Source organism: Cavia porcellus, unplaced genomic scaffold, assembly GCF_034190915.1.
Source record: "Cavia porcellus strain 051 isolate PalLab524CR breed Dunkin Hartley unplaced genomic scaffold, mCavPor4.1 scaffold_18, whole genome shotgun sequence".
NCBI classification, from domain to species: domain Eukaryota; kingdom Metazoa; phylum Chordata; class Mammalia; order Rodentia; family Caviidae; genus Cavia; species Cavia porcellus.
The window spans coordinates 56,147,099-56,267,071 of NW_026947501.1; the positions used below are offsets into that span (position 1 = coordinate 56,147,099).

A 119,973-nucleotide genomic window follows, 5' to 3' on the forward strand; every position below is an offset into this window, starting at 1 on the left:
GCGCCGCTTCCCCTTCACTGTGATAGGGAAATCGAGGTCCAGAGAAGGGGAAGCCAGAGGCCCAAAAGGGCAAGACGGCTCCTCCAGGCCTGCAGCGTGGTCTAAAATCTGGGCCACTCAGGAAGCCCCCGCAAGAGGAAAGGGGTGTGGGGCGAAGGGACGGAGAGGAAGGGAAGCAAAAAGGATAATGCGCGTCATGCACAAGTCCCAACTTTAATGTTTTCACTCCATCCAAAGTCCTTTTGAAATAGGTGAAGGAACCAGTACTCTGCAAAAAGGGATTATCTTGCCACATCGTCGCCGGCGGGGCCTGACCCCTGAAGTCGCCCAGGTCCCGCAGTACCTCGCCACAGCTGTCAAGGGCTGCGCTCAGGCCGCGCCCACTGCGCCCAGCTCCCGGGCAACCCCAGAGGTCGCGCGCGGCTCAGGACCCTCGGGAACGCGCCTGGGAGGTGGGGCCGAGCCGCGCAGCATCACGGGCCGAAGGCGGGGCCTCGCGGGCAGGGGGCGTGGCACCTCGGCGGCGCTGGCCACTCAGCGGGCGCGCGGGGCCGGGGGCGTGGCGAGGCCCTGAGGGGCGCGCCCGGGGCGGGAGCGCGCGGCAGGGCCTGGCAGGGTCCTCCCTGCGGCGGAGGCGACGGCGGCGGCGGCGGCGGCGGCAGCGGCAGCGGCAGTGGCGGGGCGCGCGTCTCTTCGCCATGTACACCTTCGTGGTGCGCGACGAGAACAGCAGCGTCTACGCCGAGGTGTCCCGGCTGCTGCTTGCCACCGGCCATTGGAAGAGGCTGAGGCGGGACAATCCCCGGTTTAACCTGATGTTGGGGGAGAGGAATCGGCTGCCTTTCGGGAGACTGGGTGAGCCTCGCCCCGCTTCCCGCCCCGGCTGCTCGGCCGCTCCTCCCACGGCTCGGGAGAGCGAGCGCTTTTGTTTTTAAGGTCATCCGTCTTCCGCTCCGCGTGCTTTCTCCGGCGCATCTCAGACGGACCCAGGAGGACCTAAGCCGTTGTTTTCGGGACTTTCCTTGCTGGAGTGGCCGTGTGGCTCCCGCTGCCGCCACTCCACCCCCACCCCCAGCCTGTCCCTGCAGCGTGGGGCGTCAGCTGTCGGCTTGGGGGCCGTGGGCCGGGGCCCAGGCAGGGTGGCGGGCCAGGCGCAGGGCGGGCTGCGGGCTGCGGGCTGCAGTCTTTAGGCTGCAGATTGGAGGCATCTCGCAGCCCTACTCCCCCGGGCTCGCGCCCCTCACCCCTGGCGTGGGAGTGGAGCGGGAGCTGTAGGTGCAGAAACCCTGAGGATTCTGCTACCCGATGCTTTTCGTGGGCGGGCAGAAGATTTTGACTTTTGGATTCCAAAAGCTTCAGAGGGGACCCTAGGCCAGGGGAGTCTGGGGTGATGTCTGAATGTACACCTTCCCTTGGCGTCACCCAAGAACATGTTTTCACAGTCCTGCGTGGAATGCAGGTTTGGCAGGAGACTGGGTTCTCCTCTCTGCTCTACTCTCCTTGAGGTAGCTACTCATTCACGTGGTTGAAGCAGGCGTGGCAGCACCTTATCCACATTGTGGCCTGTAGGAAGGGACAGGGGAGAAGACCGGAGAGTCCTTTGCAGATGACGTAATCCAGAACTTGTCAGATAGGTTCAACTCACCTCCCATAGATATGAGCATCTCCTCTTGCTCTCTTCTTTGCGTAGTCATCAAGGGAGGGGGGTACCTCTGGGGAGCCCATGTTCCTTACCCAAACTTGCCTGAGGTCGGGGCAGAAAGGGAGAGTTGAGATTGAGGAAGAGGTCTCTCTGCTCTAGAGGACAACCCGGAGAGTAGTGTTCTATGCCTGGGAGAGCAGAGGTTTTTAGAAATGGATATGGTCAGAGCTGGATGGCCCGTACTGGGAATCAGCCGATTGGAATTGACTGGCCCCGATGGGCTTCTTTGGAACTTTTGGGGGCCGTTTCGTGTGGCAATGTTTTTAGGCTTGACCACATTGAGGCATAACTCTTCTGAATTTTTCTTTTCTCTTTGGAATGGTGCTGGGGACAACTTTTCATTGTTACACGAGTTGATGATACAGAATGGTGACTCTGTTGAAGGGCTCATTGGAAACCCTAGAAATCTCAGAATACAGAGAAGGTGTCTAGAGATTCACTTTTGTTTAACTGTTTCCTCAGGAACCCCGGGGGAGGAAGGGTTGTTCCCCCAGAAGGAGAAGAAAAACTGCTTATAGTTAAGCAGAAGTTATTTCCTCCTTGGTTTATCCCCTTGCCTTTTCGACTGACTTTCCTCTTCCTAGTTGGCAGCGAATGGCTGGAAAAACCTGGGGTGGAATCCTGACATTAAAAACAGGCCCCTCCCCACCAAAAAGGCTCTGTCCAGAAAGAGGCAGCGCGTTTGGATTCCTGTGCAGTTTAAGACTAGGCTGAGAAGCAGAAACTTACAGGGTCTGATTCCTAAACAAGCATCTCAAATTCAGCAGATGATCGGCAAACATTTGTTTTTTGTGTGTTTTTCCTTTTTATCGGTACCGGGGATCAAACTCACGACTGCCTGCTTGCAAGGCAAGCGCTTATGCCGCTGAACTAAATCCCCAGCCCCCAAACATTTGGTTTTTATGGGAGAGAAAACTCCATCCTGAAGCCAAAATGCCCTCAAGGTTAGGAATATTTTACCTTTTGCTTAAAATGTGATGCATGAAAGCCAGGGAATAAGCTCCTAAAGGCCAGTCAAGGTCAGGAATGGCAGTGCCCTGGGTAGCTGACCAGAGGTAAATCAGGGCCTGCCTGCTGCAGGGAGATGGTGAAAGCCAAGTGAAGCTTGAAACTTTTGACTTGATGGTTTGTGGTTCTCACGTGACTGAGTCTCCCCCTCTGACATCAACTCAAAATCCCTTGGCTCGGTCTTTTTGCTACTGAAAATGCAGCACATCTTAAGATTTTAAACAAAAAGTTTGTTTGAAATAAAAATATAATTTCATGTCCTTGCTGCTCTGCTTGTCTATTTTATTTTATCACTGTATGCTGCTGGGAATTGAGCCTAGGACCTCGCATATGCTGAGCACATGCTTTACCGCACTGAGTGCACACGCAGCCCCTGCTCCAGTTTCATACAGAAGGGGTTGTGTAAGCAGAGCTGTTGCCAGTGAGGTTCCCTGAGGTATGGGGCACAGAAGAAAGTTCCCAAAACTTCTGACATTATAGACACGGCCTGTCCACTGCCTTCCTTTGTTACCCAGTGGCCTCTAAACTTGCAGAGTTAACTGTGCCCAAGACCAGCAGCATCACGGATCTGCTACCTTCTTTAGTGTCTGCTGAAAGCAAGTTGGGGATGTGGAAATAGGACTCAATTAAGGTAACCTCCTGTATAGAGATTGATAAGTCTGAATGTACCAAGAGACGAGAAGGTTCCAGGAGAGGTGAAACAGGAAATATCCCTGATCTACTCTGACAATAGTAAAAACAAATGAATGAACAGTTTTAAAAAAAAAATCTAGCACAAAACAAAAAGTGACAGCAATCCTCAGCAGACCTGCGATGTGGCTATGAAATCAGGCCCTGTGAGGGGGGTGAGAGTTGCGGGAAGGACCCTGAGAGAAAGCAGGCAGAGGACACACAATTTCTGACAACCAGCGCTTCTGAAGCTGAGCCGGGTCCCACACATCTGTTCTCTGTCTGCTGGTGGGTGCTGACATCTTCGCTCCCACCTGTCTGGTTCCCTTCTGAGCCTCCTCTTTCCTTGTAGGTCATGAGCCTGGGCTGCTGCAGCTGGTGAATTACTACAGGGGGGCTGACAAACTGTGTCGCAAAGCTTCTTTAGTGAAGTAAGTGTTAAGATCTCCTTGTTCAGTGTTTCACGTAAATGTTTTTAACGTTCACTGTGAAGCCCTTGTGCAAAACTGTGGGATTTTTTAAAGGGCAAAAATACTTTTACTGTTGTAAAAGGCAACATACCAGTGCTGAAGCTCCCCCTGAGCTGCTTGAATTGCAATTTAAGTGTTGGTGTGTTGTGCTTGGTGAAGACTTGGTCTCCTGTGTGACGCTCCCAATGAGAGTGTGACTCGGTGTTTCTTGCCCAAGTGACTTCTTGGGGGAAGAGTTCTCCAGGCAAACCCCACGGGAGGACAGGGCAGCAGGGCAGGGCAGGAGCCAAGCAGAGAGGTGACTCAGCTGCAGGCCATCCCAGAGAACTCCAGAGCGAATGGTATTCAGCATTGCCACATCCAGAAGCAAAGTACCTAGGCTTCTGTGCTCAAGTGTAATTAGCCATTGGCTATGGGAAAAGTGGGGCAGTGGGTTTCCAGGCATTTCTGGGTGGGAACTGGTCCTTGGTGAAGGCTGTGTGCGAGCCCTTGGCAGCCAACTCTCCCAGCTGCTTGGAAAGGATATCTGGGCAGGGTGTGGCGAGATTTGCATCATCACCCATCTCTGAGCAGTTGGGTTAGGGCCAGATATCACCAGGACCTATCATAAGGTGGGAGGAGACAGCATTATGCAGTGATTATTAGGATTTAGTCTCAGCTCTTCATCTCATTAGTCAGGACAAATCTCCTCATCTTGCTAAGTCTCGGTATCTTCCCCATAAGGCAGTGGTGGATTTTAAATAAGGTGTCACATAGGGCATGTGTGTAGCACAATGGCCTGCTGCGTAATACATATTTGACTTGTATTATGCCTTCATTTTCGTCTCTGTGAAATGGTGTTAATATCTACTGTAGGGTTGTGAGAATTAACTCCATTTGCCTGTCTCATCCTTCACAGTTATACAAGGGAAGGTTTTTCTCCTTACTGTGATCATGGTTGTCACTGCTGCTGTTGCTGTTATGTGACTAGGATACAGCATCTGCAGTTAGGCTGGTGGTGGGTCTTTGGGGTTCTTCCCTTGTGCTTAACAAACACGCATGTGTAGCTAAGCAGATCACTTTAGGTAGAAGACACTGGAAAATATGACTCCATGCAAAATGCTTATTTTCCCAGGAGTGTTTCTTTCTGAGCACTCCATAGCTACTAGATTGAGTACACACAGGAATATTTCCATCTCTCACAGACTTGCTGGCCCTGGTAACTTCCACACTCGTTCCATGGCTTCTCATGATTCAGCAGCAGCTCCTAACGTGAGGCTTCCTGAAGTCTGTTGCTTGCTTTTGTGTTTATATTTCTTTCCTTTTTTTCTTCTTGGTATCAGGAATCTAACTCACAACCTTGCGCCTCACCAGGCAGGCATTATGCCGCTGAGCTATATTCCTGGCCCTTATGTTTAAATTTCATTAGAATCAGGAGTAGAAGTGGGATATGAATGTTTATTCAGGTTATTCATTTAACATTTTTTATAAACTATTCAGTCTTTTCCATTTTTTTCCTCTAACGACAAAAGTAGGATTTTGCTTTTATAAATAGGAAGCAGAGGATGGTGTAAAACATAATGCTCTACATCTGTGCCTACTTAGCAGTGGAGTGAGTCCCACTGGAATCATGACCAGGTCTCAGCAGGGCCTGTAGTGTTGGACAGCTCCAGGCTGAATCCCAGTGCCCCCAGGGATTGGTGTGGTGACACTGCTTGTCCTTTGACCCTAGTGACACATGATCTGTGATGGCACCTTGTAACTGGTGACACGACTTATGCAAGCTGAGACTTGTCCTCCTCCTCCTCAGCTTCCTTCATTCTCCAAGTGTCCCATGAGGGGCTGGAGTCCTTAATGCTAGGGGACCACCATTCCCTTTGCCAGTGTATTACCTTCCCATGACAGCGTGGCTTGCAGGAGCTGAGAGAGGAGGAAATGTAATCTTCCTCATTTCCTAGGGCAGACCACCAGCTCAGAACAGTCAGCTGTGCTGTCCAAGACCACAGCCGTTCATGTCCAGCCGGGATAGTTTGAATCTGTGCCCGTGGGACTCAGGGACAGGGTGACTTTGCATCCCTCAGACAGCGTCCCAGAGCCTCAGTGTGGTTCTGTGCTGGCTCCCGTGCAGCCTGCCCCTTCCTCCTGCCCCTGCAGGGAGTTTCTGAAGTTCCTCAAGGTCCAAGGCCACAGTCTCAGAGCCTGGGGGCTTTTCTTCTCCTGGCAGGTTGGAGGCTTTCCGTTCTACTTCTGACCATTACTCATTTGTAGATTTGAATGAACCTCAGTTTACCATTGCTTTCTGAATGAGCCGATATGAAGATGAAAAACACACAGGAGGCCGTGAGGGCCTGGGCTTGGTTCTGGGCAGGAACTGAGGTCTTCCAGGTGGAGGTCAGCTTACAGACCAACGCTGTCCAACAAAAAGAGAATGCCAGCCACACAAGTTTTTTCAACTTCCTGATAAAATAATTGCTGAGAAACAACTACAGTTAGGTTAACAATCTATTTCATGTAACCATATAAATCCAAAATACTGGGCTAGGGGTGTAGCTTGGAGGCAGAGTACTTGTCTAGCTTGGGTAAGCACCTGAGTTTAATCCCCAGCACAATTGGGGGGAAAAAAAAAGAAACTAAGATACTGTCATTTTGACATACTATTAATATGAAAAGAGATATCCATAAAAATCTGATGCATATTTTGCATTTTTAGCACATCTTAATTCAGACAATAAGTTTTCACTGAAAATCCTCGGTCTGAATTTAGACTTCATAAAAATTTGTGATTGAAAAAGACTTATATCCTTAAGTTGTTCCAACATACCTTAAAGTTTTTCAGTAACTAACTTGAGTGCCAAGAAGTCATTTTCCTTTAATATTTATATATATGATGGCAAAACTTATTCATCTTTTCTTAGAACAATTGATTTGACTTTATAGAGCAAAAGCATATCAGTTGTGGAATTCTATCTATCTAAGTTAAGTAAATTCACCAATTCTTGGCCCAAAGGAGTATTACTGATACTGGATTCAAAGCAGTAGTGAGTATAATGAATGTAGTAAGTTTGTCAATATAAGTCTTCTCTGTATGTTTAGCTTGTTCATATGCAGTATATGGGCAAGATAAAGTAAATAACACTGCCAATTTTTATTTTTGATTGCTGAATTAAATACTGACTTACTGAGTGAAAACAATGATTTGGAAAGCATTCCTTTTCAAGAAAATCTGAGTAAGACTTAACAGTATGGTAAATCTTTGCAAAACTCTTTCACTTCACCATCAGTAAGTATTGGCAAAGAGCACGTATCATTAAAAGCATTGTCTTCTGTTCTTTTTACCCATTTCATGAACTGGTGAATCATTGTCACGCTTGCAAGTATATACTGAATCATTTAAACAACTATATTCTTGCTGCTTTTTATAGAGTCTGCTTCAGAAAACTGTGAAAATAAATGTTTTCAATATGTATCGTACAGTGCAAGGAAGCAAATGTTTCCAATATGTATCATGCAGTAGAAATGAAGTAAAAAAAGAAAATCTATTAAAATCCCGGTAAATCCATATTTTAACTCAGTATCATTAAGTCTTGACTGTCTTAACAGGAAGTAACGTTTTACAGGTAGATGAAATTCTTTGACAGATGAGAAATACTCAAAAATACCTGCACCGTGAATTTGACATTTTTTTAGACTGCGGTTTGACAATATTTTTTCATATAAGCATATTCAAAGTAGAAATTCAACAGTGTCTTCTATGTTGCAACTCATCTGAAGCTAGGGGAAAATATTTATTACTGTTCATATTTTGAATCAGTCTGATGTTAGATACAAAGAGTTTGTATTCTGTGACCCATTGTAGCTAAACTGGAGATTGTTAGTTTTTTGGGATTAAAAGTATCTTTTTAGTTCTTTGTTTTAAAATAATTTGTCAGGGACCAGGGGTTTAGCTCAGCAGCACTGCACCTGTTTGGCAAGCATGAAGTTGTGAGATTGATCCCCGGTTCCAGACATACATAAATAAGTAAATAAAATAATTTGTCTCACTATATTTTCAGTTAAAAGGTCATTAATAATTCAGAATAGTAAGATTCATGTTGATACACTGGCACATGCATGTAACATGTTTGGGTTATTTTCACCCCCTTCTTTTTTTTCTTCCCTACCCCTCCATACCTGTTTACATCTCTAAAAGTCTGCCCTCCTGTTTCTGATCCCTGGGGTAGGGGGAAATTCACAGTTGGGACTTGGGAGTTCACAGCTTGCATCCTGGCTGGTACTTGCTTGCTTTATGATCTGGGGGGAGTTTACTTCTTGGTGTCCTGGTTCCTCATTTATAAAATGGGGTTCTAGTACCTCCAGCTCTGGGGTCTGATTAAGAGCAGATATAGAGGAAAGCTTTTGTGTTTGCTCAGGGCCTTTCCCAGGGCCTAACTTGAACTTCATGCTGTTTCGTTGTTTTGGGAACAGGGGGTCTGTCTTATTAGGCACTCTGGTGCCTCCATCCCAATAGAAAAATTCCTTCTTTATACTATCACCAAAGCTGGGCTGAGATAAAAGCAAGAAATGAAGACTAAAAATACTCAGATTCTTAAGGATCCTTTCCTTCCCCAGAGAGTTGGGCCAAGGTAGTGTTCAGCTAGATACTGAAGTTCTTTCCAAGCCTTCTGCTTCATTTTTTAGTATGAGTCTGGCTCAGATGCAACATATTTGTTGCAAAGGGGTGGGCTGAGGATTGTCAAGTTGCTTCTTTGGACAGCTAAAGTTGTAGGCCTTAAGCACCTAACTTAGTGTGTTACAGATCTGTGTAGAGAAGCCAAGAGCAAATAGAGGGTTAAGGAAGAGACTGGGCTGTGTTTTATCTCCTGGAGAAGCTCACCTCTCTGAATCAAGTGATAGAACATAGAGCACTGAGAAAGGAGACTGACTCTCTGTCATCTACCAGGCTAATCAAGACAAGCCCGGAGCTGGCTGAGTCCTGTACCTGGTTCCCCGAGTCCTATGTCATATATCCAACTAACCTCAAGACCCCTGTGGCTCCAGTGCAGAATGGAATCCAGCCGCCTGTCCATAACTCAAGGACAGATGAAAGAGAATTCTTCCTGGCTTCTTATAACAGAAAGAAAGAGGACGGGGAAGGCAACATTTGGATTGCAAAGTCATCGGCTGGTGCCAAAGGTGAGTTGCTGTGGCTGTGGTCTTCTCTGTGCCCTGTAGGCTTCTGCTGGGCTTTGCTCAGTGGCACGTTAGATTTTAAGGACGTAGATGAGAGCTCTCTATCCTGTTTGGAATCACTGTGGGTAGAGACCCTGTGTAGATTTAAATGTTCCTCTATGTAGCAGTGCCTCTGCATGTTTGTCTCCACTCCAGGTCTTACCTTAAGCTCTGGGTCCAAGAGCACCTTCTCTGTCTGTAAGAGGCATCTCAAACCTAATGTCTGTTACACCACTATTCGCTGCCTCCCAACTTGGGCCACCCCAGCCTGCTTCTCTTTCATTCTTCCTGTTTAGCGTATGATCCCACCATTTACCCAAGCCCTGAAGACCCCAGCATCCTTGACAGCTGTTTACATTTGTGCCTAACGCCTTAACAAGTCTGGCTAGCGTTACCTTCAGAATACGTTCCGTTCTTGAATTCGACTCTTCTCTTGCTCTTTGTTTCTGCTCCCACTTTAAATCAGAGCCACCATTCTCCCTGGTCTGTATAATTACATAGTCTGCTCCCAGCCAGTTCTCCTCTCAGAGTAATGTCTTAAAAACATAAATCTGATCGCATTATCTCCTGCCTACAGCTCACCAGCTGGCTTCCTAATGCAATTAGAATAACTCCAGACTCCTGATGTAGCCTACCCACCGGGCGTCTCCTCGTATCCCTGATCTCATCTCCCTCTATTCTGGCCCTGCTCACTGTGCCTTCGCCACGGACTGACTGCTTGTGTCCCTCCAGGGCGCTGAATTCGTCTCTACCTGGAATGTGCTTATGTGGGCTCTCAGCACAGATGCTGCCTGGCAGGCGAAGGCTTTTGTAGTCTGAGCCTCTGTGTCATTGCTTTCTGCCCCCTCAGCCTGCTTTGTTTTTCCTTTCTGACTAATCTCTTCCCAGGTCTATATTACATATCTGGCCATCTCCCCGGTTGTACTGTAAGTTCCGTATGTGCCCAGACTTTCTTTCTTGTTTGTCTCTGTGTGCTGGTAGGCACTCAGTAACTATGTGTTGAGTGATTGCATAGAGGGGATGAAGTTTAGAATAGCCCTAAAATAGAGGCAGTGCCCAGTGTGATGAGCACATAAGTGGTCTCTCTCTATACTTACCATCATATACTCTTTTTAAAACTATTCTATTTTGAATTTACTTCTTTTATTGCCTTGGAAGACCATCTGGCCATTGGTCCTCATTTCTATCCGTTTCTACCAGCCATGAGACAGGAGGGCATCACCTGGGATCTCCTGAAAGTGGGAGAGTGGGACTCTTGCCACCAGCCAGGTACCTCGCCTACTTCTTTTTCCTCTCTTGTGACTTCTTCTTTCTTTCTTTCTTTCTTTCTTTTTTTTTTTTCAAAACAACCATTTAAGTAAAATAGTGTTTCACCACCAGATATCCTGACATAAAAGTAGTTACCATAGTGTCTCTTTCCTTGAAATCTTTGAGTATAACTGCGTATACTGTAGCATCAAACATATCAAGACAATGTAAAACCGTTCAAGAGAATGACAGTATTACAGGGTATTTAGAACCAACTAACAGAAAATGAACAGTGGTTTCTGTATAATTTCCTTGTCTATAAAAGTTTTTGTTTATATTATCACAGATAATAAAATCCAATAAGATACAACGTGTTATGACGGATGGAGACAGAAGAACAAAAACTTGATGGGACTTCAAAACAAGATGATATTAAATCAGCACTAGCTATTATGATGTCTTGTTTTCTCCAAAATAGCTGTTCCTACCATCCAACCTTCTCTGCCTCATTTCTGTTGAGCTCTTTTTCTGTCATTAGTTGTCAGTTTGTCTTCTTCATTTTGCTTTCTGCTCCATTCATTGTGGCCTCTCTGCCACTGTTTCTGGAATCTTGGTATTTTTCTTTTTTTAGAATGTCCTGCAGTATTCTCTGTAGAGTTGAATTGGTGGTTGCAAATTCCCCTAGTTCCTGTTTATCCTGGAAGCACCTTGTTTTTCCATCAATTTCCAGGGACAGTTGTGCAGGATATATCAATCTTGGCTGGAGGTTATTATCTTTCAAAGCCTGAATTATTTCCCCCCACACTCTTCATGATTTGATGGTTTGTGCCAAGAAGACTGCTGTAATTCTGATGGCTTTTAAGATCCTTGTAAGTGATCTGTTTCTTGTCTCTGATGGCTTTTAGTATTCTGTTCTTATATTGGATTACTGGAATTTTGATTATTATATGCCTGGGTGTTTTTCTGTTTGGGTTGTAGGTGGCTGGCGTCCTGTATGCCTCATACATCTGAGTATCTTTACCTTTTGCTAAATTAGGGAAATTCTCCTGGATTATTTCTGTGAATAGCTTTTGTAGTTCATTTGTTTGTGTCCTTACTTCTTCTTTTACATTCTTAATTCTTAAGTTATAGATCCTCTTATCATCTTCTAGCCTTTGTATCATTGCTGTTTGTTTTCTTGTTATTTTTAAGAAGTTTTTCATTTCATGCTCCCACATTACAAATCTGGCCTCCAGTTCAGATAATCTATCCTTAGTTTCTTTGAAGCTGTTATGCCAGCTTTCAATAAAATTTTTAGTTTCCTGGTAATCTCTTTGAACCTGCTTCACGTATTCTATGTTTTCTCTATTTTCTCCATCAAACAATTCTCCCCTTTTTTTCTGTTCTTCCATTCCACCATCTGTTTTTTCTTGGGTGGTGCTTAGTATTTCTCTAATTATTCTACTTATATCTTGCTTTATTTCGTTAAATACTTCACTTTTGAACTCGTCTATACCGCTTTGTGTCTATTGGTGCCGTGTCTGATATTGCATGTTTTCTGTCCTCATTCTCCTTTGCATTTACCTTTCCTGGATCAGAGTTCTCAGGATTGGGGACTGAGGACCCTTTCTTGTTGCTCCCTCTTCCCATATTTTTTGTTCCTTCCATACAAGCGTTACATAGGAGGCCCAGTTTCTTTCTTTGTCAGTTACAGTTTGTTTGAATTGTGCTGGCAAGGTGTTCCCGCCCACTGCAGTGTACTAGGCAGACACAGACCTGGGCAGCCTCTGCGTGCCTGCTCCTCCAGGTCAGTCAACCTATTGAAGGCTTCACTGCTAGGGTGCACCGCCAGGCGCTGGAGCTTGGTTTGGGCTAGCCTACTGGGTCTTAGTCCGTGACATCACCCAGGTCAGGGCTCCCTAACAATCCCGCTTGAGAGGGAATATGTTACTAAAGTCACTGCAGTGTCCTGTACCAGCTAGTCTGCCCGGTCCCAGAATGTCCTCTGTTGAAGCCTTCTAGTCTATGGAAGGGTCCCTGTTCCTCTAACTCACCGCAGGTTGATGCAGGGCTCCCCACCAGTCCCACTCTCAAGTCCGTTCACCAATTCCCGCGGTCAGAGGTTTCACCTCTCTGTCCCTGCTGTGCTGATTCAGACACAGCTGGGGCAGCAAGAAATTCAAATCGCGGCTTCCAGAAACGTGGGTTCCAGCTTCTGCATTGAGATTTTATCTGTTCCCGTTATAGCACCAGGATTGCATTTCCAGTTGGTTTCTCTAGTTTAGTTTGTTCCTGGGTCGACTCCTCACACTGCACCATTCCTGGATTATAAGCTGGCTTTCTCAGAGAGTCTCCATAGCTGCTGTTATCTATCCACCATGTTCTCCCAGAAGTCGATCTGACTTCTTCTTAAGTACTGTCCCCTACTTTGGTGCTGATGGTAAAGGGGGAATTGGAAGAAGTAATGGACATCTATGGCGTTCTGGATTCCACTTGTGGATTTGAGCTTGGGGTCAGCATGGCTTTTTTGAGGACCCTGGTCCCTGGACCCTCACCAAGACAAGGCACAGAAGGACCCTAAGCAAAGGGGAGACATAAATAGAGAAGAAAATCTGAAAAAGAATTGTTGCTTTAAGGGTTGAGGAGATAAGTGATGTCTATTAACTTTGCTTGGGAGCTATGAAATGAAGCCAGTAGGATGAGTGAATGGCTTTGGTTCTTGTTCCACAAATGCTTGGTATAATTTGGCTGAATCTTCAGATGACACCCAGTATCAGCTACAGGGTCCCAGCTCACCACCCATGTGTGACCCGAGCCACCTTTACCTCTCACCTGTCCTGCTTATTTACATGCAGCCTGGCAGACAGAAATCCTACTGATGCACAGCCAGTGCCATGTCACATCGGTGCCCAGCACCGTCTCCCTGTGCTAGGCCAGCGCCTGGCAAAGGCTTGGTGTGTGTGCTGAGTGGGTGTTGACTGATGAGTGAGTGTTGGGGATACAGGAACAAAAGAGACAGACCTGCTCGTGTGCCTCGTGGGCCCGCAGCCTAGTCAGAAAGAAGGCTGATACTGCTGCCTCTAGTTTCAGAAATGCTAAAAGTTCAAATGGGAGCTAGAGCAAGCTGATTAAAAAAGAAAGGGAAAGCTTTTTCAGGCTTCCCCTCCAAAATTCCCTCATAGTTTCTCCATGTTTAGAGAATGAGGATACGGATGAAAAAGCAAGATAAGAAAGGAGTTGACAGACTCAGGGACACATGCTACACCAGGAGCCGAAATGTGCTAAATAAATTTGGTTTTATCGGTCACTGTGCAGGAAGAAAATGAAAAGCACTAGTGACATTGCTGCTGTTTGTGGGACCCACACGCTTAGCGGTGTTTCCCAGCCCTTGGCAAAAGCAGTGCAGTGACACAGGTAGGAGAGTCGTAGAGGACCCGTGTCATTTGGCCCAGTGATCTCACTTCTGAAAATTTACTCCAAAGTAATGTATTTTTTTTTTTTTTGTCTTTTTCCTTTTTATCGGTACCGGGGATCGAACTCACAACTGCTTGCTTGCAAGGCAGGTGCTTATGCCACTGAGCTAAATCCCCAGCCCCATCCAAAGTAATATTTAAAACCAATGAGTGATCCACAGCATTGTGTTATCTGTAATAGCATAACGTCATTTAGAAACAATCCTGTTGTCCAGCAATCAGTAAAGAGATGTGTAACTTTTTTCTTAACTTCTGCAGCATAGAGTATTTTTTCAGCCATTAATGTAAGTTATGAAATTATTGAAAAAGGAAAAGTGACTTTCTCTCTTTATATATAATATGTTATATATAATATACATATTTTTGCTACCAGGAGTTGAATTCACGACCTTGTGCTTACCAGGCAAGCGATTGAGCCACTGAACTAAATCCCCAGCCCAAAAGTGACTGTATAAAGTGAAAAAAAAAATAGAAGAATATGCAGTGAGTTTGCTGAGACTGAAATAGGCTTTGCTAATATGAAAAGTTAAGAACAATTAGGTTAGGAACTAAGACTATGCTTAACGTTGTCATTTAATGTTATATGCTTAAATGATAAGGATTTTTTAAAGCTATAAAAATGTGTATCTCTTTATGTTTTTGCAACCTACTGGCATTAGGTATATTATTTTCCAAAAAGAAATAGTTTACATAAGAGGCATAAGGTTGGCGCAGAGGGGAGGGAAGGGGGTGAGGGATGTAGGGCGAGGCCTTGTAGGCAGTGGAGGTTGTTTCAGGACTTTAGGGGAGAAGGTGCTTTAGGGGGATCATTCTGGAGGTTGATGCAAGGTGGTGCAGAGGAAGAGAGATTAATTTCTGAATTTCAGAATTGGCAACTGGAAATAAAGAGTTACCAGAAAATCTGAGTGTGGTTCCTAGAGAGAATGAAACAAATTGAGTGATATACAAGAAAAAAGAAGGGGGCTAGGGATTTAGCTCAGTGGCATAAGCGCCGGCCTTGCAAGTGCACAGTCGTGAGTTCAATCCCCAGTGCCGGAAAAAGAAAAGAAAAAAGAAGGGAGGTTTTCAAACACAGCTTCTTGTTCAAGAACCTAATCAAGTGGTGAAACAAACTATGAGAAAGAAGGGGATTCTAAGGAAAGATGGATCCTTAAATTAACAAAAACGGAACTGAATTCAGTTGCACTGGAAGTATGAGACCTACTGTGAGACAAGCTGTGAGCCCAAAGCATGGATGAAAGGGCCTCAGAACTAAAATGTGAGCTCCACGTTGTGTTAACAATGACATGCTAATTAACCATTTACCACTCCAACTATTTAAATACACGGTGGCCAAAAAGTGCATATTTTTTCATTGAATTTTATAAGATAACAGGAAATATAAAGATGACAATCTTATCAAATTTTTTCAGTGCAAGAATTGACTAGCTGAAGTGACTCCTGCCCAAGCAATGCTCGAGATAGTATATAAATAGCATGATAGTACCCTGAGTGATGTTTGGAGTAAACTATTAAGTGGTTAAAACAGTGGCATTGACAGGCACCCCAGAGAAAGTAAGAGGCTTAGGTATAAACTTAACAAAACATATAGAAGCTCTGAATGCTGAAATTTACAAAATGATCATGAAAGAGGTCAAAGAACACCTTTTAAAAAATGGATAGATATACCATATTCATGGATCGCAGAACTCAAAAGTGTGGAGGTGTTGGCTCACCCCATAACGGTCTGTAGGTTTAACATAATTCCAACCAAGATCACAACAGCACTGAATTTAAAACATATGTCTACACAAAGACTTGTCTGTGAATTGTCACAGCATTATTACTAAGAGCCAGACAACAGTGCAAACAACTCAGGTGTCCAAATAATGAATTAATAAAAGGGTGAGAAATACTACCATAAAAAGGAGTAAAGTACCAGTACATGCTGGGACATGAATGAACTTTGAAAAATGTGCTAGCGAAATTAGCCAAACACAATGGCCGAGTACTTTTATGTTGTGGTTTATATGAAACCACAAGAGAAGAGGCAGTGCTTAGAGACAGAAAGTAGGTTAGTGTTTGGCAGAGACTGGCGTGAACAGGGCATGGAGGGTGATCAGTTATGGGTACAGAGCTCTCTGGAGTGGGTGATGATAAATCAGATTGAATCAGTGGTTGCAGAATTCAGGAGCATGCATCAAACCATTGCTTATGTGTGCTAAAAGGGCGGACTTTATGGTGTGTTACATCTCAGGCAAGTGGACTTGGTTCCACTTATTTGACATTATTGGGAACTTTGAATATATCTAAATTTTTGTTACAATGTTGCAGAGAACATATTTGCTTTTATTCCCTAAATCTCCCTATAAAGGATACAGTGTTAGAAATGGACTCACTGATTATAGGCAATTTAGTCTTTATTATAGTCAGTGATGGGTAGGGCAGCATTTAAAGTGCTTGGACTCTTCAAATGCCAGTGCAAGTAAAATGTGGTCACAACTCGCTGAGCTAGGGCTCCTACATGGAGGAAGTTGGATACTTTGGGTGCAATTGGAGAGAGAAGAGGGAGAGAGAGAGCAATTGCAGGCCAGGGAAGGGGAAAGAAAAGTGAGCAGGTCAGTGAGAACCTCCTGTGGGGGTCTGGTTTAGTTTGGTTTTGGTTTTGTGCAGTCTGTGTTTCCTTCCTGGCTTTACAGACAGCTTTTCCTTGTGAGACGAGGTAGACCACTTCTGTTTTGTTTTTGCTCTGTTAGGCGAAGGCATCCTCATCTCCTCAGAGGCAGCAGAGCTTCTGGATTTCATAGACAACCAGGGCCAGGTGCATGTGATCCAGAAATACCTTGAGCGCCCTCTGCTTCTGGAGCCTGGGCACCGCAAGTTTGACATCCGGTAACACTGCCCTGTCCGCGGCTTTTGCCTTTGTTCATCTGAAAAGAGCATGATAAGCGGGGTATGCATGTGAAAGAAGTATCTGCCAGTTTTACCAGTTACCGAAATTGAATGGAGCTGAGTGGCACGGAGCTTTTTGTACCCAACTTCCTGTTTTTATTTCACTCTTCTTTCTAAGAAATTTTCCAAAAAGATTATTTATCCTCTTTATGCATATGTGTGTATACACACACACACACACACACACACACACACACGCACACGCACATGCACATGTATGAAAATAAAATGCGGTTAAATGGCTTTTATGAAAATAACTCGTGACTCCACAGCGAAGAGCACACAGGTATTGAACTTACTCCTGGAAGGAGCTGAGAGCTGCACATAGAACATACACAAATAAATTCCAGGGCAGCAGGTTGCGTGACCCTGCCAGATAATCCGCACACTGCTTTATTACTTGTGTCCCACTTTTGATGAATTTTATAAACCTACCTCAGATTTTTGGATTTTAAAGTTTCTGAGCCAAACGCCTGCTATGGAAGAAGAGGTTGTGGGGTGCTTTTTGCATTTAACCAGCCCTCTTCCCTGCTTGCCTTTGGCCCTGCTGCTGTCTCACTGGGAATCGCTGTCCCCTTGATCTCATTCAGAATGACTTGATGTCACTCTAAGACTTCCTGCTTCTTGAACAGCAGCCCTGTGTCAGATGGCTTAAAGATGTACGGTCTTCCTCTCCAGATATGAAAGCATAAACATGGCCAGTGGGGGTTTTACAGATTAACCTCAAGACCCATCCAGTCTCTTCCAAATACCAGGGGTATTTTTGGTTTTTTGATACCAGGAATCAAATTCATAACCTTGTGCTTGCGAGGCAGGCACTGTGCTGCTGAGCTATATCCTTAGCCAGTGCTGTTTGTTTGTTTGTTTGTTTTTAATGGATTTAAGTCTCCTTGTTATATATGATGAAATGTTCTGTTTGCTTCTTTATAGTGATAATCCACAATTTTGGCTAACTGAGAGTTTGCCACATGTAATTTTAGAATCTACCTTCTTCCTCTGCTTACGTTACCTCCCTACTCCAAAATGTATTCAAAATGGAGAGATGGGGAGAAAAAGAGAGAGAGAGAGACTATAGCAATCTGAGTACAACAGTGTTTTTATTGAATTGCAGAAGCTGGGTCTTGGTGGACCATCAGTATAATATCTACCTCTATAGAGAGGGTGTTCTCCGAACTGCTTCAGAACCATATCACGTGGATAATTTCCAAGACAAGACCTGCCATTTGACCAATCACTGCATCCAAAAGGAGTACTCAAAGAACTATGGGAAGTATGAGGAAGGGAATGAAATGTTCTTCGAGGAGTTCAATCGGTACCTGATGAGTGCTTTGAACATCACCCTGGAAACTAGTATCTTACAACAAATCAAGCATATAATAAGGTAACTAAATTGTCCCCTTTCTGTTTTATGTGTTTCTTCTTGAAAGCCCTTTGTTTATGCTTGTCAAGGAATTGTTCCACTTAAATTGTCTGATTTCTGGGTGAAAGTTATTTTAGTATCTGTAGGATATGTGATAAAATCACTTCTTTCATTTCTGATATCAAAGTTTATATTTTCCTTCTGTTTTTCTTGGGTAAAGTGGTTAGAGAGTCATTGATTCTTTAAATATGTTTTAAAAGTCAGCTTTTGGCTTCATTGATTTTTCAGCTTCCCTGAATGCTAGGATTACAGGCATATGCCACCACCCCTGCTGAGAATAAAATGCACAGTGTACAGTTTAGTGAGTGTGCATTATACATGCACTTAGTTGACTATGATGCAACTCAAGATATAAAACATTTACAGCTGTGTGGGTGGCAGTACATGCCAGTAATTCCAGAAATCTGAGAGGCTGAGGGAAGGGAATCGCAAGTTCCAGCCCAGCCTGCACAGCTTCGCAAATTAGTGAAACCCTGCTTCAAAATAAAAAACGGTGGGCCGGGGATGTGTCTCAATGACAGAGCACCTGCCTGGCAAGCGTGAGGTCCTAAGTTCAATTCCTGGTACCAAAAAAATTAATTAATCAGTTAATTAATAAAATTAAAAATGCTATGGCTACAGCTCAATGTAAAGGCCCTGTACCACCAAAAAATTGTTTACAGGATCCTGAAGACTCCTTTGAACTCCCTCAACACATGTGTTTCCTGCCAGAGAGCTACTCTTTGACCGTTATCAGTACAGACTCCTCTTTGCCTGTTTTTAAACCTGATGGGAATGGAATTATGCGCTAGCCCCTCTTTTACGTTCAGCCTTTCTGGACGTTGTGTGTGACGTTCGTTCATCACACTCCAGGAGCAGTAGTTCGTCCTGTGTGGCTGTGTAATACTCCGTCCTGCGAACATTCCAGACTTTATCTCTTCTATCCTTAATGAACATCTGGGTTTTACTCCTGATAGCTTAGCTCTGTAATCTGTATGGCACTATTGTATGTCAGATGTTATGTTGTTCTACAAGGATAGGTCATTGGCCCAAGACTGTTTGTGCAGGAGACTGTCCCTGCCATGGCACTGTGGAGACCCTTGTTATTAACCAAGCAATGGGGACTCTGTTCCTGGGACCCCATGCCTTCCATTCGTCTGTGCATCCATGGTATCACTGGCACTGAGTCACAGTGACTCAGACTTATTCTCCGGTGTGTTCTTACGTGGAGTCCAGTAGCATCACTCAGGCTTGGAGTCCTTTCTCCAGGACTGTTGATGGCCCAGAGTGGCACCGGCTGAGTGGTTTAGGTGACGGGTCTGCAGGCAGCACACCTCCCCCTGCCCTCAGTGTGTCGGTAAGATTGCTGCTTTGGGGCTCCCAGCACTCAGCTTCTCTTGTCCAGCCAGCCTCTCCCTGGCTCCCCGCTCCAGCCCAAAAGATGCTCTCTGTGAGGTCGCTGAAGAGGAAAACAGTCCTCTACGCTGAATTGTTTATCTTGCATTTCCAACAGATAGAACATAGTAGTTAGTGTTTTTCCTTTATGTGTCAGAGTGTACTGCTGCTTTCATTTGTTCTGCCTTTCTTTTCTTGGTTTCTCTCTTTCTCTTAAACTTTTCTTAATTATATTATATTAATTATATTAAAGGTTTCCTGCCTCCTCTTCCTTTTTTCTTTTTGGTGTTTTGAGACAGGCTGTCTCATTTTAATTCAGGCTGGCCTTAAACTTACTCTGTATCCCAGGCTGGCCTTGAACTCACAGCGATCCTCCTGCCTCAGCTTCCCAAGTACTGGGATTGAGGTGTGCAGCACTGTGCCTGGTTGTTTTCTGATTTTTGAGACAATGTCTCACTCTGTAGTCCAGGACAGCCTCCAACCTGTTGTGTAGCCCAAGGGGGCCTTAAACTCACAATCCTCCTGCCTCCCCTCCTGAGTGCTAAGAGTGCTGAGATTATAGGTATGTGCCGCCATTCTTGGCTTAAAGGACATTTTAATTAAACTATATTTATTCTCTTAAATTAATTAAATATATTTATTCTCAGGCAGTGTGGAGATAGGCTGCTGTGTTTTTGTGGTTTGGGGCAGGAGCAATATGGAGGACTGAACCCAGGGGCTTCACACTGAGCTACAACCCCAGTACTTTTTATTTTCCTATTTTTTATTTTGAGACAGGGTCTCTCTAAGCTGCTAAATTGTCAAGCAGATCTTGAACTCCTGAGGTCAGATGATTTTCCTGCCTAAGCCTTCCAAATTGCTAGGATTACAAGCACTATGTTTTAAACAGAGTGTGTGGTGGGAATGGTAATACATCTCTATAATCTCTGCTACTTGGCAGGCTGAGGCAGGAGGATCACAAGTTTGAGGCCAGCCTAGGCAGTTTAGGAAGACTCTAACGCAAAACCAAAGCAAACAAACAGCGCCAGGATGTAGTCAGTAGGTCTGTTAATGCTCGCTGGGCTCAGTCCCTAGTATGGGAGGGGAGAATGTGTTCCTTGCCCATATGATTTATAGACAAATGGGAGAAATTTTGATTCTCTGTCTAAGACCTTTTAAAAAGGTTTAAACATCTATATAATGTGTTTTTTGCAGAGAAATTAAGAGGCAAAAATTACCTGTAAAGATACATCTTTGACTTAGTCCTGTGGGAGCTGGTTTGGGAGTGGGTTTCCTGTATCTTTTTCCTTCTAAATCCAATCCACAGCTGTATAGAGGGGCAGGTTCCTCGGGTAGTCTGAGGCATCAAAACACCTTCAGTAAGATAAATATTTTGCCCAACATTTGGTGTAGGGAAAAATCAGAGAAATTCACTAAATAGAAATAGCTTGTGTTCTGGGATATTTGTAGTAGATAACAGTTATTTGTTGCTCATATATAATAGATTTGTAATTAGTATCATTAATAGCCAATTCATGAAATATGCTTTTTTGGTGGGAGGGAACTGGGACTTGAACTCAGGACCTCGTGCTTGCTGGGCAGGTACTATGCCTCAGAGCTATAGTTCTGGTCTGCTTTTTTGTAAGAGAAACGTTTATGAAATACTCCTTGGTGCCAGAAGTTGTGTATGTTCCTTACGTAAGTATCTCAGTGAATACCGTCAACACTTGGAGTGGCCATTTGGAGTTCGGGCTCCTCTACAGCCTGCAAAGCCTCACTCCTGTCCACAGATGGAGCTCAGTGTCCTCAGAGAGACACTCACCCAGGATTTCTCAATTAACCCCATAAAGCAAAGCGTTATGACTGGAATTTCAGCTTAATTTACACCCCAAGTCTGGAGTTATTTCCTGAATGCTGGCAGCTTGTGCTTCCAGATGGTCCCCGATACAGATTTAAGCCTTAAAGGGTTCTACAAGAGATGTGACAGTAGCCTTTCCTGCGTGGGGTTAACTGAGAAATCCTGGGCCAGTGTCTCTCTGAAGACCCTGTGAACTGTCTAGCAGCGAGGCTTTGAGGGCTGTAGAGGAGCCCTAGCCTTCAACTGATGAGGTGAGCCAGAACCAGATCTGGGGCATGAATTGAGTTAGAAAGTCATGGGTCCATTGTATTTCAGCATTTGATTTGAGTATGCTGAGCTCTTAAATTTTTAATTAGTACTAACTTGGCGGTAGAGCTAGAGCTAGTGAAAGACACTAACAGGACCAGCGTTCTTTGTCATAGAGAAATGACAGCAGCCCGGGCTTCCTCTGTTCAGACGACTCTGAATCTGTAGAGGCCCCAGAGACTCCATGCCATGCTCTCCAGGGCCTGGGACAGGGACAGCAGCTTTTGCCTGGGAGAACTGAGTGGTTGCATGTATTTCTAACAAGCTGCTTGATAGGTAGCATTCTGGTGATACGTTTTTCTTTAAAAAAGAATTCCGTTGCAACCCATTTTTATACACACTGGATGGCAAAGCTCCCGAGCACAGCACTTGCGCTCTGTTCGGCTCTGCCGCATCTCAGCAGGCTGTCGCCCTGTGCCCCATAGGAGCTGCCTCCTGAGCGTGGAGCCGGCCATCAGCACCAGGCACCTCCCGTACCAGAGCTTCCAGCTCTTTGGCTTCGACTTCATGGTGGACGAGGAGCTGAAGGTCTGGCTCATTGAGGTCAACGGCGCCCCAGCTTGTGCTCAGTAAGTCCAAACCAGATGCCATTGTGTCCAACAAGGGGAAGGAGGGGGAGTGCTTGGCGGGGCCCCTGGCTGTCCTGAGAGCTCAACTGGGTCATCTTCTGTCCCAGGTCCCCATGTGGTGATTGGGCATTCAGGAGGATGGCAGGTGCCAAGCGAGTGTCAAACAAAACTAGGGGCCGCCAGAGAGACAGACCCTTTTGTGTCCAGCTGAGCAAGCAGGATCCTAAGTGGGAGAGACAGTCACGTGGGGGCAGAAGGTGGGCTGGACAGTGAGGCTGGCACTGTGATGTGAGGAGAGAGGGTCAGGTCCCAAGGGGAGTAGGGAGAGTACTCAGTGGGGTGCAGCATCCGGGGACCTAGCTCTGTGCCGTGTGCTGGGCAAGTCCAGGTGATGCCCCCAGGAACAGAATCTGTGCTCGGAGGCCCAGTTCTCCTGCCTCAGTGCTGGCTCGCATTGGGGCCCTACAGACTCTGGCCCACCTATGGGCCTGACTCCTGCTTCGTCCCATGCCAGCGATGAAGGATGACCATGCAGAGAGGAGGGTGGGGAATAGTACCTCCTCCCCAGATCACCAGCTCTGACAGCTTTCCCCCTACTAGTGCCTCCGAGCTCCTGCAGGATCTCCCCTCTCCTCCTGAAGGGTTCTGCAGGAGCCAGTCATGCGGAGCCCAGCCCAGGCCTCCAGTGATAGAGGCACATGACTGCACAGCTGCCTTGAGCCCCCTTTGGACTCTGTGTCCCCGCTCCACATAGCCGCTCAGTGTCTGCTGTATTCCCTTTCCTCAGAACCTGATGAATACAGTGGGGATAGAGGACAGATAAAGACCAGTGTCCCCAAGGATCCCCCTTAAGGAGGAGATAGACACTGCCCCATTCATTACATTATGAATCACACTGTACTTCAACCTCTGCAAGAGAAGAGGAAACATCTGTCTGTGAGGCTCATGATTTTCTGTGCAGAGGCCCCCGAGGTGGGAGGGAGTCAGGAGCTCACGCTGAGGGGGCTCTGGAGGCTCTAAGCCGCTCTGAGAGGCTGCAGGCCGATGGGGTCATGCTGTCTCACTCTCCTACTGAAGGAGGTAACTTTCAAATGCCTCTTTACTTGTTTCCTAAAGGAGGAAAAGGAAAGGGCTTTGGTAGGGACAGCAAAATAAGGGCACATGTTGACAGCTTCTGGCTCTTGGTGACTGACTGAATCCCAAGCTCAGTAATTACCCTCTTTCCCCGTGGACCTCCGGGGCCCTGTGGCTCCTTCAGAAGTGAGAGGTTGACCATGCTAAGCTACTGAAATGGAACTCGATTTGTGTAGACAGAGGTGCAGGGACTAGGAGCTGGGGAGGAGAGAGGAAAGAACAGACCATAGTGGGTGCTTGGTTCAAGCCACCAGGAGTCCAGATGAGTCCAAAGTGAGTTGTGTGGGTCGGCACATCCAGCCCAGAGAGTCATCTCGGGTTAGTTTCCTGTTTGGTCCACACATCTCTGGCTTTTGCCTGGGTTAGAGTCATTCCACAGGGCCTGCTCCAGGGAGCCCTAAGGGACAGGTATGAGGGAGAGGTCCCAGAGTTCTCAGAAGTAACCAGAAAGGTTTTCTTTTTGGTTTGCCCACCTCGGTGGCCCCCTTGCCTGTGCAGGAAGTCCATACTCTGGGCCCATCACCACGGGGCCTGACGTTGTCTACGTTACACTTGCAGCTGTCGCTTTCCTGGGTCCCCTGAGTCCCTGCTCCTTGGTGCATGCCACTTCTCCATTCACGTGGCCCTCTTCTCCCTTCCCCCACGTGCACACGCCTGCGCACACACGCAGTCCTGCCCATCCTGCCCGTCTCCCTCCCTGGCTCTCCCTTTCTCTCTCCTTTCTTCTCTCCCCGCTTCTTTTTCCTTCTTCCCCTTTGCTATGCTGCCATCCTTTTCCTGTCTGGCTTCTCCTTATCTTCTGGACCCAGCTTAGCTATTGATCCTATGGAACCTTCCCAGCGTCCTCTCGACCAGACCACGTTGGTTCTTTCCCTGGCCTGTGCGCGCCCCTCTCTGCACCCTCACACACGGGCGAGTGGCTCTCGTATGCTATTAAGACTGCCTGTCACCCCTGCAAGCTGCAGCAGGGTTTGTCTGGTTTGGCCTTTCATAAATCTGTGAGAAAAATCTTTATCTACATGCAGTGTTTCATGCAGTACATCTACAAACCATGGAAACCAGGTTTATGAACGTGATCATGAGATGGAATTTCTGGGGCTGATTTTAGTTTAAAACAACTTTTAATTTTTTTTTTCCTTGCACTTCGATGAATTCCTTTAATGACATATTTAAAAACACATTTCAGGAAGCTCTATGCAGAACTGTGCCAGGGCATCGTGGACTTAGCCATATCCAGTGTCTTCCCGCCACCAGATGTGGAGCAGCAGCCGCAGCTGGCTGCTTTCATCAAGCTGTGACCGACGGGGCCCTGCGAGCTGCCTTGGGAAATGCACGAGGTCCTGCTTCACAGTGAGGCGAAATGACAGGACTGCTCCTTATCGAGCCCAGATGGGAAAGAGCGGCAACTTGAACAGCGGGACACAGAGAGCAGGAGAAGAGGAAGCAACTTCCAGGGCTGGCTGCCCAGGGAGCTGCCCTGGGGAGCTCTCAGCAGTGCTGTTGCAGTGTAGGAAACTGAGGCACGTGTCTCTGAGTGGGGAGCAGAGCGCTCATCCATGGGGCGAAGGCAGGGATTTGGTTCTTGTGCGTTTTCACCCTTGGGAGGTCTCTGTGCTTTGGTGGCCCTGGGGCTCACAGCCTGACCTCCCCAGGTGTGGCAAGCTGTAGGACGGCTGCTCCGTCTCTCCACCCACCCGCTGCAGCCTTAGTGCCTTAGCTCTGTGCCCAGCTGCAGCCTGGCTTTCTGGGACACGAAGTGGATCTTAGAGCACTTTGGAGGCCGCCCATGTGTCCCCTGCTCATCCCCGCCAGGACACTCTGCCTCCTAAACTCTGGACAAGCATGCACCAAGTCCTTAGTGTTGTGCCATGTGTCAGCCTCGCCGTGAAGGCTGCTGTCCTCGTCACCTTTCTGGTGGTGTGGGGTCAACTCCTGACAGGGGTTCTCCAGATAAGGCCCAGACAGTGCCCATGCTGTCTCTCCATCTGCTCTCTGCATGTTTTAGAAGTAAAGCGACAAGTCTGCCACACTTAGAAGCCTCAAATAAGCATGAGAGAGGAAAAACCATACAGATCTTGCTCTACTTCATGGGTTGGATGTATGTATGTGTGTGTGTGGGGGTGTCTTTGAAATATGATTATCAATTATTTTTGTTTTAATCAGAATGCTAACTGAAAGTCTTCAAAGTTTCCTTTCCTTCAATTTTTTAAAATGTATATACTCCTGAGGGTCAGGAAGGTGGAATTCCATGCCCCATGTCCTCCCCAGATGGCCCTGGCCAGGCATGGTCGGCTTCCCCTCTGGGTCTCCTTGTACTCCAGGCACCTTGCACTCCAGGGACAGGTTCCATTCCAGGAAGGATTCTGAGTCTGCCTTTGCCTAGTGGCATCAGGAAGGAGGCTCTCTGAGTAAGAGTGGTCCTGCCTAGATGGTTTCAGAGCTCCACGCAGCTTCTTGTGAGTCTCAACAAAAGTATGCAACAAAGATGTGGTTTCTAAGTTCGGAATCAGCTGATATTTTGATCCACATCAAGGCCACATCACTAGCAGTGGAGAGATGTTTTTTTTGTCATAAGTGTGAACTGAGTATTTAGGGTTAGGCTTTTCTTTTTGAGACAAGGTCTTGCTATGCAGTTCAGGCTAGCCTTGAACTCACTTATGTAGCCCAGGGTGGTCTCAAATTCACTGCAATCCTGTCTCAGCCTCCCAAGGGCTGAGATTGCAGGTGAGCCCCACCATGCTTGGCTAGGCTATTCTTAGAGTGTCTTGGAAATCACATCAGCAGACACAGGAGCCTATACTCCTCCCTAGGACGTGGTCCTATGTGCTTGGCAGGTATATGTTTCTGCTTGGTGGGTTCTGCAGTCAGGTGAGACTTCTACAAAAGAGAGAGAAAAACATTGCTCCTCAGATAGCATGAGATGTGGAAGCTTCTGATGAAAAGGGGAAAATATTAGAAATTATGAGACAGTGACAGGTGACTGGACATGAAGGTGTTACAGTGAAGTGACAAAGCTCCCAACTGGGTTGGTGCTCACAGGAATTAGGAATTATGTAAAGTCCCACTGGTTACCTGAAATATGAGGAATGCAGTTTACATGCAGGGCAAAATGAGAGTCAGTACTAAGTCAGTCCTGAAGGCCCGCGCAGCCGATGGGTTAGCATGTGGGACTCAGGATGGAGTGAGAGGTGGTACCCTCACGGCGAGACACACACCCGTTTAGGAAGTAAGGGTTCTGGGTTCTTGGCAAGTCTAGGTGGGCTGGAGATGGAGAAAGCCTAGAGGTTTCTGTGTGCTTTTGGACCCAAATCACAGGAACATTTCAGAGTTTTCCAGCTCATACAGTGAGAGAGCTCAGAATTCAGGTGTTAGAAAGTCTGTGGATCCTGATAAATTTTCCGCAAACCTGAATCTGTTGCATATCTGTGAGGAAAGCGTGACTTTTAAGAAAAGTGACAGTTCCTTCCTTACACTGAGCATGCGCACTTGTAAAGCATATTTATAATGCATTTATTTCCAGTCAGGAAGTCTGGCTCAGAACTGTCCCATACCCTTCCATGGTGCCCTTGGCACAGTTGGTTGTGCCTGACCCTCCAGCGTCACAGGAATGGTCTGTGTAAGCACTACCCATCGCTGGGAGGAGAGGTTATTTATTGGAGATGTTGATTCCAGTCCTGGCTGTTATTTGAATGCACAGTGTCAGAGGAGCCCCCTTACCTCTCTGTGCCTTAGTTTCTTATCTCATGGAAGAGATTGTTGCCTGAGCAGGGACTACCTCAAGGGCTTTGTGGCGAGGACAGATGACAGTAGGAAAACTCAAGAGCCTTGAGTGCCACACCGACTACATGCCTCAAGCATCTGTGAACCTTTTAAAACAAAATATTGGTGCCTACACCTCCACTCTCTTTCCAGCCCCGGGCAGTTAAACCAGAGCCACAGGCAGCAGCAGTGTCTTGAGATGCCTTGAATTACTGCTTAGAGAGGAAGAAAAATGCATTATTACCTTGGAAGAATCATTTAAGGCTTAAGACTTTAAAAAAAAAAAAAAAACTTTTTTTTTTAATGGCATTTCTTTAAGAACACCCAGTGTCAATATCTGTATTCCTGGTACAAAAGCCAGTGTTGTCTGAGCGGGTTCTCCATTTGCTTCTCCTCACAGTGTTGGGAAACTCCTATCTGCTTAACATAAAGTTTATGAAGCCTTGACTGCAAATATAAACAGACATGGATGTATAAATCCACTAAAAACGTGTTAAAGTTTTAATTAGTTATGAGAGAAAAGCCCTTTCCCTCACACCAAACCCCTACAGTCATTACAGACCACATTTTACCAAGAACATTTGGCGTTTGTGTGACGGGGCAGAGCAGGTGTCAGCATCTGTCCCAGCTCTGAGAGTGCTGGGGACATGCTGGGATCCATAGAACCAGCCAGGGTCTGTAGAGCCTCAGAGCATTTGCACGAGCAGTCTCAGTTGTACCCACAGAGGGTGGAGCCAGTCCTGTTGGGGTGGCAGAGGGGTTGCTACTGACGACAAGGTGCCATAGCTGGTCTCAGGTTGCATGTGGGTACTGGAGAGAACATTTGGCAATATACATGTTTCAGATGCTGGACACAGAATCTGTACCTACGAAGAAGTCATTTCTGAAATAAGGCAATTTTGTGAATGTTTAAAAATGCCCAGAGCATTAAAGTAATGATACTTCAAGTATTTTTGCCCCCTTTGGCTCTGTTATCTTACTGTAGATGTGGACCGTCCTACTGGTTATTTAAATCCATGGTATCATTACCTAGAGGTGGGCAGCCTTTAACTAGAAGCAGCCAGACAGTAAATATTTAGGCTTGTCCTTGCTATTCAGGGTCTCTGTTGCATGTTCTTAGTTTCTCCCCAACTCTTATAAAGTATAAAAGTATTCTAAACTCATAAGCCATACAAAAATAAGCCAGAGCTGGCCATAGTTTCCTGACCCAAGGAAGCTGTTCCTTGCATACGCTTGTCCTTCAAAAAGAATGAAGGAGTAACACTGAAACAATTCCAGCTGCAAAATCAAATCCTAGGCATTCTCTAGATCAGGGTGCAGATGGTGATGTGAGACCAGGGGTGTGGAGAAGTGTTCCTGGCTTCAAACATAAGGCAGCTTCCACAATTACCCAGACCCAGGATGACCTTACTCAGCAAAATGTCCAGCCCTCAGGCCAAATTCTCGAATACCTCTAAATCTCACACCTCAGGCACTTTGTGTATGGAAATTGTCATTAACTTGCAACTTCTTGTGCTGTGAGGTTGCATGCTTTGAACTCTTTTCTTATGTGGCCTGCACGGCCTGCTTCCACCCCTAAGCACCCTTGTGGCACCAAGCAGGGTCCTTCTATGCCAAAGCCCTGGTTTAGGCACCCAGCTCCAAATATGGTTCAGACATGATGGGACACACTGCCCTGGATTTATCAGTGAGTATGCGGCCGCACAAGAAGCTGCTTTCCTAAGGTTCAGGTTCAGAGACACCAGAGGACCTCATCAGAGGCTGTCCAGAACCTGAAGTTCTCCCATGGCCCTAGCAATTCAGTACAACTTTAAAGATGTTTGCCCTCAGGTATCCCTAAAGGCAGGGAAACGATGGGGTCCTGTGTGGCACAAGTTGAAGATGGCTGCCAACAACTTTCTTTTTTAAAGTTCACATAAGAGGCTACCGTGTGAGAGTCCTCAGTTGGGAATGTCCGGTCTATCATAAAAGTGACAGCACCAGAGAAGCTGGACGCCAGCCAAAGGCTTTCGACAGTGTAGAAAACACTTCCTCAAGAAAAGTGTTTGCATCTTAGTAAGGACAGCTGCTGACATTTTCACTTGCCCTCTTCCTATCCACATTTCCCAGCTCCATAAGCAGTCTTGGAAACCAACAGCCTTAAAAATGTGCAGAGGCCCAGCTGCCTAGCAACCATTGTATGGTACCAAGTGGGGTTGGAGCATCTCCAAAGTCCCTTTAACAGAGCCCTGTCACTATTTCACCTAATAGTTCTATTAAATCCCCAATTTTAGGACTTTGTTTTGCTTTGATGTGACTCAGAGCTTGTCCAGAGTAAGCAACCATTTTTCCTGGGTCCATTTGTCAAAGATGATAGCAGTTATTTTGTATCATAACTTTCTGACATAGCTATAACCATTGGAACACAAGAAACTGAAAAACTTGGAAAGAGGTACCCATAGGCGGTTTTGAAAAATGTAGACATCTTCCTAGGAACATGGAATGTTGGCAGCCGTGGTGGCACACACCTGTAACCCAGCACTTGGAAGACTGCAGCAAGAGGATTGCAGGTTCAAGGCCAGCCTGAACTACATAGAGAGACCCAAACTCAGAAAACAAAAACAAATAAAACATGATCCAACTATATTCTCTCTAAAAGAGGCTCATTTTAGATTAAGAAACACAGAAAAATTACGTATGGTTGCACATATCTGTAATCCCAGCACTTGGGAGGCCGAAACAGGAGGATGATATTAAATTTGCCTTGGCAATTTAGTAAGACCCTATCTAAAAATATAAAATAAGAGGGGCTGGAGATGTAGCTCAGTGCAAAGGCCCTCCGTTCCATCCCCAGTATCATGAAAAACAACATAAAACACAAGTAGATTGATAGTACAAAGATGTAAAAATATATCATGCAAATAGTAACTCAAAGAGAGGAGAAGTGACTGCACTAATATTCAACAAAGTAGCCTTTAAGAAAAGAAATGCCTCACATTTACTTGAAGAAAAAAAAGAAATGCCATGACAAGGACATTTTATAATGAAAGGTAAAAGGATCCATCCATCAGGATAAACATGCATCTAGCAAGAGAGTGCATGATACATAAAGCAGTTATTGACCAACATGGAAGGAAAAGTAGGCAATTCAACAAGAATAGTTGGAAGTGTTAATACTCCATTTTCAGTAATGGATAGAACAAGGCAGATGGTTCATAAGGAAACAACTCCTTAAGCCAACTAGAACAAATATCTACAGAATATTCTGCTGGTCAGCAGTAGAATGCATGTTCTCAAATGTGCATGGAGCATTATCTGATGCAGATCATGTGTTAGCCCGTAAAATAAGCCTTAGTAAATATAAAAAGACTGAAATAAAACTGCCATGGTTTTTGACCACACGGAGTACAATTAGAAATCAACAAATACATTGTTATTTTCTTTACCAATAAAAAGGTACAAGAGACTGAATTAATAATTTTAAAAATTTTTCCATAGGCAAAGGCCCAGATGACTTAATTCTTCCAAACATTTATTTATGGGGGGGGGTGCTGGGGATTGAATTCAGGACCTTGTGCTTGCCCGACAGGCACTTATGCCACTGAGCTACACCCTTGGCCCTTTTGCAAACATTTAAAGAGGGGTAAATATCACAAACAAAAATTAGTCTTTTACAAATTTTTCTAAAAGTTAGAATATTTCCCATCTCAGTCTATGAACCCATTATTAATATTGTGATATCTAAACATAGCATAAGAAAATAGACCCATACCTATGAGAAACATAGTTGAAGACGTCTCCAACAATATACTCACCAATCATATAAAACAGATGGCACATTGTCTTAGTTACTTTTCTCACATTGCTTAAACAAAATACCTGGTGCCCAACATTAAAGGAGGAAAGGTTTATTTAGCTCACAGTCTGTAGACGTTTCAGTCCATAATCAACTGGCTCCAAAGCAGGGTGGCACATGGCAGAGGGGTAACAGTTCATAGTGGGATCAAACAGCAAAAAAGAACAAGAACAAAAGAAGAGAGCAAGTCTCTTTTCCTCCCTTATATTTTAAGCAGGACCTGCCTTAGGGTGGGTCCTGTACACCTTAAGATGTAGAACTGCTAATTCACTTAGCTAAGCTTCTAAACTTCTCAAATTGACACAATGTAGCAACCAACTAGGATTTCACGTTGTAGTGCAGGCTGGCCTTGAAATCACTATGTAGCCCAGGTTGGCCTCAAACTCCCAGTGATCCTTCTGCCTCAGCCTCCCAAGTGCAGGGTTTACAGACCTGCACCACATTGCCCAGCTTGTTCAACTGATTTTTGATCAAGAGGCTAAGACAGTGCAGTTGAGGGAAAGAAAGTCTTCAAAAAATGGTGCTAAGACAACAGCAGATACACTGATACCTTTTACATTCCATATACAAACATCAATTCAAAATGGATCAAAGAAATAATGTATATTTTTCATACCATACACAAAAAATTAATTCAGAATGGATCAAAGGCTTAAGCATAAAAGTTGAAGCTACAACTCTTAGAAGGCATCTGTGTAAATCTTCATGGCCTTGTTTAGATACTAATTTCTTAGATGTGACACCAAAAGCACAAGCAACAACAACAATAAGTACACAATGTTTAATTACAAATTTTTACTTCCAAACACACCATCAAGGATCTCATACAGAACTGAGGAAAATATTTGCAAATCACATGCTGAATAAAGCCTGGCACTGACTAAAGTACTATTACAACTCAACAATAAAAAAGATAAAGGGGGTGTAGTGTTGCACACCTGTAATCCCAGCAGTTGGGAAGCTGAAGCTGGAAGACCGCTAAATTCAAGACCAGCCTGTACTACCTAGTGATATCCTGTCTCAAAAAACAAGTAAAAACAAAATTTTCCTTAGAGCAAGCTGACTCCTGGAGGGAGGGAAAGAAGAATCTAGGTTACAGATTCATAAATCTTGGTACATTTGGTTATGTCAAGAAAAAATAGACACAGAAGACAAATTGTTTAAAAGTGATATAGGAGGTTGGGATTACACGCATGTAATTCCAGCTCTCAGGAGACTGAGGCATAAGGATCGCTGGGAGTTCGAGGCCAGCCTGGGCTCCGTAGTGATTTCAGGGCCAGCAGCACTATGAAGTGAGTCCCTGTCTCAAAACCAAAAAACCAACAAAAAAAAGGTGAAATAGGAATGAAATTACCAGCTGAAGTAGGAAAAGGTGAAGTCGGTATGTGGAGGGATTTCCAAGGGACAGGAAAACACTGGGGAGTGGTGGATTCGCTCACTGTATTAATTTTGGCGATGATTTCATGGGCGTGTACAAAGTATACACAGAAGTGTACACACCAGAAAACACACAAGTCAGAACTCATCATCATGTATAAATGTGTGTGGTTACTGTGTCAGTGATACCACGATACAGTTGTTACACACACAGTAAGCTAAAAAAATAGCAAGCACTGTGATCAGCATTCTCGGAAGATAAAGGACTCATAGAATCAGCAGACTAAGGTTAGAGAGGAATCTGGGTGGGGGCGGAACCGAGAAGCAGGGAGGGGTTCTCTCTGCTCAAACTCTGCACGGTTTTAACCGGCCCGTTCATGCCATGGTTTTGGTTGCAAGCCGACCCTATAAGAGCGGAGGACCAGGGTCGGGCGGAACCGGAGGACCATTTCCCAAGAGGCTGCGGGCTTCCGGGCTCCGCCTATTCCTCGCTCACGTGGAGCGGTCGCGGGTATCACAGTATGGATCCCAGCGGCCGCTGGCGGAACCTACCCAGCGGGCCTAGCCTAAAGCATCTGACCGACCCTTCGTACCGGATCCCGCGGGCGCAGCAGAAGGCGGCGCTGCAAGAGCTGACGCGGGCGCATGTGGACTCCTTCAACTACGCCGTGTGCGAGGGGCTCAGCCAAGCTGTGCAGGTGATCGCGGCGTCCCCGGGCCCCAGGCGCCTAAGGATCGAGTCCGGGGCTGGCGTAGGAGAGGAGTCTGGTGGGGTAGAAGGAAAGCAGGATGGTGCATGAAGCTCTGCAGAAGGGGCCAGTGGGACCGGGCTGAGTGGGGCGGTGGCCGGGGGCGGCAGTGAAACCCATGTGCTGGCACTCCGTGGTGGTGCTGGACTCTGGGTGCTAAGGAGGGAAAAACAATTGTAGAATAGACGCAGGCCTTGACCTCGTGCGACTTGCAGTCGAGCCGATCAGGGGAAATGGATTTTTCTGGACTTGATGTACATGTAATCATGAGCCAGGGTTTGCTGTAGGACCGCTTCAGGGTGCAGAGAGAGCAAGGAAGTGGTGGTTGTGGTCCATCAGGCCAGACATTCGCGGTGCACACGCCTTAGTATCACTTGAAGACCTGCCTTTTCCAGACTACCTCGGAAGGTTCTGAACTGACTCGTGGATAGGTTGTAATGTGCAAGGTCCTGCTTTCGTTTTCATTTTATTTTAACCACATTAAGGAGAGAAACTGCTGGGCCCCTGCTCAGAATTAGGCAGGTGTAGAGAAAGATGTGAATGAGGTATTAATGATTGCCATAGATGATAATGGTAGCAGAGTTCAGGTAAGGATAATGGGTGGTCTCTTTGAGTGGCCCCAGGCGTTAGATTTTGCGGATAAGGTGCCATTGGCCTGTGAGGGACACGTGCCAGCCAGCTTCTGTGTTTTGGAGGTTGAGAGGGTGTGGAGACCTGAAAGTCAATGGCAATGCTTTAAGAACCGCTCTGCCAAGAAGTGTTTGTGGAGGTAGGTTACCGAGGGTGCTTCAGGTGGCAGTTAACCGAGGTGTTTCAGAAAAGCCCGACTAGAGAGTTCAAGGGAAGAGGAGATTGCATTCCTTCCAAGGAATAGGTGGCATCAGACGGAGCCATGTAGTTAGGAGACAGACACTACCTTGTGGTTTTTGTTGGGTAAGAATTGTGTTGTGAGAGAAAGGAATAGAGATAATGAGACCATTGGTTGCCAGTCTGATACTTGGCAGATACTGTGGGAGCCATTAAGATTTCTTAGGAGATTACTGAAACTTTAATCCTTTCATGGGATAAAAAAATGTCTGTGAGAAAATTACTATTTAATTGAAAGTGAATCCATGCTTGGATTTATTGAAATAATGACGAGTCCATGATTGAGATAATCAGGGAAGACTTGCTTAAATAAAAGAGACATGTGCATAGAGTTAGGAGTAATATACAGACCGGCAGCTTCCCGTTTTTTTTTTTAATCCCAGGATCTCTCGCTTAAAATTCTTGGGGGACCCTTAGAGAGCATCGATTCATTAGTGTTTGTGTATTATAAATTAAAATGGAATTTTTTTTTGAGATAGGGTCTCACTATGCAGTTCAGGCTAGACTTGAGCTCACTTTGTAGCACAGGCTGGTCTCAAATTTGTAATAATCCTCCTGCCTCAGCTTCCCAAGTGCTGAGGTTACAGGCATGAGCCACTACGCCTGGCTCTTCACTCCTTTTACATAAACCAATTATATATTAATATTTTATGAAAAATAATTTCTGAGGCAAAAAAAATAGATGAATTGCATTTTTAATGCCTCGCCTATTACAAGACTGCTGGATTCTCTTATCCACAGTTGTTCATAGTTAATATGTAGGAAATCTCTGTAGGTCTCAGAAGAATAACAAAGCTTCTTCCAAGGACTGGTATAGAAAAATAGCTGTTGTGGAAAAACCTGCCTTGGCCACCACCTTTTGCTTTGCATGGCGGCAGCTTCAGTAAGAGGACAGCATGGTGTAAAATGGGAAAGTGTCACCTAAAGAATGGTATTAAAAGTGTTTGGCCATAAATCAGAGGATGAATCCCCAGCCTTGGCCAGTCAACAGCAGTGTCCTCACTTCTCTCCTCTTTTTTTCTGGGCACACAGAAGACACTGTAGGAGAAGCAGGCATTTGGTTCAGAGGTTCAGTCTTTATAGCTATATCCCTAGAGTCCAGTATAGAATTGAATACATATGCATAACTAGAAAAATCCTTAGTTAATGCATAGTTTCTGAGTAATTCAAGAAGTTATGAGTAGACTGTATGAACACTTCAGTGTCCTTTCTACATGTGTCACTTGGCATTATTGGCGTCATTGTGCTGCTTGCTAGACCCTAAGGGATTTGGAAGAGTTTTACAGGAAAAGTGCTTTGAAAAATGGAAGCCATTTATTGACTCTTATGAATTGTGTTTCAGGCTATTCCTTCCTTTGAGTTTGCTTTCAAAGATGAGCGAATCTCTCTCACTATTGTGGATGCTGTCATCAGTCCTCCCACGGTTCCCAAAGGGACCATCTGCAGAGAGCCCAATGTTTACCCAGCAGAATGCCGAGGTCGCAAGAGCACGTACCGGGGGAGGCTGACGGTGAGGCTTTGTTTCTGATGACTTGACTGATGCCTACCGGGTTTTATACCAGACTTTCCTTTCTCAGCGCTGTCATCTTCTGAATCTACAACACGAGACTGAACTGTAGTTTTCTTTCTGTCATTTAGAATTCTCCTTTGTCCTCACAGATAAAGATATTTTCTTTTATTTTTTTCTCCCATTTCATGCAGGTCGATATCAGCTGGTCAGTAAATGGAATCTCGAGAGGGGTCATTAAACAGTTTCTTGGCTATGTGCCCATCATGGTGAAGTCCAAGCTTTGCAACTTGCACAACCTTCCTCCAAAAGCCCTCATTGAACACCACGAGGAGGCCGAGGTGACTGCAGGGGCCTGGGTTGTGTAACGGTAGTGAAGGCCTGTTTGGGGATTGTGTAGAAGGGAAGCTTTTCCTAGGGAGCGTGTTTTTTGTCCCGCTGTTAGCTCCAGTTTCTGGATGAGTGGGCATTAATGTCTTGTCTGCATATGGCTCTTGGTGACCATCAGCTGAGACAGTGTGAAAAAGCACCTGTATTCAGTTAGCGAATGGTCTTGTTCGGGGAAGAACTGGCAAGTTTTCCCCTAGTTTTCTGAATCATGTCCATTTAGGGATGCACTTCCAGGAGTGTTTTTTAATGCTGTCTTAACCTACGCACTGTTGTTTATGGGAATGCCTGCTTTCCTGACGGGAATAGTCTGAGCAAACTAAATGACTGATACACCTTCCCCTCAACACTTCTTTTATAACTGAGTTAGGTGGTTTGCAGGGTGACATTGAAGTAATCACAACAGATAGTTTGGCTGCAGTGGGGACACTGTTACTTGATGGATAGAAGGTTTTGTTGTCAGCTCTTGGTTTGGTATCCAGCTTTTTCACCTACCAGTTTTGTAGGTTTGTTAAGTTTAATCTCCTGAACCTCAGTTTTCTCTACCAACAGTGGGCGTACTAGCTTCTCAGTCATTATTGCGAAGGTTAAATATGATTAAGGAAGGCACCTAGCGTCTGTTCTTACTTCATCAGAGGCAGTTAATGGTAGCTTCTTATTGCAGAAGTGTGGTATTGACTGGAGCTATTGAAACTCTTTTCTTGAGAATATTCCCCTTGTTTACCTAACCAAATTACTGGTTTCCAGTCTTCATACAACTAGATTTTTTTTACATGTATGGTAAACCATATGTAAGCAGAATGGTTACCATTTTTATCTTTGGACTACTCTTTTTTTTATCGGTACCGGGGATTGAACTCACAACTGCCTGCTTGCAAGGCAGGTGCTTATGCCACTGAGCTAAATCCCCAGCCCCATGGACTACTCCTTTTTTTAAAAAATTTTATTTAAAGAAAAAAAAAAAAGGTACAAGTAATACAGAATTTCAAAAAAATAAACAGTAAGAAATCACTAGTTAATAGTTTACATATTGTCATCTTAGAAATAGTTGTTCAAGTTGCAAAATTAAAGCATACAGAGTGGACATTCAAACTGAGTCTGCAAACAGTTCTGTTCAGTGATCCAACAAAAACTCAGTAATATGGTTATCTATCTTATACACTTAAATATACATGCAGTTATATCCTTTAGAGCACTTTCTTTTCCTCTCTTTTTTACAATAACAATTACACATGTTGAGTTTTATTACTTCCACAGTTTTTACTACTTTTTTTTTTGAAGAGAATAAAACCAAATGTGACATAACAAAACAGAGTCAGTCAAATCAAAAGGATGGACATATTACATGATATAAAAAGAGAATACAAGGTGATCAGCAATGGTTACCATAATGCCTCTTGCTATCTTAAAAAGAATTGCCTATATCATCAGTTATAATAAAATTGAACAAAACAGTACAGAACAAAACCAATAAAACCGAAACATTGGAGGCATTACAGGACTTCAAAAGAAGATAATAGTCAAACCAGAATGGGCATCATAGTGAATCTTATTGTCTTCAAAGTATTTGCCTATACTCTCAAACTTGATACTATCAAGCAAAACAGAATAGAGTAAAATCAGTCAAGACAAGATGGTGAGAGCAATCAAGGCTTCAAATCAAGTTAACAGGAAATCAAAATGGTTACTATAATATATCCTGCTATTTTTTAAATTTATTTTTTCCCTTAATTAAAAAATAAATAAAGGAGATTGAGATAAAAGAGGACATAACACAACAGCACAGATCAGAACAGAATAATTTAAGCAAAATAATGTTTCACCACAAGATAATCTGACATAACAGTAGTTACTATAGTGTCTCTTTCCTTGAAATATCTGAGTATAACTTCGTATACTATAGCATCAAACATATCAAGACAATGTAAAACCATTCAAGAGAATGAAAGTATTATAGGGTATTTAGAACCAACTAACAGAAAACAAACAATGGTTTCTATATTATCTCCTTGTCTATAAAAATTTTTGTTTATACTATCACATATAATAAAATCCAATAAGATACAGTATCTTGGGCTGGGGATTTAGCTTAGCGGCTTAAGCGCCTGCCTTGCAAGTGTGCGGTCGTGAGTTTAATCCCTGGTACCAATAAAAATGAAAAAGACAAAAAAAAAAGATACAGTATCTTTGGGCTACTCTTTGAATTTTTTTTTTTTTAAATATCATTTGAAGATGGCAGTCATTTTAGGGGAACAGAAATACAAGTTAGGTTGTGCCTATCTGGAAGAGCACCATGCTCTGTTTTCTTTCCAAACTTTCTGCCATATCCCTAGAACCTTTCTAATATACTCAAGAAGACTATTGATCGCATTTTTACTGTTTTCAAAGGGTCACTAGTTCCTTTCACCCATGTGTTTGCTTCCCCATGTTCCACCTTGTTTGAAATAAGATTCATGTTTGCAGGTGGTCATGTGCCTTTGTGTAACAAATTATAATCCACCTCTTTGGCAGGAAATGGGAGGATATTTTATAATCAATGGTATTGAAAAGGTCATCCGAATGCTAATTATGCCTCGGAGGAATTTCCCCATTGCTTTGGTAAGACCAAAGTGGAAAAGCAGAGGGCCTGGCTATACTCAGTTTGGTAAGTTTTAATGATCACTGGAATGTTCTTTTAGGAAAATTTAAAACTATTTTTTTAAAAAAATAGATGCATAAGACCAGGAATATAGCTCATCAGCACAAGTGCCTTCCTGGAAAGCGCAAGGTTGTGAGTTTGATCCCTTATACCAAAAAAAAAAAAAAGATGCATCCTTCCCAAATGTGGTGACATATGTCTGTAATTCTAGCACTTGAGAGCCAAGACAAAAGAATCATCATGAGTTCAAGGGCAGCCTGAACTATATAGTAAGACCCTGTCTCCAAAAAATATATATATATAGATATTTAGATATATATATATCTCTATATATTATTGTATATATAATACAATAATTTAAGACATTTTAAAACATGCTTTTTTTTTTTTGGTACCAGGGATCGAACTCACAACTGCGTGCTTGCAAGACAGATATTTATGCTGCTGAGCTAAATCCCCAGCCCCTAAAACATGCATCTTTATAGATACCTTTAACATTTCTCTCTTATATAATTTTTGTTTTTCTGTTGATCATTTTTGGGTTAAAATTAATGAAGGTAGAGGAAGAAATGCAGAGATTGACCAAAAGAAACAAATTTCATTTATAAGATGAATAAATTTTGATGTTAATGTACAGTGTGGTTCCTATAGTTAATGACACTATCATGTATTTGAGATTTGGTACTAATGTAGGTTTTTAATGTTCTGACCACAGCACATGTGCATGTGAACACACACAGATGGTGACCATGGTGCGGTGGTTGAGGTTTTCATCAGTTGAGTTGTAATCATTACATAATGTACGATACCCCTCCTGGAGGGAATCATGTAGTGATAAACCAGACTGGAGTTAAAAATACCATACCCTGAATGCACCTAATGCACTGACCATCACAGTGTGGCCTACCCTACCTTACACATGCTTAGAACACTTACATCAGTCTATGGTTGGGCAGAGTGATCTAACAAGAGCCTGTATTACAGTAAAGGTTTATGTCACGTGTGCATGCTGGTGGGCTGCAGAAAGACAACATAGTGTCCAGAACCAACTGGCAGCATAGTGCGTGGTAGAATGTCCTTGCTTACCCTTTCGATCATGTGGCCAACATGCAGCATAATGAGAGCACATCACATGACATTGCTAATCTGGGAAAAGATCAAAATGTGAAAATCAAACTATAGTTTCTTCTGAATGTGTGACTTTTGCATCATTGTAAAACCAGGTAATTTCAGATCAAATTATCATTAAGTTGGGGGTGCTTATAAATGTATTAAGGCTTCACTTCAGTAATACAATTTTATTAGGTAAGTATTTGAAAGTGTTTAAAAATAGACCTTAGAAGGGGCTGGGGAGTTAGCTCAGCGGCATAAGCACCTGCCTTGCAAGCCGGTGGTCGCGAGTTTGATCTCCGGTACCAATATAAACAAAAAAATAGACCTTAGAAACTAGGTATGGTGGTGCCCACTATAATCCCAGATCTAGGGAGGCCAAAGCAGGAGGATCACTGTGAGTCTGAGGCCAGCCTGGGCTAGCTCATGAGTTCAAAGTCAACCTGAACTACCTTTCGAGACAAGACCTCAGTCTCATACATAGTGGGAACCCTACCTGCTTCCTTTTTTTCCACACTGAAACAAGTGGCCACTGGGAACCTTGGATAAATCCAGTTTCACATCCTGGGGAGATGTTTGCTTCCCAGAAGACATTTTGCCGTTAAACTTAGTGATTTGGCTTTAGTTATGCCTAAGAGAGTAAAATGGTTAAGAAAAACATAACAGTCGAAACAGCTGTAGTATTACCAAGCTTACGATTTTGCATTTGTTCAATAGGGGTTTCTATACACTGCGTACGGGGAGACCATTCTGCCGTGAATATGAACCTTCACTATTTGGAAAATGGCACAGTTATGTTAAACTTCATTTACCGGAAAGAACTATTTTTTCTTCCTTTGGGATTTGCACTTAAGGTATGATTCAGTGATTCACCAGGGCTCATGTCCCCTGCACATTGGGCGGGTTCTTCTGTTAGGAGAACAAGCTCTTGCATTTTATCCACTGCTCCGAGACAGATGGCCTCAAGACCCAGTAGCTTACAGCATCAGCAAATGTTCTCAGAATTTCTGGGGTTCAGGAACTTGAGCGCAGCATGGCTGGGTCTCAGGACGTCACAATGGGATGTCAGTAGGTGTTGCAGTCACTTTAAAGATGTGACCAGGGTGGAGGGTCCACTTCAAGGCAGTTCACTCAGCTGGCGATTCGGTACTAGCTTTGTGATCTGGTGTCAGTTCCTCTCAGCCATGTCCCCCTAGATCACTGGTGGCACAGCCGAGGCACACCTGTCAGAGCAGGCTGTTTCTGTCATTGAAAGCCTAGAGTCCATCGTCACTGCCCTGATGGCCAAGAGAACAGGCAGGAGCCACAATGTCGTTGATAGCCTAACCGCGAGAGTCTCATGTCGGCTTTCTTGCTGATTTTCTCAGTCATACAGAGAAGCCCTGAGTTAGTGGCTCCCTGGTACCATCTTGGTGTTGGGGTGTCTCACGAGGAATGCTGTATTTTGATGAGTTCGGTTCAGCATTAGTGCAGTGCTACTTTGTTTTCCTTCAAGTATTAAAAATATTAAGAGGAAGCTGGGCATGGTGGCACACGCCTGTAATCCCAGCACTTGGGAAGCTGAGGCAGGGGGATCGCTGTGAGTTGAGACCAGCCTGGGCTACAAAGTGAGCTCAAGGCCGGCCTGAACTGCATAGTGAGACCCTGTCTCAAAAAGACAAAAAAATAAATAAATAAAAATATTAGAGGAGAGAATTACAATCAAGTGTTTCATTTGTTACTGATGAATGATTTTATAAAACTTTTTTTTTTTTTCTATTTTAGGCTCTGGTCAGCTTCTCTGATTATCAGATTTTTCAGGAGCTCATCAAGGGAAAAGAGGAAGACTCCTTCTTTAGGAACTCTGTTTCCCAGATGCTGAGGATTGTAATGGAAGAGGGCGGTTCCACCCAGAAACAGGTCCTTAACTATCTGGGCGAATGCTTCCGAATCAAGCTCAGTCTTCCCGACTGGTACTCAAATGAACAAGCTGCAGAGTTCCTGTTTAAGTATGTGTGCTGGGCCTGTGTTTGTGTTTGTGGGTTTTGGGTAGGGTGGAGGGGTGACACAGATTGCAGCATGAGCTCACCAGTCCGAGTGAACCAGGGATGGAATTCTGGTCCTGGCCAGCCAGAAGCAGCAGTGTCCAAATGGCACAATAGATGCTTGGTCACTAATGTAGTACCTGATTTATGACATGTGCTTAATGGCTCAGGCTGCACAGAGATACATGTTTTTCTTGTTTTCTGTTGGGAAGTTGCAGGCATCGTGTTGCTTTTATTTCCCTACAGCAAGAACTTTGTCTCCTGTAACCACTGTGTAATTACTAAAGGAGCCCAGCTGCAGTCCAGCACTGCCATTGTGGAGCTACATGCCACATGCTGAACAATTGAAGCGTGGCCAGTGCAGCTGTATTCTTAACTTTAATTAATTTAAGTAGCCACATTGGCGAGTATAGCTCTAGACTTTGTGATATTTGGCTCTTTTGCTAGTGTTGCCAATAAAGATGAAGAGTGATTGAGTTTTTTTTGTAGAAAGGACTTGATTGATTGATTGATTGATTGATTGATTGGTCTTTTTGAGACAGGGTTTCACTGTGCAGTTCAAGTTGGCCTTAAGCTCACTTTGTAGCCCAGGCTGGTCTCAAACTTGCTACGATCCTCCTGCCTCAGTCTCCCAAGTGCTGGGATTACAGGTGTGAGTCACCACGCCCAGCTGGACATTGTAGTTTCAAGTGAATGTAAATTGGAACCGTGGTCAGGAGGACTTTAAATGAATTGACAACTAAATTTTTTTTAAAGCAACTAAATTGTTTTAAGCCTTTTTCTTTCTGTTTTACAGCCAGTGTATCTGCATCCACCTGAAATCCAATACTGAAAAGTTTCACTTGCTTTGTTTCATGACCCGGAAGCTCTTTGCTTTAGCCAAAGGAGAGTGTCTGGAGGAGAATCCTGATAGTTTAGTGAATCAAGAAATCCTCACTCCCGGTCAGCTCTTCCTTATGTTTCTGAAGGTAAATGTGTGCTGCTTTCTCCCTGTACCACCAGGCTCACTTGTGGAGTGGTGTGGCCAGGTCCAGCGCTGCTGTCCCCTGCATGTGTATCATTTGTAGTTCTGGCACTTTGTGTAGTCTCCATTGGTGTAATCATGAGGGACTTGACCAAAAATCCTAGCTTACACCACATTCAGTAATTTTATTTTACTTTCTGGTACTGGGAATGAACCCAGGGTCTTTGCCCTAAGCGGGTTCTCTAACCCTTTTTTATTTAGTGTTTTTAAATTTTGAGAGAGAGTCTCACCAGCTTGTCTAAGCTGGGCTCAAACTTTTGGTGCTACCTGCATCTCCCAGAGTGCGAGGGGTACAGGTTTGTGCTACTGTGGTTGGTATGTTTAAAATCTTTAGATGGCCTAAAGATAATATCAAATCCTGGTCATAACATGAGTAATAAATAGCCCCTATGCTGAAATACAGTTAGAGCATTTATTTGTACTCAGCACTTTCTTAGCCATTCCTAGACATGGGCAGAGCAATGGAACCTTCCAGTCTCCCAATCCATGCATGTTCTTCCTGGTGGTTGAACAAGATGATACTCTGCCTTCTCATACCTTCTGTATGTAAACAGAGGTATTTTTGTGCTTTTTTTTTTTTTTGGCTGTTTCAGATGGCCCCCAAGCATAGTACCAAAGTGCTGTCTGGTGTACCTAAATGCAGAAGGCTGTGCTGTGCCAATGAGTTCAATATTAATGAAGCAGCGTTATATATTAAATAAGGAGTTATTCAACAGAGTCACACAAAATGTGCTACATACTGATCAGTTGTCAGGCGATCTGGTCAGGGACTTATAGAACTGAGCCCTGTGTTGAATCAGTGGTTCAGTGTCGTGAGTGTCTAGGGCACTTTGAACTCCGGGAAAGGTAAACACGCAAACACGCCTGATCGGGACACGGGGGGTACAGTGCTCGGAAAGGAAGACAGGACACGGCACCTTTACTGTCTGCACCGCGTTACACTGCACTGCACACACAATCTTTATTTTAGGATTCATATATAGTAAACCCGATCAGTTCACAGAGCCCAGATAATTAAGTGGTGAAAAGGCATTCTTTGTGGCAAGCTACAGCGTGACAGACTACAATGTTTATTCTAAAACTATCTAAGTGAAGTAAATAATCACAACCAGTTCTCATAACTTCTCTAGCCCAGGAAGAAATTCATTAGCTCAAGAATGTTGTTAATTTGTCTGCTGTTAGTGTCACAAAGGGTGGCCAGCCACTTCCTCAAGACTTCTGCAAAACAAAGCCAGCTCACAGTATGGATTCCAGAGGGTGAGAGATCTCACTGAGAACAGGCATTCCTATTCTACCTCCGTCTCGCATACCAGGGGGGCTATTGTAAATTGCAGGTTAGAGGGGGTTGGGCCTACAAAGTGACACCTCATCCCCCACAGTTCAGTACTCACTTATTTGGAATTTACAGTAACAGCATAGAACATAACCACTATGAACAATAAGACCTGACCACATTTATGAGTATGTAGTACAACAGAGTCAGTATGATATAAAAATGATATCCTAGGAAATTTGAAAGTTGCAGGCATTTTATATTTTGTATATGGTCTCCAAAAGATTTATTGTAAGAAATAATAAAGTAGGATAGGGGAGAAGAAGTCTCTTAATTCCTTATTGAGTCGTTCATTATTTAAATTCTCACTAAAAAGTAAGATTTTGTTTTGTTTCTCTCTGCTCTGTCTGTAAAATTAAAATTGAGAAATTTTAGCAAGCTAGAATTTCCCTGATAAAAATTGAAATCAAGCATCAAAAGTATCTGTAGCCTTTCAAGTAAAGGCCGATGTGCATTTCCCAGCTCTGTCCTCAAGCCTACTGTGAGGGTCCCTGATCCCACACAGTTAGGTGCAGGTCTTTGGAGTAAGCCACTGAGGTGCTTGCTCTGTGTCAGCAACAGGCGAAGCAAAAAATGGAAACTTGAAGAGATGTCATCAACTGTATTTAAGCTTCCAACTCTGTGAATGTGAGAAATGAAAGATATTCCTGAGAATATGATATGACATGACAGAAAATGGATCACACACTACTTTAGCCATTTCACCGAATGCTGGCAGCAGAGATTGTGGTGCCCAGTGTGACGGAGGGACTGTTCTGGGGCTTCTTCCCTGGGCTGAGGGAGAGAGAGGGGCTGAAGTGTGTCCTTTCTGTACTTCATTAGCAGACACTGCAGCAGCAGCTCATATCTGTGTGGCCACAGGCATTTGAGCCAGAGCAGCAGTCCCTGCAGTCTTCTCAAGAAGAAAAGCAACCAAGAGCTCAAAGTCTCCAGATCACATTCAGTTTCCTAGACAGCTGGCAGACCAGTAGGACAGACTGACATTGTGGGTAGAAGCCAGTGATGTGGCTGAACACACTACAATTCATGTAGGGCAGTACCTCACACAAAGAACTCTCCAGCCTCGGCATTCGTAGTGCTGAATTATGAAACCATGATTTATACTAGTTTGTGTCTTCTGTTTTAATGATGCCTGGTCTCATGAGGAACATGGTGGTGCATGTCTGTAACCCCAACACTCTGGGAGGCTAAGGCAGAAAGATTGAAAGGAAGTTGGAGCCCAGCCTAGCCAATTTAGTGAAATCCTGTCTCAAAATAAAAAGTAATATCATGCTGCTTTTGTGAGTCAGTGCAGATGTTCAACCCCCATAATGAAAAACAGCTGGCCTCCACATGTGCCCTGAACAGTTGTTTCCTAGGTTTGTAGTTTATATATTTTCCATGTTAAATGTATGAGTGGACCACTTTTGGATTATGTGAGTAAATGTGAAATTTGTGGTAATTAAAACAGTGTTTAAAATTAAAATTTTTCTTTTCAGGAAAAAATGGAAGCTTGGTTAGTGTCTGTTAAAATAGCATTAGATAAAAGGGCTCAGAAGACCAATGTATCCATAAACACTGAAAATTTGATGAAGATTTTTAGTATGGGAGGAGACCTGACAAGACCTTTTGAATATCTTCTTGCTACTGGGAATCTGCGTTCGAAAACAGGTGAAATTTAAGATAGGCTTCCCTTTGAAATACTTTTCAAGTTATTTGCATAGTGTAGATTTATGTGTCACTGAGAGAGGTTTTATTTTTTTCTCCATATCATGTTATAGTATGGTAAATGTCTGTTGATTCATATAGCATAAATCCAACCCTGGTGACCAGACCACTTAGGTGCCTGACGAAGGGTTCCCGGCGGGAAGCCTGGAAGGGTTACTATATGTGCCATCCCCAAACTATTTGAATGACCTGGGAAGCTTAAAAAGTGGCATTTGGAATCTAGAGGGAAAAAAAAATCTACCTTTTTTCCTTCCTTCCTTTCTTTTTTTAATATAGGTGCCACTGATACAAATTCTTTTGCTAGTGTGATAACAAGTGCTCATGTTTTCTGGAGCTCTCCGATTAATTCAGTTATGTGGTATTTTATTACTCATTCACTGTTCTCTTACAAAGGAGGTATAGTAGACAGGCTACCAGTTGAAGTGCATACAATTTGTTAAATGTGGGATTTAAATAATTATTTTGTGTAAACTCTTCCACTCACCAGGACTAAGAGAGTCACTGTTTAGTAACCCAACCTGTGATCTCTAGAGTGCTCTGAGGTTTTGTCAGTTTACCAACGCCTCAGAAGTGGACTTTTTAAAATTTGGCCTGTTTTTGAGTGACTTTTGTTTTATTAAGGTCTTGGCTTCATGCAAGATTCTGGACTTTGTGTTGTGGCTGACAAGCTGAACTTCATTCGCTATCTCTCCCATTTCCGCTGTGTGCACAGAGGAGGTGATTTTGCCAAGATGAGGACCACCACAGTGCGTAGGCTGCTGCCAGAGTCCTGGGGCTTCCTTTGTCCCGTGAACACCCCAGATGGGGCGCCCTGTGGGCTAATGAACCACTTAACTGCCATATGTGAGGTCGTCACGCAGTTTGCGTATACAACGTCTATTCCAGCTTTGCTCTGCAGCTTGGGTACGTGGCGTACACAGTAAGCAACCTTTTCTGGTTTCTAAGGGCAGCAAACCATGGAGTTATGCTCTTTGGAGGATTCATTAAAGAAGCTTTACAGGAATTCTTTTTCACTCTGTGCAGGAGCTAGTGTATTTTCAATAGATCAGTAGCAGTTAACAGTAACAATTTAGAAGCTGCTGTGTGACTTTGTTGGTATATCTTTGCATTTTTAAGTAGAAAACAGTGTTGGTTTGCAGGAAGACAGTTAAAAAGGAGATTGTCCAGTACAGTGGTCCTTGGTTCACAGTTCTCTTTATACAGGCAAACCTGAGAGAACCACATTAAATTTCCCCATAAGGTCAGCGTTGAACCTAACCATTGACTTTGATTTGGTTCTCATCCAACTTGGTTTGCAACCAGAATTTTGGGAAGATTCAAGTGCATGAACCAAGGAACCACTGTATAACCTGACATCATCAGATACGTACCCCTTCTTCCTGGTAGCCTTGTAACCGTCTCTGCTTTGATTAGGAAGCTCTCTTACTATTCTTGCAGTTTGTATATTTGGTTTAGGTTTATTTTCATTGGTAAAGAGATCAGACTTTTCTGGTTTTTTTTTTTTTTTTTTTTTCAGTACTGGGAATCGAACTCACGACAACCTTGTGCTTGCCAGGCAGGCCATTATGCCACTGTCCTGGCCCTACCTTTTTTTTTGTACCGGGGGTGGAACTTATAACCTCACATTTGGCAGGCGAGCGCTTATGCCTGCTGAGCTAAATTCCCAGCCGGATCAGACTTCTTTGGGTGTTTTCCCATTTAGTCCTAGAACTTTCCTGTTGTGATTTACAAACCAGACGTGTTCTGGTCCTTTGGTGGCCTGTGAGTGCAGTCTCCAGTACAGTTAGTAAAACTTACAGTTTGTAGGGGTGAGACGATGGAGATCTTCAAGCAACCAGAAGGGCACTGAGTTAGGGTCAAGAAATTTCTTCCTAAAAGTACTTCTGCCCATTAGAGAGTAGTCTTTGAGAAGGGAGCTCGGAGAAAGTAATAAAGAAATAATCAACACTCAAAAGATGGAATCGGTATAATTTGTCCATTTGTGTCGCAAGGAAAATGATAGTTTCATTTATTATCAGTGATTAAAAATGTCAAAAACACGGAGAAAGAAAAGAGGGTAAAAGAAAAATGTGGAGAAGTAGAAAATAGGTCTTAACTGCAGAAGAGATGGAAAGAGTTATTTCCTCCCACACTGGGAGGAAGTTGGCACAGAAATGGCCAACAGACTTGCCATAGACACTGTCACATTAGGGTGAGAGGTGAAACAGAGATACAGGAAAACACTTGGTGTCCCCAGAAGGTAGTTCAAGTGTGTGGAAAACTGTTCTTTTTTGCTTAGCTACAGTTGATCCTCATTCTTTGCAGTCCTTATATAAATGTATTGCCAGCACTGAATTAGTGATACTGAACCATTGCTCCTGAGGCTTGAGGAACTGAGGGTTCAGTTCTCGTAAGTCTCACACTGAACTCATAGCACATGTGTATAGTGCGCCCATTTTCTCTGTGTGGCACACTGCAGCTGCCCCGCTTTTAGGAACATTAGACCACTTGAGCATGACACCTCAGGGCCATCTTAAAATCATAAACAAAAATACAGAGCAACTGTAGTGTTGATCAGACCTCGAAAAGGACACCTCTGTACAGAGTGGGAGCAGAGACCAGAAGTCCAGCACATGTGTGGGTGATTCACTTTTTGCCCCAGGATGCTGAACAAACCCACAGTATTAAATTTGTGATTAAAAAACAAAACATAGCAAGTGGATAAATTCACAGAAATTAAATCTGCAAATAATGAGGGTCAACTATATAATTAGATTTTTTTTTAAAAAAAAGCTAACACGTTTGCATGGCTCAGCAATCAAAACATAAAAAGGTACACAGTGGAAAGCCATCCTTACACTCTGCCCACCCCCCAGTCTCTTCACAGGCAGGCAGCTACTAATTTTTTACATGTCCTTACTGAAATGGTTTTTACTTACATGGACAATATGGAAACAAGCCTGCCTTAGAGACAGGACAGTTAGATATCCGCCAATGGATAAGCCTACCTGGTGGGACTGGAAATGTTGTCTGAAGCACCTGATTGATCATTCTCCTTGTTCCCTGCCTCAGGGGTCACACCTGTCGATGGAGCACCACATCGACCGTACAGCGAGTGCTACCCTGTCCTACTGGATGGTGTCATGGTGGGCTGGGTGGACAAGGAGCTGGCTCCTGGCGTCGCAGATTCTCTCCGGCGTTTTAAGGTGATCTTGAGTCTTAGCATGTTGTCGTAGCCCTTGACCTTCTGCTTTTAGTCCTTTCTGTTGATGAGGCAGCTTCAGGGCAGTCTGGAGGGACCCCTGTCAGAGGGTGAGGTAGAAGCTCATTCCAGAGGTGCCCATACTGTCCCTCTAGTGGCAGAATCGTGCCTTGTACCTTATTCACTGGGGCAGACCTGTTGCACGCATGTATTTTTGGTAGTTTCCTTGGCGCTCTAGCAGTATAGACCAAACCTGAATTGGTTTGTGGGTTATTTTCTCTTGATGAGATTCAAGGCATCATTTCAGGAAGCACATAATGTTGGTTCGTCCTATGGTGATGTTAACTTTAACTTCTTTTAGGATATTTCTTTAGATTATCCACTGTACAGTCACTGTTTTCCTCAGTAATAAGTAACCAGGTCATGTGAAAGGGCTTTTCCTCATCTAATTTCCACCCGTTGGTTGATTAATTCTTTGCAAACTTCGCAGTATTCCATTGGTGATTCTCCACTGAGTGCCGTGCTGGTTGCTAAATGATGTTTCCTAACTGTACCATTGCTAGTCTTTCAAGGCCCCCCCCCCATTTATTTGTTCTTTTACATCAGCGTAGATTTATAGATGCTTGTTTTTATCTCATCTGTTACTGTCTTTGTGCAAGAAAGGGTTTGAGACAGGGTCTCCCTGTGTGGTGCAGGCTGGCCTTGAACTCAGAGGATCCTCCTGTCTCAGCCTCCAGAGTGCTGGGATTACAGGGTCGTGTTACCACCTTGCCCAGCTGTTACTGTCATTTATACCGGTGCCCATTGTGGCCAGATTTGGTTAGTGGACTGCCCCCTGCTTTATTTTTTTGATAAAGATGTGTGATGCTAAGTGCATTCACGGCTTTGTGCAGCCATGGTCAGGATCCATCGCTGGACCCTTTCATCACCTCCACCTGAAACTCTGTGCCATTTCACAGTAACTGCATTTTCACCTGCCTCGCTTCTGCCAGAGGCTCTGCTTTCCATCTGTGAACTTAACTATTCTGGGTATTTTGTCGCAGGCTTATTTCCAATTGCACTGTCCCTCAAGGGTCATCAGGTCCAGCACCTGTCGTGGCCTGTGTCGGGATGTTCTTTCTGAGGCTGAATATTCTGGTTCCATGGTGTAGATGCACTAAATCCTTTGTCCATTTGTCTCTCACTGATTATGAGTTGTTCTTCTTTCTGGCCATTGTGCTGCTGTGAACACTGAATTACAGGTCCCTGTATGAGTCCCTGCTTTCAGTTCTTTTAGGTTAAATTCCTAAAAGTGGGGTTGCCGGGTCATACAGTGATCTTACATTTAATTGTTTCACACATTGCAGAAAAACTTCTTCCTAAGCTATATTAACATCATATAGTTACTCTTCTATGATAATGATGAATAAAGAATTTTAAATTTGTGGAATAGATCCCACTTGGTCTTGGTATACTGTGTGTGTGTTTTTGTTTGTTTATTTATTTGTTTGTTTTGGGGGAGTTGGTTTTTGAGACAGGGTCTCACTGTGTAGTTGAGGTCAGGCTGGCCCTGCACTCACCTTGGAATCCAGCCTGGTTTTGAATTCACAGCAGTCTTCATGCTTCAGCCTCCCAAGTGCTGGGGTTACAGGTGTGTCCCACACCCAGCTTGTACTGTTTTCTTAAATTTAAGAAATACTAAAATGAGCATTGTTGCCACATACCTGTAATCTCAGCACACTCAAGAGGCTGAGGCAGGAAGGTTTTGATTTCAAGATCAGCCTGGACTGTGTAGTGAGACCCTATCTCAAACAAGTCTGAATACTGTATTTTAAATTAAAAGAACAATTACTGCTACTGTGTGTGGTTGCAGTGCATAATGATCACATTTATCCTGGGGAGCTGGTCCATGTACACAATACATACTAATTCTTTTCACGAACACATCTTGATTCATCTCCTGTCCGCTCTATTTTTTCTCTCTACCTGTTGGTCTCTCTTCCATTTGCAAATTATCTATCTCCCTCTTATTTCTTAGTACTTTAAGATTTTTTCCCGAGTCAGTGACTTGTGTCACTCATGCATTTCATAGAAAGGGGCTGCTGTTATGTGTCAGATCATGGCTCCTTCTTGGGCTGTGTTCACAGGAGCCTGCTTGGGTGCAAGAGCCCCAGGTAGTACAGGAACTGAGGACCTTGTACTCTCATCCTGATCCCCAGCACTGGGGGGAAAAAATCCTACATTTATATTGGCCTGCTTTATAAAATGAAATAGAAAGTTTTCCATGCCTGGAACAGTTGGTGAAGCATTATAAATCATTTCTAATAAATTACTCTTTAAGTTGGGCATGGTGGTGCACATCTATAATCTTAGCACTTGGGAGGCTGAGGCAGGAGGATCACGGTTTGAGGCCAGCCTGAGCTACACAGTCAGTTCGAGTCCACCCTGAACTACATGGCGATACCCTGTCTCAAAAAGAAATTACGCTTTAAGTTTGCTGTCTCTTTCAAGGTCTGTTTTGGTAACCTGTGTTTTTCCCATTTTATCTTGGTTTCATAGATGGAAAAATGTACATTGTTATTTGACCTTTTAAGAGTGTAGTTTCTATTTCACTTTTTGGTACCATTTTCTTCATGTGTTTGTAGGTTGAGGACTGAAAATGCTTAAGATTTACCCACTTCGCAGGGCCAAGCAGACAGTGCAGTGTACAGCACAGAAAAACAGTTAAAACGCAGTACACAGATCTGTAGAACTTAGGCCTCTGGTGTACTGAACCTCTGTACCTTTTTTCATGTCATGGGTATGAATGTATAACCTGTAATCTGTGTTTCAGACGTCAGAGAATAAGTTTAGTTTACCTTTCCCGTTTCTTACTACACTTTGATGCTAGGGTTGCAGCCACATGGAAATTAGGGCTTTTGCTGGCTTTGAATGAGGAGGGAGTGTGTGCTACATGAGATGAGAGTGGAGAGACAGTAGTGGCTGCAGGGTACTGGGTTTATTGCTGGCATGACATAATTTCTTTTTTTTTTTTTAACAAAACAAAATAGAAAATGGGCAGAAATAGTACATACTTTCAAAGAAAAGAAATAAACAGTAATAAATCACTAGCTGATGTATACATATTGTCCCCCCTATAAATAGTTGTTCAAGGTACACAAGTAGAACATATAAATGGGAATTCAACCAGGGAGACCGCAAACAGTTCTGTTCAACTATCCAACAAAAACTAAGTATTATGGCTATTAATTCTATACACTTAGACATGTACGTGTTTATCCATATCTTCATTTATGTTGAGACCTCACACAACTTATTAGATTAAAATCCTTCTGAACAAACATTAATAATATTGCTGGATTTCACATCATAGCACTCCGGAATCAGGATTGTGTACTGCAGTGCCACTTTCTTTCCTTCAAAGTTTTTGTTCATTTCATCATGTGTCATCAGATCAGTTCTCATAAACTGTTTATAGGTTTTATGTAAGCATGAGTCTTGACATGTATTTCTATCCTTTCTATATTAGAGAGAAAAACAGAACAAAGCAGGACAGAACTAAAACTAATATAAAACTAATATAAAACTAAAAAGACATATAAATCTGCTGTATAAGGAGTTCTACCATGGTCACTGTGCTGTTTCTTGTTATCATCAACAGAATTGGCTATATCAGATAAAGTATAATTGAACATATCAGTACATAACAGGATTAACAGACATACAACTTTGTAGATAGTCTAGAGCTACAAAAACAGGTAGTAATCAAATCAGAATGGATATCGTGGTGAATCATTGTCATTTTCAGTATAGTTGTCTATACTCCTCAACTTGATACCATCAGCCTTACAGTTTTGAATAAAATCTGTTAATAATAAGTAGCAATCAAACAAGTCAGATTTAACGTAAGATCAGTCATGATACAACAGTATAAGTCATACATAGATCCTGATTGAGTTAATAGGAAATTAAAAGATGTCACTGTGCTATGGACAGCTGTCTGTGCTCCTTAGATCCAGTGCTTGCATACAAACTAGGACAGGACAGAACAAGTTCCAACCAAGCAGAGTGGTGCGAGTAATAGGGGTTTTAATTCCTGATACACTATTAGCTATATCTTCTGCTGGTTTGTTTTTTTTTTTAAGACTATTCCTCCCCTTTACCCCACCAGAATGAACTGTGTATTTTTTGGGTCTCCCCAACACTCACTGTTTTGTGTTGGGGGGGAGGCAACCTGCTATTTACCTAAGTGTTTCTGAACTTTCTCACTCCTGTGCTGGATTTCTAGTTATATTTCTTCATTTATTAAAGCCTGTCTGTTCAACCTATCTATAAATACTGGTCTGGTTACCCCTATTACTCTCTGGTTCCCTATCATATCGAGGTCCGTTTTCTCATGTTTGATTTTGGTCCATATAACCTTCAGGCCAATTATATTTCCTATAAAGAGCCTCTCGGTGGACCCTACCTCTTGATCCACTCTGCCTGCAATTCTCTCTTTTTTCCCTTAAGTTAGTGTATCTAGGCCATCTATATTAGAAATTATATCCAACCTTCTCTGCCTCATTTCTGTTGAGCTCTTTTTCTGTGATTAGTTGTCTGTTTGTCTTCTTCATTTCGCTTTCTGCTCCATTCATTGTGGCCTCTCTGCCATTGTTTCTGGAATCCTGGTACTTTTCTCTTTTAGAATGTCCTGCAGTATTCTCTGTAGAGTTGAATTGGTGGTTGCAAATTCCCCCAGTTCCTCTTTATCCTGGAAGCACCTTGTTTCTCCATTAATTTCTAGGGACAGTTGTACAGGATATATCAATCTTGGCTGAAGGTTATTATCTTTCAAAGCTTAGATTATTTCACCCCACACTCTTCGTGATTTGATGGTTTGTGCCGAGAAGTCTGCTGTAATTCTGATGGGTGTTCCCTTGTGTGATCTGTTTCTTGTCTCTGACAGCTTTTAATATTCTGTTCTTATATTGGATTTCTGGAATTTTGATTATTATATGCCTGGGTGTAGTTCTATTTGAATTGTAGGTGGCTGGAGTTCTGTATGCCTCATACATCTGAGCATCTTTACCTTTTCCTATATTTGGGGAGTTCTCCTTGATTATTTCTGTGAATAGTTCATTTGTTTGTATCCCTGCTTCTTCCTTTACATTCTTAATTCTTAAGTTATAGATCCTCTTATCATCTTCTAGCCTTTGTATTGTTACTGCTTGTTTCCTTGTTATTTTTAAGAAGTTTTTCCTTTCATGCTCCCACATTACAAACCTGTCCTCCAGTTCAGATAATCTATCCTTAGTTTCTTTCAAGCTGTTATGCCAGCTTTCAATAGTTTTTGGTTTTCTAGTAATCTCTTTGAACCTGCTTCATGTATTCTATGTTTTCTCTGTTTTCTCCATCAAACAATTCTCCCCCCCTTTTTTTGTTCTTCCATTCTACCATCTGTTTTTTCTTGGGAGGTGCTTAGCATTTCTTTAATTATTCTACTTATATCTTGCTTTATTTGGTTGAATACTTTACTTTTGAACTCGTCTTTGAGATCCCGAAGATAATCGCTTTATGTCTATTGGTGCCGTGCCTGGTATTGCATGTTTTCTGTCCTCATTCTCCTTTGCATTTACCTTTCCTGGATCAGTGTTCTCAGGATTGGGGACTGAGGACCCTTTCTTGTTGCCTCCTCTTCTCATATTTTTGTTCCTTCCATACAGGCGTATATAGGAGGCCCAGTTTCTTTCTTTGTCAGTTTCTGTTTGTCTGAGGCATGCTGACATGACTTAATTTCTTAAAGTATTGCTTTTCCATCAAAGTTTTTTGTTATTCTTGTTGTCGTTGAAAATAGGTGTTAAGAGAAAAAAGAATTCCTCCCTGGATGGAAGTGGCTCTTATCCCGATCACAGGAAAACCAAGCCTGTATCCAGGACTGTTCCTTTTTACCACTCCTTGCAGACTGGTGCGGCCTGTGCAGAACTTGGAATTAGGCAGAGAAGAACTGATTGGCACCATGGAACAGGTGAGCACAGCGTGTGTGATGGGTGGGGCCGGGTGTGCGTGTGCTGTGCAACTTTCTGGGGCTTGGCTGGTGGCGGGAGTAAAGCTGGGTGAGACGTCCTGGGGTGGTAACTTGTACTCCTTATGACAAAACTTGACCTTACTCATGTGGATCAGAACTTACCTTCTGCCCGCTCAGGGAGCAGCGCTAAGCAGTTTCTGTGCCTTAAGCTCGTTGCATGGGACCTGAGGAAGGGCTGGGGGCCACTTTGCTTACTGCCCTTCTGTACTGCAGGGACACCCAGAAGTTAAGGAGGGGTGTGTTTTGGTTCACAGTTTTTAGAGGATTTAGTCTGCATTTGGTTGGCATCGAGATAGACACGGGGCTGAAGGGCCTGGTGCAGTATGCCCACCTACCCTTCAGGGTTGCATGGGATAGACCTAGAGTGAAATACACAAAGGTGAGTAAGGTCGAAATTTCCCTGGGCTTCCTTCTGTACTGATGGTGCTGAGTGAAGAAAATTGTTTTTGGAGATTTCGCGTGCTGAATTCTAATAAACAGAGTTAAAACAAGTATCAGGGGTTACGGTTATGTGTGCCTCAAACTTCCTCACCCTCCCTCCTCAGCTCTTCATGAACATCGCCATCTTAGAGGATGAGGTTTGTGCCGGTATCACCACGCACCAGGAGCTCTTCCCACACAGCCTGCTGAGTGTGATTGCCAGCTTTATCCCCTTCTCTGATCACAACCAGAGTCCGCGGAACATGTACCAGTGCCAGATGAGTAAGTGGTGGGGCTGGCATGAGAAAAGTGCTCAGAACATTTTACTTTGAAGTAATTTCAAACTCAGAAAAGCAGTACATATAGTAGAAAGAATTCTCACAGAGCCATCATCTGTTCTTTAACATTTTGCCCCTTTGAGCTTTAGAAGTAAGTTGCCGGCACTGTACCTCTGTACCCCTAAACATCGATGTGTGTTCCCAACAAGGAGGACCTTCACTTGCATGGCCTAAGAGAATTACTAAAATCAGCAAATTTACCATTGATACTGGTCACCGGTTGTAGAGTCCACATTCAGTGTTGACCAGCCATCACTTCATGATATGTTTTTTTCTTTGCAGAATGCACCTGACCCAAGATCACATCTTGTGTGTAGTGGTTCTTTCCGTTGTTTTAATTTAGAGTAGCTCTTTAGCTTGTCTTCATCTGTCATTAATTCTCCGAAGTCACCTTTTCAAAGAAAAAGGTAATTTAATTTGTCGCTTGCCCATCACTTTGAGTTTCCCGAAGATCTTGTGATTTGATTTGTGAAGTATACAGGCCTCCCCAGTCACCCAGGTAGTTATGACGTTAGTATCTTTAGTTTGTTCTGGAAATTCAGATGTTTATCTTGTATAAATTCCCTTTATCCCAAAAACTTTCTTTAATAATTTTTATGGTACAGGTTGCTGGCCATATTCTCTTGGTTTTCATTCTTTTAAAAACTGTTCCTGTTCACTTGAAGGAAATTGTCACTGCTGTGTAATTTTTTTTTTTTTAATCAGTACGAGGGATCGAACTCACAACCACCCGCTTGCAAAGCTGGCACTTACGCTGCTGAGCTAAATCCCTAGCCCTGGCTGTGTAATTCTGACATTTACTTTTCTTTCAGCATTTTAAGGTTATTATGCTCTCTCTTTTTTGGTCTCTGTCATTTCTAATTAGAAAGCAGCAGTTATGTGTTAGCATTTCCTCATATATAGCAGGTTATTTTCCCTCTGTCAGATTTTTCTCTTAATGTTTTGGTTTTTAGGAGATTGACCATGTTGTATCCTAAATAGGATTTTGTGTGTGTGTTTATTATAGTTAGGATTTGCTGGCCTTAAATCTTGTAAGAAGAAAAAAAATCTAGTTGACTTGGGAGTTTTCCATCATTTTTGTCTCCCTATTGCTTCCTCTCTTGATTTAGTCAGCATCACTTAGATTAACCCTCTTGACACTGTCCCATGAGCCATGAGTTTCCCTTCTCATTTTCTTTTTCCTCTTCAGATTAGACCATTTCCCCAAATGTCATCATCATCACAGTCTTCATTCTGTCACCTAGTGAATTTTTATTTCAGTTTTTCAATTTTGGTTTTCAGACTAGTATTTCTATTTGTTTCTTTTTAAAATAGTTTTTAACTTTCTGGGATGTCTTCATTTCATCGTGGACATAACTTTCCTCTGTGTTTTCAGCATCGGTTATATGATCATCTCAGGATCAGTCTCTGTGGGAGCTCTTTTCTTGAATCCTGTCATGTGTTCCTGTCTGTGTGTGCCCACTAACATACTGTAGAGTGGGCACTGTGAACCATGTTTTGAAACTTGTGGATTCTATTACGGTTTTCTGGAAAGGATGTTTTTAGTTGTAACCGGTAGGTCATTTAACTTTTCATCTTAGGTGGATTGCCTGGCTCTACCAGTACATATATAACTTAGGAGTCCCCCAAGGATTTGGACTTGTATATGTGCAAAATTTGACTGTCCCTCTGGTGTTCTCACATTTCTGAAATTTGCCACCTTCCTTTCCAGTTGCTGTGGTGCTCTGAACTTTATTCCATGACTCTTTGAGACAGTAATGCTGTGAGTTTTGTTCTAAATTGAGGATACTGTCCTCTTTTCTTGCCCTAGTGGTAATATCCTAGAGTTTGTATATAGCTTTATATCTCCTTTTCTTAGTGCTTTTTATTACGTAAATGTCTATAAACTAGGGACAGACTGGTTTAAGATGTGTTAACCAATATATGTAAGTACGGCATCATCATTAAATGTCATTCTGTGCTTCTTCCATTCAGCACTTTTCACGGCCCAGGCATGTTGAGATATGTAGGTTCACATCATTTGAACCTTTCATGGCTAGTCTGTAGTAAGCATGATTTATTTATTCATTCATTCTTCTGAGGCAAATATTTAGTTATTTTCAATTTTATTTAATACCTTTATAATTGACAGTTAAATACAGAAAATACAAAGGCTTCATTTTTTTCCTCTGCAGGTAAGCAGACCATGGGCTTTCCCCTCCTCACATACCAGGACCGATCAGATAACAAGCTCTATCGGCTCCAGACTCCACAGAGTCCCTTAGTGAGGCCATACATGTATGACTACTATGACATGGATAACTATCCAATTGGGACAAATGCCATTGTTGCTGTGATTTCATACACTGGCTATGACATGGAAGATGCCATGGTAAGTTTCACCAGATATTGTCCCAGTGTTTTTATTATTTGTGTCCCTGACCTAGTGTTAGGCATGATTGTTCCGTTAAATGCTTTGTTCCTGATCTGAGTTGAAAGTGGGCAGGCCTTGCAGGATAGTCACTGAATATTCAAGTATACATGTATTTTTATATCTGAGTACATATTATGAGTAAGAGTCAAGTGAACATAATCTTGAAAATTATACACACACACCCCTTTTTTTTGGTCTTTTGAGACTGGGTTTGTTTATGCAGTTCAGGCTGGCCGTCAGTTCACTTTGAACCCAGTCTGCTGTCGAATTTGTAATGATCTTCCTGCCTCAGCCTCCCAAGTGCTAGGATTACAGGCATGTACCACCATGCCTGGCTAAAAACACCTATATACTTACATGTATGTGTGATTAAGGTCTTAAGCCAGTATTGTGTCTGGGCTGCTTCTATTATCAGTGACTTGGAAAATGTGGGGAGAGTTTTAAAATCAGATGCCATTTATCCTAAACCAAGTATTAGTATACTACTTTCTGGTTTTACTTTGAAAATTCTTGTTTGGCTGTTGGTTCTTAAACTGATTCTTTGACCTCACAGATTGTGAATAAGGCTTCTTGGGAACGTGGCTTTGCCCACGGAAGCGTCTATAAGACAGAGTTCATAAACCTCTCTGAAAAAATTAAGCAAGGAGATGATAGTCTGGTGTTTGGAGTCAAACCTGGCGACCCGCGCGTCATGCAGAAGTTAGATGATGATGGGCTGCCGTTTATAGGCGCAAAGCTGCAGTACGGAGACCCATACTACGGCTACCTAAATCTCAACACCGGGGAGAGCTACGTGATGTACTATAAGTAAGCCTGGGCATCTTTTCCAGTTACCTTTTAACAGTAGATTTTTGGGAAGAAACTCTCAGGGCTAGTTCTGTAATTAAGGTCCGTGTGTGCTGCTGTAACACAGTGCCTGACACTGGGAATCCTAACCCTATTGCACTAAAATCTGCGGTTTATTTTAGAATTATTATTTGAATTCTCATATATGGTGTCAGGGATGTTTCTTAGCCAAAATATTGAGTTCATTATGCCTTTTATTAAAAATAGGCTTTCATTGTAGCTTTTATAACAAACAAATCAAATTGATTTTATAACAATCAAAGTGATAGCTTTTCATTTGTTTTCGTTGCTGGTATTCCTGATGGACGCATAGCCCTGTACACACATCCTTTTAGGGGATACCAGTTGTGTTTGTATCAGTAGATAGGACAAGATTAAACTTTCTGAAGCACTAAAGTATATTAACAAAATGTAAGTTTCTAAGTTTAAACAGATAGCTTATCTTTTAATGGTTCATTTTTTCTTAGGAGTAAAGAAAATTGTATTGTGGACAACATTAAAGTATGCAGTAACGAATCTGGGAGTGGAAAATTCAAGTGTATTTGCATCACAATGAGAGTCCCTCGGAACCCAACCATCGGAGACAAATTTGCCAGTCGGCACGGGCAGAAGGGCATTTTGAGCAGACTGTGGCCCGCTGAGGACATGCCTTTCACCGAGAGTGGGATGATGCCGGACATTCTGTTCAATCCTCATGGTTTTCCGTCTCGAATGACCATCGGTATGTTAATTGAGAGCATGGCTGGCAAGTCTGCAGCTTTGCATGGTCTCTGCCATGACGCCACACCCTTCATCTTCTCCGAGGAGAACTCAGCCTCGGAATACTTCGGAGAGATGTTAAAGGCCGCTGGCTACAACTTCTATGGCACCGAGAGGTTGTATAGCGGCATCAGTGGGGTGGAACTAGAAGCAGACATATTCATAGGCGTTGTTTATTACCAACGCTTACGGCACATGGTATCAGACAAATTTCAAGTTAGAACAACTGGAGCCAGGGACAAGGTCACCAACCAGCCTATTGGAGGAAGAAACGTCCAGGGAGGAATCCGTTTTGGGGAGATGGAACGGGATGCTCTTTTGGCTCATGGTACATCTTTTCTGCTTCACGACCGCCTCTTCAATTGCTCTGACCGCTCGGTGGCACATGTGTGTGTGGAGTGCGGCAGTTTACTCTCCCCGCTGCTAGAGAAGCCACCCCCTTCTTGGTCTGCCATGCGAAACAGAAAATACAACTGCACGGTTTGTAACCGCAGCGACACCATCGATACTGTCTCTGTGCCTTACGTGTTCCGATATTTTGTGGCTGAACTGGCAGCTATGAACATCAAAGTGAAACTGGATGTCATTTAACTTGATGGCAGCCTTTTGGGCAGGAAGATTCATCAGATTAAAGTAAAATATAACTTTAATTCAGTGAAGATAGTATGATTAGATCACTCTTATTTTTTTCAAGAGTGTTAGTACTTTTAAGATCAGGCAATCAGGAATTCAAGTTTCTGAATCTGTCTGATATAACAACTACCAAAGTGGATTTTTGGTATTTTTTTAAAAATTCTATATGGATCTTGATAAGATCATGCAAGGAAAAATCTCCTTTCCAGCTCCAGATTTCCCCTTCCCTGCAGAATCAAAGAGGGCAAAAAATACTTTAAACAGTTCATTGAATTGTAGTATACAAAACATTAATATATGCAATTTGACAAGTTTGAACATATGTATAATCAGAGTAATACACATAACATATGCATTACCATGGTAATGGTAAATAAATGTATCTGTTCTCCAGAATTTCCATTATCTCCAAAAGTTTGTGTCTTTCTTGGTGTGTGGGTTTTTTTTTTTTTTTTTTTCTTTTTTTTTTGTACAAGGGATCGAACTCATGACCTTGAGCTTACTAGGCAGGTGCTTATGCTGCTGAGCTAAATCTCTTGGTGTGTGTTTTGTTTTCAGTAAAAACCCCTGAGATCTACCCTCTGGGCAGATTTCCGGATGTGCAGTGTGGTAGTGTTAACTATGGAAACTGTTGCACAGAGCTCTACAGTTTACGTGTCCTGCATAAATGGAGTTTTATACCCATTGAACAGCACTGCATTTCCCTTCCTCCTGGTCTCACTGCACCCACCATTCTGCTGCTTTTATGAGTCTGACAACTCATAGTGAGGTCATACGGTTTTTGTTCTCCAGGTTTATCCATGGTAGCAGCATCCAACTGTGCTGCCATGCTTGGGAGAAGAAATAGGGCAGGATTTCCTGCTTTAAGACTGAATGGTATTACAGCCAGATGCAGTGGCACACAGCACTCAGGAGGCTGAGGCAGGAAGATTGTTGCAAGTTCAAGACCTGCCTGGGCTACAAAGTGAGTTCAAGTCCAGCCCAACCTGCATAGCAGGACCTTGTCTGAAAAAAAAGACAAGGGCTGGGGATTTAGCTCAGCTGCAAAAGCACCTGCCCAGCAAGAGCAAGGTAGTGAGTTTGATCCCCAGTACCAAAAGGAAACAAATAAAAACAACTGAATGATATAGCTAGGCATGGTGACACATATATAATCTTAGCACTTAGGAGGAGAAGGTGGAGGCAGGAGCAAAATATGCTATACTTTTTTCATTGATCTGTCAATGAACATTAAGGTTTTTACCATCTCTTAGCAATATCCTTTTTTTTTTTTTTTGGTACCAGAGATCAGATTCACAACTACGTGCTTGTAAGGCAGGTGCTTATGCCGCTGAGCCAAATCCTGGCCCACTGATATCTTATTTTTAATGTAACAGCCAAAATGTTATTTTAACATGTGAATAATTTTAAAATTTTGAGGGAATTTGTATGTTTTCGTACTATGTCTCTAAAATCCAATGTCTTTTATGGTCTGTTCTATACTTTTATTTATATTAAGTTACCACATCATTTTGTGAAGGGTTTTATTACATTTTATTGTATGTCTGAACTGACTTTCTTTTGTTATTAGGAACAGTTGACAGTAGATAACCTTATATGTATTTGTGTAAGTATAAGATGCTTTGATTCTAAAAGCTTTCCTACAAGTGTCCTGCATAAATGTAATTTTATACCCATTACTGTTGAGTCTGCCTTTTGGTGGTCTATCACTAATTATAGGGAGATAGGATAAGACTAAGAAAAAAATCTATCCATTTAGGGTATCTTGGCTTTGCTTCATGAAACTTAAAAAAATAGAAAAGCCATCTTGACTCTTGGCTACACCTCCACTAGAAGACTATGGGCCAGACTTCCCCTCCCCTGCATTCTCTGTGATCCTATAGCTGACGTCTGTTGTTCCAGTCAGTCTGTCTCCCATTTTGTGCTGCTAAGGACTAAACCCAGGCTCTTTTACATGTTAGGCCAGCACTGTCCTCATGCTGGATTTATGTTTCCACTTTTCATGTTGAAACAACTTCACTTTTACAAGCAGAGTTGCAAAAAGATTATAAAGAATTCCAGTATGCTCTTGCCCGGTTCCTTAACTGTACTACCATCTAGAACCACGGTGCAGTTACCAAAGCAGAAGTTGCCCGTACCAACCTGAGTATCTGATCTGTCAGCCTTATTCAGATCTCACCCACTGCCCCATTCTTAATCCTATTTAGGTTCAGAATCAAAGGTCACAGGTTGGGAATCATTTTAAAGTGCATTTCTCCCTCACTAATCCTCTAGCCCATCTGTAAGTTCCAGCAGCCATTTCTTCAAATTACTTTAATTCATGCATTCCTCACCCTGCTGGGGTACTACAGAATTTTTATTTTAGCTCTTGATAGATGTGAATGGTATCTTGTGATTGATTAATTCATAGCACTGGGGATTGAACCCAGGGCCCCAATACGTGGTAGGTAAGTGCTCTGCAACTTAACTATATCCTCATCTATCTTTAAGACGGTGTCTTAGTAGGTTGCCTATGCTGGCACACAACTTGCAATCATCCTGCCTCAGCCTCCCAAGTTACTGGGGCTATAGTTTTGCATCACTGCACCTGGTTTGTTTTATATGCATTTCTCTTATGGCTAAAAATGAACATCTCTTCATGTTATTACCGTCTGTGCAGCTTCAGTGAAACGTCTGTACATCTTTAGCTTGCTTTGTATGTAATTGTGTTGTTTCACCTTTACTGTGGATCTTAAGACTTCATTATGTATTTGAGATATAAGGTATTTGTCATGTAAATATTTTGTCTCATCTTTTCAACTTTTCACAGACCTTTTGGATAGCAAAAGATTTTGAGTAGGTCCAGTTTTCTTTTTTTTTTTTTTTTTTTTTTTTAAGTACTCAACCCTTCTGGGCTAAAGACTTTCTCATTTTCTTTTGTAAAGAGATTTTAATAGTCAGATGCTTAAAGCAATAATAAATTTATGGATTATTTTTGTATAATATGCACTGTTAGATCTTTTTGGTTTTGGTTTTTAGCCTACAGATACCCAGTAATTCCAGTACTATTACTTAACAACTCTCCTTGCTCCACTGAATTAATTTTTCACTCTTCATGAAAAATCAGTCAGTGGTATTTGTGCAGGGCTACTTTATTTTGTCACTTAATCTCCTTTGGTTACTTAACCATACTAACTACACTTTCACCTTTAAGTTTCCTTTAAAATTTGTAGCATGTATCTTTAGACAACACTTTCATGTAACATCACGTCACACACTTACAATATAAGAATTTTTTAGTAATACCTTTTGGGCGTTCTTCCATTTTTGTCATATCTTTCTACATCTATGATGAATCCCACAATTTATTACTTTTGCTTTAAGTGCTTAATTACCTTTCAAAGAGATTACACAATAACAGCTACTTAACACTATAGTTGCCCTATCTGGTAATCTTTATATACCATTTCCATCTAGTATTGTCTTCCTTCAACAGGAATGGCTTGAAGGAAGATTACATTTAAGTGTTTCCAAGCTCCTAGATTAGGCCAAAGCAGCCTTTAGTACTAATTTTACCCCTCCTCCCCAAAGAGCCAATATCTGAATACTTTGCCCAGTGAGGTTCTCCACTATGGCCAGCGGGAACATGGGGGCAGTGGGCAACTCTAGTGATGGCCTCAGTGGACCTTCCTGGTGGCCCTGTCCCTGACCTTTAGGAGTACGTTCTCAGGCATGCTGTGATCTGATGCTGTTGTCAAACCATTGCCTTTTTTTTTTTTTTTTTTTTTTGTCTTTTTCCTTTTTATCGGTACCGGGGATCAAACTCAGGACTGCCTGCTTGCAAGGCAGGCGCTTATGCCGCTGAGCTAAATCCCCAGCCCCACCATTGTCTTTATGTTTTGTCCAGATGTCAATTGATGAGATCAGGTGTATTCAGGGTAGTATGGCCATAGGCCCAGATGTCAATGGAAATGGGAGAGTAGATATGTCCCTTTATTCCTTCATGGCCAGAGGAAGAAGTAAGTTGATCTTTCAAATTTTTTTAATATTTAAAGAAAGAAACGAATGAGTACTGGAATAGTATATTTAAGAAATATCCTCACAAACGATAAAGCATATAGACTAATTACAATGTTGAGAATTATTTTGTGTGGTAAACTCATAAAAAAATGAGATGTTTGGCAGCACTTTCTGGAACTTAAATTTATGTCAGTACATGTCTAGAGAGCATTTGGGTTACCTGTGTGCTGACAGAGAACAAAATAACCTCAGGTCTCTGGTAGCCATGAGTTCATTTCGAGGACAAAGAAAATCTGCTCAGAGCACTGTTCTAGGTTGGCTTTACATCCCTCTGAACCATCATCACCACCTTTTTTCTCCAGCACACAGTCTGTCTTTACAGAAATCCTGAAAAATAGGTTGAAGGGCAAACTAGAAGTCTCAGGCTATATCCTTTCCTCACTAAGTGGCACTAAGGGTGATAACATTCAAAGATGGTCAGATCAGAACTAATGCGATGGGAAGAGAAAGGACATGGCTGAGATGGAGACTGGTCAAAACAAATAAGTGACATCCATGCTGGAGAATCACAAAGAAAAAAAATTTTCATTACTGTTAGAATGTAACACAAACTTTCAAAACTTGAAGTAAAATCAGAGTCTCTTTATATTTGACTAGACAATAAACATATTACCAAAGACTGATTCATGAAATCTGTTGTGAAACTACCTTTCATTATTTCCTTCTCAAGAGGTACAGGATCAAATGTCAAATACAAATTCTTAAAGAAAAAACATAAGTGACAGCAATGCCCAGTTACTGCAAATCTCACGGTCACTGTGGCCTGCAGCTCTGGAGGACCTACAGATCAGCACTGTATTTTTTGTTTCTTTTTTCAAGGACACCCTGAAACATATTAAAAAAACTGGGGCACAGCATTCTACCAATATAGCTGATTCAAACTCAGGTCTCCAAACCCCATGGATCTTAGGTCTCTCTAGAGAAGGTGTGGATAAGTCTTTCTTTCCACTATTGAACCACAAGTGAAAGGGCAACTAACAGTTTGGCAGCATGGGCATCATCTCCTGAGGGCTGTGAACCCTGTTGGAGTCTTCTTCATAGCCACTCAGGCCAGGCCCAGATGTGGAAACCCCTTCCCTTCAAGAAACACATTGCCTGGACTTTGGGAACAGACCCATGGAGAGGGCAAGAACAGGTTAAGATTTTATTCTCCCAGGAAAAACAAATCTAAAGATTCAATTAACACTTCAAACCAGAGTTTGCTGTCTTTCTCAGCCTTTGAAGCAGTTCCCTTTCTTCTCTTTCCAAAAGCATACATTTGTTTTTCAGATAGTAAAAATCGAGGTGTCTCTGGGTGAAAATATTTACTTCAATACCCATGACTCTGAAGCAACTACAGGTGGCCAGTAGAGCCGTCATCAGCTGGGCAAGCAGGGCAGCTCATGAACAGCCTCCTACAAAGCCTCGCACTTATAGAGAACTCCTGGAGGTCTGGGCTCTGTGCAAAACTGTTCCTTTGCGTAATGTCCTATGTGGAAGAAGTCACTTTTCATTCCCATTTTATAGGTGAGCACACAGGAAATCTAGATGGTTTGTCACTTGCTCACAAATAGCTCTCGTTCATCTTTAAGCACTATAACTGACTGCATTTTCTGCATATTTTGGCTGGAGTCTTAGACCTCTGCATACCAGATAGCAAGGTAGATACTCTGTTCTCTGACTACAGGATGTCCAGTCTCATAAGTCCGGAAATGCCTGCGCTGAAGGCAGATCACAAGGTGAAAACTTTGACATGTAAGGGAATTACGGCGAAGAAGGAACTCGCCCGTGGTCTCATGAAATCAGGATTAAAGCCCACACCGGCCTGGTCTTAGAGCCTATGCCAAAGGGCAGAAGGAATGAAGGGGAAGCAGTGGTGGGCAGGTAGGTGGCCCAAATCCGGCTAGGTCGGCTCTTGGAATGCCTTTCCGCCAGGTCGGATTGCGCGCTAGAAGCAGAGTCACGGCAGGACTGTGACACCTGCACAAAGCCGGTGGGGGTAGCGCAGTGTTAGGGGTCAGGCTCCAGTCCTTCAGTCTATAACCTGGCAGCCACCAAGCCCAACACAGCCGCAAAAGGCAGCATGTTGAGGGGGCTACACAGTAATGGCAGCCGCTCACGACTAACTCCACTCACGATAGCTGGGGCGCGTTCAACCCCTAAAGAACCTGAGGTCTCTTTGGGATCCACAAGACTCAAGTCTTTCGGGTTTTTTCTGGGGGACCCTGGGCGCAGCCATGGCAAGCCGGAAGTAGAGACGTCTGCAGCTACGTATGGGCGGAACCGGAAGTAGCTACACCGGGCGCCGCCATAATGGCTTGAGGCGGAACGGCCTCAACTGCTCTTTGCTTTGCGACAGGAAGAGCGAATCAGTGAGGCCTGGCTGGGCTCCGCCCCGCAACCCAATACCGGAAAAGGCGGATCTGTCCGCCTTGGCCGATTCACTGCGGCACCGGGATGTGAGTAGCAGGAAAGCCAGCCCTACTTGCTGCCGCTGTCTCCTCTTCCCCGTTATCTGCACTTAGCTCGGGACCCCAGGAGGAAGGACTAGCCTCTCAGTTTCCTGGAGTCTCGAGTCTCAGGATTGACACATCCCATCTGCGCATGCCCAGCCCCTGCCCTCAGAGCGTTAGGTCCCCCTCTCTGTTACTTGTGGTGACTGTCACCCAAATTCTGCCCCAGGACCCCAGCCCGATCCCTGACCTTGCCGTCCCTGGGACTCCAGTTTGATATTAGAGCTTCACGTTTCTCCCCTTGGATCGCCAAGTCTTACCTCTTGAATATTCCAAACCTGCTTAGGGCTCCAGACCTCACCTGGAGTGCCCACAGACGTCTTCCTAGCCTCTTCTGAATTTGATCTGAATTCCCAGACCTTGTTCCTGTTCCCCCATACTCCCAAGATCTCACTTGTAGGATTCTCCAGATCGACCCCAGGCTCAGACTTAACCCATGGCTTCCAGGTCATGTCACTACGACCTTTAGTCCCACCCCAGGACCCTTCAAACCACAAGATCCTAGGTCTCATCTCTAGGGCCCATCTTCAGACCCCATCTGTAAAACTCTCTGGTCAAGAGACTCCACCAGAACCCAGGACCCCACCTCTTGGACCTCCACACCTCATTTGTAGAACCACTCCCCAACCCACTTAAATCTCCCAGACTCTCTCCCTAGAGCTCTGGATCTTACTTCTAAGGCCCCAAGTCTTTTATGCATAATCCCCAATAGGATTTGGAGGATTCTGTGAACTCCAACATGATTAGGGCCTGCCTTTATTGAGACCTTGTTATAGAACCTCCATTGTCTCCCCAAAAGCTCTCAATAGTATTCCACAGTTCCCAGGGCTCAGACCTCACCTCTGCCCCTTCTTTATCTCCGTCCCAGAATCCTTAGAATTCCGAGACCTAGCCCCACTGTTTATGATACTCTAGACCTAGATCAGACCTTCCTTTCTTGCCTGTCCTCTGAAATTATCCTCAGCCTACTTTGTCCCACAGGCAGGTGGCTCTGGAGATCACTGCACGCTACTGTGGCCGGGAGCTGGATCAGTATGGCCAGTGTGTGGCAGCAAAGCCAGAGTCATGGCAGCGAGACTGTCACTACCTCAAGATGAGCATTGCGCGGTGCACATCCGCCCAGTGAGTGTGGGCAAGTATGAGACTGATTGGGTAGCGAGGCGGGAAGTGGACAGTGGGGTGGGAGTGGTCCCGTGTCTGAGATGCCCTCTCCCCACAGCCCAATCATCCGCCAGATCCGCCAGGACTGTGCTGAGCCCTTCGAGGCGTTCGAGGAGTGTCTTCGGCGAAACGAGACAGCTGTGGGGAACTGTGCCGAGTACGTGCGCCGATTCCTGCAGTGCGCCGAGCAGGTGCAGCCGCCACACTCACCCACACCTGTGGAGGTAGAGCTCATCTGGGCACCATCCCTTCCCCTTAACAACCTCCTTCACCTCTCTAGCTGCTCATTGAAAAGACTTTCACGCCTTCAGCTCCGCCTTCCCCACCTACCCTCACCATGCATCCAGCCAGAATCCAGGATGTGGTCACCTGTGCCACTCCCCTGCATCCCCTCCTTTAGGCCAGCCACCCTCTCCCCACCCTTGCTCCGCCAGAATGCCTGCCCCAGCCTTCTCCCTAGTTTCTCTGAATCTTTTCTCGCCTCCATCCAGTGGTCTGAAATCTAGTCACATTACACACTGGCTTGCACCTCTCTAGTGGCTTCCATTCACATTGAGAATAAAATCCCAAGCCAGGCATAGTGGCACATGCCTGTAATCATACCACCCGGGAGGCTGAGGCAGGAGGATCATTGTGAGTTTGAGACCAGCCTAGGTTATAAAGTGAACTCAAGGCCAGCCTGAACTGCCTAGCAAGACCTTATCTCAAAAAGGCAAAAAAAAAAAAAAAAAAAAAAAAAAAAAGTAAAATCTCAGATGCTTGGTGAGTTCCCCATTTTTCTTTCCAAAGCTGATCTCATCTACCTCTCTTCCTATGTACTCCCTGGTACTGTTTTTTCAGCTGTACTGACAGAGAGGCTGGGAGCCAGTTGCAAAAAACAAAACACCAAAAAACAAAAAATAAAAAAACTTACTCTTTTAGAAAGATACAGTGTATCTGAGGTAGTAAAACAGAAACACTCCTTTAGCTGTTCACTGCCTCTCCCTCCTTTGGACTGTGAGTAACAAAGGGAACAGCTGTCTTTCATCAGCCCCCTCTGGACCTCTGCCCTGGGCCCTGTCTCTGTCCCTGCCAACCTGCCTTCTCCTGTACCAGACCAGGCTTCTTCCTGGTCTCCATGCTCTATCTTATCCTTTTTAGGCTTTTTACCTGTGACAGTCCCAGAAAGACTGGGAAAGAAATCTGGCCATGTTCTGCTTCTACTTAGAAATCTTTCCAAAGCTGTCACTTCCACCAGGCCGGCTCTCAGTGCAGCCCACCTGGAGCTGCAGTGACTTCTGCCCCCAGCTCGCCTCGCTGACCCCCTCAAGCTCCACGTTCCTGCCCCAGTGAGTGTATGCTATGCACTCGCTGTCCAACTGTTCCCCTCTGCGTGGGCTGCCCTTCCTGCATGGCTTGTCCATCTGCTAGCTGATTCTTATTGCAGCTTACATGCTCCTTCTCCCAGAAACCCTCTCCTACCACCCTGGCCCTGCTCCCAGGCTCCCAAGGTCAATGAGCTCCAACCATGACCCACATTCTTTTGCTGTGCAAGTATCTCCTGCTTTAGGGGAGTTGTTGGCTAAAGATTGAAGCATTGCCTCTCTAGTCAGGCCCAGTCATCTCCACTTCTTTTTTAGATGGAGATGAGTTCAGGCTAGTCAGCTACATTTTTAATTCTCCCCAGAAAACATTCAGTAATGGTCACATATTACCCCTACTAGCTTCTGGCCATCTGTTAGGAATTCTTGCTTTCCTTTTTTCTTTGTCTTTCTCTCCCCCCCTTTTTTTTTCCCCACTCTTTTTTTTTCCCCAAAAAAGAGCTGGCCTTGAACTCACTATATAGCCCAGGGAGGCTTCAAACTCACGGCAATCCTCCTGTCTCAGCCTCCCAATGGATTACAAGCATACACCACTGCACCGGGTTTCCTTTCTCCTCCCCACCCCACAGAGTCTCGCTTTGTAGTTCAGACTGGTCTTGAATCACTGTGTAGTTCAGGATGACCTGGAACTTGTGGCGATCCTCCTGTCTGGCTTCCTGAGTAGGCATTGAAGGGCTGTGCCCCTGTGCCCAGACTCCTTTCTATTTTTACTGTACTGAGGATTGAATCGGGGCCTCATTCTACCACTTACCTACATCTCCAGCCTTTACAAAAAATTTTTTAAAAAATTTTTTGAGAAAGGGTCTCTCTAAGTTGTCGGGGCTAGCTTGGAACTTGAAGTCCTCCTGCCTCAGCCTCCCCAGTTGCTGGAATTCCAGGCATGCACCAACATACCCAGCAGGAACCTTTCTTCTTAGTGTTTTGGCATCTGAACAGTAAAGGCTCCTCCCTCCCATTTGAAGGCCCATTGCGCCTTCCAGCTTCTCTGTGGTCTCCCTGGGGCCACCCTACTGCCATAGTTTCTTTTCCTTGGCAGCCAAATAAACTTTTAAAAATGGAAATTAGGCCACATGCTTGCCTTTTAAAGCCTCTTGGCTCCCCAGCGCACTCCTCTTGGTGGCCTGCGCCTTCCTGGTAAGGGCACCCCAGTTAGGGCTTTGCCTCCCTCCGCAGGGCTCCGGAATTCAGCCTCCTTTGTTCTGCTGCAGTCTGTCCTGCAGCAGACACACAGACACGCTCATCTCCTGCACCAGGACATCAAGGGCTTTGGAGCATCTCATAGCCATGTAGCTGACAGTTTAGAGCTACGTGTTCCCGCACACACACCTCTGCGCTCCACCTTAGTAAGCACTGCAGGGACTTTCTCGCCGTGGACATATTTTTGTTCATTTGCTGTGGTCCTCCCTGCTTGAATGTGAGCCCCTACAAGTCTGAGGTTTTTGCCTGCTTAGCCTCCAATCCCTGTAACCATGCTGGGTTCACGCAGGGCCTTGGTGGAGGGTACTTGTTTGCATGGCAGATGGCAAGGTCATCACCTGACACCTTGACATTGGGGAGGCCTCCACCACGTCTGCAGAATCGCCCCCACGGTGGCCCAGACAGGCACGGCAGAGGTGCCAGAAGGTGTTGATGTGTTTTCTCCACAGACTCAGCCACTTCCTGCCTCCTGAGGACTCCTTTGGCTTCAGGAAGACTGGACACAAGGGACTGGCCTCTTGAACCCCTCACCTCCTGCAGAGTGACCATGTTTTGAGTCCTGAGGGCCTGCACTGTGGGCCTGGCTTCCCTGGACCTCAGGATAAATAAAGACTACGCCCTGGGCTGTGGTTCCTGCCCTTAGCCCCTCAGCAGAAAGCCTGGTCTTCTGTCCCCCAGCTGCAGGTGAACCTAAGAAGGGCCAGGGAGGGGGCGAGATGTGCAGTCCGTTCTCCGGGGTTAACTGAACTGCTGCCTTGCGAGTGCTGCCAGACAGCCTCTCCTATCTTGCTGCCTGCAAGAAAGCACCTTTTCCCTCCCCTTCTGGCATTCACCAAATCTCTTTCTCACGTTGGTTTGAGGCTTGGGGAGGGAGCAGTGTGTAACATGCTTCTTTCCCCAATGAATTCAGGAGTTGAGCAAAAGATAACAGGCTTTGGGCAATGGAGATGAAACACCGGCCTTACTGACGCCTGCATGGAAGACTGTGTGTTACACTGGCTTCTCTTCGGTCTTGGTTTGCCTAGCCCTAGAAGCCAAGCCTGAGAATTTGAGTGTAGACAGTATATTTACAGACTGAGTCCAGAAACACTGGTGGGGAGAGGGAAAGGAGGGCAGAGGAAGCAGCCAACGAAGGGGGCGTTTTCAAGCTGGCTGCCGCTCTGAGATGTGGACCCATTTCACAGGAGCCCCCTGAGAGGCCGCGTGCAGCTGACCTGAGTTACCCCATTAAGTGGCAAGGAGATTGCAGTGTGTGTTCACCAGCTCCCCATCTGTCACTGGGGGCTGTAGTCACGGGCCTTGACCCTGTTGGTGCCCCTGCCTGCCCTGTGGGACCAGGTATGCTCCTGCCATCAGAAGCAGTAAGTGAGATGATCAAGTGAGCACCTTAGCATACAGGAGAGGTGCTGATGGCTCTGGGCACGTGGCTGGGTCTGAGCATTTCTCCCTGGTAAGGGGGGTGGGCATAACAGGTATGGAGCTCCCCAACCCTCGGCCAGTGTGCTGACCAGTGAAAAGCCCTGATATCCTGAGCTTAATTACAGAGGGCCAGAGGAAGCAGTGGGGACAAACAGTGGGGAGCTTTATCAGTAACGAGCTGCCAGCCAATGAGAATGGAAGGTGGTGTCTCCTTCTGGAATGTTTTAAAACCTGAAGTCAGTTTGCCTTGCAGCAGACACCAGAGCCACTGTCCAGACTTCCCCATTGTAGGACCCATTGAGAAGTAGCAGTTCCTTTGTTGTGTGGCCTGTCCTGCTGGCTCAAAGCTTCCCTCCGTCCTCCCTTTGTGCTGTTCCACTCCTCCGAACTATATGGCAGTGTGGGTGACCCTGTTTACTTCCCCAGGGTTTATGAAAAGTGCTGCCTAGCCCTGCTGTTGGTCATTGTGGGAACATGTTCTGCCCAGAACCTGGGCCTCTCTCTTTCTGGCCAACATCTGTAAGGGGCCAACAGACCCTTTTATTTCAGAGATTCCTTGGTCTGCAGACCAAGGTTCCAATTCCTGGTTTAACTATGTGCTTGCCTGTATCCAGATTTAGTATTCAGACAAGTTGCTTCTCCCCAGGGCTGACTTCACCTCTGGAAATTGGTGTAACTTGCCCTCTGAAACTAAGACTGCTCTGGCTTGGAAAGATGAAGTGGCCCATTGCAGTCTTTCCTGGGGATTAACCTTGCAGAGGAAGTTGCTTGTTGGTTTAGGAACCTGAGTGGGTAACCCATACAGTTGGGATTGCGGGAGCCAGCAGATGCCAGCAGCAGAGACAGAGGAAAGCCAGGTCACGGACTGTGATCAGTGTCTGTGGTTCTGGAAGTGCTAACCCTGGGAGCTTCCTGCTGCCAGCTGTGGGTTTAGCCTGCAGGTGTCTGAGGCAGTTTTCAGCCCCGCCTACTTGGTTTGAGCAAGCTTGAGCAGGATTCTGCTCTGTGCAGTATAGAAGAAGTCTAATGAGAACATATGAAATGGAAATCCAAACTGCATTTAAAAGTTAGAGTATCTCCTGGCGTTTTCTAGACCAGCCTCCTTGTAGGGTCTCTGGGGTTCAAGCTTTCAAAGGTAGCACTTTTACAACATCGTATTGGTCAACGCAGTCACAAAGCCCCCCACACTGAGGGAGTAGAGACCCCTCTTGCTAACATTTGGTTACAAAGAATTTATGTCCATATTTAACACAAGAACTTGAGAGTTTCTATTTCTTGTTTTGCTAAGCTGTATTTTTTCTAGAATTTCTCACATTTTCAGATTGCCATAAATTTGTTCGTAATAAATGCCATATCTTACGGTCTCCCGAATCTGTAGTAAGAGCCCCTTGGCTGTTTCTGACATTGGTTATTTTTACTTTCCTCCTTTTTTTGTTCTTGGTCAACTTGGATAAGAGTTTTTTAATTTTATGATTCTTCTCACAGAATTAACTTTTGGCTTTGTTGATGCTACCTTGTGCATTTGAACACAATATCTCATTTATTTTTTTTAATGTTCTACTTTCGACCTTTTTGAAATACGTAGCTCGCTAGTTTTCAGCATTTTTCTAATATGTGCACTAAAATTTATCTCAAAGCATAGCTTTCTATTTTGACTATTAATCTCAGATTATTTAGAACTTTAGAGTTATATTTCTTAATTCCTAAACATATGGGCATTTTCTAATTATTTTGCCTAATTGGGAACAGATTTTATATGATCTCAATCTTTTGAGGCTTTGTGGCTCGGCATATGCTCGGTGCCTGTTAATGTGCCATGTATGCTTGAATCATAACCCTTAGCTCAGGACTGCTCGTCTCAGCTTGGGAACTGGGAGATGATCCCAGGACGCATGGGCAGGACAGTGGGGGGTGAGAGGGAAGAGGATGCAGCATATGAAGAGTCCATCTGCAGGTGGGTCACCATCGTGGGCAGCAGCCTAGTTCTCTAGGGAACTCTGGAAGCAGCGGAGAGTGTGGGATGGGGTGAGGGTACTTAACACACTCATCACCGACACTCACTGGTTGGGGGCTCCCCGAAGACTGGGTGTTTATTCCTTGCCATGTCCTGCTTGCCACACACACAGGCAGAGGGGCTCTGGTGGAGAGAGAGCTTCCTGCATGAGCAGCTGCCTTCCTTCCTGTCACTTGCTGGCTTCCCTTCACCACTGCCTCAGCCGCCATCCCTCACCCTGTCATAGCTGCCCTCAGTGGCAGCCACCGTCCTCCTCACCACCTTTTCCTGCCTGGCACAGCTGCCACCCATCCCTCCTTTGCACAGTAGCCACTGTTGGCAGAGGAGTGGACATCACGGAGGGGCTCTTTCCACCCCGGTGCCCTGCATGCTGTAACGGGGCATTTTGTGCCTGCTGTGGAACAGGCTGACCACTGGAAGACATGCATGGTCACTATCATGATTGTATTTCAGTCGGCACTTTATGGCTGATCACCTGGGTACCAGAGCTGTTGAACAACTTCTGACAGAAGTATGAAAGTAGACATCAGATTCTTTCAGGAAATTATAGACTTCAAGGAAAGTAGTTGGCCTCTACCACAAAGTGTGTGGCTTTCTAAAAGTCCTGTTTGCTGGCTTTGGTGTTGCACACCTGTAGTCCCAGCTACCTGAGAAGCTGAGGCAGGAGCATCACAAGTTTGAACCCAACCTGGGCAAATCATCGACTTAGCAAGACGTGTCTCAAAATAAAAAAAGGGCTGGAGAAGTAGCTCACTTACGGAGTACACCTGGGTTCAATCTCCAATACTGCAAAAGCAGATAATTAAATATATTTTTTTAAATGAAAAATCCTACCAGGCATGGTGGCGCGCTCCTGTAATCCCAGCCCTGGGGAGGCTGAGGCAGAAAGATCATTGCAAATTCGAGACCAGCCTGGGCCACAAAATGACCCCAAGGCCAGCCCAAACTGCATAGTGAGGCTGTGTCTCAAAAAGACAAAATAAATAAAAGAATTTCAGATTCAGGCCATATATAGAGCAATTGAATGAAAATCTTTTTGGATGGGACCCATACATTTGTATTTTTAAAAAGTAACAATTTTTAAGTCAAGTTTGCAGCCAAGTGAGAATCACTGTTACGATAGAATTCCTCATTTTTGGTTGACTATGTTTTACATTCACTTGCTTGAAACAAAGATCTTGAAGACTTTTGACCTGTTCTTAAGTGACACATAGAATTAGCTTCTTGGAAGCCTATGGATCTCTCTGTGTGTCTGTCTTTCTGTCTTTCTGTTCCTCTATGTTTTTCTCTGTATCTCTCTCTGTGTGTAGCTCTGTTTTTCTATCTCTCTGTATAGCACTCGGTCTCTATCTCTCTGTATAGCACTCGGGTCTCTGTGTCTTTCCCTCTCCCTCTCCCTCCCTCCCCCTCTTCCCCTCCTTCTCCTTTTCCCTCTCCCTCTTTTATGTAAGAATTTACCAGTGAGGTGGTACCATATCAGACAAGGTCGTATCCCAGTAATACAAATCCCTTTCTTCTCTGGTGGGTCGGAACTTACTGACTGCTGCAGAACCTAAGGAGAAGCCTGTGGGAAGCATTAGGAAGCCCCACACAGGCCACACGCACAGGTTCCAGCCCCACTGCCTGAGGCTCCCAGGCCCTGACACCCTGGTGTGAGCCACTGGGGCTGCTCTGACTGGAAGAGTGCCAGCGAAGGTCCTGAGGTGACCCGTATTTCCCTTGAGAGTGACTGAGACAGCAGTGCCAGGTGCTAGTGAGGAGCAGGGGTGCATAGATCAGGAGGATGCAGAGACAGGACCGCTCCCAAGAATTCATGCCCACCTGAGCCCAAGCCCCAGAAAGCCAGGGCCAGGGACGTGCATATAGCCTTGAGCTATGCGGATGAGATACCTATGTGCAAGATGGAAGAATAATGTGAATACAGTAGTATTACTTCAAATGGAAATTACGTTATTTACTTTAAAATGATACTCTCTCTTCTGCTGCCTTTTCATCCTCTCCTTTTCTCTCTCTTCCTCTTCTTTTTTTCAGTTTTCTGAGACAGCATCTGTCTTGTTACTTTTCTCTCACTGCTGGGACAAAACACCTGACAACCAAAACAAAGGAAAGCAAGGTTTATTTAGCTCACTGTTTGTGGAGGTTTTAGTTCATAGTCAGCTGGCTCCAAGGCAGGGTGGCATGGCTGAGGGCAACACTTCAAGGCAGCAGCCAGAAAAAGCAATCAGAGAAAAGTAGGGGAAGAGAAAGCCTCTCCTCCTACCCTGTATTGTGCACAGGCCTCCCCCATCTCCAGAGTGGGTGTAGCACTCAAAATTTCCTTGCCCTACTCTTGTATAGGACTAAGATATTTACAAAGTAAGAACCCTGGCTTCCTGCAGAGTCTCTTATTTAAACTTCTAAACTTCTCAAGTTGACACAATGTATCAGCAGCTCACTAAGTAATTCAGGCTGGCCTTCAGGCTGGCCTCAAATTCATGGTGCTCCTTCTGCCTCAGCCTCCCTAGTACTGGGATTACAGGCATGTGCCACCATTCCTAGCTCCTTTTCTCATATATAGTAGTGAAACCAGAAATCCTAAGTGTTCCATGTTCTTGGGTTGAGAGTATGTTTAGCTTGATGGCATCACATTTGACTGATAGCGGGAACCAATATAACAAGGACTTAATGAGAGCAGAACTAGAGTCAGATGAATTGCGTGTGATAAACCTCATTAAAAGTCTTTGCGAATTTTGAGAAAAAATGATCAAACTAGACACTGAACGCCTCAGACTCACAGGTAAGTAAATCACATTCCTTTTAGCATTGCTTTTGTTTGAAAGTATCCAGGACAGTTGGCTAAGAATATCTTTTCATTTTCTTTGGTAAGAAGCTTATAGCCTACAGGATTTGACAATATCCACATTTGCCTGCCAAATATGTAGATAAATAAGCAAAGGCTAGAATTTGCTTTTGCTGTATTGTAAATTGAACCTAGGGACTCACTCATACTAAGCAAGTACTCCAGTGCTGAGCTACATCCCAGTCCTTTGGTGTTTTTTTTTTTTTTTTTCATTTGTTTTGTGTTTTTTAATCATGAGACAGGCTCTCACTAAGCTGCCAAGGCTGACCTTGCACCTGTAATCCTGCCTCAGTCCCCGGAGCACCTGGGATTTCAGGCATAACCACCACACCCAGCACAACGGGCAGTTTCCACCTGCACACCAGCAATCTTTTGTGTTATGTTCTTTGAAGTTTCATTCTCGTCTTCTCTGGACTGAAAAACAAAAAATGATTTGGAACTCTGTTTTCTAAATTTAATTGTCTAAGAGCTAGAATAACCCTATAGAGTTGCTACCATTGTTCAATGTTCAAAGCCTGATCCTTGGTAAGACCTGACAAACAGAGCTTTATACTATAAGGGGCTAACGCAGCTCCTATTAGAATTTCTCCCTTTTGTTCTTCTCCTGGGCATTGAGTTGTGATGTGTACTTGTGTGTGTATATGTATAATACATATATATTTGTATGGTATCTGCAAACTAATTCAGCAGCTATTTTTTTCTTTCTTTTGCTATCTTTTTTGGGGGGACTACTTGAGATTGAACTCAGGATCTTCATTTTGAGCGACATCCTCAGCCCCACTCCTGCTTTTTAAAAATTTTAAATTTTTTTAAATTTTGAAATAGGCTGTCACTAAGTTGCCCAGGCTAGGCTCAAACTCCTGATCCTCCTGCCTCTGCCTCCTAGAGTTGTGGGGTTACAGATGTGTGATTTCACCCCTGGCTGCAGCTCCTATTTTTGATGGAGCATTAGGGTCCTGGTGAGAGACAAAAAAATAAATAAAACCAAACTAACCAAAAACAGCTACACACACAAAAGAAAACAAAAACTATCAAAAGAGACAAAAACTACCAAAAAAAAAAAAAAAAGCAGAAAACCTCACTGTTGATTGACTTAGATGTGCTCGATGGTCTCATCTTGAAGCCACGAGATTCAGTCTCCCTGTGTGCTTCCCTGTACCCCTCCCACCATGTGCAATCCCACACCCTCTGCTGACGCCTGTGCAGCGTGCACTGTCTTGGTGACTCTCCTGGGCCCCTTACATGAGTCCTTCCACTTGTCACTAACCAGCAGGACCATGCAGTCTGTGTTGGCAGTGATGTCTGCTCGTGCTGGCACCGGGATTGTCAGCTTTCTCTTTTGCACCACCTGAACTCTGAAAAAAAGGGCGGGGGGGGCACTATATTCACAATGTTAAACATTAAACCAGCGCTATCTGGATGCGAAGCACACCAGTGAATTCACACAGCTGCCACGCAACTACAGGGTACTTAAAGTTGCATTCGCATGTTCCATCACTCAGAAGGAGGTGGCTGTAGATGATTCGTCACAAAGGGTGGCTCAGAGACTGTGGAAGGAGGTCAGTTTCTGACATTTCAGCTCCACTCAGACTTCTCCACCAGACCCACAAGCTTGATCCCCACCGCCCACCCAGCAGCTCTGCTTCTGTCTTCTCAGTCTTGCTGTTGGTGTCGCCCGGAAACTGCTCCACCCTCAGCTTCCCTAAATCAGGTGGTTCCATTCTTCTGGCTTCTCAGATCAAGCACTTCGGGCCCATTTTCCATCACATTAGGAAATCCTGTGGCTCCATCTTCTAAATACACTCGCAATGCAGCTACTTCTCACCACCTCCCTGGTACCGAATTCCTAGGGGCCACCATACCATCTCTGTCACCCGAGTCCCTGCAGCACTCTCCCCCTGTCCTCCCTAGCTGTCCTCATTCTGACAGCCAGAGGTCGCTCTTGTGACCTATGTTGGAAAATGAACACTTCTTTGTCTAAAAGGACAGATGCATGGACGCAAATCCCAGAGCAAAAGCCAGGACCTTACAATGGCCTTCAAAGCCTGAGGCAGTCGGGCACCCTCTTCCTCCTCACTTCTCTGACCTCTTTTCCTTCCAGGCTCCCCGGTATCTGCCCTCTTTTCTGCACTTTGAACACTGGCCTTGCTCCTGCCTCAAGGTCTTTGCAAATGCAGAAGACTCCTCTCCCCAGAAACGAGGGGTTAATTGTCATCTCCAAGTCTTTGTGCAGATGTTAAGCTTACACAGCAGCTACCCCAGCCCTGCACTTCTGGTAATCCAGACCTGACTCCTCTACCACCATTTTCACGTGCTATCTAAGGCACTGTTAGCCCAGATGATAAGTCTGTCTCCCCACTAGACTGGGAGCTTCACAAGGGCAGGCCCCTTTGCCTCATTTGTTCACTGTGTATCCAAAAGCACTTAGAATTGTACCCGGCACACAGTAGGTGTTCAGTAAATATTCGTGATGAGCAAAGGAAGTGGGTGCTATGATCTTTTCAGATGCCGACATGGGAAGTGAGCTGCGGCTGGTGTGGTGGGTGAGGACACCAGAGTGGTGTCATTAGGCAGGCACCGAGTCCAAAGCCCTACTGGTCAACCACTGCTTTATATCCTGCTCAAAGTGGTGCTAACCGGATTGATCAAGGCTGGACTCACTGTCAGGAGGAAGAGTCTCAGGAAACACAAGTGTTGGCCAACTTCAGAAGACAGCCAGATCGTCCAAGGGTGCTCACTCCATTTCTCTGCTCAGCTCAATAATGCTGTAGCACCCAGAGTCCTCCAGATGGCCTGCACACACCAAGCAAATGAAGGAAAAGATAGAACTCAAGGATCATGGGTGCACTCTTCAGAGGCCAGCTCTGGGAGTGCTTCTAGAAGAACATCCCTATGGCAACCCTCAGAGGTCATCCTTACCTCACAGCAAGGGTCGCTGGGAAATGTTGGGGAAGATACTCAGCATGGTGGGTTACAGGGGAACACTAGTAACGTGTCCTGGGACGGCCTTTCTGAAGGGCAGTGTGGAAGCCCTGGTTCCATCTGTACAGGTTTGTGTTACAGAGGCCCATGTGTGTCCCAAGGAGAAGGCACAGGGGCAGCCTCGACAGCTACTCACGTTCCTCATCTCCCGCTTTTGGTATTTGCACCCTTGACCTGCCTTGTCAGGGCAGTTGGAACAAGGGTCTCCCCACCCTTGGTGTCCCTTGAGTAGTTTCTGATGCTGACGCTCTTACTCTGCTCATTGGCTATAAACTCCCACTTCTCCACATATCGAGTTAAGCCCACTCTCTCTTATGTAATGTTGCAACTGCAAGTGTTTTGAATAAGCTTTGATTTTTTTTCTGTCTTGAGTATCAGTGAGACAGCTCTTGCTCTCAGTGGCTCAGGGAGCCCAGTTAACTCCTATCTGGTGTTCAGACCCAAACTCAGCCAGGACTTTCCCTGAGAGCCCTCCCTCTGTCTGCCACGGAGGGCCAGCTTCCCCCCTTCCACGTGTGATCCAGCACCACCATAAACTCTTCCCACGTGGCCCCACATGACTGAGGAATTGTCAGATCCCAAATGAGAGATACTCTGCAAAATGAATGTCCCACATTCTTCAAAAATGTCAGTGTCATGAAAGATAGGAAAGGTCCCGGGCACAGTGCTCAGCTAAAAGAGACTAAGGAGATGTGACCCTTGCTTAGGCAGCTGTGAAAGCTGTTGCTAGGACTGTGGGGATATCTGCATATGCATTGCATTTTACCAGGGTTACTGTGTTAGTGTCAAGTGCCTTGAGTTTGTTAATGAAACCGAGTTATATAAATGAATGTCTTTGTTCCTCAGAGACATGTGTTGAAATGTGTAGGGGTAAAGTCTCATCATAAATGCAGTGTAGTCTCAAGTTTGGAAAAAGAAAGTATAGGAGTATGTATACAGTTTGATATATTTATAAAGAGAGACAAAGCAAGGGAAATGCAGGAAGCCTGATATCTATCCTTATCACTCGTGTGTGTGTGTAAACACACACATAAAATATATTTACATCTATTGATCTACTTAGAAAGAGCAAATATAGAAAGTTTAACGTTTGGTGAGTCAAAACGAAGGGTATATTTTACTATTGCAGCTCTTCAGTAGACTTGAATATTTTCAAAATAATAAGTTGAGAGCATATGAAGAAACAGCCAAGATACAAAAATCTCTAGAGAAGCTCTTTTTGATGACTGTCACTCAGGCCGCGTTATCACCCTCTTGCTCTTCTGTGCACAGTGCAGAAGGATAAAATCAGACCCGAGGCGCTTTAGTGCCTAAATCATTTTAGTGACTTAAAGCCCCATCGATTGCTAAACACTTAAATGGCTTCTGACCAGTGCAGTGTAATAAAAACAAACAAACATCAAACAAACCAAAAAAATCATGGATAACATAGTTGAAGTTTTTTTAAAATTAGATATTAAAATTGTAGTTGTCAAACTCTCCTCACACCATCTGTCAAAGAACATGTTAAGGAGGAAGGGTTTGGTATTTTTTTCTTTTTGCTTATTGATACATTTTAGATACACGATAGCAATCATTGTATGGGGAGTTTGCACCTGAGCATGATCCATCTGGCTGCTTCTTTTTTCCCATTAAGGTTTGTATTGTTGCTTTTCTCCCTGAGAGGCTTCAGCCCCTCCATACTTTAACCCTGGGCTGCCTGTGCAAGCACAGTTGCCTCTCGCTCATTTCACCGCTAACATGAGAAGGACTCAGTAGTTAGTTTCGCTGTGTTTAGCCTTGTCTGGCGAGGGGTGCTGCTTCACCCCCTCCGCCATCCCTACCCGGATTCGAGCATCTGACACAACCTGTGCTGTCCGGATGAGACCCTGTGCTGCTGCCCTACTGGACATAACATCTGCCATCCTATACTAGTCACAGAATAAAGGACCTTGCTTCTTTTGGGATGGTCTCTCTATGTATCTCAGGCTGGCCTCGAACTCACAGCAATCCTCCTGCTTCGGTCCCCCCCTGCAAGGGCTGACAGGTGTGCACTGTCACACCCAGCTAGGGTCCTGTTTTCATGGAGAAACCACAATTGCGAGTCCTGTCTAAAGTCTATCCTCTTTATCATGCAAGGAAGGAAGTCACATCACCAGAGGCGCTGGCTTCATGGGCTCCAGACAGAGTACTTGCACTGGACCTTTGACCAGCACAAGCCTCTGTCTCTCATGAACTGTGGGACCTTCTAGTTCTCCACCTCGGGAGCAGAAGAACCTGAGGGTTCCCACAATGGGTCCTCCAGTGACCAAGCACAGACTACAAGAAAGACCAGAGCCTGATTTCTGGTCTTGTTTTTTGTTTTTTGGGCTTTTTTTTTTTTTTTGGTGAGAGGCACTGGGCCTTTAAACTCTGTGAGGCCAGTTTCTTATCTGTCAGGTGAAGCTAAAAATACACATTGGTCATTTTTTGAAGATATGTAAAAATTATATAGGGCCAGAATTTAATATGTTGCTGGGAACAAAGTCCAGCAATCATTGATCCCATTTGCTTATTCTTTTGGAAAGAGAATATAGACCTCTCGTCACCATCCCTCCATCAATATTTTAATAGTTTACAATCCATAGTGATCTTGATTTTCCTAATTTACCTTCAGGTGTTTACATCATTTGATTATCCATAAAATGTCTTGGAAATAGGTTGAGGGAATACAAATAACTTCTCCCTTATTTTTAAATAGTAAGCTATATAACTGGGCTTACTTTTTAATATATATGTGGACTCCTCAACCTAAAGTTCAATTTAGAAAATTTTGTTTTGTTTTGTTTTTTCTAAATTTCTTTTTATATTTTATTTTGTTTTTTGGTACCAAGAATTGAACTTAAGACCTTGGGCTTTTCAGACAGGTTCTATGCCACTGAGCCAAATCCCTGGCTATTCTATTTGTTTAAAACAAGGTAGTACAGGCTGGTTTTGAACTCCCTATGGAGCCCAGGCTGGCCTCAAACAGTGATCTTCCTGCCTCAGCCTGGCCTGGCAGCAAAGTATTATTTTTGAATGTAGTGATATGGCCAGGGATTTAGCTCAGTGGCACAAGCACCTGCCTGGCAAGCATGAGGTCATGAGTTCGATCCTCCGTACCCAAAAAAATAAAAATAATAAATGTAGTGATGTACAGGGAGAATTGTGCACCAGTCATGGCTGCTACACACAAGTACACCGGGGAAGCCCTGGGCAGCTGAGCAAGGTGCCACATGTCTGTCACCCCTCTACTCAAGATGCTGTGGCAGGAGCATTGCAAGTTTGAAGTGACTGAGCACAATTTAATCAGTTTCTATCTCGAGATAAATTTTGAAAAAGAGCTTTGATCTAGCTCAGTGATACCATGTTTGCCTAGTAGGCACAGGCCCCGAGTTTAATCACCAGCACTACAAAAAACAAAAGCAATACCTGGAAAAATATTATTTGAGGTCAGCAATTTACAGTCTAAAAATTCATCATCAGGAAATAATTTTTAAAATCAGCTAAGATTTATCCGGGTGTGGTGGCGCCCACCTGTAATCTCAGCACTCGGGAAGCTGAGGCAGGAGGATTGCTGTATGTTCGAGGCCAGCCTGGGCTACATAGTGAGTTGAAGGCCAGCCTGGCATACATAGCAAGACCCTTTCTCAAAAAACAAACAAATCAGCACAGAGTTAGTTTTAAAGGTGGTATCACATTATGGTTTGTAATTGTGAAAAAGGAAGTGATATGATAATTTTAAAACACGTGTGGTAGTGCATAGCTGTAACCCCATCACTTGGGAGGCTGAGGCAGGAGGATCACAGTCTGAGGCCAGCTGGGGCTCTATAGTGAGTTCAAGGCCAAGTGCACAGTATTTTACCAAGACCCTGTCTTAAAAAATGAAACAACAACAACAACAACAACAACAAAACAAAAGAAAAGAAAACAAAAGGTAATTTTAAGTGTAGGATTGGCAAAATAGGTCTTGGCACACATATGGAGTAGAATATAGTACGGCTGTCATAATGTAAAGATAGCAACAATATTTTACTATTAGTTCTATGTATTTGTTGGTTTCATACCCATGAATTCAAGCAATTACAGAACAAAAGAATTATTTTTAAAAATGCATTTGTATTGAACATGCAAACTCTCATAGCATCATTCCCTAAATAACCAGGTGTAATATTAGGTACATAGAGTTTTATTAGGTATTATAAGTAGTATAGAGATGATTTAAAGTTATGCAGCAGGATGTGTATATGCAAATACTACCCATTTCATATAACAAAGAGACTGGGGGGAGGGCTGGGGATTTAGCTCAGTGGCATAAGCGCCTGCCTTGCAAGCAGGCAGTCGTGAGATCGATCCCCGGTACTGATAAAAAGGAAAAAGACAAAAAACAAAAACAAAAACAAAAACAAAGAGACTGGGGCAGCTGCAGATTTCAGTATCCATGGGGGCACAGGGATCAGTCTGCCATGGATAACGAGGAACGGAATTGCATTTAGATTTTTTGTTTTTTGGGGGGAACTGAACTCAGGACCTTGTGCTTGCCTGTCAGGCACTGTACCACTGAGCTATATCCTTGGCCTTTCATTTACATTTTTTTAAAAAATGCTCAAGAAAAGCCAAAACATTTTTGCTAGAAAGAAAGAATGCATTCGTTATCAGAACATTTCATGGAGCACAGCTATGACTTAGAATAAAGTGGCAGCATCACCGGACCAGAATACAGGGTAATGCAGGAACACAGAAGGGGCTGTGAGGGAGAGGTGACACCTATTTGCTCCTGGGAACTGGACCTCTGAGCAGAGGCCTTTAAAAGTCCATGGCAAAAGTAGAGTGCTAAGAGCAAACACTTTTTGAATAAGAACAACCCAGATTACATTAAACTCCCCCATGGGGAACAGTGAATGCACTGAAAGAAAAAATAGAAGTATTATTTCATTAAAGCAAGAAAATCTATAATACAGAGAAAGTGTTTATTGTGTTTTTTTTTTTTTTTTTTTTTTTTTTTTTTTTTTTTTTTTTTTTTTGGTCTTTCTTGAGACAGGATTTTACTTTGCAGTACTTGGCTGGCCTTGAACTCACTTTGTGGCCCAGTAAGGCCTCAAACTCACAGTGATCCTCCTGCCTCAGCCTCCTTAGTGCTGAGATTACACATGAGCACCACCACACCCAGATATGGTACAAATACAATGGATAAACTTTTTTTTACATCAAAATGTAAAATTTTGCGAATCAGCAACGAGCTTAAAAAACACAGGACTGGGGCTGGGGATTTAGCTCAGCGGCATAAGTACCTGCCTTGCAAGCAGGCGGTCGTGAATTCAATCCCTGGTACCGAGAAAAACAAAACAAAACACAGGACTGGGGGATTAGGGGCTTAGCTTGGTGGCATAAAGCGCCTGCCTGGCAAGCACAAGGTCGTGAGTTCGATCCCTGGTGCCCCTCCATCACCAAAAAAAACACAGGACTAACGGGGTGATAGCATATGTGTTATGTATAGAAACACACATCCATGACACACATAACATTCCTACAATTGCACAATAAAAGACCAAGGATTTGACTGTAGAGATGGTTGGTGGGAGGCATATTCCTCATTTTGCACCGTTTTCTTTATAAATTGTCAGCCTCAGCACTCTTTTGCACTGAAACGAGCAGCAGGTAAACATAAGCGCCCGAAACGTCTTTGGAAGGGGACCAGGGCTAGGGGTGTTTCGGAGATGGATTCGCTGAGATGGGTGTTCTTCCCCATGCCCAGCAGGTGGCGTTGTCCCATGGGGCCGGCGGTAGCTCTTGCACTGGAGGCCTCCGTCCTAGAAACAGCTGTGCACCAGGAAGAATTACGTTTGCTAGAAACTCTGAGCTTGAGTATCTGTTCTCTCTCCCCACCCCTCTCTCTGTGTCCCCTCTCTCTCTCCCCTCCCTCCTTTCCTTCACTCTTCCTGTGTGCCTATGCCTGTGAGTATGTGTGTGTGTGTGTGTGTGTGTGTGTAAGGCAGGGCCTTGCCCCGCTAAGCAATTACTATATCACTTACAATTCTTTTTTTTTTTTTTTAATTTAAGGAGAAAAAAAAAAAAAAAACAGAAAAAGGTTACAAGTTATACAGAATTTCAGAAAAAATAAACAGTAGGAAATCACTAGTTAATAGATTACATACTGTCATCTTAGAAATAGTTATTCAAGTTACAAAATCAAACCATATAAAGTGGGCATTCAAACATTGAGATTGCAAACAGTTCTGTTCAATGATCCAACAAAACTCAGCAATATGGTTATCTATCTTATACACTTAAATATACATGCAGTTATATCCTTTAGAGCACTTTCTTTTCCTCTCTTTTGTACAATGAGACATTTGGGGTTTTATTACTCCCACAGTTCTTACTACTTTTTTTGAAGAGAATAAAACCAAATGTGACATAACAAAACAGAGTCAGTCAAATCAAAAGGATGGACATAATACATAATGTAAAAACAAAATACAAGGTGATCAACAATGGTTACCATAATGCCTCTCGCTATCTTAAAAAGAATTGCCTATATCATCAGTTATAATAAAATTGAACAAAACAGTAAAGAACAAAACCAATAAAACCAAAACATTGGAGACATTACAAGACTTCAAAAGAAGATAATAGTCAAATCAGAATGGGCGTCACAATGAATCTTATTGTCTTCACAGTTGTTGCCTATACTCTCGAACTTGGTAGTATCAAGCAAAACAGAAAAGAGGAAAATCAGTCAAAACTGATGATGAGAGCAATACAGGGTTTCAAATCAAGTTAATAGGAAATCAAAGTGGGTTACTATAATATATCCTGCTATTTTTAAATTTTTACCTTAATTAAAAAGATAAAAATAAAAAAGGAAATCATAAAAAAAGGAGATTGAGATAAAAGAGGACATAACAACAAAACAGCGCAGGTCAAAACATAACCATTTAAGCAAAATAGTGTTTCACCACAAGATATCCCGACATAAAAGTAGTTACCATAGTGTCTCTTACCTTGAAATCTTTTGAGTATAACTTCGTATACTGTAGCATCAAACATATCAAGACAATGTAAAACCATTCAAGAGAATAACAGTATTACAGGGTATTTAGAACCAACTATCAGAAAATGAACTATGGTTTCTGTATAATCTTGTCTATAAAAGTTTTTGTTTATATTATCACATATAATAAAATCCAGTAAGATACAACATGTTATGACGGATGGAGACAGAAGAATAAAAGCTTGATGGGACTTCAAAGCAAGATGATATTAAATCAGCACTAGCTATTATGATGTCTTGTTTTCTCCAAAACTGTTCCTACCATCCAACCTTCTCTGCCTCATTTCTGTTGAGCTCTTTTTCTGTCAGTTGTCAGTTGTCCTCTTCATTTTGCTTTCTGCTCCATTCATTGTGGCCTCTCTGCCACTGTTTCTGGAATCTTGGTATTTTTCTTTTTTTAGAATGTCCTGCAGTATTCTTTGTAGAGTTGAATTGGTGGTTGCAAATTCCCCTAGTTCCTCTTTATCCTGGAAGCACCTTGTTTTTCCATCAATTTCTAGGGACAGTTGTGTAGAACATATCAATCTTGGCTGGAGGTTATTATCTTTCTTTGTTTTATTGTGGAGAAAAAGAAAAATATAGAAATAGGGTACAAGTTATACAGAATTTCAGAAAAAATAAACAATAGGAAATCACTAGTTAATAGATTACATATTGTTAACTTAGAAATAGTTGTTCAAGTTACAAAATTAAAGCATATAAAGTGGACTTTCAAACAGTGAGACTGGAAACAGTTTTCTTCAATGATCCAACAAAATTCAGTAATATGATTATCTATCTTATACACTTAAATATATATGTGGTTATATTCTTTAGAGCACTTTCTTTTCCTTTCTTTTATACAATGACAATTACACATTTTGGGTTTTATTACTTCCACAGTTCTTATTACTTTTTTTTTTTTTGAGGAGAGTAAAACCAAATGTGACATAACAGTACAGAGTCAGTCAAATCAGAAGGATGAGCATAATAGATAATGTAAAAACAAAATACTAGGTGATCAACAATGGTTACCATACTGCCTCTTATCTTAAAAAGAATTGCCTATATCACCAGTTATAATAAAATTAAACAAAACAGTAAGGAATAAAACCAAAACACTGGAGACATTACAGGGCTTTAAAAGAAGATAATAGCCAAACGGAATGGGCATCATAATTAATCTTATTGTCTTTAGAGTTGTTGCCTATACTTTTGAAGTTGGTACTATCAAGCAAAGCAGAATAGAGGAAAATCAGTCAAAGCAAGATGGTGGGGGCTATACAGGGTTTCAAATCAAGTTAATAGGAAATCAAAGTGGGTTACTATTATGTATCCTGCTATTTTTTTATTTTTCCTTTAATTAAAAAGAAAAATAAAAAAGTAAATAATTAAAAAAAGAGACAGATAAAAGAGGGCACAACAACAAAACAGCGCAAGTCAAAGCAAAACAATTTAAGCAAAATAGTGTTTCACCACAAGACATCCCGACATAAAAGCCGTTACCATAATGTCTCTTTCCTTGACATCTTTGAGTATAACTTCATATACTGTAGCACCAAACACATCAAGACAATGTAAAACCACTCAAGAGAATGAGAGTATTACAGGGTATTTAGAACCAACTATCAGAAAATGAACAATGGTTTCGTATAATCTTCTTGTCTATAAAAGTTTTTGCTTATATTATCACATATAATAAAATCCAATAAGATACAACCTGTTAAAACCGATGGAGACAGAAGAGTAAAAGCTTGATGGGACTTCAAAGCAAGATGATACTAAATCAGCACTAGCTATTATGATATCTTGTTTTCTCCAAAATAGCTGTTCCTACCATCTAATCTTCTCTGCCTCATTTCTGTTGAGCTCTTTTTCTGTCATTAGTTGTCAGTTTGTCTTCTTCATTTCACTTTCTGCCCCATTCATTGTGGCCTCTCTGCCACTGTTTCTGAAGTCTTGGTATTTTCCTTTTTTAGAATATCCTGCAGTATTCTCTGTAGAGTTGAATTGGTGGTTGCAAATTCCCCTAGTTCCTCTTTATCCTGGAAGCACCTTGTTTTTCTATCAATTTCTAGGGACAGTTGTACAGGATATATCAATCTTGGCTGGAGGTTGTTATCTTTCAAAGCTTGAATTATTTCCTCCCACGTGCTTTGTGATTTGATGGTTTGTGCCGAGAAGTCTGCTGTAATTCTGATGGGTGTTCCCTTGTAAGTGATCCATTTCTTGTCTCTGATGGCTTTTAGTATTCTGTTCTTATATTGGATTTCTGGAATTTTGATTATTGTATGCCTGGGTGTTTTTCTATTTGGGTTGTAGGTGGCTGGGATCCTGTATGCCTCATATATCTGAGTATCTTTACCTTTTGCTAAATTAGGGAAATTCTCCTGGATTATTTCTGTGAATAGCTTTTGTAGTCCATTTGTTTGTGTCCCTACTTCTTCTTTTATGTTCTTAATTCTTAGGTTATAGATCCTCTTATCATCTTCTAGCCTTTGGATTATTGCTGTTTGTTTTCTTGTTATTTTTAAGAAGTTTTTCATTTCATGCTCCCATATTACAGGTCTGCCCTCCAAATCAGATAATCTACCCTTAGTTTCTTTCAAGCTGTTATGCCAGCTTTTGATAGAGTTTTTAGTTTCCTGGTAATCTCTTTGAACCTGCTTCACGTATTCTATGTTTTCTCTATTTTCTCCATCAAACAATTCTCCCCTTTTTTCCTGTTCTTCCATTCCACCATCTGTTTTTTCTTGGGCAGTGCTTAGCATTTCTCTAACTATTTTACTTATATCTTGCTTTATTTCGTTAAATACTTCATTTTTAAACTCGTCTATGAGGCGTCTATTGATGCCGTGTCTGATATTGCATGTTTTGTCTTCCTTTGCATTTCCCTTTCCTGGATCAGTGTTCTCAGGATTGGGGGCCGAGGACCCTTTCTTGTTGCTCCCTCTTCCCATATTTTTTGTTCCTTCCATACAAGCGTATATAGGAGGCTCAGTTCCTTTCTTTGTCAGTTACAGTTTGTTTGAATTGTGCTGGCTAGGTGTTCCCGCCCACTGCAGTGTATTAGGAAGACATAGATCTAGGCAGCCTCTGCTGAGCCCGCTCCTCCAGGTCAGTCAACCTACTGAAGGCTTCACTGCTAGGGTGTACTGCCAGGCGCTGGGACCTGGTTTGGGCTAGCCTCCTAGGTCTTAGTCTGTGGTGTCACCCAGGCCAAGTGCTCTCCACCAATCCTGCTTAAGAGGGGAATATGCGACTAAAGTCACTGCAGTGTCCTGTTCCGGCTAGTCTGCCAGGTCCCAGAATGTCCTCTGTTGGAGCCTCCTAATCTATGGAAAGTTCCCCATTCCTTTCACTCACCACAGGTCGATGCAGGGCTCCCCGCCAGTCCCGCTCTCAACTCCATTCGCCAATTCCCGTGCTCAGAGGTTTCGCCTCTCTTTCCCTGCTGTGCCGATTCAGGCGCAGCTGGGGCAGCAGAAAATTCAAATTGCGGCTTCCAGAGGCACGGGTTCCAGCTTCCACGCTGAGATTTTATCTCTTCTGGTTATAGCACTGGGATTGCATTTCCAGTTGGTTTCTCTCAGCTTAGTTCATTCCTGGGTGGCAGGATATATCTCCCCTTGCTTAGGACTCCTGACACCACACCATTCCTGGATTCTAAGCCGGCTAACTCAGAGAGCCTCCACAGCTGCTGTTATCTATCTGCCATGTTCTCCCAGAAGTCCATCACTTACGATTCTTACAATATTTATTTAGTGTGTTTTTATACTGAGCAGTTATTATACTGAAAAAAGGGAGTCAATGTAAAAACTGGTGTAACTGTAGTCATTAATCGAATGGTCATTCCATGCAGATAAAAACATATATACCCTTGTATTTTAAAGGCATGGAAATATGATTTATTCCTTCTGGTTTTTAGTTTGGACACCAATTACATAAGTATATATTGTGCTCTATCTATCTAGCCATCTGTATCATCTGTCTGTCATCTCTTTCTCTGTCATCTACTTATTGGAGACAGAGTCTTGCTAAACTGCCTAGTTGGGCTCATAGTTACAGCCACCCTGCTTCAGCCTCCCCATTGCTGGGATTACAGGTGCGCATCATTGTGCCTGGCTCTGTATTTCTTAAAACATAAAATAAACAAAAGTAGGCCATATATATTATAGTGATGGGAATGTATTGCAGAAAAAGATTTCAAGCTGGGCATGGTGTTGCATGTCTGTAATCCCAGCACTAGTGAGGCTGAGGCAGGAGGATTGTTGCAAATTCAAGCCCAGCCAGATCTACATAATGAGACCTGTCTTTAAAAAATTTTTTTATTAGTACATACAAATATAAGCACTTGAGCTGGGTTTGATAGCTTATGTCTGTAACGTCAGCACTTTGGGGGCTGAGACAGGAGGAGTGCCACAAGTTCAAGGCCAGCCTGGGATATAGAGAGTAAATTCCAGGCCAAAGCTGAACTATATAGTGAGACACTGTCTCAAAAACAAAAGCAAGACCAATTGTGGTGGTGCACACTTGAATCCCAGTGCATGGGAGGCTGAAGCAGAAGGATTACTGTGAGTTCAAGGTCAGCCTGAATTGTGTAGTGAAATCCTGACTCACAAACAAAACAAAATAAAAAAATATTTGTTCTTGATTTACAAGTAGGAAAAAGGAATAATAAAAAAAAGGAATGAATAAAACTAAAATCTGGGGCTGGGTATTTGGCTCAGTGTCATTAAGTGCCTGCCTGGCAAGGGCTAGGTTGTAAATTCAATCCCAGTACCAAAAAAAAAAAAAAAAAAAAAAAGCAAAAACTAAAACCTGGCATTAAGAAATAAGAAATGGCTCTCCTCTCTGGTAAGTGGCTAGGCTCAACAAGCTGCGGCCACCCCAGGGAGACAGCCACTAGCAACTGCTGAGGTCTGCCTCATGTTGGAACTTAGGGCACTGGGAAACCAAGTAACCTGCTCACCTCCCTGTTAGGCAGTAGTTAGCCTACTGGTGCACTGGCTGACAATCAAACATCCCACCTTCCCCCCACCCCGCGTGCCTTAGCAAATGGGAGCCAGAGATCTGAGTATCTCTTGGGAGGTTGACCATATGCAATATAGCAAATAAGGGGATTTCCTTCTACCATCTCCTTGAAGGCAAATATTTTTACTACTGATTTGCTTTATTCTGATTAATGGTATTGCTCTATTCAATATTCTGTTTTGATAAGTTCTGTAATGTTCTATATTTCATTTGATTTTGCTATACGTGATTGAAAGAACAACTATTATGAAGATAACAAGACATATTGTGGTACTTATTACTGTTATCCTGGTAACCTGCTATGAAGTCCTGTACCAATTTCACTACACTGTCTCAGTTGGCTTTGTTCCATCTTGTTCTGTTTTATTTTACTACCTTCAAAAAAAATTTAAAAAAAAAAGAAATAAAATCAAAGCTAAAGATAGTTAAAAAAGAGTTTAAAAGATTAACTTTAAATTGATTTTTTTTAGATAAAATGTACTCCTTTTAAGAGCCTGAATGAAGACAAAAAAAAAAATTAAAAAGTTAAAAGACGTGCATTTACAAATTAGAATGGAGGACCAGGAATTTATTTATTTTATTTTTTATTTTAAAGAGGGTAAAACAAGCCATAACAAAACAGAACAAAGCAGATCAGAAGAAAACAATGTAAGTGACACAGATTTCAAAGCAAGACAACAGGAGGTCAGCAATGGCCACCATAATGTCTCTTGTTTTCCTCTAAATAGTTGTCTCTGTCCTCACACACAATGAATTCATACAATACAATATAGTATAAAATTGGTCAGAACAGAGTAATGAAGGCATCACAGGCCTGCAAAACCAGACAAGAGGAAAATCAACAGTGGCTACCATAATGTCTCTCGTTCTCTTCAACATAGCTGTTCATACCTTCATGTATGTTGAAATTAAACAATACAAAACAGGCTAAAATCATTCTAAACAAAGAGTGAAAGCATTATTGGATTTCACAGCATGACAATATGGAATCAGCAATGGATACCATAATGTCTCTTTTTCCTCAAAGTAGTTGTTCATATTAGCATGTATACTACAAGTGTTTAGGAGAATTCTAGGCATGTATAAGCCTCTACATGTACATCTATCCTTTCTGTAGTAGAGGGAAAAACAAAGCAAAAGAAAACAAACTATTAGAAAAGCAAGAAACAGGGCTGGGGATTTAGCTCAGCGGCATAAGCACCTGCCTTGCAAGCAGGTGGTCGTGAGTTCGATCCCCGGTACCAATAAAAAAACGAAAAAGACAAAAAAAAAAAAAAAAAAAAAAAAAAAGCAAGACACAGAAAAGACAGGGCCTGGGGATTTAGCACTTGCGTGGCAAATGCAAGGTTGTGAATTCAATCCCTGAAATAAAAAAAAAAAAAAAAAAAAAAAAAAAAAAGACAAATAAATAACTGTAGCAAGGAACCCAAAACAATGATGACACACGCCTTCTAACCAAGGTGGTAGGAACCTAACTAAAGTTGTTATTTTACATAGTGATCTTCAAAAGAGTTCCTCAGATCTCCAGACACAAACATGCAAAATTGATCCAGTCCTATGCACGTTAACTATTTTGCTCCAAGAAGTAATAGAATTTGTAGCACAATCATCTTAGCTATCTTAAGTGGTTGATACAAATTTAGATTTTTTTCTTTTCCCTTCCTTTTCCCCCCCTCTTTTTCCCTGAGATATTTTTTCTCTTTTAATTAGGTGGAGGGCTGTCGATGTCCGCTCCCGGCCGGCAGGAAGGACACACGACATAGTCTGGTAGTGGACAACCTTTTCTTTTTATTCTTCTTCTCCGTACAGCCTGCCCTGGGTTCTCCCAGCTGAAGCCTCCTTTGGTCCGCTCTCCGCGGCTCCTCTTGTGCTTCAGTCTGCCCCGAAGCCTCTATCGGTCCGCTCTCCGCGGCTCCTTTTGGGCTTTTACTTCCGGGCTTCTATCTGGCTTCTTCTTCCTCCCAGGGGTGGCACCGGTATATATACGGATACAGTGTCCAATCATGTTAAAGTAAGCAAGGCAAGCTGGTTGGCTAACATCATCAGTTGCTAGGCAGACTATATTGTTGAGCGGGTTGTTTACGCGGTAAGCAGGAAACTAGCATATTCGATGGGAGGGGTAATCTACCTCAGGCCTCACTCTTTACTACAGGCCTCACGTCCGCCAAGTGAGGCGACCGGGCTCGGGGCTGCGGCTCCCAACATCTCCCCCTTTTTTATTTTTTATGAATGTGCGCATCGTAGCCCTTCCTGGACTGGGTGCAGAGGCTTATGCCCTATGCGTAGGCCCACCGTAGGTCCTTGGCTTAGACCCTGGTCGGCCGTCCCATGGTCTGCCAAGGCCCTGAGGCCCTCGTCCTTTTTCTAGGGCCAGGCACAAACTGGACGGAACCTGGATGCACACAAGCTTGCACTCATTTCCTCTCCGTAAAGAAATCCCCTTGGAGAGAAATTTAGACCTGGGCAGCATCTAACAGTCCAGCGGCTTACGTGCAGGATGGGGTAGGGCCTGGCTTAGGTCGAGTCATGCTGGGGAGGCACGCTCTTACCCGTCATTGACTCATCTACCCTGCTATATCATAATTTTTTAGAGGAGGAGTGTGGGAAGCTCACCATCCCTAGACTCGGTCGTAGGCTAGGCGAGCGAGCCATGCATATGCCTGAGGATCTTCTTGTCCATTTCGGGCTACCGCTATTTCTATTCATCTTGTTGGTTGGTCTGTGATGGATCTCCAGTAGGGCAGGTCTGATCTTCAGTCGAGGGCTTTGTTGCCCGTGTCAGTCTCTCCGGTATCCACAGTGGTTCTCGTCCCGATTCCTGTGGGAAAACACAAACCGCGCCTCGGTTCCAGCTGATTACCGGATCCGGGCCCATCCATTGTCCTGTCAGGACATCTTTCCACTTCACCCACCCTTTATGGTTGGGGGAAGGGTTGCAGTGCTCCACAGCTGGGGAGCGATTATCATTATTTAAATTTAAAAAATTGTGTGTGAATAGTGCCATGGATAATCGTGCCTTTGGGGCCAGGCCTTGGCCTACTCCCCCTTTTTGTTTTTGTAAAATTTTTTTGAGGCTTCTATGAGCCCTCTCAATGATTCCTTGACCTTGGGGATTGTATGGGATACCATGTTTTAATTGAACCTCCATCATTTTGCAGAACTCATTGAAGGCTTTGCCTATATAGGCTGGTCCATTATCAGTTTTTAATATTTTTGGTTTGCCCCATGCGGCCCAAGCCGCCAGGCAATGATTGATCACATTAGACACTTTTTCACCTGTTTCTGCTGTTGCAAATATGACGCGAGAACAGGTGTCTGTGGAAACATGAACATATTTAAGAGTCCCAAACTCCTGTATATGTGTGATGTCCATCTGCCAAACATCACCAGGGATCAAACCTCGAGGGTTTACTCCCATCGGTATGGCAGGTTTGTATGTGGCACAGGAGTCACATAGTCGCACGATATCTCGTGCATCTGCTCTAGAAACATGGAAATGGTTTGCTAGTGTCCTGGCATTAACATGAAATTTATCATGGAAGGCACGGGCTCGCTCGATTGGTGTTAGTAAGGTAAAAATCCATAACGGGCGAGTGGCAGTGTCAGCAGCCGCATTCCCCTGTGCCATAGGCCCTGGCAGGGATGTATGTGCTCTTATGTGGGTGGTGAAGACCTTATGGTGTCTGTTTTGAAGCAATGTCTGGATAGACAGGAACAGTCCAGCCACTGTGGAAGTGGATCTAATTAAACCGGCAGTCTCAAGCACTTGCATAGCATTGACCACATACCTAGAATCGGAGACAATGTTAATGGCCTCTGAGAACCGTTCAAGAATCATTTTAACGATCTGCAGTTCCACCACCTGAGGCTGATCTGGTTCAAATTGTATGGTAACCGGGGGCTTGCCTAGGATCACATAGGCGCCTATCCCCGTCTTAGAGCCATCTGTGTATATTGTAGTTGCTGGGACTAATGGCTCAGAGGCAGTAACCTTTGGAAAAATTATAGGGTGCTGAGTGACAAATGACAAGATGAACACCCATATAAGTCTGGAGGCGACACTGAGGTCCACACCTGCTGACCCAGGGGTGGCCCTTGTTGAAGGCTGCCACCCTGAGCTGTCCTGTCTCTGGGGCGGGGGCCCGTCTGTGAAGGGGGCCCCCTCTGGCCGTTTTTTGGCTCTCTAGCATCTTGTCCACAAATACGGTTGCCCTGAGCATCAAAGACCGACCTACACTCCTCAGCTTTGTGTGATCCCTTCTTGCATCGCCCACAAACATATGGTTCTTCATTCCTAGGGCGAGGCCTAGCATCTGCATTGTTTGGGCAGTGACGTTTAATGTGTCCTGGCTCCCCGCAGGCAAAACACCCTTTAGCCTTACATTCCCCTTCTAACCCGCGAGGTCCCCTCTGCTGTACAGCCGCGGCCAGGAGAGCAGCCACTCCCGAGTTGGAGAGCGGCCCCCCTATCTCTCTGCATATCCTAATCCAGGCATTGAGGTCCTTGTTCTTATGAGGAGCTATCGCCGCCTTGCACTCCTTTGTACACTGTTCGAAAATCAGCTGCCTTACCAGCGGTCGAGCCACTCCCGGATCAGAAAATATCTTATCGGCAGCATCTTGCATTCGGGCCACAAAGTCAACAAATGGCTCTGTGGTACCCTGAATTATTTTTGAAAGACACAAGGAGGCTGTTCCAGCACCACTTACTTGCTTCCAGGCGCGGAGTCCTATGGCATTGATTTGCTCATAGACAGCGCCGGGGAACTGGGTCTGGTCATCAGCGTGCCGACCTTCTCCCATAAGCATTTCCTTGTTCCACCCCCGGTTTCCTCGATTGGCGTTTTTCTCAGCCTGCTCGGCAGAGAACTCTGCATACCAGGCTCGCCAATCCAGGTAACTGCCCGAGGGCAGACAGGCCTTTGCCAGCTGAATCCAGTCCGCGGGGGTGAGGGGCCCAGAAGACAGATTCTCCAGCATGGCAATGGTGTAAGGCGCAGTCGGCCCAAAGGTTGTAACTGCATTTTTAAGTTCTCTAATCTGCTTTATCTCAAAAGGCTCCCATACATTGCGTCCCTGGCCCATAGCTACTTGTACAGGAAATATCTCGTAGGGGCCACTATCTATCCCAGGTGGATGTACCTCATGAGACAAGCGTCCCCCCTGCCAAAGCCGCCTGTAAAAATACCGACCTGCCGGCGGCGGAGCATAAGACAGCGGCCGTGATTGGGCGGAAAATGGGGGCCCGTGCATCACTTCCTGTTCTGGCGAAGAGGAAGGGAGCTCCCGGGCGGCCGCCCCGCGGCGAGGGATCGCCTCCGGAAACGGCCCCCAAGGTGGGGCGGAAGGCTTCGCCTCCCTCTCGCGCCGGGGCGCACTCAGGAGCTCTCTACTCCTCCGCAGACCAGGTTGAGCAGAGCGCAATTCGCGGGGCAACGCTGGAAAAGAACCCTGCGACTCCTTATTGAGCGACTTAGGCTCCTGACAGCTGGTCTCTTTGGCCTCCTTGCCATTCAACTTTCCCTCGTCCTCGGAGTCAGACGACTCCGAGGCTAGAGCCCCGTCCTCCTCCTTAGCATCCTTGTTCCCCTTGACGGACCCCTCTCGGGAGCTCCCTGACTGGGCCTGCTCAGATACCCTGCATACTTTTGTAAGCTCTTGAGAGCTTTCTCCACAACCACCCTCGCTCTTAGTGCCGCTACCTAGCATGTTTCCCATTTTTTAATATGTTACTCACCGCGTGAGGCCCAAGGAATCCGCCACTTACGCGTGAGCCTGAGGGGAGTCTAAAAGCCCTGTAGGTGCGCGCCACCCAGAGCCCAGGCTTATCCCCAACTCACCTGTCTCGCAGCTCTGTACTGGAGCGTTGTCCACTACGTCTCGGGGGTGATCAGTCCCCGTACGGGCCACCAAATGTCGATGTCCGCTCCCGGCCGGCAGGAAGGACACACGACATAGTCTGGTAGTGGACAACCTTTTCTTTTTATTCTTCTTCTCCGTACAGCCTGCCCTGGGTTCTCCCAGCTGAAGCCTCCTTTGGTCCGCTCTCCGCGGCTCCTCTTGTGCTTCAGTCTGCCCCGAAGCCTCTATCGGTCCGCTCTCCGCGGCTCCTTTTGGGCTTTTACTTCCGGGCTTCTATCTGGCTTCTTCTTCCTCCCAGGGGTGGCACCGGTATATATACGGATACAGTGTCCAATCATGTTAAAGTAAGCAAGGCAAGCTGGTTGGCTAACATCATCAGTTGCTAGGCAGACTATATTGTTGAGCGGGTTGTTTACGCGGTAAGCAGGAAACTAGCATATTCGATGGGAGGGGTAATCTACCTCAGGCCTCACTCTTTACTACAGGCCTCACGTCCGCCAAGTGAGGCGACCGGGCTCGGGGCTGCGGCTCCCAACAGAGGGCCAGGAATTTAGCTCAGTGGCACAGCGCCTGCCTGGCAAGCATGAGGTCCTGAGTTTGATTGCCTGTACCCTCAACACGCAAAAAATTAGAAAGGAAATGTAACCAGAAATTATATATGCTAAGCTTTTAGGGATTACATCTGACATGTGAGGTGGAAATGGCGGTATCCTAGTTACTGTGGAAGGTGTGGGAAGCTGGTTAAGGAATGGTATAGACACCCAGACGCCCTGTACGCAGGTCTTCCCTGTGTTGACCTTTTGCTTCATTTGCTCATTGCTCATCTCTCCCTGACCTTGATATGTTTTTTTAAGCAAGTTGAGAACAATGTCCTCAAACATCCTGTCACTTTCTTTCTGCTGCAGTGCGGTAGGGAGCCCCTGATACCAGTTAGAATCTTAGCCGAGCCGGGGATGACAGGCAGATAGAAAGCCACTCCTGGTGTGTCCAGGCTTTGGGATGCGGAGTCTCTAGAGATGGTTTCTACGTTCTTTCTGTTCTGAACAAATCAGTGATCAAGGCAAGTGCAAAAGGTAGCAAGGTTTTGCATTTATTAAAAGTATGAAAGGCAAAGTCATGCTCTGCAGAGCAAGGGTGGGCCTATTAAAAGTAAGGGGAAAAGTGCATGCTCCAGGGTGAGAGAGGATGGCTAGTGAGCCCCCCACTGCACCACTGAGTTCCATTCCCAGAGAACGCTCACAAGCCAGCTTCATTTGTAAGTCCAGCAAAGTGAGTCTTACACACCATTGTGTGACACAGATATCCAATGTAAACCATAAAGAAGCCAAACACACACAAATACTGTGATAAAAGAAATGATTTTTACTTCCATGGTTACCTTACATGGTTACAGCGCAGTATAACAGCTGGCATCTAGGGGGTTGGATGGGGTGGATGGAGGAAGAGAACGCTCCTAACAGGAGGAGGGAGGCGGGAGATGATGGCGCGATGACCTTCATCTTTTTCTTGGTCCAATCTCTCAATTACACCCATTCTTGTTTCCATGGTTATTGCTTTCACTTCCTAGCAGTTTCCTCCACATCAGCACTGCTTTTCCTCTTGCTTCCAGACACCCTGGGCTCTGACTGGGCACTGCACTATCATAGCCTGTCACACTACACAGTGAGCACAACTGTGATGAGGTCTGGCAGATATGTGAGCTACTTCTGTGATCTGTTCGCATCTATGTTCACGAGGAAAGGTCCACTTAGATCAGTGAAAGCTTGTAACTCCAATGTTTGTTTTGGTTTTTGGTACCAGAAATCAAACTCATGACCTCGTGCTTGCCAAGCAGGTGCTGTGTCACTGGGCTATGTCCCTGGCCCTCCAGTGTTTGTAAGTCAGGGACTAATTAATTGTAGCACAATGGTCAAGAACTCAGTGGCGGAGGTCTTTTGTATTTCCCACTCCTTGGGCTAATGTCAGATCTAGAGTGTCCTATTAACCTCCTGCTGGAGTTCCAAGGACAAGAATTGAAAAGAGCACTCTGATTACTCCCAAGTGCAGGGCTTTGGAAAATGTTCTGCACAATTGTCATGAACAGGTCACACCCACTTCCCCTTGCCAGTTTGCCACACCCTAATCTCCTGCCTCCATAGGATTGTGGAATAGTAGGGGCAGGTGGAGGGGTTTAACCACCCGAGACAAGTGGAAATGGTTATAGGGGCAGATGGCAAGCCTGGAGCAGCTGCCAGGGGCTTTGACATGTATAACTGTGGTGATGGTTGATAGTTACAGCATTCCTTAGAGAACAAGAGGATGACTATGGGATTATTTGACTGCAAAACTACAAAAAACGAAGGGGTAGGGTGTAAGCCTCAAGTCATCTACCTAGTGAAGAACCCCAAGTCCTCACTCAGTTTCTACATCTGAGTCAGTGCTCAGACCCAGATCCCATCGACAGAAACTACTTCCCCTTGAGGTAGGACCCAATGACACCCCCGTAAATATACACAATAAATATTGACAGGTTCTGAAGTAACTGCCTACCACAGAAAGGAAATGTCTAGATTTCTCAAGGACTGTGAAATAACGGATTCTTTGTGCTCCTAGGGGTCACACTGGTACCACAGGATCTGGGATGCCACCATAGCTCCCAGCCAAGAATAGACCCATGGAGGCCAGGTAATAAACTAAAGCCCTGTCCCACATTTGTCACTGTGTAACCAGTGGGTCCCAGATCCAACATGCACTCATTTCTCAATCTCCCAGTGTGGGATGAATGTATTTAACAGCTAGCAAAATTTGTATATTGGTTCTCTCACCAATTGTGTAAGGAAGAGCCAAATATCAACTGTCAAGATAACAAATTAAAAGTGATGCCGCCTCTGGAGAAGAATTGCAGGGATTGGCATCTCCATCTGAGTATAAAGAGGCAAGGATAGTCATTCCTATCATGTCCCATTTGGTTTGTATGTAGAATGTGGAGGATGGCAATGCCTTTCATCAGCTTAGCCAACGTTCAGCCCCAGTTGCAGCTGCAGGGCTGGATTTCCACCTGGACAGAAAATGATGCTAACTGGACTTGGCTGAAGAACGTAGAGCAAATACTCTGAACGTTCAGCTGACAGCTGGTGGGAGATGAGGTCCCCTCTGTGCAATTTAGAGCTTTGCCATATTGGTGAAGAGAGATTCACTGCTCTGGGACAAGATGCTTCATATCAAATAGCCCTTACACTTCAGAAAAAGGTATGGTATTGAAACTCTTTGGGTTTGAGGGCCTTACATATGTAATTGGCAATACAGCATTATCTCATCTATTTCTCTGTTCAAATAATGCCTGGAGCAAGGGGAGGCACTTGCAGTAGAACCAGGGTTCAGAAACTGCTGTGTTCAGCAGACTCAGTACCAGCAGGTCCATTAGTGCAGGATCCATGAGAGATACAGATGGCACGTGGAATGTTTTGGCTTCTATCTGGATGTCTCCCCAAAGCCTCATGTGCTCACAGAGGGACTATGGAGGGTGACTGGATCATGGGGTGCTACAGCTGACTTGCTGTTAAGAGGCAGGGTTTGGTAGGAAGAGATGGGTCACTGGGAGTGTGCCTGGAACGGTGAATCTCCCTCTTGCTGCTTCTCCCTTCTATTTCTGCCTCTTGGCTACCATGGTGTGCACAGCTTTTCCTGTCTTGTCATCTTCTGCTATTCCTTCCGGCCTTGGAGCCAGCTGACCATGGACTGAACACGAGCCAGCATAAACCTTCACCTCTGTATCATATTGCAGATTGTGTCCCAGTGATGGGAGAGCGACTGAGACCTGGTGTCTCTAGAAGGTCCACATCACAGCTGCCGAACAGAACTCTGGGAATCAGAAGCAAGGTTCTGCCTCATACTATAACAGACACCTATGTGCCATTCATTTGAAATGACAAAGGCCAGCTCTTTTCATGCTACTAGGCCCCAGAATACACTCTAAAATGACCAGTGAGACACTAACTGACCTTGCAAATGGAGCTGCCTGTCAAGTGTGACTGAAAAGGTAATGGGGACTGGGTCCAGGGAACACAAGACAGTTATATGGATACTGATCCAGGTCCTTGTATTTCCCTCCTCTCTTACACTGAAGTAAGTCTCTTAGTTCATAGCCACAGCCTCTGTGGGATCAGCTGACGGGAAAAAAAATCTCGGGCTTTGTTGGTATGAGTTACAGTGAGCTGCTGTTGCACTATAGGCCGACTCAGAATGGCTCTGAAAGCAGCCATGTGGGAAAGTGACCAGAGCTGAGAAGGCATTTGGCTGTCCGCTGTGTACAGATAAAGAAGGGTTCTGAACTTGGTACATCAGCCTGCTCTTTGCCACTACAACAGAATCCTTGCTGCAGGCTACTTATGACGAAAAGGTTTGCTTAGCTCACAGTTTAGGAAGTTCAAGGACACGGTGCCTGTATCAGCTCGGTCCTAGCAAGGACCTGGTGGAGAATGACAGGGGAAAGCAAGTGCATATGAGCAAGAAAGTGGTTACATCTTGAACTAGGAGGAAGGAAGGACAGGAGGGGCCAGGCTTCCCTTTTTTAGTGACAACTCTATCAAAACTTCTAGGGCATGCTCAGAGCCCTAAAGATGCCCCCCTATTAAATGGTCCACCACCTTCCGGCAGCTGCATCCTAGGGAGCCAAGCTTTGGTCGCATGACTCTGAGGGGACATAATTAGCCCACATCCAGATCACCATGGCAGATGTGTGCAGGGCCCCCTGAGCTGTGATGAGCGGTTTGGCCAGTTATCTATCCCATCACCTGAAAGGAGCAAGGTAGGAAGAGTGGCGACCAGAAGGCTAGGGAAGAGATCTCTGGACGAGCCCATGTGCCTGGGTGTGAGGTATATATACTTTGGAGGATGTGATTGACAGCCAGGATGATTCAGCTGGCAGATACCCTCTAGTCTCTTTGAGAACCCTAATAGTCATTTTGTGGCCACATAAAGAGTGGCCATGGGGGCAGTGATGAGGTGTTTGTGTGAACCCAACAGCATGGGATCCCTCTGGCCGAGGCTGATCTGCGACAATACCCTATCCATGGGACCAGCACTGTGCAATCTGCTACCATCCGTTGGGATACCAGCCAAGTAGGCCTTTGATGGCGAATTTGTTATATCCAACCTCCTCCAGCATGGCAGGGACAGGGAATGATTCGTGCATATTGAAACTGACTTCTCCATGAGTTGGTATACTTCATGCTGACTGTGTGAAGCCTACTGAATGCCTGATTTTCCAGCATGGCTCCTGGGTAGTGTCACCTTGGAATAGGAAAATGTGCAAGTGTGAATGAAATGTAGCAATGAGTCCCTAATAATGGATCCACTCATTGGCTATCCAGAAGCAGCCATCCAAATACCAGTCTGGGATCACTCAGTATATACACTTCAGCCATGGCGCCGTCTTGGGAAAAAGCATTTCGAATTAGGGCGTTCTCCTTCTCCCAAGGATGCCGTCTGTTCTTGCAAGAAGAGCCAGGTTACACCTGTCCTGGAGTCACGTGGTAAGATTAACTTGGAGGGCCGCTTCTTACCATCTCTTGCTGTGAGTCTGTGGCCAGCTTTGGGCTTCAGATCCTTGTAGCTGGGGACTCAGCTGCTGGATCTGAGGTCCTGGTGCACAGAAGATGAATGCTCATGCCAGAGCAAGAAGGAAGAGAGTTGTTTTTGTACTGGGGATTGAACTCATGACCTCACGCTTGCCAGGCAGGAGCTTATGCCACTGAGCTACATCCCCAACAGGAAGTTTTTTTCCCCTTTGCATTTTATTTTGCTCTTTTTTTTTTTTTTTGTCTTTTTCTTTTTTATCGGTACCAGGGATCGAACTCACGACTGCCTGCTTACAAGGCAGGTACTTATGCCGCTGAGCTAAATCCCCAGCCCCCTGAGCCACTATTTTCTGTAACCTAGTCACACAATCTTTGTCTTGTATATGAAAAATTTTCACTTATTTGTGTTATATATATTGGGTCAAAATTTATGTAGTAACCAATGACCCTTTATATGTGCTAGTCAATGATCTAATTACTGTGACCGTTTTACTTTGTGCTTTTTACCTGCTTTTTCTTCTATTTATTCTTCTCTGGTTTCTCTCAGATGGATCACATTTTTGTTTTTTGGTACTAGGATATGAACTCAGATTCATTTTTTTCTCCTCTTTTTTTTTTTACAAGCATGGGCTTTGTATTTCTAATATAATAATTTTTACTTCCAATATTTTTGCACTCATAATTAACTTAATAATGGCTAAAATTAATTAATAACTTCACTGTCCTGTCCTTCGAACCATGTAAGGATTTTTGAATGTACAAACCTCATTTTTCACTACTGTTACAACCTGGCACACCCTGGATGACTCCACTGGGAAGGAACTCTTGGAAGCTGGCCTCTGTTTTCCCCCGGATGGTCCTCGGGGCCTTGTCTCTTTGTTGATTTTTCGCTGTATCTTTTTCCTGTAATAAATCACAGTGATGAGTATGACTTCACGCCAACTATTCTCAGCCCTGCTCCTGTGTTCCTGAAGCTGGAGTGTTCTTGGAGACATGTGACACCCAGACACTGTATCTCCCAACACTGAAGATACTCACTCATTTCTGGCTTCCAGCGTTGCAGGCAAGAAGTTAAATATTTCCCTTGTATTCTTGGCACACACACAGTGGTTGAATGTGGTAGCATCTGAGACATTTGTCCAAAAAATTGGCAGTGAAAAAGAATACATCGGAAGAGGGACCTTTATGTTGTGAAATAATCAGAAATTTTCCTACCCGTTGTAAAGCGTGACTGCGGCAGCCTGGAAGATTACTCAGGCCCCAAAATGAGGCCCTGTCTCCAAGCAGGGCTCTACCTAAAGATGCAAATCAGTCCAGGAAGCAAAGTTAAAATATCCCAGAGGAAGTTGGGCAACTGTGAGCAGTTGAGTGTATCTGCGGGATATAGGCTGAGCCCTGGGGAATGTTGAGTGTGGGAGGCCTTAGGGGCTGGGCCAGGATTCCCGGGATGCCAGAGATGGGAAGAGTAGGAATATCGCAGGGCCAACAAAGGGGGGATTCTGAAGAGACCGGAGATCGAGGCTTCATTTTAGAAAGAAAGAACAGCTCTCCTGTGGTCTGGGAGGAAATGCTGCACTAAATGCAGATGAATGCAGGCTGGCTTCAGGCCTCAGGGCAGGGGAGAAGATGTGCTGTTGGGATGAAGGCTGAAAGGCTGGTGAAAGCCACTTTCCTCAGTGCCTTCTGGGTTTCTTGTTCCCACTGATCCTGAGGGAGGAGGAATGGGGATAATCCCAGGGGTGACTATGTTGCAAATGAAGTCACTTCCTCGTAAACACATTCATTCCGGCTGTTTTTATTCATGACTGCCAGATTTAATATTCCATGGGCTGGGGATTTAGCTCAGTGGCACAGGCGCTTACCTGGCAAGCATGAGGTCATGAGTTTGACCTCTGCTACCTAATAATAATAATAAAATATTCCTTCATTCACCTGACCCAGACTTGCTTTCCAGAACGCGTAATTTCACTCTAAACCCCGTGCCTCTTTGACAAAAAGGAGAGTTACATGCTGGAGTGAGGCTATAAATGTGACTGTAATTATTTCCCTTGTTCCCTGAAGGGATGCAAAAGAGGAATTTGCCACATCCTTGATGGTACATGCAAACTTGACATCCTGTTGATCTGCTTGAAGGAAAACATTGTGGTCCCCTTCAGGCAAAGTAGTTGTACCTGGGCCTACTGAGGATTGAGACAGCTGTTCATTGTCTTCCCCTGGGATGTGTCTTATTTGTGCACAAACCACATGTGATTTCTGCAGTAATCAATGGCACCTTTGTCTCTGTACTCTCTCCTCTGTAGGAGTGGCACCAATCTGTACCCACACCTCCTCCTATCTGGTATTATTTTTTATTTATTATTTTGGCCAACGGAAGCAAGCTCAGAATGACCCACTATGATAGCTCTTTCCCATTGGGAAGGGACCATGTGCGTTCCTATTACACATTCATGGGTTGGTGAAATGACCATCAGGTAGACCTACACACAAGTGGTCTTGCTGTGAGTCTTCCCCATTATCACTTGACCTCTGTAATGATGAAGTTTGAGCCTCTGGTTTCCAAGGTTAACTCAGCTCCCTGTTCAACAGTCTGAACAGTTTCACTATTCTTTCCTCAGCAGATAGTTAGCTGAATCCATAACCCCAGGTTCCTATGGAGTTGCATCGGGTTAAATGATTGCCATATACATTTTGCCATGACATACAGTACCTTCCTTATGAAATCTGACCTCCATTTCAGCCAGAGGGTTCGGGTTGGAAACCAGGCAAGGGACCTGATTATTTTTATTGGGATCGCAGTCTTAAGCCTTTATGATCACCTTGGCTTCCCTTCAGTTATATGACCAGGCTGTATCTTGCTGCTAGGAATATTATATTCTATTCCTGTCTCTAGAGTCCTCTGTGGGAACAGACCTTTCTGGTTGCCCTGGGTTGCTTCTGTTCTTGTCATGGAATACAGGACGGTTCCCCATCTTGCTTCGGGCAGTGGGTCCCTGTCCCCTGGTCTCTCTTATTTCAGAATTCCATCATCCCCATTTGCATGTAAAGCACAGCTGTGTAATACCCTGCTGAGCGTCTCACTGAAGCTGGTGAATGAAATGTTTCCCAAGGCCTTCTGGTGGCCCACAGTCACCTGGTGAATTTTCTGTCCCTAGCAGTCTATCCACGCTAGCGTGCCCACTTCTCCGAGGCATTTGATCTCCTTATCCATGACCTGCATGGCTGAGCTGGTAATTGTCCTTTCCTTAGTGTGGGCCACTGCTTCTACCAAGTATCCACAAGCCAGCTGGGTGTTAATGCCATGTCCAGGTCCTTGCCAGAGCATTAATCCTGTACCATGGCCGTGCTCCCATGTCAGTATACTCTGATTTATCCAACTTCATGTTTTGTCTCATGGACACAGCCTGAGAAGAACCAGTCCCATGTGCATCCCTCAGTGCCTATGGGACACATCAGCTGTGCCCTGCACCCTTTCTGGTGCATAATATTTCCCCCCTCTAACAGACCCAGTCTCTCACAGACACCTCCCTATTTGGTATTATTTTTTTCTTTATTATTTGGCCAAGGGAAGCAGTCTCAGATCCTCTCACTGTGAGAGTTCTTTCCCACTGGGTAGGGGCCACGTGGATATTCCCAGCAGCACACTGCCCAGCGACAGATCTTAAGTAGCAGCAAGCAGCTACAACTGCTGAGTACTAAGCATAGGTCAAGCCCCTTTAAAGGCAATGAGCCCCTTTAAAGACCAGTTTATTCTTATATGAACAGAGAAAGCCCACATAGTCGGAGGTGCTGGATCCCATGCTCTAGCACAGAGTACTATCAAAATATGGGGCCAAATGACAGCAATGTGGATGAAGGATGGAGACCGTGCCAGCTGCAGTGAAGTGATTTATGGCTGGAGCTGTGTTCTAAGGGGGAGTGGAGGAGGCAGACCTCCGAGGTGGCCCCCCAATTCTCACTCTGTGCTGTTTGTGTGCTGGGTAACTGCCTCCTTTGGGATGGCTGCCAACGCTACTCTACAGCCAAATGGTCTGCAGTCTGCAGCTCTACACAAAGGAGAGAGACAAAGACTCATGCTTCCCTGCAGCCAGGCAGGCAAGTGACACACTGGCTCATGACAGTTCTCCAGAAGGGTGCCTGTTTGCCACGTTTCAGGGGGGTGGCAGGTGCTCCTGAGAAGAGTCAGACTGCATTGGGCCTTGCCAGTGTGGCCCATGTGGAGATGTCCTACATCGCCAGCCTTAGACCTGCCACACATCCGGCTAGATTTCTTCGGAATGTAGGCCATTTCGTCAAATGCCCTCATAAATTATACTGCTAGGAACTTGGACCAAATCTTTCTTTTCTTTGGGCAATAATGAATGAGAGTAGCCATGACTGTGGGTCCAGTAGGATGGGTAGGCCCATTTAGAAGAAAATAAGACTAACACAAGCCTTCCCAGCCACAGCCGAACCAGTTAGATATGCCACTAATACAGGTGTCCTGACTGGGCGGCAGAAAATCCAGGGCAATGTCATTGTCACCGTTCACACTGGGGGGCAGAGGCCCCTTATGTGAAGCAGGCAGTTGTACACCTGATAGCCGCCATAAGTACCATTTATCTGGGGGCAAAACTGAGTCAGCAGTGTAACTATCTGGCTGTCATAATTTAATCTGGCCTCCAGACTAAGTGTGCTCAGGGTGAACTTGGTGTTGTAAATGGGATTAGAGTCGCTTTCTGCAGCAGCAGGGTGCTGATGTAAGGTCCAATTATTACTGGTCTGGAGGTTAGGGTTAGCACTGTCAAGGAAAGTTAAGTACCAGAAAAAACCTGTAAGAAGGAACATGTGCCAAGTAGTCAAAGGAGTTGCTATTAAGGGTTTGTCAGCAAGGTGAGAAGGGATAAGGCAGATCCAGGCATAAAGGTCATTGGGGGCTTATTTACTTATTTATTTATTCATTTATTATCTTAGGTCACAGTAGGAGATCAGAGAATACCAGTAATAATAAGACTAAATAAAAACATAAGTATTCAGAAAATTATTTTCTTTTCTGGTGCCTCGGATAGAGGTTCTCTAATTCTAACATTAGTGGTCTGCAATTTAAGGTCTTATTTTTTTATTTTGAGATAGGGTCTTGCTTTATAATTCAGGTTGGCCTTGAACTCACAGCAATCCTCTTGCCTCAGTCTCTCCAGTGCTAGGATTACATGTGTCCGCCACCAAGCCTGGCACTTTAACGTCTTCTGAGCAAATAATAGTCCAGTCATTATACTAAGGACAAGGGTGATGATCTGGGACAAGATTACCAAAGGATTCCAAGATGGCAGGCCAAGCCAAATGTCTTACGGAGAAGAGACAAGGAGGAAAAACAATTATTTTGAGGTAGGGTCTCACTCTCTAGTTTAGACTGGTGTGAGTTTAATATGTGGCCCAGGGTGGCCTCACAGTGCTCCTCCTGCCTCAGCCACCTGAATGCTGGGGTGACAGATGTGCATCACCATGCCCAGTAAGAGCCAAGAAACAGTTCAAGTGTCCCTGCACCATCAGCGAGGGTCACCGTTCTCCTTTCATGGCCTGCAATTGGCAGAAGCTGACTCTGCAGTCCATACCAGACGTAAGACACACCTAACGTCCAGTTCTTTTCATGGTGGTTTGGCTGCTTTTTCCTCTGGTGTCCTGTATCATCCTAGATGTGGTAGACCATGCCAGGGCCACTTTGGGAGCTGTCACCACAAAGCTGTGATCATCTTCAGCATTCGTAACCGCTTAGATGAGGAAGCAGAGTGAGGCAGGAAGAAGCACCAGGCCAGCATTTCTGTCCCCCAGCTCTTTCTGGCCACTCGCAAATTTCAGTAGCTTGGTTTTCCCAGAGGTTGGAGAACAAGATGAAGAAAAGTGACTTACAGGGGTTGGGCTTCTCACAGCCAGTTTGGGCCTCGTCCACTGCTCCTCAAATTCACTATCAAATTCATTCCTATCAAATAGGAAGTTTCCCTTTGGGGGAATTTTACCTTTAGAACTCATATTATCTTTTATTTGTGTAGTCATTGGGCATTGAGGTTTGGTTGTCTGTGTCTTTTTCTGACTTCTTCCTTTTTTTTCCTCTGAGTTTCTCCTTTAAGTCTCTCTCTCTCTCTCTCTCTCTCTCTCCCTCTCTCTCTCTCTCCCCTCTCTTCTGTACTGGGAATTGAACTCAGGACTTTGTGCTTTCTGGGCTACATCATCCCTGGCCCTCCATTCCTTCTCTCAATGGCATGTACCACTGTGGGGCACAGGGGATCTGAGATGTCTTGGGAATGTTTGTAGTAGTGCCCACTGCTGGGTGCCCTTGACTATAAGTACAGCAGCACTGTTTGGCTGGTAGTTGTTCACGCAACCCAAATATGTAACAGCTAATCTAGGAGTCCTTAAGGAACATGGCTCAGGTCTGTGTGAGGGCGCATTGCTATGCTGTGTCTGGAAAGGGATCTGTCATAGGTAGAGCCCAGCTGCATTCCCACAGGAGGGTGACATAGCAGGGAAGACTCTATTTTCCAGAGCTGGGCAGAACATTTCAGATTTATGTGCTCTGCAGCTTTCTTTGTGGCTGTATTGACAGATGTACTTGGCAGACTTTTGCAGCTTTCTTTTTTTGGAACTTTTATTTTATTAGGGCATATTTCTTTTTTTGGAACTTTTATTTTATTAGGGCATATTTACAGTCTATAATGATTACATTCATCATGGGGAGTTAATACATGTATATAACCCGTCTTAATTCTTTTTGTATCTCCTTTCCCTCCCTTCCCTTGCCCTTCCTCTATCTCTTGGGTCCCTTCCCATTTGCAAAGGATCTCTTCCTGTCTCCTAGTGTCTGTCCTTGTCTCATTTTCCCAGCTTTCTGAGCTGGCATCATTAGGCCTTGTTTTGGGTTCAGCTCTGGATGGCTGGGTGATGATGTATCCAGGTGTCCTTACCTGGATGGCACCGCTTTGGTCAGGTGTTAGTTCCACTCACACTTATTTTTAAAGGTATTCATAGCAGTCACAAAAACAGGCCCTGGGCTAGGTGAAATCTGACACCATACTGTTTGCCGCCAAGGGAATCACAGCTGGATCAGTCACTTGTCTTGTACCAGGCATAGAACGGACCTACTGGCTTTTGTCCATGAATCAGTAAAAATGCAGCAAGGTGCATTTTGAAGGTTTTACTAGGCAGTTTCCCTTTTTTGCATGAAGTTTGTTTTGCTTTTTTTTTCTTTTGGCTAAATGGCTGCAGGGTCTCTTAACTTAGCTGGATCAATCTGTAAATCAGGCCCAGGCATCTCTGGTCCCCTTGTTCTGTTGATGTCCCCATAAAGCTGGAAGCGCTGGCTCTGAATTCTCCTTTGAGATCTGGAGATGACAGATGACCTTTAAATGCAGCATCACGGTGTTATTGATGGTTGGTGACTTTATTCTGCATGGCCCCTGGAGTTAAAGGGCTCATTGGAGCGAACGGGAAGTGGGAGGGCAGGACTTACAGTCTGCTAGAGTGTTCTTAACCACCACCGGCCTCAGCCAACTCCAATCCATGAAGTGGTCTCCTTCACCTGTTGGGCACTCAGAGCTGGGCACTCAGGTGGGCCCCAAATGTTCATGATCCTACTACCGGTCCTCTCAGGGTGGTCTCTTCCCCATGAGAACATCCCTTACCATTAAAAGAGGTACTGTACTCACTTAAAACACCCCAACACAATGCTGGAGAAGACTGCTCCTGTGAGTCAAGGTAATTCTTGGAAGGGGGTGCAGCTGTGAGTCTTTAATAGTCAACACCCTAGCAGCTTGTGGAAAGACTCTCCGTCCCAGTGAGGGATTCTGGTAGGAATCCACAGGTTTGCCTCACATCTAAAGTCACAGATGCCGAGGTCCATGCTGTCACCACACCTGAGACTGAAAGAGGCCATTCCATCATTTTGTGAGGCTGTCCGCAGCTGGAGGAAAAGCAGGGAATTCTACTGGCCATGGTGGGGCGTCTTTTGTTAGAAGGATATGACCCATGGCAAAATACTTCTTGGGACATCATTGCAACTGCATAAGTATCTTTAAATCAATTAAGCAATGCTGGGTGCTGTGGGCAGAGCAAGCAGATTCTCCTACCACCATTTGCCTTTTGCACTAACCACACAGGTGAGATCCATGCAAACAGTAAGGGAATCGATCACTAGTGCTGCAACTTTCAAATCTGTATTCAGCCAGCTTACACAGTGCCAAGCTGCTTTTTAGTTACCAAAGGAGGCTCTTTCAAGGACACTGTTTAGCCATTCCCACTAGAGTCGCACTCATTCCTCTGGTAAGAGAGCAAAGCTGGCAGGGACTCCACTAGGTCCACTGGGAGAGGCACTCTGGTCAACTCTTATTTCCCCCCTGACCTCTCTGAGAGTCTCTCTAGTGGACCACAGCTATTCCAGAGATTAGGCTCAGATACACACCATTACCTGCAAACATGGCCTCTAGCAAAATGAACACAGGCCAAAATTAGAGAACCCTTTCCTGCCCCTCTGGGTTTGCTAAGTGTATATCCACTAAGATCCCTAAGCTGCCTGAAGCCTGTTTGTTTATCTGGAAGTGGTTGTTTGTGCTGATGATAAGATTAGTCTCCTCAAATGCTTTATACAGTGCTTAGAATACAGGCTAAGGACCATCCGTATATTTTTTTTTGTATTTTTAATTATTCACATTTACTTCCAAATTTTATCTTTTTGTTTGTTTTGTGGTGCTAGGCATCTAACCCAGTGTCTAGACAAGGATCTAAATGCTAAGCTGCATTTTCAGTCCTGTCATTTTTTAGATAACAAAGACTTTAGGGAAAGGAATTTAGACCAGGGCAGACTGGATATTAAGGGCCATAGATGCAGTTGATTTGAAGCTCATTTTCAAATAATTGAGCTATATGATTTTTTAAATTTTTTTTTGATACCAGGGATCGAACTCATGACCTCAAGCTTGCCAGGCACATGCTTACACCACTGAGCTAAATCCCTGGCCCAATTTATATTTTATCTTCCTCATCAACATAGACTCCGTATCCCCTCATCTAGGATTTAATTTGGAAAAGACTTTTAAAGAAATTGTTAAGAACTTAGGGAAAGATTTCTCCAGATTGGTAGGCTTGAAAGCTTTGACTCTAGCTGGCAGGCATGCGAATGGATAAAGTATCTCTGCAGAGCAAAGAATCTTAAACTTCATTCATCAGCAGCTGCAAGACTCATGATACACAGCTTTATGGAGCCATCCTGGAGTTTCTGCTCCATCAGAACCAGGGCAGTGACCTGGGGCATGTACATGGCTAAGTCCCAAAGGGGGCTGCCCCTGCAGCTGCTGACTCACGGGCACACTTTGAGAACTGATGTAGAGATTCTGGTAATGTTTCTTTACAGTCAGAAACTTTGATCCAAAAGAAGGTGAGAAGCCCTGACACCTGCTTGGAAGGTTCTCTAGCAGACCCTACAGGGCTTGTTAAGGCCTCATCTTCTCACCATGGGTGAGACCTCCAGCTCCTGGAAGCAGAGGGATGGGCCTGACTCATCCAGGCAGGGTGGGGCCTCTGCCAGGGAGGAAACAGCACCAGGACAGCCAACAGCTCCAGGCCCAAGGTTCTTGGAGTATAGCTGAGGCTGCCCAGGGGCAGGGAACTTAGCACCTCACCCCACTTACAGCCACTGTACTTATTAACATCTAACACATCATAGATTTGATGGTCTACCTCATTTATTGCCCAACCCCCTGATCTCTTACTACAATAAAGATTTTTGGCAACATTGGGGATTGCTTTTTTTTGTATCTGGGATTGAACTCATGACCTCGCACTTGCCAGGCAGGCACTTATGCCAACGAGATAAATCCCCAGCCAATACGGGGATTGAACCTAGGGCCTTCACCTTGAGCTATACCTCCAGCCCATTTTTTTCTTTTGTCAAAGTTTTTGTTGTTATTGGTGCATAATATTTGCAGTACATAATGACTGCACTCATTGTGGGGAGTTGGCATATAGGCATAACACATCTTTTAATTCTTTTTATTTTTTTTTTGGTTTTGGGTATTGAACTCACGACCTTGCAATTGCAAGGCAGGCACTTATGCCACTGAACTAAATCCTCAGCTCACACCTTAATTCTTTTTGCATTGCCTTCCCCTTCTCTCCCTTGCTTCCTCTTTCTTGTCTCTTGGTCTCCTCATTTGCAAAATGTTTATCTCCACATTTCTTACTATCTATCTTTTATTTTGTTCTTTAGTTACTATGCTTTGGGTCTTCTCACCTAAGAGAAACCATATAATATTTAAGCTTGTGTGTTGGAGTTTTGTATTTTTAAAATTATTTTTTGTTTTGAGATAGAGTTTTGCTAGGGCCCTAAATCTGCTGAGGCTGGGATTACATGTGTGTGCCACCAATACAGCAAGGATTTTTATGTTTTATACAAGAACATTACCTGGATCATATTTGGTACTCAGAAAGTACTGACTGTTCACGTAACATATGTCAGTACCTTCTTTATGTTATTTCTAGAAGAATCCTCAAGGATATGGCAGCAGAAAACAGGTCAGATGGGAGCCAGTATAACTTTTTATATCTCTTTGAAATTCTTCTATCTATAGTTTTAAAATGTCTCCCAGAAGTCTCATGTTGGGAGGTGAAGTCTTGTCAGAGGGACGGACCACTGCGGGTGTGACTTGGAAGGATATATTTCTGTCTCTGGCTCTTCCTTTCTCTGATTCCTGACTGGCATGATGTGAACAGCTCTCCTTCACCATGGGCCCATCCACCATGTGGATTCTGCCTTGCAACTCATTCCCATGGACTCAATCCACTGAAACTGTGACCCAAAAGAAAACTCTCTTCCTTTAAATGGTAGGTGTTTAATATTTTGTCCTGGTGACAGAAAACTGACCAATATACTGTCCAAAAAATTAGATCTTATTATTGATTAGAAAATAATTAGAGGGGCTGGGGATTTAGCTCAGTGATGTAAGGGCCTGCCTTGCAAGCACATGGTCATGAGTTCAGTCACCGGTCCAAAAAAAAAAAAATTAGAGGAATAATAGGCATAGTAAAAAAAGGATCATCTTTCCCCAAATATGGCTAGAAGACTGTGTAGGGCTGTATGAGACCACCAGACACAGGCTTGAGGAAATTCAGTGTGGACTGAACATCCAGTCATTAAGACCTGTAGCTCTGGAGCAGCTACCTCACCCTGCCAGGGGCTTGGTCTACCTTTAGTTAACTCTAGGAGACACCAGAGGTTTTTCCTGGAAACTGTAGAGTTTCTAGCACTTCTTTTTGTTCCCCCTACCCCTTCTTGATGCCTCACCATGTGTCAAGTAACAACTAAGAATCAAGGGGAGTGCAGGGGACAGGCCTGTGGCTGCTTCAGGAAGGAGACCAGGTCTCCAAATCCAATGAATGAAAGGTCAACTGAGATCCCAGGTGCCCAAAAGGAAGACCGAGAAAGAATGTTTAAAGAGACAGAAGCGAGAGCGGACCCAGACCTGATGTGATACGGGAGCATCTCAGAGGGAACTTGGACTTGGGGTGAGGAGCAAGAAGGTAGGTGCTGTGGGAGGGCAGGAGGAAGGAGCCCAGGCTGGGCCATGGTGGACGCAGCTGGGACTGGGAGAGCCAAGCAGGGGGTTCTGGGCTTGGAATGAGCAGATACCAGGGGATTTGTATCCACTGCAAAGAGGACATGAGAGAGAAGGGCAGTGAACTGTAATGTTGCTCCTCTAAGCACAAACAGGAGGAGTCCTTGCATAGGTAACTGCTAGCCGGCTGTTTAGGCCACTCATATTTATTGAGCACATTGTTGTATCCTGCCCTACATCTGATAAAGCATTTTGATTCCATGCATAAGACTTAAGTGACATAAGACTGCTTTCTCCACAAGGAGAGCCTGCAGCCTTCCTGGAAGGTGGCAGGAAAGCAGCCCATATCTACACTGTCGCCTCTGTGGTGTGCAGAGTCCAGGAGAGGGGCCTTACTCCTCTCTCCAAGACTTTTCTGTCCTCCCTGCAGCTTCCGTGCTTTCCCAGAAGAGGGCAGAAGGAGCCCGAGCCTATTTCCCCAGCCACCTGCCTGGCCGGCAGGGCAGATGGGTACCTAGCCCCCCAGTGCCCACTCAAGGTTGGGCACAGTGCCCATTTGCCGGTGGCAGTAGTGAAGAGAAACAGGGTGCACCAGGAGTCTGTTAAAAAGGCTGCTTTGAATTCTCCCTGAGCTGTGTCAGTTCTGCCTGGCAGATGCTCAGCCCTGGCAGCCTGCCAGGCTCACCCTCTCTATGATCCTCAGAAGGATCATTTCCTTCTCATCCCAGTGCAGGCTGTTTCCACCTACTGTTCAGAATCGGTTGTTCTGCAGCAAAACTTCTGGAGCCCCCGAACTGGAAGGTTCTAGGTTGCTGCAAGTCCAAGAGTTACCCATCGAATCACAGCCTGAATTTGTGAAGCTAAGGATAAGGTGGCACAAATGGTAGCAGCTGTCCTGAGCGAGACAGATGAGCCTTGTGCAAAAGCACTTCGATTCTACTGTTTTTCTGAGTAAAAGTAAACATGGCCATAGCTGAGCTGGAACATTGGCCATCAGTTTCCCCATGTCCAGTGTACCCCCTTTATCTTACAGACAAGATGAGTAAGACAAGTAAGTTCCAGACAGAGAAAGCTACTCGCTGAGATAGGACCTGATTCCTCTTCTCGCCAGAATCTGGGCCCTTTAGAGTTGTTTGTACCTTGGGGCCACAGCAGTGGTTGGGCATGGCTTGGATTTCTCGATCTGCCTGCCTGGTGGCTGTTGATTAGACTTAAATTGCTTCATTTCCTTCCTCTCCTTTTTGGAGAAAGCAGCCTCCCCAGGATACAGGGCACTCCTTTTCCTTAAGAGTGAGTCACAGCCCGTGTGGAGACTTGTGGACAGCTTGACTGCAGCCCAAAATCTTCCCTCCTACTGCTTTTTCCAATGAATTCCCCCAGCGGTGGCGCTCCACTTCCTCCGCCCGCCTCCCTATTGTTGGGAACATTTATTCCTCAGGTTTTCTCTTCCTTCAGTGAAGGTCTTATGGAAAAGTATGTAGAAGCCTTTCCATCTCAGGTTCTCAAATGTCGTAAGGAAACACAGATTAGCTGCATACGGTAACTGGTTTCCCACACTGTGAAGGTCACAGAGATGTGGCATGTAGTTGTGTTGGCTTTGCAGCCCAGGCTGTACAGGCATTGTGTGCTCACTTCCAGAAGAAGTGGCAGGCCAGATTGAACTTGTGGGGATGATGCTTCCTCAGGGCATAAAACTTGAGCTCTAGGCTCCTAAATAGCAGAAACTGGTGTGTAGCCCCATTAGCAATGAAAGGGATGCTGCTGGGAGCGCCACTGGGAGCTGGGGCTTGTATTTGTGGTACACTTAGCTCCACAAAGGCTGCCTCATCGGGACCATGACTAATGTGTGTGAGGATTAATGAACGCATAGCTACCCTCTTGGTCACCGGCTCTTTTTTGTCATACATCTTCTGAGCAGCCCATACTGTAGAAGACCGTCCCTGAAAAACTGGACTCAAAAGAACATTATCTCAAGAATACGTCTGAGAGGAACAAATAAAAACATGTACCTGTTTGCTCAAGAAAAAAAAAAAAAAACCTAATTAGTTACCTGCAGGGCAGGGTAGGAACAGAATGGGAAGAATAAAGGGAACACAGGGGGGGATGGGGCTTCTCTGAATACATGTTTTATTCTGACCTGACTTTTGGAACCATTTTAATACTTTATGTCTTAAAAATAAATAAAAATAGAATAAAATTCACAAGGAGAGGGAAAGGTTTAAGATTGAATCAAAATAGAAGACAGTAAACAGAATGCCCTCTGACTTGTAAAGTAGTAAAAATCAAACCCTTACTATGTTAAAGATTTTCCCACAGCTCTATTTAACCTTTGTGATATCTCTAAATAGTTGTGCTATGACTGACCTAGTTTTACAAGAGGGGAAGTCTCACTTTGGTGGGGTTAAAGAGCTTCACAGGTCTTAAGAACTTGAACCCAGGTTTCACATTAGAATGATATTAGATCTCAGGTCTGAAAAATCATATTATCAGCTGTGAGTCAGGCACAGAAGGATAAGTTGGTGTCCCTGGGTTCCAGGAATCTATGATCTCTGTGATAAACTTTTGACATCGTTTTTTTTTTTTTGGTACCAGGGATTGAACTCACGACCTTATGCTTGCCAAGCAGGGGCTTGTGCCAGTGAGCCACACCCCTGGCCAACATTTGACGTCTTGAGGTTACATGAGGAGATGAAGGATTCCTTTATCATTGGTAAGGATTTAACGGCCATGACGATTTTAGGAATTCTGAGTACTCCTTGTGTGTTGGCTCCAAAAGAGATACCGGACTTGAAGTCAGCCTGACATGCAGGATTCAGATGAATGCAGAAAAGAGGGAAGGAAATTCCAGACAGTAGCACCCACTGGAGAAGAGAGGAGAAAGGGGTTGGTATGAAGCCATTGCGCAGGAACAGGGAGCAGAGGAGGGCTCTTTCTGGTGGAACACTCTGGGACCTCTTAGTTTCCAGGCAAGGTAAATGTCACGGGAGGAAGCCATCCTCAGTGCGTGTATAGAGGGGAAGCTGGTGAACCCCAGTCTCCAAACTTCAGTCCTCCGACAGCTCCATATTGATGTTCAGTGCTTGTCTATTCCCTTGCTAAGACTGGCTCCAAGAGATTACCCAGGAAAAGGTGTATACAATATTCTGGATTTACATCAAAAACAAAACAAAAGTTTTTGCATAAAGGGGAAATCAAATGCAACCTCATCTGGGTGTTTTTGCTTTTCCTCTTTCCTCTCTATGGGCTAAGCTGAGACTCACAAACAGGAAGAGAAGCTGCCTGCTGTTTGCTGAGCTGGATTTTTGCACAGCCAGCTTGTCGGCAGCACCCTAGGTGTTATAGGGAGAGGTGTCAAAGGAAAACACATCTCTGTGTCCTTGTCCCCTTCCCAGTTGAAGACATAACAAGAGCAATGAGAAGACAAAGTAAGGAAGCTTTGTGTGGCAAAGGACGCAGTGCAGCCCAGTGGCCAGACACCAGCACTTGGTCTGGCTGGACAGCCAAATGCAAAGCAGAAGAAAATCAAAATACAGACTCTTCCTATCAGACCAGGTAGCCTAAGTTTAAATCAAGACCAAAAGTTCACAGAAACCTGAAAAATACTTTAACTGGGGGCAAACGCAACATCTGGCCTTCCCGTTGCTGCCCTCCATTGTTATTTCCCTTCGAACAACACAAAAGTAAACCCACTTCTCCCAGAGGAGAAAGTCAACACCTGCTCCTTTCTGTTCTTCTCATCCGAATCTGTCTTTACCTTACATCCGTGCTCAGGGCCAGCAGCCTTCTGCCCGGGCTGGCCATGCCAGGGCACTATCATTCCACATCTGTCCCCATCAGGAACGCACTCCCCACCTTTTCCCCTGCTAGTGCTAGGACCACTGGGCCACTGGGGCCAAAGAAAGTGGTGGCTCCTCCTCTGTCACCCATCACCACCTGTCTGACAGTGTGGTTGCCACATCCTGTCCTGATGGTATGCTTCTTTTTGCTCTCCAGTGAGAAGTCAAGCCGGGCTCTTTTCTTTACTTTACAACAAGACAGTTTCTGAGGGTATTTGTTTAGTATTTCAGGAATGGCTGTCTTCCTCTAACCCAACATTTCTTAAATGTTTTTAGCCTCAATGCACAGTAAGAAATGCACTTTACACGATCACCTAGTTTACACACACACACACACACACCAGAAGTTCTGTAAATTAATACTCTGTTGGATGCACTCTGATAGTTTCTTTGTTTTAATGGGTTTGCTAGAGCTTGTATGTAGAAAGCCATGGTCCTGAAGTGTAGGGAGAAGCTGTAATTGCTAATGTGAGAAGAGCTTTGCTCCCAAACCAGATCAGATTAGGATTAAGCTGTAAGCAAATGAGTGCTCCAGCCAGCTCTGCTTGGCAGACAAGAAGTCTGGCCCCATTAGGAGGCAGAGCCCTGGCAGAGGTTTACTGACAATGGAGATGGACTCCTTGCCCTCAGCCTGCTCTTTGCAGCTGTCCTGTTCAGTGCCTTCTATCTCCACTCCTTTATCACATCCACCCCTTCCCCACAAAGAATCCTGCCACCTAAGCTGTAACATGTGGTTGAAATAACGAATGCTTAAATTTTTAAAAAGTGGAGTGTAATGCAATTCTTTTTTTAGGTGGCTGGTTGTTCCCGAGTCCCTGGGGGAAGCTGGATTGGGACAGCAGACCAGCAAGTCTGTATTGAATGCTGTGCTTAGGGGATCTTGCAGGCCAGGCCAGGCCAGGCCACTTTGGCACAGGGTGGCATGAGCTACCCAGGAAGCAGTGACTGGACTTGACGGTGATTTACAAGATTCAGTCATCCTTTCATTTTGTACAGAAACTTCAATTTAAGAAATTAAAGAAAAAATGTGCACTATAGAAATGACTTTCAGCACATAAAAGTGGACTCTTAGAGCTGAGGATGCAGGGAAACCAAACAGCCACTCAAAGGGAATAATGGCTAGGGCTGACCAAGTGAAATATGACCCAAGTGACCCCCCTGGCCAGCTAACCCTGGAGCCTCTAGAGTCCCCTCCTTTTGTCTCTGGCTGTGCCTCGCCTTGAGCATATGGAGTGGAGTACAGGATAGAGGAGGAAGACAGGGCTGTGTCTCTGTCCTATCCCTCATGGCAGT

General features: G+C 44.4%; 3 protein-coding genes across 6 annotated transcripts; all 3 read left to right on the top strand.

Annotated features, from left to right (window-relative positions):
- Positions 1–605: 605 nt before the first annotated feature.
- Ttl (tubulin tyrosine ligase) lies at positions 606–28,016 on the top strand. Of its 3 annotated transcripts, none has more exons than XM_013147380.3 (8): positions 606–855; positions 3,732–3,810; positions 8,768–9,000; positions 10,195–10,305; positions 16,472–16,607; positions 17,779–18,048; positions 22,030–22,173; positions 24,494–28,016. In XM_013147380.3, the coding sequence occupies exons 1-8, from the start codon at positions 699–701 to the stop codon at positions 24,603–24,605; spliced, it is 1,242 nt and encodes a 413-aa protein (XP_013002834.2). In that variant the 5' UTR covers positions 606–698; the 3' UTR covers positions 24,606–28,016. The 3 variants fall into 3 exon arrangements, with proteins under 3 accessions (XP_013002834.2, XP_013002835.1, XP_003465109.1); XM_013147381.3 differs by having other exon boundaries at positions 10,237–10,305; XM_003465061.5 differs by lacking the exon at positions 10,195–10,305 and having other exon boundaries at positions 609–855.
- Positions 28,017–32,755: 4,739 nt separating this feature from the next.
- On the top strand, positions 32,756–60,656 carry Polr1b (RNA polymerase I subunit B). The gene is made up of 15 exons (XM_003465059.5): positions 32,756–32,976; positions 35,237–35,404; positions 35,596–35,742; positions 38,300–38,432; positions 40,254–40,390; positions 41,301–41,524; positions 42,357–42,528; positions 45,396–45,567; positions 46,246–46,527; positions 48,676–48,809; positions 54,621–54,791; positions 55,397–55,553; positions 57,784–57,980; positions 58,576–58,829; positions 59,336–60,656. Exons 1-15 carry the CDS (start codon positions 32,800–32,802, stop codon positions 60,216–60,218), a joined length of 3,408 nt encoding a protein of 1,135 aa, XP_003465107.2. The 5' UTR covers positions 32,756–32,799; the 3' UTR covers positions 60,219–60,656.
- Positions 60,657–66,123: 5,467 nt separating this feature from the next.
- Positions 66,124–71,187, top strand: Chchd5 (coiled-coil-helix-coiled-coil-helix domain containing 5). Of its 2 annotated transcripts, none has more exons than XM_063230013.1 (4): positions 66,124–66,182; positions 67,793–67,933; positions 68,031–68,196; positions 70,980–71,187. In XM_063230013.1, the coding sequence occupies exons 1-4, from the start codon at positions 66,139–66,141 to the stop codon at positions 71,001–71,003; spliced, it is 375 nt and encodes a 124-aa protein (XP_063086083.1). In that variant the 5' UTR covers positions 66,124–66,138; the 3' UTR covers positions 71,004–71,187. The 2 variants fall into 2 exon arrangements, with proteins under 2 accessions (XP_063086083.1, XP_003465106.1); XM_003465058.5 differs by lacking the exon at positions 66,124–66,182 and adding an exon at positions 66,592–66,757.
- The last annotated feature ends 48,786 nt before the right edge of the window (positions 71,188–119,973 follow it).

What these genes read in the sequence shown, in the direction of transcription:
- Ttl (XM_013147380.3), top strand. Translation starts at nt 699, where the DNA reads ATGTACACCTTCGTGGTGCGCGACGAGAACAGCAGCGTCTACGCCGAG. An exon ending in GTCATCGGCTGGTGCCAAAG is followed by an intron (nt 9,001 to 10,194) that starts GTGAGTTGCTGT and finishes TTGCCTTGGAAG; the next exon opens with ACCATCTGGCCATTGGTCCT. An exon ending in GGACTCTTGCCACCAGCCAG is followed by an intron (nt 10,306 to 16,471) that starts GTACCTCGCCTA and finishes TTGCTCTGTTAG; the next exon opens with GCGAAGGCATCCTCATCTCC.
- Polr1b (XM_003465059.5), top strand. Translation starts at nt 32,800, where the DNA reads ATGGATCCCAGCGGCCGCTGGCGGAACCTACCCAGCGGGCCTAGCCTA. An exon ending in TCTTCCTTATGTTTCTGAAG is followed by an intron (nt 42,529 to 45,395) that starts GTAAATGTGTGC and finishes TTTTCTTTTCAG; the next exon opens with GAAAAAATGGAAGCTTGGTT. An exon ending in GAATCTGCGTTCGAAAACAG is followed by an intron (nt 45,568 to 46,245) that starts GTGAAATTTAAG and finishes TGTTTTATTAAG; the next exon opens with GTCTTGGCTTCATGCAAGAT.
- Chchd5 (XM_063230013.1), top strand. Translation starts at nt 66,139, where the DNA reads ATGCCAAAGGGCAGAAGGAATGAAGGGGAAGCAGTGGTGGGCAG. An exon ending in GCGCGGTGCACATCCGCCCA is followed by an intron (nt 67,934 to 68,030) that starts GTGAGTGTGGGC and finishes CTCTCCCCACAG; the next exon opens with CCCAATCATCCGCCAGATCC. An exon ending in ACTCACCCACACCTGTGGAG is followed by an intron (nt 68,197 to 70,979) that starts GTAGAGCTCATC and finishes TTTTCTCCACAG; the next exon opens with ACTCAGCCACTTCCTGCCTC.